The following is a 144,179-nucleotide window of genomic DNA, read 5'->3' as shown; positions in this document are numbered from 1 at the left end:
TTAAGAAATGCCCTTCTTATGTCTCCACTCTCTGAGATGTTGGGTAATGCCTTGAGGGAAAATATCCGAGCATGGTTCTCTTGACTGTTTCTCACACTCCCTGTGCCAGTTTCTTCAGGTGAAAATATATATTTTTTTCTCCCATGAATCTTATTTAGAATTTCATTTGAGTCACCAGAAATGCTGTCAGCAGCCTCCACTGAGGAAAGAGACATAAAAATCACATTGAAGTCGGTGATTAGATATGCAGATTCAAAAGCTTTTAGGGTTTTAAAAATGATCTTTAAACAATCATCCAAACTATGCCAGCAAAACATAAAATATATCCCAGAGAGAGCATTGTGGAAACCCCCAGATTACTAAATACACGAGTAAAGTGGAACTGTAGGGAATCTGTACTTGTTTTCAGGTCAATCTTTTGCTGCGCTGTGCAATTCAGAATATTACCTAAAGCTTATAGCAATCACAGCAATTATACACAGAACAGAATGAAAGCAGGCTTATGAGAAGGAAGGCCGCAATATAAAATATTCGTATTTAAGGACTGGAAATATTGAACAGAATTAATGCTGCTTTAGATGTTTATGTTGTCCTCATTGTGAATAAATGAAAAAACAAGAGCACAGTTTGCAAACAGTTCCACTCAAATTGAATATAAATTGATATTTGGGTTGCCTCAGGAATATGAATATTCATATTATAATCAGATTTAAAGAATACAGGTAAGAACAGTCCACTGTAACTACGGATTGTAAAGGAAACTGATAAAAATCTTTGATTACTCTCCAACCATCTGTGTCATATTGTTTGGTTTTACATAGAATTTTGACATTTATTACACATATCTTTAATGAAGAAAATGCAAATTCAGAGCAACAATCAGCTATCCTGATTGTACAGAAGGACTACAGGGACTTTACTGTACTAATAAATAGCCTGAGGCTTTAATACAATAACTAGCTTATCAAACACTACATCACTATTTCACCCACAATGAGCCTTAAGAATGTCTGTCTCAAATATAATGATTCTGTGCCTGGAGCGCCTACGAGACAGGGTCACCTCAAAAAACAGGGTCACCTTAAAAAAAATATGACGTCACCTTTGGAGAAATGAAAACTGTTGTGAATAACCCAGAAGCAATAAAATAAATAAATATATATAGACACTCACCAGCCACTTTATTAGTTACACCTTGCTAGTACTGGGTTGGAGCCCCTTTTGCCTTCAGAACTACCTTAATTCTTCATGGCATAGATTCAACAAGGTGCTGGAAACATTCCTCAGAGATTTTGGTCCATATTGGCATGATAGCATCACGCAGTTGCAAATTTGTCGGCTGCACATCCATGATGTAAATCTCCCGTTCCACCACATCCCAAAGGTGCTCTATTGGATTGAGATCTGGTGACTGTGGAGGCAGAAGAAGGATACACTGTGGTCATAAAGGGATGGACATGGTCAGCAACAATACTCAGGTAGGCTTGGCATTTAAACGATGCTCCGTTTGTACTAAGGGGCCCAAAGTATGCCAAGAAAACATCCCCCACACCATTACACCACCACCACCAGCCTGAACTGTTGATACAAGCCAGGATGGATTCATGCTTTCATGTTGTTTACACCAAATTCTGACCCGACCATCTGAATGTCGCAGCAGAAATCGAGATTCATCAGACCAGGCAACGTTTTTCCAATCTTCTATTGACCAATTGTGGTGAGCCCGTGCGAATTGTAGCCTCAGTTTCCTGTTCTTAGCTGACAGGAGTGGCACCCGGTGGTCTTCTGCTGCTGGAGCCCATCTGCTTCAAGGTTCTACGTGTTGTGCGTTCAGAGATGGTCTTCTGCATACCTTGGTTGTAATGAGTGATATTTGAGTTACTGTTGCCTTTCTATCATCTCGAACCAGTCTGGCCGTTCTCCTCTGACCTCTGACCTCTGGCATTAACGAGGCATTTTCGCCCAGAGAACTGCCGCTCACTGGATATTTTCTCTTTTTCAGACCATTGTCTGTAAACCTAGAGATGGTTGTGTGTGAAAATCCCAGTAGATCAGCAGTTTCTGAAATACTCAGACCAGCCTGTCTGGCACCAACAACCATGCATTACATTACATTACATTTCATTTAGTGGACGCTTTTATCCAAAGTGACTTACAATAAGTGCATTTCAACCATGAGGGTACACAACCCAGAACAACAGGGATCAAGAAAATACAATTTCTTCAAGAAAGCCAAACTGCAAAGTTCTAGAAGTAAGTGTCATTTTAAGTGCTACTAAAGTTCTACTGTTCAAGGTAAAGTTGGAAGAAGTGTGTTTTTAGTTTGCGGCAGAAGATGTACAGAGTTTCCGCTGTCCTGATGTCGGTGGGGAGCTCATTCCACCATTTAGGAGCCAGGACAGCAAACAGTCGTGATTTTGTAGAGTGTTTAGCTCGCAGTGAGGGAGCAACAAGCCGATTGGTAGAAGCAGAGTGGAGGGAGCGGGCTGGAATGTAAGATTTGACCATGTCCTGGATGTAGACTGGACCCGATCTGTTCGCAGCACGGTACGTAAGTACCAATGTTTTGAAACGGATGTGGGCAGCTACTGGTAACCAGTGAAGGGAGCGGAGGAGCAGAGTAGTGTGAGTGAATTTCGGGAGGTTAAAGAACAGTTGAGCTGCGGCATTCTGGATGAGCTGCAGAGGTCGGATGGCGCTAACAGGTAGACCTGCCAGGAGGGAGTTACAGTAGTCCAGACGCGAGATGACCAGAGCCTGGACCAGAACCTGCACCGCCTTCTGCCACGTTCAAAGTCACTTAAATCATCTTTCTTCCCCATTCCGATGCTCGGTTTGAACTTTAGCAGGTCGTCTTGACCATATCTACATGCCTAAATGCATTGAGTTGCTGCCATGTGATTGGCTGATTAAATATTTGTGTTAACGAGCAGTTGTACCTAATAAAGTGGCCAGTGAGTGTGTATACATATATATATATATGCATATTGTATATATGCATATTAGTAATAAAACCAATACCCCAGTGTTGCAAACACTGGATATTATGAGTACACAATATTTTACTGGTTACTGAAGCATCTAAGTTCTCATCACACACAAAAATAAAAATAAACAAAATAAATCTAAAATGACACTCTGTTCATGAAAGCAGCTTTACTCTGTTGAGGTATGTAAACATTGTTCTTTTTCATATTTTGCATCATACCAGCATGTTTTCATAGGTGTTCTAATAAGACTGTTTGTCAGTGAATTCAGAATGAGTTAAACTAAGATGTAAATAATAGATATAAGAATACAAATTTTGATTAAAAAAAAGTCTCATGCCTGTGGCTTATTAAGTGCAGGGCTCGCTAATGACTGGATGAGATGCCTTGGTTGTCCTTAAAGTTTAGAAATCAACAACTATTATTGTATGAACACTTATATACACTGCACAACACACTGTATCTTATTTGTTTTACAAACCAAAAATCAAATCCAGTTTTGAATGTGTTCATATAAAAAAAAATAAAGACAAAAAGATTAGATTTTATTGGTAAACAAAAGCACAATGAAAGGCAATCTATAGTTAAAAGAAAGCCAAAAGGGGTTTGTGCTGGTCCCTGAATGCAATGCTAACAGCAGACACCCTCTTACAAGCCACGCACGAGTTCTACCCAATTTTATTCTTTGAAATGGTGCCGTTTTGCAAAGGAATTGATTTAACAGTAGGCAGTTTTTTCATGTTCTAATCCGTTATCTTGAATGGTCTTCAGCTTTAGTTACCATGGCAATGTAAGAAATGAATTACTGCTTCAATCTTGAAAACTCAGGAATTATTCAGAAGTTAACCCCGAATTGCTTTATAGTACAGGTCACAGCAAACTGTTGCGATTATAGTTTAAAACAAAAAAATATTCTTTTTTTTTTTTTTTTTAAATTACTGTGCAATTTGTTTGTCCAGTTGCAAATATACTAGGTCCCCACTAACAACAAGTAAATTATCTCCTTTTAGGGTTTTTAACCATCTGGGATTTTTGTTTTGTTTTGTTTCATGAAAACAGAAGAGTCTAAAAAGTTTTTACTCGAAAATACTGTTTCATGTTTTTTTTTTTTTTTTAAATAATGTTGAATGTTTTTGTCATTTGGAAAAGGCAGCAGCTCGGGGGACACAATCAAGCGTGAGAAAGGACTTAATTAAGTTTTATTAGAACAAAGTAAAACTCAGTATATTGGATTTCAGCAAAGCAAAAGGTTTCCCAATTATTTCTTCAGTGTACTATAGGTCATGATATTATTCTTCTGTACACACACACACACACACACACACACACACACACACACACACACACACACACACACACACACACTTACAGTAACTGTCTATTAAGACTATAATAGCTGTATGGTAAGTGTATATTTGGCTGTCTTTCATATTATTTTTTGTGCTCCCAGTGGTAGTTTGTTGCCTCCTAGAAATCCCCTCATCCACCTGTTCTGTCATGTAGATGTATAGCTGGGCTGTTTGTGTCCCACCCTGTCAATACAATCTTCAAAGTCCATCACACATCTCCTGAGGTTGATATGACCGGGTTATTTTAAGTTGAATTCACAATGTATGTGGAAGGTGGATGTGTGTCTTATGAGAGATCTGATATGGACATGGCCACTCAAAATCTCTAATTTGTGTGTTTGTGTTTTTTCCAATTCAGCTGTTTACCCACCCCGGCATAATCCAAGATTTTTCTCTCTATGTTGCCTTGGGCTGATCAAAGCCTCTTTCTGCTGTAGAAGAGTCCCCAGGTGCTTCCTTAGACACACACACACACACACACACACACACACACACACACACACACACACACACACACACACACACACACACACACACACACACACACACACACACATTCCAGCTATAATTAAACTCACATCTATTTTTGAGAAGTGCACACATAAAAACACGTCTTGCTGCAGTATTTTATAAACCAGAGGTCAGCATGCAAACTGGGTCATAGTTTAAGTTTTGTATATACAATTTTAGTGTCAGGAAACAAAATTCTTAAAAGTGTGGCCTTGGTTGTAACAAGCAATAATCACTTGAGGTTTGATGATCTGCAACTTCAGTGTCATAGCTTTAAAATTTCCACCTGTAAATCCTTGTACTTTTTACACACCACAAAACTGTCAAGTTCACTACAACCCACTGTATACTTGGTGTATTTTACGTTATTTTATTTGGAAACCCATTTTCCTGACATGTCTACTGCAATTAGTGACTTTGTCTTCTCTCCCCAAGCTTATCTTACAAAGCAGCCCAAAATAGAGACTCCAAAGGACAAATACACAGTGTGTGTTTTACACTGTCAGATATTTTATTTTTAAAGTCAACTGTAGCTGCACTGGGAACATCTAAGAGAATGTAATCAATCAGGGTTGTAACGAAGATGCAAAGGCACAGCACAAGAAGCAGGTTGTAAAAACAAAAAGTGTGCTTTATGCACCAAAGATGGTGAAAGGTTAGATCAGACAGCCAAATTCACGGAAGGGAGCAGGCAGAGGCAGAACCCAGTAACAAGTAAGGTCCAAAACAACAACAATAACAACAACAACAATTAAAACTCCAAGCAGTGATATGCGGGCCCTCGCAGCTTCACATCGGGAATCCAGCAGGTCGGGGCCACCGGCTCCTCTATGCGAGGGGCGGCATATTCCCGCTTGCAGTTTTATTTTTTTTCTCGATCTTGTTCCTTATTCTTTTTTTTTTTTTTTTTTAAAAAGGCTTTTTTTGGTGGCTTTAACATCTTCAAAAACTCATGAAACTTGGTGCCTGACGCAAGTTTCATGAGGTTTGGAGCATCGTTTGACCTTAAACATCAACTTCCTGTGTCATGGCGAAACGTCAAACTTAACCGCATCGCCCTGGCTATACTATATACTATATACTATATACTCTATACAAAAAATTATTTTGGGTCACTATTTGGACGACATGCTATAGTATTACTTTTCTTTTAATATTTTGGACAACATACTTTGGATATTTTGGATGAAAAAAGTAATGAAAAGTCATGACTTTTTGGAGTATAACCTTTTTCTGAACTGACCTCAAGTTACTTCCCACTGAGGCAACTGCTCTAACATACTATATTATGTCCGAAATATGAAAAAAAAAGTGACTTTTATTTTGTTGTTGACCTTTGGTTTGGTATTAGCATGACTGCACGTACAAACCTGAAACTGTGTGGCTTACCCTTAGAGGGACTTGCCTTAGAAGGTCTCACCCTCTGTGAACCATGTGGCTTACCCTTAGAGGGATTTGCTCTCTGTGAACCATGTGGCTTATTAAGGGGACTCGCCCTCAGTAAAGGTGGAAAAAGGTGAGCAGAGGGACGGGGAAGATCAGGTGATGCAACTGGTGGAGGAGCAGGGCACGTGGGAGAGGCTGGTCTGAAGAGGCATCAGAGTGAATCAGGAAAAAAACAACCAAGCTTAATGATAAAAACTCAAAATCACAACAGTGACCATTTGGCAGCGGAAAAAAAGGACAAGAAATAAAAAAAAACATAATAAACATAATAAAACTCACTAAACACTTTACTGGAGGTAAAGGTTAAGAGATTTCCCCAGGATTAGTTTTTTTTTGTGTTCACATTGGCAAATGATTCCTGTGTTCAAATGCACTGTTCAAATATCTCTATAACTTGAATTTTGTCTTTTAGTAACTCAGGAATAAATACATTTGGTGATTTAGATGGGAGAAAGCATAAAAATGCTGACATCTGCAGTAGACAGGTTACACGACACTGGTTTCCCAAACAAGTGGAACAAGTTGGGTTAATAGTACGAGTCATTAATTTAAGGTTAATAGTTACAGGAATATAAGGTTAAAGATTTGTGTTTGTAAACATCAGAGGTACCTGGTGCAATGAGCATGAAGTATTACAGCAAATACCAGTATTTCTAATGTAAACAGGGACATGTGTAGCAATGCAATGCAATGGAAACTTGGATAAGCCTCTGGACCGTGTGACGGCACTCACTGCTACATAGTTTTCTGTCAAAACTGTGACCAAGAAAATATGAACTAAATGTTGATTCCTGGCATGATTCACTCATCTGACATTCTTCCAACAGCTAGTCTGAATGCAGTTTCCTTGTTACTCTACATTTATATAAGATGTTTTCTCTGATTCTCTCTGCATTATTCCAGTTGTACATCAGGTGCACCACTTAAATGACAGTCAGGGAGGTTGAAACATGTACACCCACAGAGACATGAGATGAGGTATCAGGCAAATTAAGTGAAAGCTCCTGTGTAGGTGAACCATAAGCTGTTCATAGGCCATGGTGTTAAATAAACAGAGCAGGGGCCTGAACCACATTAGTGGCTGTCTTGAGGCTCAGGTTTTTTAATTATCATAAAGCTGGCTCACTTTTAACAGGGATATATCACCATGGTAACCGCTTCATAACATGCTGACCAATTACTAAAAAAATATTCCTGGAGTATACTGACATTGAAAAAAAGAAAAAGTCTTTTTTGTAGGTCAGTGTTACCTGGTTTGGGGGAAACACCGGCATAATGAGAAGGTCTCCCCTCCTCCCAGTTTCAAAAAACCACCAGCGACAAGAGAACAGCAGCCCTTTAAATCTTGTATAGCTTCAGGGTAGGTGGACGGCAAAATAATAAATAAAAAGGGAATGAAAGCTGAGCCAACTAAATCTACTGGCTCAAACTAATGTTGCATTCAAACATCGTCGTATTTACCGTGTACACGAAGGAGTGAAATGAAAACGGTTCCCTCTTGTGGTATTCACAACATTGGAACTTTGGAACACTGGAATTTCTTATAAGCCTGGCAACGGCTATGGAAGTATATTTTTGGTTGGATATTAAGCTAATACACTGTAACTTTAGTCATGTAGAGTTTATTTTTGTAACTTAGATAATAGCCTACACCTGAGGAAAATGTTGATTTTCACCCAACGGCCTCGTTTTTACCCTTTGTGCCTTTGCATTTCCTGCATTATGTTATCCCCTTACCAACAGTGTTTTCACGACATAACCACCTGAACGCCAAGCATACTGTGAGCACGACCACCCATGTTGCAACCACGAATTCCATTTGAACGCAGCATAAAACTACAAAAATAAACCAATCAGTCAGACGAGCTCACCTGCAGCTCATCACACACATGGATCACCAGGAAGAGGGAGAGAGATCCATAAACACATGCACAGAGAGGGTTTCATCTCATTATGATCTTTTTTTTTTTTTTTAAATAATTATTTTTACATTTTATGTCTTTATTTGATAGTGACTGAGGAGACAGACAGGAAAAGAGGGTGAAGAAAGAAGGCGATGGATATGCAGAAAAAGGTACAGCAAGCCAGAAATCGAGCCGAGGATTTACTGCTGACGGCCTTGTAGTCTTCACTCTAACCACTTGGCTATCGTGTCCCAAATCCAAGCTCTCTGACCGTCATATAAAGTCAATCTATTATAAAAATTGTAAAAGGGGTGTATTTATATGACCTGTTTCTACAATCGGACAAAGTGCTTGACAATCCTTCCCATCTGGGCTGCTCTACCACCTATGCAGAATCTCCTGTCCTCTTGTCAGAAAATCAAGAAATATTTGAATTTCTAAGTGAAGCTAAAACTGAGACAAGAGAGAACAATATCGGAACCTTAACATGTTTAAATAGTAAGAACAGAGCCCTGTAGAATGATGAAAATGTTGCTTGAGTAATGTTGTGCACCCACAGAGCCAGGTCCTGCGGCAGATATAAAATATTCTGTATCAAACAGAGAGTACAGTACAGATGGGAGCTTTGTATTGTGTTTGGTTCAAACCGTACACAACCTCTTTGGAGTGAATGTTGAGTGTGAAATAATCTGATGTGTGACATCTTACAGTTGTCATCCATCAATTAGAAAAATAAGTGTAGCCTACTGGAAAATATAAAAGTGGTAGATGTGCTTAAATGATTATGTCTGTACAAAATATATGGAAATATTTACGGCAACATTGTAACACTTACAATCACCTTAACACTACTCTCCTATTCCAAAGAGCTGTCAAGAAAAAAGAGCCCTGATTTTAGCTTTGTGTCCTCATTCAAATTTCACGCGCCTAGATGTGCCATATTTTCTGCTTGTTAAGTGAGACAACTATGTGACTCTCAGAATCTGATACTATTTTGGAATTTTACTGGTATCTCAAGAGTCAAGTTTCAGACAAAAGGTGTGAAGAAAAAAATGTGGAGCATTTTAAGAGCTTAGAGTGAGAACAGAAGCTATTATTGCTTGAGAGCTACATTTTAGACATATGAGAAAATGATTAAAATCTCATACTGATGTCAGAACACGCTTAAGTATGTCCACTGGACAGACAAAGTTTTGTATTTAATTTTCCTTTCTTCTGAGGACATGCAGCCTGGTTGACATAAAACATAGTTCATGTCCTGCAGGCTGTAGTTTGATCAGCACAACTCATCATACGGTCCCTGTGTACTGGAGAATTTTCAGGTCAACTAATGAACACTTCAGTTTACTGTTTTTCCTGTAGGTAATTTCCACTTTGTGTCTTTGCGACTGCCTTATTGCTTGCCAGTTGTTTGGTATGTTTGCTTTGTTATGTGATCTGGTCAGTGTGTGAAGTGACAGGCATTCAAGGACGATTCACACATCAAACAGAAAGCGTTGTAAGAATGTTAAAATATGTACTCATTACCTTTCTTTCCAAAGGGGCCTCTTCATCTCCTCAGCCCGCCTGCTGAGCACCCTCACTGGGCGGGAGGAAGCTCAAGGCCAGCGTCTCTACCGACTCTTGGCTCTTCAGCTGTCTTTCATCATCCTTTCTCTCTGTTTTTCTTCTGAAGGAATCATTCGCTGTTTGAAACAAGATAAGAGGAAAGAGCCAATTTGCAAATGATTCCTCTTAAATCCGTTCTGGTGACTGAATTGACCTTGTCTTTTATTATAGAATTTGTTTGTTTCGATGCTTGTCAACCTTACATTTAAGAAGAGACTCAGACATCCCTCTCTGTAGACTGGTTTGTGACAAATTGCTACAATGATGCATTAGTACCAGCAACTGCATAGTGTGCAAGGAAAATCTTGACCCAGTTTACCCAACATTTATGTGCTGAATATCAGTTTTTTCTATCCACCTTTTGTCTGATGCAAGCTTTGAAGCTTGGAGTGCTTGATTTTTCCCTCTCTGTCTATTTACCTGTAGATAACTCATATTCTCCAGTAAATGTATTAAAACAAAAAATGTCTGAGGATGAAATTGTTGATTTTTATGACAAAGGCTGGAAATTGTTGTAAACAGACTAAATGTGGTTGAAAAGTATACCAAACATACTGCAAATGACCCAGAAGAGGGCATTCATTTCTAAGTTGTACATGTAATTGTTTAAATCAGTTGCCGTGTTCAAATGGGGTTGTATTTACTGCTTACACGAGAGGAGTCCATACATTAACGGCCCCCTCTTGTGGTAGTCATGACATTGAACTCAAAATTTTTGGTGAGCCCCAAATTCACTAATTGGGATGTGTTTGCTGATGTTTACTGAAATGGCGTAGGCTATAGAAGTACAATTTTCATTGAATGTTAAGCTTATAGATTGTAATTTAGTCATTTAGTTTTTTATCATACCTAAAATAATGTGTCTGAGGAAAATGTTGATGTTCCAACAGCCCGATCTTCTCCCTCTATCATTATTTCATGCACGTTTTCTCACTGTTAGCTCTCTAAATTGTTAGCCTCTGTGGCTTCTAGACGGCATCCATGTTGCCGTTGCTTGGCATAACTGTTCTCACGACTTACCCACTTGAATGTCCACCATACTGTGAGGACGACTTGTTGTAACCACGAGCTCACAAGTTCCATTTGAATGCAGCAAGTGTCTTAGCTTTGGTCCTGGGGACCCACTACTGCACATATTTTAGATTTTCCCTGATCTAACACACCTGATTCAAATGAATGGGTTGTTATAAGGCTTGTTCAGAGCCCAACTTCCTTCATATGTTACCTTGATTTAAGTTGCACACAAATGCAGACATCAATGAAGCAGTGCAGGCTTATGTTTGTTAAATTGTGAAAATGTGCAGCCAGATGTAAATTTGTGATTGCTTTATGTTTCAAAATATTAAACTTTAATAAAAATTACTATGGTTCTGATGAAAATTGGTGCTGTCTATGTGACTTGGTGTGTATTTGTTTCATTGTTGGATCTTTGGGGGTATCAATGGGAAACATGGCTTTTTGGCTTAGTCTGACTCTGTTGTCACTGATCTTGTTTCTGATCTACCTGGACTGGATCTGAAGGTGCAGATGGGCTGAGGAAAATGTGGAGGATTTCAGAATCATTTATTTTTGAAGATGATGAGGGATCCAAATTAAAATCTTCCAAGTCTTTGAGGCAAGTCACCACGCACTGTGACATCACCCACTGGTTTTTGAACTGCACTTTTAAAGCCTAGAGTCTGGCATTTTGACTGTTGCCAACTTTGTTTTTGAAGCAAGAAGTGACCATAGGAAAGAGTTAGAGCTGGATCTGACAGGCAACCTGAGGACACTCTGTCCACCAGCCTACATCAGCAACATGAATGCACCCTAAATCAAACCAGGCACGTCTCAAAACACTTCTATAATATTTTAATATTTCAGGAATTGTTTTCAGAAGGACCCCCACATCACTGATCAGAAGTGAATTGTCATTTTTTTCAATCATGACTGTATTGACTGGTATTTAACAAGAGAAGTTGATGCTTTTTGAATGGGAGTCCATTGGAGGTAGAGGCCTTTTAGAGAACCCCGGTGGACCTCGGTGGCATTGCACTTTAAGGCATTTTCGTGTTGGATTCACTTTTAAATTTTCAATTACAGTCTCTGCTCTGAGGAAGTGGCGCTCTACCACAAAAGGATAGATAGCACCTTTCCAAATTGCTGTCCCAAGTAAAGAAAAGAGATTAAGTATCTTGTGAACCTACACATGAAGTTTGAGGTCAGCAGGTGGATTCGTGAGGCGGCATCATTAGTAATGCAGAAGTTAGACTGGACTCTATGGTATATGCATGAAGGCTACTCTTTATGTATGATCCCCTGTCCCCCATGGCGTTTACACACATAGCTATGGTTACAAACTTTGGATAATGACGGAAAAAATGATATAGCTCTTCTACACTCATTAGAAATTGGGGCTCAAACATCTGGAGGGAGCTCGACTGTTGCCACTGCTTTGCTCTGCTTGCTGCCACTGTGACGTGATCCTAGATAAAGAGCAGAAAATGGATGGAATATTAATTATTATCTGCCACAGTGCTTTTATTGATACAACCAATGGTGGTGGCAAACTTGGTATTTTTTAACTCTGCATAAAAAACAACAGTAAAGGAAAATGTAGATACCAAACAAAAAGTCAAATTATAGAATTGTCATTTTTAAAAAGTGATTTTTAGACATTATTTTGGGGTTTGTGTTTGTGAAGTTTGTGAACACCTGCATTTTAAACAGTAGCTAGCATTTTATTTACCACTTTCTCACTGCATATACCTCACCATGTCATGACTACTCCTGTCCTTTTTAAATCAGCTTCTCACCCTCCTCTTTTTCCACACTCACTCTCTTGCTCTGTCTTTCATTCATTCTCTACCTCATTACTGCAGCTCCCTGAGGGGATGGTTATCAGTTTGAGCCGGCCTCACCTACGCCAGGCACAAAAGCAGTTGGAGGGTAGGAAGACAGATGTAGAGATGGAGTGATGAAGAAAAAGGAGGTGGAAAGAGGAGTGAAAAGCATAGGTGAAGAAGGAGAAATTCAGAGATAAGTGAATAGTTGCTGTGGGGAGGTTGGGCAAGAGAACAAAGATTGAACAAATGCATGTAAATAAACAAATGAGCACACACACCTCTACTGCACAGCTTATTCTTATGCACCACTCTCAGCCTCACACAGCCGGCCTGCTTTTTTAATGCTGAAAGAAAGAGAAAGAAAGACAGGAGAGGGTGGAGGAAGAGGGGGAGAGGGATTTTCTCTCCCTCTTACCTGCTCTTCTGGGGCAGCGACCATTGATTTGCTTCTCTTTAAATATTTGAGCGGTACTTTCATTTACACATCGCTTTATTTATTCAGGCTCACGTTGACGCTCAGGAGGAGTCAGCCAATTACCTATGCATTATTGACAAAGACGGTGTCGGCCTCTCGTGGCCACGATCTACACCTCCCCCCTTCTTTTCTTTTTCGGTGCTTCCTCTAACCTCCTTCCCTTTATATCTCCTACTTCTTCATTCCCTCCTCTACTTTTTCTAAACAACTCGTCTGAACTCATCACCCCAAAATTACCTTTGTCTCATCTCCCTCCTTTTCTCTTTCCTGTTCTTATTTCCGCTCTATTTCCCACTCTACAGGTAGGTCTGGATGTATTTTAATACAAAACTAAGGCTGATCATAGCTCCATCCTATTATGTTACAGATTAACAGAGATCATACACACAGACTTTAAATCTTTCTATTATTCTCAATTGCTGTCAACCTTTACGACTCATCCCTATACTTGAGTTGGAAATCCCAAATCCTTGTTCCGTTTTGGACCTCTACGGTCAGTTCAGTTCAGATTTTAAATCAAAGATGATAAAGTTTTTGCCTGGTACACCAGATCCAAATTCACTTTGTGAATATATGGGTCCTAGTGTGCTCCAAAGGAAATCGTTATCAGTCATTGCATCCTACTGGGCGTAAACCTCAGGTTAATTTTAAAACTATCGGAGCAGCCTTTAAACAATCGGCTTTGACAACTATATGTTGTGCGTCGAAACTCATCAAGCTGTGAACAACTGAGACCTTCCCTCAGTGTGAGCAGAGTGCAACCCCATATCGGTAAATTAACACTGTGGGCATTGTTTTTGATTCGACTTCAATCCCTTAATATGTGCTAGTGTTGCTGTTCATATTGTTTTGTCTTGCTTTACCGTCATCAACATTGTTTGAACTACATTTAGTAACCATCGCTTGACTTTAACGGGTCAAACCTGGCCACATACTGCTGGTCGCTGTTTGGTCTGTGGTTCAAAGGCTGAGCCAGCCTTAACTTAAACAGACCAATACAAAATTGAAGTTGTGAGCGATTGGCAGATGGAGCCATTCTAATGTAGCTTGTCCCTAAAGTGAAGTGGATGCATCAACTTTCGAAGGCACTTCCATCCATACAACAGTAGGTGATTGTTCACATAGCACATTGATCAGAATTGATTCAGACTAGCCTCAGTTCCATATGATTCAGTCTTGTGCTGGTAGTTCTGGCTGTTCCATTTTTCAGTGAAAAAACAGCTTACACAAGTTTTGTACATTAGGTTAGTAACTCAGTAGCCAGTTATTTAAGATTAAGGTATCCAAATAGAATTGTTTCTTTGTCTTTCTTAGTCCTTCAATCTCACAATGACCTGATCTTTGTCTCTGAAAGCTAACAATTCAGTCAGGTACATTGGGTTATGTTATGGTCAGTTCACTGCACTGAACATTAAAATCATACTATGGTCTTCCAAGTCTAAATCCTACTAATCATCAGTATTTGCACAGCAGGGGAATTTTTTTTTTTTTTTTTTTTTTTATCAGAGAGAGAGTGAAGTAGCAACTCATATGAGGTGAACAGGAAATAGGCACACTCTACCTTGATGTGAAAAGCTCAGCAGGGATCTGACCCCATGCCTAAGGGCGCTGGATGCATCCTCCTCCTCTTCCGCCACTTTAAAAGCATGTTGGCTTCATTAAAGTGCCGTGCCAGGAAACATGAAAAAGTACTACAAAGAGATAAGTGTTTGTCTTCACGTCTGTGGGTGAGCTCGCACAAACATGTACAAACATTCACCAAAAAGCTCCCACCTACTTTAGGACATTAACACAGCAGTACATGTATATATTTATGGAAACACACACAAATGTACAAACAAAGACAAAAGCAGTTCTATAATCTGAGGTTGAATGAGGACAGTACAGTGTGTAGAGGTGAAAATCAGGAGAAGCTGAAATTAGAGCCACACCTCCTGCAGCAGTTACAATGAACAAACAAACAAAGTGTGTCAGCAAGACTGTCGGCCAAAGGTTTGGTGGGCAAACTGGATCACTGAGAACCTTTAGAAAAATGACACACAATACAGGAACAATAGAGGGATGAGGATGGGCTGAAAAGGGAAGAAAATTGTGAGACAAGATAGTTTGGATTTGGGTTTGAAGCTGAATTGTCTTTGTATGTTTACAGAATAGGAGAGTGTGTGTATGACAAAAGCAGTGATTTTTTTTTGAGAGGAGAGTGGGCATTTCTCAGAGAGATAAAATGAGTGTGTGTAACTGTGTGTGTGTGTGTCTGTTTGTGCCTGTGTGTGCAGGCTACTGCGACCACACATCAATGCGTTTGTCAATCTCAAGCCAAGGAATGGCAGAATCTGACAATCGTGTTTCCTGAGATTTCTATATTTGTTATCTTCACCGGCTCTGTAATTATACAGCTGTGTACATCAGTCTGTTCCTGTACTGATTAATTATTGTTTAAACAGCATAAATAGCATGCTTGGATGTGGCTCTCATTCAAATTCTTGAACAGCGACTTTGCAGATACAGTCAATCACACAGCCGGGAAACAACGAAAACAGACATACATGTGAACTTGTATAAACATAATTAGGCACATATTTGTTAAAGTATTGTGCTCAAGTAGAATTCTTTGCTTGACTATTTCCATTTTTGCTACTTTATACTTTTGAGGGGCTTCATTGTAATTTTGCAACACTTCATTAATCTGACAACTGGAGTTACAAGCCTCTTAGCATGTTAAGAGTTTACATACAAAATGCATGTATGAAATGAGCCTAATACTTAGCTTCTATTGGCTCCAAAAAACCTCAGACTCCAGACTCCTGTTCAAAAAGTGTCCAAATATTTATGGTGTCATTCCCTGATTTCACTCCTTCTGATCTGTCCACCAGACTATTGCTCACAGCTTCAGTCTTCCGTTGTGATTATAGTCTGAATGTGCTGCTCATATGAGTGTTTGCTTAGCAACTCTGAAGGGCGGACCAATCAGCGACCATTGTCAGTGGTTAAGTGAGTTTGTCCTGCTCTGCCCAAGACTTGTCACCCTGCTGGTGTTTTAAAAAATACATTGCTTCCTTGAAAAAATGTTTTAAAAATGCTGTTCTCAGGGAAAAAAGCTTTGGTGGACACGGGCCCTCAGTAGTTGCAGCGGTGGCAGAGTGTTGGCAGGTTTTTGGCATAGGCTCATTGGTTAAAGTCAACCCGAGGTTCTCGCCCAGTAGGATGGAACGACTGTGAGTGACCCATATACTCACGCATTGAATTTAGGTCCGAGTACGCCAGGCTAAAATTTTCTGGTGGTACTTCTCAAACTAATTCCATAATAAATGAGATATTTAGCCTTGAATACAGATATGTTTGAGGGTGTGCTTGGTTTGATTTGATGAGAACCTTCTTATTCAGTTAATATAAAAAAAATTAAGCTGACTGTTGTCTATTAAACTGAATGTGAATCCAGCAGTCATGATGCAGTAGCCAAACTTAGAGAACTAACTTTTCGCTTAAGATTTTTAAATCTCTTTCGGCATCACAAAATTCTGTTCGTGATGCTCAAACATCCAGGCAAAATAACAATGACAACACACATATCTGAGTGGAGCAGGGACTTTAAGCAACACTTTCAATGCAGGGCCAAAACTTGACTGCCAGACAATATTTAGCTCAGTATCACATAAAGCAAAGAAAAGCAGTGCAATTCTCACAATCAAGAAGTTAGGGCCAGAACATGTTTGGCTTTTTCTCATAAAAAATAAATCAAAAGATTGACCGTTAATTCAAACATTTGGTGGTAATTTTCGGGAAGTTGATCAGTAAATTAAATGACTCATTATTTCAGCTTTAGACATGTACACACACACACACGTACACACACACACACACACACACACACACACACTGATCAGTGTCTGACCCAAATAAATAGAGTGGAAAACCTTATTCTGGTGTTGTGAGGATGTCAAAACACCATCACAAAAACTAACAAACAACAAAATGATGAAGTGCAGGAGCAGTAAATTTTTTTCTTGTTTTTTTTTTCTTGTAAAAGACGCAAAAATACACAGTTGGATACGCATAATGATTGTTGCGGAGCTGGAAACAAACAGTGAGAGTAGAAATTAAACATTTCCATGTATGTTCCTCTCTGTTAGAGAACAAAAAGCATCATCAGAATAAATGTTTGTTTTAGTCATACATGAGCCTCCGTTAAACAGAATGCAGATGAGTTGTTTTCAGTGAAGGAGGCCTGATTAAACATCACCCTCAGTGATCAGCCATTCTCTGTAAATGTGTCCTGCTGTGGATGCACTGACAGATCAGGCAAAGTCGATTTCTTTTCCAGTCTTTACTGAGCTACAACTTGTACCATGATAGAACTAATCCTGACTGCCACTGGATATCTAAGTCTTGACGGAACAATAACGATTCTCCCTGGTAAAGGCATAAAGAAATGTCTTTCTGTCATTTTCTTCTAAGACAGAGAACAAAGACAAATAAAGTGTCTGGCAGTGACATCTAAATACAGTTTCGCAATGTGCTATTTGATTGTTTTTCTTCACTTTGCCAAATTGTTTGGTTTATGTGTTTCTGTCTGGGTGGAGCCTTCAGTCAAGATGAATTATGGAAACTAAAAAACAGTCAGCTGTAAATGTTGCCGAAAGGCATTCTGAGGAGGCCTATTTGCTGGAAGCTCATGCTGTGTGGTGTATCTACCACCCCCCCCCCCCCCCCCCCACACACACACACCCCCCCCCTCCAAGGTCTTAAAGACAAACGTACACACACACACACACACACACACACACAAGCCTTGGCCAAAGGTATTGAGAATGCAAGTATTGGTTTTCACAAAGTTTGCTGCTTCAGTGTTTTTAGATATTTTTATCTGATGGTACTATGATATACTGAAGTATAATTACAAGCATTTCATAAGTGTCAAAGGCTTTTATTGACAATTACATTAAGTTTATGCAAAGAGTCTATATTTGCAGTGTTGACCCTTCTTTTTCAAGACCTCTGGAATTCATCCTGGCATGCTGTCAATTAACTTCTGGGCCACATCCTGACTGATGCCCATTCTTGCATAATCAATGCTTGGAGTTTGTCCGAATTTGTGGGTTTTTGTTTGTCCACCCGCCTCTTGAGGATTGACCACATGTTCTCAATGGGCTTGAGGTCTGGGGAGTTTCCTGGCCATGTACCCAAAATTTCGATGTTTTGTTCCCCGAGCCACTTAGTTATCACTTTTGCCTTCTGGCAAGGTGCTCCATCATGCTGGAAAAGGCATTGTTCATCACCAAACTGTTCTTGGATGGTTGGGAGAAGTTGCTCTCCGAGGATGTTTTGGTACCATTCTTTATTCATGGCTGTGTTTTTAGGCAAAATTGTGAGTGAGCCCACTCCCTTGGCTGAGAAGCAACCCCACACATGAATGGTCTCAGGATTCTTTACTGTTGGCATGACACAGGACTGATGGTAGTGCTCACCTTTTCTTCTCTGGACAAGCTTTTTTCTGGATGCCCCAAACAATCGGAAAGGGGATTCATCAGAGAAAATGACTTTACCCCGGTCCTCAGCAGTCCAATCCCTGTACCTTTTGCAGAATATAAGTCTGTCCCTGATGTTTTTCCTGGAGAGAAGTGGCTTTCTTGCTGCCCTTCTTGACACCAAGCCATCCTCCAAAAGTCTTCGCCTCACTGGGCGTGCAGATGCACTCACACCTGCCTGCTGCCATTCCTGAGCAAGCTCTGCACTGGTGGTGCCCCGATCCCGCAGCTGAATCAACTTTAGGAGACGGTCCTGGCACTTGCTGGACTTTCTTGGGCGACCTGAAGCCTTCTTCATGACTACTGAACCTCTCGCCTTGAAGTTCTTGATGATCCGATAAATGGTTGATTTAGGTGCAATCTTACTAGCAGCAATATCCTTGCCTGTGAAGCCCTTTTTTTTTGCAAAGCAATGATGACTGCACGTGTTTCCTTGCAGGTAACCATGGTTAACAGAGGAAGAACAATGATTTCAAGCACCACCGTCCTTTTAAAGCTTCCAGTCTGTTATTCTAACTCAATCAGCATGACTGAGTGATCTCCTGCCTTGTCCTCGTCAACACTCTCACCTGTGTTAACGAGAGAATCACTGACATGATGTCAGCTGGTCCTTTTGTGGCAGGGCTGAAATGCAGTGGAAATGTTTTTTAGGGGATTTTTTTCTGGGCATTTTCATGCCAAAGAGGGACTTTGCAATTAATTGCAATGCATCTGATCACTCTTCATAACATTCTGGAGTATATGCAAATTGCCATCATAAAAACTGAGGCAGCAGACTTTGTGAAAATTAATATTTGCGTCATTCTCAAAACTTTTGGCCAGTGGTGTATGAATTTTATCCAGCAGCCAATATGGTGTCATTAGCTAAATTCACTCCTTCTGATCAATGTTCTAATTGTCCATCTAAAAATAGTTCCATAATTCATTTGATATTAGGCCTCAAAAAGCGGTATGTTGGGTGTGTCTGATTTGATTGACATGAGATAGTCAGGTTTCAGCTATAGGTGGGCGAGGCGAAGTGTCCTCGAGTTCTCAGTCAGATCGAGTCCGATTCACAGCTCGCTCCTCCCCAGTTTATCTAACTATGGTCACTTCTGGCTCTAAAAAAAAAACTTAACTGCCGATGGCCGAAATGCTGAACTTGAGGCTTTGGAATGTCAGTTCACAAACCAGTAGAAAGTTTGTGCTTGACGGGAACACACAAACACAGGTTAGGTATCGTTCAGGGACAAGTCATGAAGTTTGTTTGGCAGAGGTCCTTCAGATGAAGTTGTTGGAAAATTCCCCAATCTGGTTAGCGGGCAGCCAGCTGGAAACTTTGAAAGTCACCCTGAGAGCTGATAACGACTCTCAGACAGAGATGGAAAGCTTTTAGGCTCAGATTAATATCTGTTAGTCGCAGTAAAGTATATGTTCCCCCATGCCTGCACATACAGAGACAATAAACCTTTTCTCCAATTAATTACTTTCATGTTTACCTAATTTGAACAAGTAACCTTTATTCATTACCAAGACGGAAGAAGTGTGAGGTTCATAGAGCGCAGTTTAAAATAAAGTTATAGAGGGCAGGAGGGGAGGCTGTATGGGAATATTATAGACATTTAATTTCTTCAATTGAGGCCCGTGTCCAAGAGGATACCGCTCTTACATCTGTTCATTACACGAACAATGGGCCTCATTCAGCAAATGTTCTTAAAAATAAATTGCTTCTTAAAATCCACTTATGCAGTTTTTACGTAGATTCTGGCATTCACCAATGTTTTCCTTTTTAGGATTTGTTCTTGGGTAAGAAACCAATTTGCGCACACTAAAGAGCACACTTACGCACATTTAAGTGCTGACATGTTCGTGGCAAATAATTAGTTATTGCATTTTCTTCAACTCTACACTTGCATATTATTGTAGTATTTAACCTACAATTATGTTTTTGGGTAATTTATCATTTTGATAATTATTTTCATTACTTTACAAAACATTATGATTTTGAATAAACACTACATTAACACTCCGAGGGCAAGACAAAAGACTTGGTGTCAAAATATGACAGTAATTGTTTGTTTTTAAATCCACCCCTGGTCAAGAAGTCGTTCAGCACTACGTGTAAAACCAAAACTTTTAATTTTAAAACATTGTTTTCTGTACAGATTAAACAACGTAAATATAATGTGGGATTCAGTTAGCTTTAGAGTTGCTATGAAAGTTGGCTGCAGGCTACAGCTTCATACTGAAGAGGTATGGGAGTGGTAACAGTTTTCTCATCTACATCTGAGCATATGTCCCAAAATATTGACCTATTCCATTAATCAAAGAGTCTTAGTGCCACTTAACCACATTGTGCCATAAGGTGATCAACCCAAAGCAGAAAAAAACATTCCAGGCAGTAATTTTTGAGCTAAATTAAAATGTGCTCAGATTTTACTCTGACTGAATTGATTTATGATGTGACATCATCAGATAATATGATCATAAATGTGATTGGAACTTTTCCATTGGCTGCACAGCCAACTCAGATGTGTGCCCATAGGGAGACAGAACAGATTTTCTGCACAGGGCCTCAGTGCTTTTTTATGATCATTGTAAATATTTCACTCAAAAAGATGGATGAATTGCAGCGATGAAAAGTATTCATTGCAATTTGAATTGCCCCTGGTGTTAAATTGAAATCACGGTGAGCTAGTGAATGGGCTAAAATTTTAGTGATAATTAATTAATTTAGTTGTTAATCAATGAGCTGTGTGGATTTTGGTAATCAGATTTATCTTAACTAGAACAGAAGCTTGGGTTTGGTAAGCTTAGATAGGACAAAAAAAACCCCAAACTGCTGAAATTTCTAATAGGATCAAATTTGTGACATCATAATGTTCTGCAAAAACACTTTTGTGGCCATTATTAAACACCATTACTCAGAAACAGAAGGTGAGATTGTGAGATTGTGACCATATTTTGCATTTGGTCAGATCCTGAATTGGTGACATTAATCTTGGGAGTCCACCTTGAAACTGTGATGATTTCTTGGCTGTAGGGTTGAAGATGTGTGTGATGCTGCCACTAATAATAATTTGTAGTTTTCTTGCAGCAACATCTATATTCGAAGCACTGTCTATGGTCAGGGCTACAACTTTGAGTTCTATCAGAATCAGCTTTTTATTGGTCAAATTTCTTCAGAGTCTTCACTACATAAATTATGTGAGTCTGGACAGTCATCAATGTAAACAGCAACTCAAATGTTTGGCAGAGGCATACAACCGTGAGGCGGTAATTCTCCTTGATACTTGATACTAGCCATCCAGTGTATTTACATGTAGCAATTACCTCTTTCTATGGTACAGTAGTTTTAATTGTTGGTAGCTGAGTCTGCCATTCCCACACTGAATCATTATTGCCCACCTACACACAAGCGATTGACAGGAAATCATGGATGCATATAATCCAGCGTTACTGTTTTGAATTTTTTCTCACTGACATCAAAGTACAAACATTTCCAAGTGGTGCGACATGTTAAAGGCATTCAACTGAAACAAAAACAACATCAGTCAGAGGAAACACAGAGTACGGTGGCAGGAAAAAGTATGTGAACCCTTGTGATTGACAATTATGATTATCACCATTCATGATCTATTTCAACTGATAACTGACAAAGCATTGCATTGTTCTTCTAAATACCAAAAACGTTGTGTAAACAAAAGCTGAGTGAAGACCGGAGTTTGTAAAATGAGAGTTCAGTCAATGAAACAGGATTCGATTTATGTGTAGAGGTACTTTAACTCAAACACGGAAACATTTTGAGTTTATAACTTATTAGAAGATTCCGTCATGAATATTCAAAGTGAGAGAGAGGAACCAAACGCACAACACCGGAAGCAGGAGGTTTTATTCTGGGAAAAGCTTTTAATAGCAAAAAGGCATGAGCTGGATATCCAAACAGGAAAACAAAACACAGCCAGCTGGGGCTGGATCCAAAGGAACACAAAAAGGAACTAAAGAAGCAGTGAGCAAAAACTAAAGGCCCTTTCCTGGAAAAAGCAACAATGAACTGAAAAAGGCCACGGCCACTAAAAACAGGAAAAGGCAAACAGAAACAACAAACTGACAAAGAGGGAAAGAGAAAAGGAGGTATAAACTGGAAAGACTGATAGCAAAGTGGAAACAGGTGAGAAGAGAGGAAGGGGAAACAGAGGGGAAGAGATGAGTGGGAAGTTGAAAAAGGTAAGAAAGTTCAAGATGAAGGAAGATGAAGGAACACACAAGGGCAGGAACTAAAGCCACAAGACAGAAGATAGCCTGAGAATAAAAATGAATACAACAACAAGAATTAAATAAAGACTAAAAGAGGGACATGAAATCCAAACCATGACAGATTCTGGTGATGTAAACCAAGCCTCACAAAAAAGAGATCTCGGAATACTTTTGATCAAGCATTGCTGATCGTCATGAAGCTGGAAAGGGTTACAAAGTGATCTCAAAGAGATGGATGTTCATCAGTCCACAGTGAGAAAAATGATCTATAAATAAAGACGATGTAGTACTGTGGCTACTCTACCGAGAAGTGGGTGCCGAGCTAATACTACTTCAAAAGCTAAAATCTTAGAGGAATCATTTGAGCTGGTGTATGTGGCAGAACATTGTAGGAAACTGCTGCTCTTGTGTAACAAGCATCACGGTGCATCTGATTAGCACCATGACACTTTACAACACTTCTGTGAACATGATCTGTAGACTAATAAAATTAAGGTTGAATTGTTTAGAAAGAGTATTGAGCACTATGCATGGAAAAAACAGGGCACTGTATGCCAACATTAAAAATCATCCCAGTGGTGAAGGATTGAGGCTGTCTCTAGGCCTGGACAGCTTGCAATCACTGAGGGGAAAATTAATTCACGGATATTAATGTGTTGTACAGGATAATGTCAGGTGTGCTGTTCAACAGCTGAAGCTTATTAGTAGAAGTTGATGCAAAACATCAAAGTAAATCTTCTACAGAATAACTTCAAAGATCCTTGCTTTAGAGTGACCCAGTCAGACCAAGACCGTAGAGCTTTTGAGATGCTGTGGAATGACCTGAAAAGAAATGCTCACTTCAGATATATGGTTGAGGTGAGGTACTTCTATAAAGAAAACTTAGTCTGAAAGTCTTCCTGAATGTTGTGCAAATCTGAGAAGTTCAACTGGTTATTAGATCTAAGGGTTCACTTATTTTCTCAACCAGCATCGTGAATGTTCAGTAAGGGCACAAAAGATGATAAATGTTCGTGTATAATTAGCCGAGGCACACTGAGTTTGTGATCACGTGAATTAAATGAAGATCAGATCACATTTTATGACCCATTTATGCAGAAAACCAGGTAATTCCAAAAGTTTTACATACTTTTTCTTGGCACTTGGCACTATATTTGTCATGTAGGACAGCGCTAACAGCGTCAACAAAACCAGAAACTTTTCTGCAGTTTCTGAAGACAGATCAGTTTTAAATATTACAGAGAGTCATGGAACAAAATAGAAGCACCTGTGAGCTGTTAGATGAGCTGCTCCAGGCGACAGTCTGCACACCTTCAACTCCTCAGCAAGGTAACCAGCTTTACTGATCCCTGCTGCTGCTGGGAAAAACACCGGTGCCGTGTGCAGCATGAAGCGTCAGGTCGCATTTGCTAATGGCACGATGAAAAAGAGGTCAATTACTGACTTTACCCCATAGCCAGACTTTTGGTCTAACTATGGGGTAAATAGATACAGTTGTAAGTAGATACCATTGTTCTTGTATTTCTGTCAGAATAGCTGCTGAGCGATTGCGTTTGCTGCTCTCAGAATGCTTACACCTGTATATTAAAAAAAAAAAAGTGCTGTTATCAACCTGGACTAAAATGTGAAAGATTATAACTTTTTTCAAACCAATAGACCAACACAATAATGTGTAGAGTGATTAGATTTAGTAATATAGATATATTTAAAGAGTAACATTTTTTGTAATGCTCAAAATAATGTAGCAAACTGAAACTCCTAAATGTGATTTCTTCCTTCCCTCCGTCACTTTCTTCCTCACTTCTTACAGAAACCTTCAAACTGTGCTAGCTGTCAGCTCCGTGTGAAAAAGATCACATGTCTCTCTCTAGAGGTGGATGGATTGATGGGAAATCTGGGTGAATGTGAAAGGTGGGAGGATTTTAACAGATGGGAGTGGGAGCAACCCTCCACCCTCTACAGATAGGAAGGAACCGAGTGAAGACCAGACGCAATATAAAACCCACCTCAACACTTTGATACATTCAGATTTTTTTATTTTATGATTTTTCCATCACAAAGGCCCAGAGGACTCTTTAAAAATCCAGTTGAGAGCTCTAAAGGCTTATTTATTGAAAAATAATCTTGTGCCCTTTATCTTTGTCCCCTCCTCACCTCTTTTCGGTTTCTGTCCAGGGATGATTGCATTGACGGATGTTGCCACAGACTTGGGGGTTTAGTCTGACAAATGACTCTGTCCATCACTGGAGGAGGGGAGAAAAAGCTCGGGAGATAACCTGGTTGTCCATCATCCTTTGTCCAAGCGCAATGTGGAGATTGGATATTGACCCGAGGTAGCCTTCTTGAAGGCAAGATATTTGAAGACTCTGTCATGGAATGACAGTCTAGTCCCAATAATCAGTTTCCTCTGCAATCACACATCTTTAAGTGCATATTTTGCAACGGTAACTCCTTATTTTTCGCGAGATGCAGTTCCAGAAATGAAATGTTGGGTACGATATCACCGACGGGATATTGTAGAAACTAATAGCCTGCAGTCGGAGAGTTACAGTGAGAGTTTGTTGCCTTTTTAAGAGGTCTTTGCCGTTCGGTGGAATATACTGCACCTCCCAGTTGTACGCTATGTCTGAAACGATGAGAACACTGTTCCAGGAAGTCTTACTGCTCTGTGTCTCCAGCCTGTTGCACATTTGTTACACCAACTACGGTCATTCAAAATTCTCACTTACAACCCAGCAACTATTCCATCTTAAGATCTTCAAATCCTCATCATCTTCCATTTACTGTTTTAGAGAGAGGTTGCCTCTCAACGCCAAAGCTCTACACTTGTTCTGAGCTGTGGCTGCCTTCCAGTGTCCTGTCCCCCCCTCCACCAACCTGTATCTATTTCCTCTGTTTCTCCTTCTTGTGTCCCGTCATTATAGGCAGTCTATGCACAGCGCCACCTGCCCGTGGCGGAAGTCCCTGCAGGGGCAAAGACGCCTGTATTTAGGAGAGTGTCCTGCACAGCTGAAGAGTAAGGGTTCCTGCTGAAGGCCGCACTCCCGTCGCACCACAGAGAAGGCAGGGAGGATGTGGTTGATCTCTGAGTCCACCACCTCGCACTGCACCTCCAACCTGTTGGGTGAAACAGAGTAGCAGAGGTTTAAATTTGCACTGAAAAAAGTTCAGCGTTTCATCACAAAATACAAGTAATAAACGCTTTTTCATTTTTATTTTACACAAGAACAAGAAAAGTGGAGTTTGCATAACCTCAAAATAAATACATCATCAGATGCCAAAAAAAAAAGAAAGAGAACGAACGTACTGGAGAAAGTTGAGAAGAGACGATGAAATTGGAAAAACTGTGAGGCGAGTATGAAAAATACAACTTGATAACAGACCTCAGCTACAAGGAGGAGTTACAGAACTGAAAGAAAGGAGAGCGGCACTGTAAACCAAGACAGGAAAAAAGTAAAACACAAAAGATACTTGGAGGGTGAAGTAAGAGCAGAGAGTAAGAGTTAAAAGCTGAAAGCAGTCAGGAGGAAGGTGTTTGGAGGAGACTCAAACACCAGCAGGCTTTCAGGCTTTGAGCTCAAGAAAAAAGGAGACATCTAAAACTGAATTGGTTCAACAGCCAGGAGCTGGTACAGCAAAATAAATAAATACCTGTTCAGTCAGCTTCACCTGCACTCATAGTCAATCCAGGATAAACAAGTGGAATTGTTTAAAATATGTGGAGATGAGTTTTACATTAGAACATATTAAATTTAGTGGCTTCACCCTTTGCAATCGTAACTTTTGCCAACATTTACTTTAAGTTAATAAAAGATAAGATAAGTTTGATGTTATCACAACAAAGAGTCTTTTAATTCCATATTCTTTGTTGGTGACAGATGTCTTTTTCAAGTAAAGCTGATGATATGTGATGAAAAGTCTGTTGGTAAGTTGTAGAAGTGGAGTACCTTGATAAGGAAGGTACGATGTTGAGACTACCCACTTAATTAAAATATGGTTGGCAGACAGTTAGTTGGTAGGCAGCTTTGTTATATTACTTTAAGCTGACCTACCCGCGCAGAGCCTCCTTGTTGTTGATGAAACGGAAGTGAGCAGGTTCACAGATGAAACTAGCTGACTGACAGGCATCCACACAAGACTGGCCCTCTTGAGATACAAGCAGCCTGAGGGAGCTGAGAGGAGGCCAGGCAGTGGGAGCTGTCACATTGGATGCCCAGCCAAGCGCGGTGGAGTTGGGCAGGGGCACGAACAGAGGTCCAATCATCTTGCTGCCCCCAGCAGACCCCTGTCTGGACAGGTTGGCTGGGATGAAGGGAGACTCTGGGGCACAGAAGTCCTGCAGGTGAAAGATATCATAGAATTAGTTTGCGCCGTCATATTATTGTGTTACAGTGGACTATTAAAAGAATACCTATCAATGTGTCATTTACCATCTTTGCAGGAAAGATACAGCTCAGTACATTTCTGACAGAGAGAAGTCTACTGCATGCCATTAAATGGCTACTCCACTACCACAATTATTGGCTATATCCAGTATTGTAACAGCCTCTATCATATTCTACAGATCACTGTTACCAACTAACTGTTCTCTAAAACTGTCTATACAGGTAGCATAGGATGAGAAACTGGTTAGCAGAGCAGGAGCAGCAGCCTCAGTTCTCCATTTGTGTTTACACCAGATGCCTTCAGGCACAGTGTGTAGGTCATTCAATATTGTGCCTGAAGGCAGCTCAGTACATTCGTTTGTCAAGCGCAACACACAATCAATGTATTTAAGTGTGTTAAATGTAAGTGAATAGACTCTTCCCAGAATATACATGTTAATATTTTAGACCGATGCAGAGAAGGGTGTTATAAAAAAAAAAAAAAAACATCACAGTATGAACAAAGCAAAAAAGTCTGACCACCGTGTTTGCGTACGCGCAGCACAAAGACGTATAGCTGTGGTTTAAAACTTGAGCTGTCAAGCAACTTGCAGGGTTTCCCTGTTCGTATATTACCTGCCTAAGCTTTTCAAAATTTTGTAAACGTTTTACACTGAACTGGGAATACTAATGATCTGGAATTATGTGAAATTGCATATTTTTTAAATGAAAATTGTGTATTTGTTTCATCAGTTGTGTTTGAGATGCATAACTGAGAAAAGTGGCCTGAACGCTTTGTCTAGATGTGCAATAATTTGATCTAACATAGCAGGTTGTTGCTTAAAATGAAGGAAATAATAATAAAATAGCAGGTGAAGCTAACTGATATTATTTCAATTTTTATTCTGTATTTTAATGTTTGTTGTATTGTATTGTGTTGGTTGTGTTGTATCTTTATGCTGTACTATTTTCTCTCATTCTGTTCTTTTCTCTCTCTGCTCTCCCCTCAGCCCAAATGATCGAGGCAGGCGGCTGCTCACCTCTGAACCGGGTTCTGTTGGAGATTTTTATTTCCAGTTTTTGATCATGTGGGAATTGTTGAATTGTTGGGTTTCACGCTATAATGTTGCTAAGGTTCAGTTGTAAGGACTGGTACTATGTAAAGTCCCCTGAGATTACTTGTATTGTGATTTGACACTATATCAATACAACTGCAGTGATTTAAAAAAAAAACCCCAAAAAACCCTGTTTATTGTAAAAATTTAACCCAGACTGGATGATCTGCAGTTTCTCTGATGTTACTCCAGGACCATGTTTGATGACTGATGTTTGTTCACTGCTCATGAGGAGGTGTAAGCTTTGCATAACTCAGGATAATGCAAATAACACTAATAGTGTCTTCTGCACTGTTTTCTTTGGTTTAATTTCTGCGGTTACCATGGTGACATGGAAAGATTCATGGTGGCAAATTAAAAAAAGCTCAACCTCCATATGCCAACATGTAAATTGCGAGTAGCTGGGCAAGTTCACGAGAGCGCAGCTGCCCTTTTTGCAGCTTAAATGGGTGGCATGGCTGACACAAACAATTTAACTATTTACCTTTATCTCTGTAGGACACACAATACATAGCAAATAGAGACAAAGTTTATTCATTCAGAATCCTTGTAAAACAGTAAAATAATTCCTAGTATTTAACTGAATTTCACATATACGCCTTAAAGAGGAATACAGTTTAAAACAGTATATTATCATGTAACATGTAAAACCATTCAATCAAATACAAGGCAAATAAAAGGTGCTAATTTAGCCAGCTGCTTGTGATAAATATGTTCCTTTTATACTGTAGTATAAAGGAAATAAAAACACTAGAGAAAGCACTAATGTTGACCAACTGTATGAACTGGTTACCATGTTAAATCTAATTTGAATACTTTTTGTCTTTTAACAGTATATGCCACATGCTTTGAAAGTGTCCAAAGCAGCGACAGACAGGAAAGAACAAAAGCTTTTCTGACATCTAGTGTGGGTTTATTTGAAAAAACCAAAAACAATATGTTCTTTCACCCCAATCGTCTATCAACATCATGCCCACACTTCTGCTCTTTCTCTTTACTCTTTCCTGCCCATTAGTTTCAGACGACCTTCTGCTTTTGCGCCGGAGGGCAGATATCTAGCCCGTAATGAGAGTTAGCATGTCGATTAACCACAAGTCCACATACATGGCGTACAGAGACATTGATTCACACACAAGCTGAGATACACAATGTTCAGTCGTGAAATATTGAGCCGAGCAGGGAGTGTGAGAGCTTCTGAAAAGAGTGAATGTACGAGAGTACGGGAGGACAAGTGACTAAAACAGAGGATCTTTGCATGTGTGTGTTTTGTCCAGTACTCTGTGTATATCTGTAGAAAAATGGACTCACCTGATGCTGTATGTAAGCATGAACTCTCTCCAGCATCCCCTCACAGGTATACTCATAAGGCAGATATGGCTCAGCCTGAAAATCACACACAAGCACAGTCCCCAACCCATTATTAATGACACATTTGCTCACATTAAAGTGTACTTTTTTCTCCTTTTGCTTCATTGTTCATATTAATTGCAATAAATTGTTGCTTCCCCTCGTCAATTTCGGCAGATGAATGTTTCTATTGTCAGGGTTTTGCAAGGCCTAATCACAGCATGTCACCGTTTGGAAACTCATTAGGCTTTATTTGCATACCAATAGATCATCCCCTGCTGTGATGTGCCGTTTTTATAACTAAAGCACTCTTTTGATTGGCCTAATTAGAGATGAGCTGGGAACACCATATATCTTTTGCGTTTTTCGCTAATACAAACATGTTCAATACACGCTAACACTGTCTGACACAAAACTGGATGAATACAAAATGACTGGGACTGTAATGCTAAGATTAATGAAAATTGAATTAGTTGATTTGATGAACTGCTTGACATTGCTGAGATCCAAAGTCAGCCACACTGTACAAAGATTTTAGTTCAAGCCGAGTGACTGATTTAAAAGACTAAAACAAATGGAAATGTTTTTCTACACTTTTACCAGCAAAGAGCAGAATTCAGAGAGATCGAAGTGGCTTGTCTTTATGTCATAATGTAAAAGACCTGCCTTTGGAAATGATACATGACTCACTAAATTGCATTTTCAATCTGAAATCAAAGCAGTCTAATGTTCAACCATGTGTGAAATCAGACTTGGCCCATTTCAAGTGAAAACCAGTGAGAAGCAAGTATGCAGGGATGATGTAATTCAAAAAGTTACATAGTGCAAATCTGATCAAAGCCTTATGCTAATCTACTTTATAAACTGGAGCAGAAAATAAACATTTGAACAGAAGGGAAGGACACGCCAGCTTCCTGCAAAAACAGCCTACGTGCAAAAGGCTTCGATCACTTTTCTCGTTTAGCTTTACTCAACCATGGAAGGTGACTTGGAGCACATTCTCATTTACAAGTGTGGTCTTGAGTGGGGCTTTTGAAATGCTGTCAGCAGCAGTGGCAGCAAGCAGCAGCATACTTTTTAAGGTTAGCGTTGTGTGCAGGTGTTGTAGTGAAAGAATGACCTTCATGATTAAAAGGGTGTATTGGATATGCATATCTGTGGGAGTCGTGCAAATGTTGTGGTGGACTCGACTTGTAGATTTTAAAAGAGAAATCTTCACCAATTGCTGTCAATTTTTAATAAAAAACAATCTGGTCTCCAACAGGATGTTATCAAAACTGAGGTAAGGTTATCACATACATGCACAGACTGCTTTTGTTTCTACTTGAAATTTGTGACGTATTTCATGTTTGTAAACGTCTGAACACTCGAGTTTGTAATTCTCAATTCGGTCCCTGATGGTCTTAGTTCAGGCTCAGATTTTTGAATTTTTCCAGCCAGTTTGAGAGGGCCGGGTTCTGTGCTGCGGTGGATAAATGAACAGTGCAAAGGTGTGGAGGTTCTTCCAAAGCTGTGGGTCTGATTTGTGTCAGAAATTACAGACGAGGTAAATTATAAATCCCCAGAAGAAGCTTTGGTGAAACAAGCATCAGGGGGACAGCAAGTGTTTTTAATTCACAAAACAGGTGCTCTATAGCTGTATAGTAAATCTCTCCTACTTTCTGTACAGTTCATCTGCACTCGGCAGAATCATGCAGTACTTATTTTTTGAAAACATAAAAAAAGAAGTGTAGGAAGGATCGTCGGATATAAGAAATGTTTGAGTGACAGAAAGAAAGAGAGAGCGAGAGAGGGAGAGAGAGAGAGAGAGAGAGAGAGAGAGAGAGAGAGAGAGAGAGAGAGAGAGAGAAAGAAAGAAAGAAAGGATTTATTGCAACATGAGGACTTGTCAGCCAGCCAGAGATTGCTTTGTCCTGCATGACTGAGCATGAGCCTCTGCCACAGACATAGTGTGTGTGTGTGTGTGTGTGTGTGTGTTAGTATGTGTCTTTAAGTTAATGGCTGTAATGTGCAGGTAAGGCTCTGTGTGCTGATGTGCCTGATCTGCGCACTGTCAATGTGTTGGTGTGTGTGCTCAGATAAGAGCAAGCACAAGAATATTATCTGACTGTTTGTGTGTGTGTGTGTGTGTGTGTGTGTGTGTGTGTGCTGGGGCATTGTGCCTCCAGTGAAGGGTGAAGTGGTCCATCAGCTCTTTCCCACTGGTCTGTCAGTGCAGATGGAGACAGCGCAGTCAACCACTGTTACTGAACTGTAACTAGTCTGACAACACAGACAAGACGATGAGATGAAAACAGCCACGCACGCACACGCACACACACACACACACACACACACACACACACACACACAAAAATCTCAAATCTTCATAAACACTACCATTGGTACTATGGTAAAGCTATATTTGACTATGATGTGATGATGTGATGACATTTTAGTGCAACACAATGCAATAACTAAAATGTAACTATATCTCTTTGTCAGATTGAAAAGTAAGTTAAGGAATACAGACTGAATACATTTTAGACAAACAGGTACTGTTCATATTTCACTGACATACCGGCTGAGAAGATGCTTTCTTTAGATATGTAAGGCTGTAAGCACAGTCGTGATCCACTGCTTCATCCCTGTCATTGTGCCAATTTAATGAAGTTGATGCTTAAAGATAACATTTTAACTTAAGCACACACTCTAGATTGATCAATGTAGATTGATATAGAAAAGGTTAGAGGGCAAAATCTGCCTGCTTGGCACATTTGTCTTCTACTTTAATGAGAACAGAGCTTTCTTCTTTCATCTACAAGTTTTAGTCGATGTAAGGCCTTGAACTTACTCTCCATATTTCTGTTTTCTCTGTTGTATGTTCATTCCCCTGATATGCTTTTTTTGTACTTAAAGTCCCATCTTTCATCCCCGTGAGTGTGTGTGAGTACCTTAGTCCTCATTATTTCCCTGATAGCGGAGTCAAACTCCAGGGAGTTGTTATAGTCCACAGTCATGACGTGAGGTCTGCCGATGTACTGCTCTGCATACGGATGCTGGGAGAACACCTACAGAAAACACAGATAGGGCATTCAGAAAGAGCTCTCAAGACTAATAATATATAAATAACTTGCAGAGAGTTAGATAATTTTTTGAGGCTCAACTTCTCTGCACAATGATGAGGATGCTGTCAGTGATAACAAAGTCAAGTCTGTCAATGATCATTCTTCATGTTTAAACATAACAATAGTTACAACCGTATGACCACCATCTTCCCGCCTCTTTAAAGTGGTAACAATGCCTCGAATGTTTGAGCCAGTACCTTTAAAGGATCTGCTGATGACTTAAGTTATTTGTCAGCTCAGCCAAAATATTCTATTACTGACTGACTTGGGGAATAAATAAAAATAATGAACTTACCTCTCTAGATGTGGGCTTGCCTCTGAAAAACTCGTGATTTAGTGAGCTGTGGGGTGGGTGGAACTTGGGCTGGAGGAAAATGCAACCATTTGCTATGGCTTCAAGAGGGGCTGGGCCTTCGTAGGGGAAACCAAAACCAATGAAGAGCTAAAAAAAAATAATCAGAAAATGTTATTTTGTAATGTGGTGATTAACATCAGCGTGATTTTAGACGAGGTACAGTCATGTGGTGTGCCTGTATGTTAAAATCAGTCTCTGTATTAATTTAAAAAGCAGCTCTTGTAATCTCATAAGAAAGACAGACTTCCAGCTGCACATCAAGAATCTGTGTTCACTCTGAATGACAGCTGTGGGGACAATTCATCAGATGTGTGCAGAAAATACAATATTTTCTTTAGTCTCTTGCCTTGGCCTTACGCAACAGTTGCTGCAGCTCATGCTGAGGCAGCAGGCCGTGGTTTTTCACAAAGGCTGGCACCTCTGGAGGTCTCTGGGTCTCATAGTAGACTGTACCATGAACTTCCATGTACCTGTGGAGAATCTGCAGGAAACCCTCCTTACCCTGCTGAAAGAGCGGACAAAGATGGTTTGGTCAGATAGAGGGTGAGGAGCGAATACAGGAGGGTGTATGGAGAAATAGTACGTTAGAAAAAGAACAGTACAAAGAAGAATATGATTAAAGAATTTAGGTAAAAGCACATTGTACCGAGTCTGTATTCTCTCTCAGCTTTGAGTGTCTGAGTATGTATTTGTCAGCTTTGTGTATCATATGGGCGTATCGCAACATCTAAGACTATATTTAAGGTGCATATATCTTTTATAAAACCCTTTTAATATGGAATTAACTTGCGTTCACGTCAGAACATTTTCAGGTCCTTTTCATTTCTATTCACGCTAGAATCCATAAGAGAACAGGAAACATACTCTCTGTTTTTCTCCTCTTTTAATATGCAACCCAGTCATCTTTCAGTAAGTAGGACAACAACAACACAGTGTGGTTTCTTTAAGCCAGAGTTTGACCTGGTGAAACTTCCATTCTCTCAGTTCCTACTCACCATCAACATTGCCAAACCACTGATTTAGTTGTTCACAACTACAACTAGCTACTACTACAGCTATCCTCGAGCTACCAGACTATTGCTTACAGCTTCAGTTTTCACTGTGATTATAGTCTGAATGTGTTGCTCATATTAATTTCTGCTCAGCCAAACTAAAGGGCGGACCAAACAGCAAACAGTGATGGTGGTTAAGTGTGATGACGCTGAAGTCAAGTGTTTTTTTTCTAAATGTTGTCTCAGCAGTTGCAGAGTGTCAATCGGTTTTTAACAGATACTGATTGGTTAAAGCTGCCCCAATAGTTTCAAAATTAACTGCAGACAATTTCCTACGGTGTGAAACCAGATCCAGATATTCACCAGGCTACATAAATGCTGCCTTTAATTTCTGTGTGAAAAATGGTCTGACTAAATAAACATACACATTTTTGTCTAAATGTGGGGTTATTCCAACTACTTTGTGTATGGTTTTAGCGGGCACTTCACTTACACTAATTTTTGCCACAGGGAAAGTACACTGTGAATGTTTTAAACATGTATATGAATAAAACTGACTTCTGTCTGACAACCAAACAACTCTAAATATTTTACCCTACTTAATCTGTTACCTTACATATCATCCATACATTATATCAATGGGTAGTTACCAAAACAATTCTGAACAGAAAAAATGTTATAGAAATGATGTTGGTATTTCTTTTATAAAAGTATTGTACTTGGTCTTGTTGTCCCAAAGCATGCAAGCATTTCGTCCCTGAGCTGAGAAAGCCACAGGGGCAGGCTTTCAAAGTCAAGGTTGAGCACAATAACCGGCAGAACAAAAAACAACTAGCATCAGTTAACAACCAAAACTTAATCATGAGCATGGAGCGTAACCTTGACCAAGGTATTGACCGGCGGGCCAGTGTTAAGCAGCTTACTGTATTCCTCTGCTGTGGTGTGGGCCCCCCGCACAGCCGTAATTGGAGGCTGTAGGAATCAATAGCTTCCTCTGTGAGGATTTTCCCAGCCAATTAGGAGATTAGCTCAAGCACTAAGTGCAGCCGACAACGACAATGAATTAGCAAGAGAAACACAGGCGCGTAAGAGTGCAGATTCCATAACCTGCACTTGCAACTCTCTGTCACTGTGTGTGTGTGTGTGTGTGTGTGTGTGTGTGTGTGTGTGTGTCCAAGAACTCTCCCAACATGCATTCGATTAGGAATAGTAATAAGTATGTTCTGCTTTCGTGGTTTCTGTCCCTCACCTCATTTCTTGTAAAGCAGATTTTAAAAAGGTTTACAGGACATTAACATGTTGATTTCTGTTGCATGTCGGAAGGATAAAAATAAGAAAGCATGATTGCACAGCCTCATGCCCCTTAGTTTATCTCCTTTGCTGCATAGTAAAGGTAGTTAGTGAATAGTATTATAAAGAAAATGTAAAATCAGACTTTTATTTTGTTCAAACTAATCTTTTGGTTGCTACGTTGAAATATTTCCTCATATCTTAAAACAGTCTTTTTGTTCTTCAGATATCACTAGAGAAAAGTTTGCTGGATTTAGGTGTATTCAGTGGTGAACATAACATTGTCTTCTTGTAACATTTGTTGTGTTTGCTGGAATCTAAACTTTGATAAATTCACTAATAGAACAATTTCCCTACAATTTTGACAGCATCCAGGACTGGCTGCCACACAGGGGGAAATACTACATATTCTGTGCTGCAGTACTTTTGAATAGATATTTTTTATTATGGTAACCAAACCCCACAAGAAGGGACTGAATTTTCTGTTGCAAAAAAACACATCGCTCGAATGCCTGGCTGCCTGACCAGTGTTTTCTGACAAGTAAGAAGATAAAAAGATGACTATCAAAACTCTCAGGGTGATGGCCGTCCCTGATGAACACTGCGTCCTATTTGAGTGTACTTATGAATATGTGACAAGTAGAGTCTCGTAAATCCTTTTTGGGTCAGCCACGACAAGAGTTGTGTTTCTATAAAAAAAATATTTCATGATATTTTTTCCTTTTATTAGATCGTTAGACAGACAGGAAATATGGGAAAGAAAGCTGACATGCAACTAAGGCCCGCCTGGCCAGGTGTCACATCCGGGTACTTGCCCTTTTGATATATATTAATTGTGTTTTTTAGATTTACATTGGCTGTGACATGGACACAGGTACATTTAGTGAAAGTAACAGGCTCTTACCTGAAGCTAATGAGCATCCAGCCAGATGCAATGATTCGCCACAAAAGAAAGAAGGATAGAAACAAACAAAGAGAGGAAAATAAATCCAGACTAAATTGTAGCAAAACAACAATGCAACAATAGATGAAAGAAAAAGTAAAGGGGAGACAAAAATTTACACATTGCATTTTCTGCCTTTTTCATCCAGCTTTTGTAGATTAGAGTATTGTACTTTCATTGCCTCTCACAACCGTACTTTCATATGCAACAACTAAAGGAATTCAGGGAATTGTATATAGAGACAGTAATGACTGCAAATAACATCTTTATAATCATTTTAACAATGGCGGCACAACTGTGCCCCTCCATATAGTGCAGATAAACAAGCAGACAGCTGAGAAGAAACTGACATGCCTGTAAATTAAAACTGTAAGGTTGTGCACAATAGAGCCACTTAAAGCTGCTGGTGAAAACAGCAGGATGTTCAAATGCTGTCACTACTGCAATTTTTGGTTGGGAGCATTGTGTGTCGGTAAGTGTCTGCATGTATCTACGCTGACAGTCTGTAGTAAAACCTTTCCATATACAGTTCTGTGCCAATGTTTTTAGATGTTAAAAGGCGCCTGATCTGAATCTACCGACACCAATCCCAAACATGCAGCCAGAGTCATGAAGAGCTATCTCCAGTGACAAGAAGGAGTCGTGCAAAAGATCTAACGCCCCCCACAGAGTCCTCATCTCATCATCACAGAGTCAGTCTGGAATTACTTGAAGAGATAGAAGAAACAGAGACAGTATAAATCCACAGAGGGACTGTGGCAAATTCCCCAAAATGCTTTGAACAACCTACCTGCCAAGTACCTATACTTAAGTCTTACCACAAGCATTTCACTGTACAATTGTTCCTGACACAATAAGCATTTGACAAATAAACTTAAACCTCAAAAAACCTTGGAGAACTGGGTCTGTTTTAAAAGGTGGTTACACCAACTACTGATTTGATCTCGGATTTTTTGTGTTTTCTGTACTTTGTATGAAATTGAATGAAACCAATCGATCATTACATATAAAAAGGATCCTTACTTTAATCTTAGTGCCTGAAAAGTTAGCAGAGTACTGTATATTTGTCTTTTTGTTTGTTTATGTGTATGTATGAAGGTGTAATCAGGTGCATTCAGGCATTACATATAGTATACAGCCCTGCAAATACGCAGGGCTCATGCATACGATTATATAGAAGTGTTTACATTTGCATGATTGCCTACATACAGCACTCTCCATATGTTTGTGTGTGTATTTAATGTATAAACCTTTCTTCAGGATTTCATTTATTTTTTGCATTGGAAACACTCATGGGCAACACTACACAACATAAACAATAACAGAGATTCACTGAGACAGTTTTTTAGTTTGTTGTTGCTATTATTCTAGAAAACAAACAGCCTCTGCCATAGCAAGCTGATGTACAAATGCAGGATCTGTGTGAATTGTCGTCTATACCTTCCACATGCTGGCCTCTTTCCCGTACACGACTGCCATGTTGTTGACTTTGTTCTGCTGGATGCTCCTCTTCTCCGTCTCATTCAGCTCCTCCGAAACGAAACCCATGAATGAGTTGTCTGGCGTGTGAGCTGAATGTGCGCGTGTGTGTGTGTAGTAAGGAAATGTAGGATAGTAGTAAGTGGAGCGAAAACAATCCGAAAAGGAAAGAAGAAGAGAGGGAAAGAAGGAACGTTATATTGTAAGTGAGAGAATAAGAAGAAAAGAGCACTGTATACTAATGTGCCTCAGTTCAATGGCTCAGTCAGTGTGATCATCGCCTCTCTAACTGTTATTAATGGTGATTATCACAAAACCAGCTGCCTTTGGCTTTGTAAGACTGAGCATACTGTTACTGTATTCACTGAAATTGTATGTACTTGCTGTGAGTTAAGGTATTTTAAACAATCAAAGCCAACTGCATTCATGATTCAAAGCTATTTACTTTTGTCAAATCACTTTTCCAAATTGTATTCTCACAGTTGTAGCTCATTTTCATTTTTTGCAAAGTACATTCTTCTGTATTCGAGAACATAAATAAATGACCGCTCCTACTGCTTTATCACAATCATGAGGCAGTTGATGATGGTTGAGTCAGTCATTATAGCTTTGGACAGTGTGAAACATGGGCGTCAACAGCAGGCGATGTATTGACGTTATAATGACCCTGCTACTGAGTGCCAACAAGAGCCGAATGGGCATGATACTTCTGAAAGCTGAATGTGAGAGCAGAAGAGAGTTAAACTGTCAATGTTTCAGTCAGGAAGCGAGGAGACAGACAGCAATGAGGGCTTTGAAAAGCACATCAGACATATTGTGTAGCATATAACAGAGAGAAAAACAGAGGAGATAAAGCATAGACACGACTTGAAGGAATGCTAGAAGCTGGCAGTTGCTGAATATAGTCACATTAAACGCATTGCTTCAAATTAATGTGAACAAGCAGCCAGACCTGTCAAAGAAAGTGAAAACATCGAATTGGAGTCATTTTGTCGTATTTGGAGTGACTGTCAACTGGTGACAGGTCTGTGTGTGTACTCATGTTTTGAAGGTACAAATTACAAATTCATGACCAGATGGTGAACACAGAATGTGAAAGTCAACATAATGAATTATGTACAACAAACCTTTGGTTACATTATTAAAAGTTAAGGAAATAAATGTGTTCTTACGAAACATGGTCATGTACTGCCTGGCGTTGAGGTTCCAGTAGCCCCAGTTGGTTCGGTAGCCGTGCAGGGTAGCATACTCCTCATGATTGTAAGCCGGCTCCGTCCCAAATGTGTCAATCACTCGGATATGACATCTGTAAAGGCACAGTAAAACCACTTTTATATTAACGGTTTGTGACAAAACACGCTGTAAAGGATTAGTTGATATATAATAATGATGTATATAATTGCAGCTATATTATACAGTCTTATCAAGCATTTAAAAACGGTTTCTACACCACTTATGGACACTTTGTATCGGGACTTATATAAAAAAACATATATCAATATGAAAAAGATATAAACATTGAAAATGTTTTCATATTTTCTTGCAAGTACCGTGCTAGGTAAGTGTTTATGTTTATAAATGCCACATAGTGGTTAAAATAAAGTGTACTGAGGAGGGTCCTCCACACTTCATCTGTTTGTTATTTTGTATGAAGCTTGTTAATTACTTAAATTTTCTGAGAAGAAGCTGAAACATTTTCGTGAGCTTGGTGATTTCCGACAAATTTAAGCTCACTTTCCCCACTTGCAAAACTCCCCACTTGAGCAACTTGTCCTGATATACAGTATAGATAGACTGTTAGACTAAATTATTAGATAGGCCTAATACAATATTTAAAATGACATAAAAAAATACCAAACAAAAAAAATAGAACAGAAAGGATAAAACCAAACTGCACTTCATGTTGAAAATACACCATAAAAATGTAATAACAATATAGACAGACAGCACAATAACACAATCAAATCTGCAGGTTTGTCAAAAGTGGAAAACAAAAAGCTAAAAATGAAGTTACTGCCAAATAACCACAACAACAACAACAGCAACCAGCAGTGTGGGAGGTTTGACATGAAAATGAAAAAAATAAAAATAAACCAACACTGATGTTTAGAGGTTGAAGTTGCGATATGGGCACTTTTAGAGTTTCCAGCTGAATGCTTTGCAGCACAGCACTGGAGCACAACTGAGGTTCATAACAGGATCATTCAGACACACACGTGATCTTTAACACACGCACACACACGCACGCGCGCACGCACAAAGTTCACCATGCTTTTGTCTGTACAAGAGAGGGGCCGCTCTGTGAGCTCATGGGATTAGCAAAAGCTAAAAGGTGGCAGAGTCCACTTCCTCAGCTCTGAGACTATTTCCTGGTAGATCACTGTGTGTGTCTGTGTGTGTGTGTGTAAAAGAGAAAGCGATATTCCAATAAAAACCTTCGGATAATCTGAAGAGCACTTAAAGGCTAAGGCCTCTGTATATCTCATTAAGAAAGTCACTGAAGTTTGTCCAGGCACACCGCTGGGCTTGAATCTGTACACAATCATCTGTTTTCACATACTCACGTTCTCATATAAGACAATGCAATTAATGCATGAACTTTTAAGTATGAATACTATTTCAGTGTGTGATTGTCCAGAATTACTATTCATAAACTGCGATGCTGTAAATCTGTTGCCTGCAAAAAACCCTCCTGCCGATGCCTTCAGCTGTCACATGACCATTCCCTTTCAAGTCTTCGCAGCCTCTTGACAATCTTCTAGTCAAACAACATTTTCAATCATGCTCCTAATTCAGATAAAAATGTTTTGTTGTGGCTTTGTTTCATGGTCTATTGAAGCATCTCACAGTTGGGAAATCAGTTTCCCTGACTCTCCTGTGATGGTTTTCTGTGTATAAGCTTGTTGAGCATTGGTGCAAATGGTACATTAAGAAAAAAACAACCTTACATTTTGATCCTGATAAACTCACACCATAACTTTTTTGAAACTTATCCCCTCAATTAAGCCATGTGATCTAAACAGTACTGAAGGGTTTGATGTTTTGTCTTTGTATTTTTGAACATTGTTGCCTTTATTGGATAGAGACAGTGAAGTACAGGCAGGAAATGAGGGAGGAGTTGAAGAATGACATGCAGCAAAAAGTTGTTCCAGCCGGGACTTAAACCACAACTTGCTGCCCAGAGAACACACCGCATAATGTATGCATTTGACCCACTCAACTACTTATTAGTATTGCAGTCAGTATTACCAGACTTCCACTTAAGTAAATATGTCAACATGTTGAACAAGAGTTTGATTTACAGCTAAATGTGAGCCGAACAAGTTAGACATGCTGGATCCCTAACCTTTAAAATTCTGTTTTTAACTTTCTGCACTAGCAATTAGGTTTGCATTCATTATGTAGTACTTGAAGACAGTCATTTATTTTGGTGTTCATCCAATTTCAGGAGCTTTAATGCTGAAAGCATGAAAAAAATAATCCCTGGACGGCCTTTCATTCTCGTTGGAGACAATGTGACACCACATCCTTGTTTGACACTTCTCAGTGTGGGACTCACAGGATGAAATTCTGCAGAAAACACCGTGTGTCTACTTGTAAGGGTCAGAGAAAGCTGACAATAAATTATTAATGATAAATGTTCCTTTACTTGTCTCTGCCCTACCTTCCTTCCTTCCTCCCTCCCTCCCTCCAACCTGCGCTATCACATATCGCTAGCTCTGAGACGGTGAAAATGTTTCTGCCACAAGATAAGAGGTCCCGAAGGGAGGGAAAAAGTGGAGGAAGAGGGGATAAGCAGAAGAGTAGCTGAGCTGAATATCTAACGGGAGATCACAGTATGGGGCTAATCTGGGTTAAACGGCTGCTCAGCAAGGCTCAAAAGTCCTCAGGGGTGAGGGGAATATGGCAGGGTGGCACATCGTCAGTCTTAAGATTTAAATGTGGGGAGTTAGAAGAACTTAGATTTCATTGGATAGCAGCCTTAACTTTAAACTTTAATTGTGAGCTATTACCTAATGTGCTGAGAAATAGATAGTGATAGTGAGTGAGTGATAAAGTTTCACTATTAGTTAGCAGGATGAATGCTGAAAGTTGTGTTCACACATGTAGTGTAACCCTGACCTTATCTAGACATTACCCAAGGGAGCCAAAGACACAAATGCCTGAATCAGTTGGATCAGATTTTTACAGGACTTTACCCTGCCAGCTTCTTGGTACAAATTCAGTGCAATGTCCATTTGAGGGGGCGTGTTGATGATGTTTCAATTATACCTTCAGCAAGCTCTACACCAAACAACTGGGAAAACAACATCCTTTCTGTAGAATAAGTCTCAAACTTTGAGGATATGTCGGCGTGTCAGCTAACTCAAGATTTTCTACGTTCTTTAATAATATGATAACTACATCAATGGTTTGTTTTTATTCTGCCATTTCAGCTGCTGCTTCACCGCTAACATGCTGCTCATTCTTCTTCTCCTGTATTGACACGGCGTGATCGTGAGAAAGTGACAGGCTATAATGGCCACTCTTGTACACTTGTGTGAGTATAATTGAGTGTTAGCTGGTAGCCCAGCAGCTGATAAATGGGCCTGTAATTGTAAAGTATTCAGTCTTCTGTCTAACGTTACGATAATCACTCTTCTCCTGCGGTTGAAATCCTTTTGTGTTTGTTGACACTTGCATTCGGGAGGGTGCTGGGGTCAGCGATGCCCCTCAGATTCTAAATACAGCATCACACCACACACCGCCACGTGTATGCCCACTTCAAATTATTTTTGATAACTTTCAGTTGGCTCATTGCCTGATTGAAATGGCAGGGTCCGAGTTTGAAAGCATTTTTAATTTGCCAACTGAATCTGTGCCTGCAGTCCAAAGATTGTTCAAATATGGGGGCAGCAGAGATTTGCTACCCCAGTGGCTGCCAGCAAACCATTTGTCACACATTTGCCTGCATCAGTTCATCACACCCAACATGGCGATAATGTGAGATGCAAGATATTCCCTCACTGTATAAGTGAAAGCATTGTGCTGCAGAGTTATTGGAGGATTGTGCCAGTTTATTGCAGTCCAGATAGAAGCCTCTGTCCTGTCTCTCTTCATGGCTCCATATCTGTCTCTTGTTTGCTTAACAGTCAAGGGGGGAAAAAAGCAGCAGATTTAGAGAGCTTCACACAAAAATGTAATTTACCATATTTCATGGTTAACCCTGAACCGTCTGCGATTTACAGGGTAATTTCAATATCTTCACTTTTAAGCTCATATCTTGGTCATTGTAGGTGACTATCATTCATGCTATATCTTGTTTTTTCCAGAACAGTCTAGGCAATCCACATCTTCCATCGCCTTATTTGATAATACTTAAGATATTTTTTTACAATAGCCTTTGTATCAAGAGAAAAAAAAAGTCACCTTATGAAATTGTCATACTTTAGTCAGTAGAGATATCTTTTTATAATTGTGCAGAGAAGATTGTGTAGAATCTGGCAATATCTGAATCATGTTTGTGGGACACTGTATGACAAATTGAAAAATATGTGCTTCGTGCCTGACAGAAAATAAATGCCATGAATGGCCAGGGCCCCCAACAAGCAACTCACACTCAGGAATACATCCCTGTGATGTGTGCTAATATCTCTGCTGTCGTGTAGGCTGCAAATATGTTATTTATTTATTTTTTACATACAAAGTGGGATGTAATGTCATCTCTATATTGGAGACACGGCAGAATTCAGCTTTGATTCCAAAACTAGATTAGCTAAAAAAGCTTTGTTGTATAGAGAGACGACTGGTATCATCAGAAAGGATCAGTTCTGCTGTTTATTTTGATATACATTACATTGTGAAGCAATCTCAATTTGGGGATTTTTTTTTCCACCAAGAGTAGCGGAGATGGAGATGTGGAGATGGACGTACACATGCAGAGTGTAACAACGATTAAATCTGATGCAACTTTAAAGTTGATTTTTAACATGTGCTGAAAGCACAAATTTTTTATTATTTTCATTTTCACGGTGCAACTTTATCCTAGAGACTACCTTCCATCCTCTTCCGTCCATCTATCATTAATCCTCCATTATTAGTACAAGCACTGTTGCCTGCTTTAAGCCTTAGTAGAGTGTTATTGTTTTTTTGCTTTGTTTTGCTCCAGGCCTTCCCCTGGATATCTCCTTCGATCTGCCTCAACCAGAGCAGTAAACTCAGCATACAGAGCAAATCAATAAGCTTATCCTATTATCAGATGAGTGGGTGTGATTTAAGACAATCTGATATCAGTATCTTTACCAGCAGCACACATGAGTTGATACACTCTCGCGTGTGCAGATATACATTCAACGAACAAAACAGCACACTGTACAGTGCAGCGCCGAGTTGTTCAGGCATAATAAATGAAAGTGGATGTTGGTGGGAACATAAACAAAAGTAATTAAAGGGAGCTGAAGGGCCCCAAAGCTCACAGCACTTGATTAATGATTCCTTTCAGCACACAAGACTCCACCAGACCAGACAAGGCAAGAGAGAGAGAGAGGGAGAGCGCAGGGTGAATAGGTATGTCATTGACCTATCTCGGACCTCTGGGGGATTACGGACCTGGTGGCTTAAAATGAATGTATGAAGCAGTGAGGCACGAAGAAGGAAGGATAAAAAGAAATGTAGTCTTCTTGTTTTACACTGATAGAAATTAATGGTCTATGTAACATATCATGTACCTGACTGTAAATTTTAGTGGATCCTTTAAAGTGTTTGAATATATGTTCACTTGATCCATAAATAATTAAATATCCTTGTCATTCCTCTTCATATATTAGACCTACCAAAAGCGCATCCTCTCGTGAAAGTGAAGACAGATGTTCCTCGTTCAATTTGTATTGCTGAAACATTCAGATAATTCCTTTGCCGCAAGCTTCTGGGCGAACAATAGATTGTCTCTTACAAACACTAAAAGTCACATCCTGTTAGGGAAAGCAGAAATCAAGACTCCACACGGTAATGACGGAGCAAAGGACTGCTGACCTCAGCAAGCAATTAGGTGCTGACTGCTGGCTGGCTGGCTGTCTGGTGGAAATGTGGGTTTGTGTGTGTGTGTGTGTGGGACAAATCGTGAATAAGAGGAGACAGCAGAACAGTTGTGTGCTGGGAAAATAGCTCCAAAGCCCACAAGTAATGCATTTCTCTCGCTCATAATTGGATTTTAAAAATACATGGAGCGGCCCTTTAAATGTGGTGTCAGGTCGACTCCCGACACCTTCTACGCCTCTGTTTTGTGGTATCTCTTCTTCTTTGTTCTCTCTGTTCCCCTTTGTTGCCTGCTCTACACACCGTTTTATCTCCTCTAAACTCGTCCCTCTTTCACTTTCAGTTGGCTTCCTACTGACATAAGCCCTCTCCTCTTTTATCTTTCACTATTGCTTCCTTATGCTGGGAGCAAGAACAAGGAAAGCGAAATGTCAATTGCTGACATCACATACAGGGGGTAGACAAAGATGCCAATTAATTGGATGAGGAAACATGAGAGTGGGACAGAGGGGGGTGGCTGCAAGCTGTTTTTAAGGGGCTGGAGAGGACAAGGCTGAAGTTGGACTTTCGATCTTATTTGTTTCTGAGGCAACAACAAGAAAGACCTTAGACGATAACATGGGTTCATATTGTTGTGCTCTGCAACTAATATACATGTGGCACTTCAAATTATTGTTTTGGGTATTTCTTTATGTTATGTTGCCTTGGTCTATTTTTCAAGTTGTGGAATCTTTATAGTGATGCCAAAAGCCATTAAACACACTTTTGTAACAGCACAAAAAAAAAACCTCAGTCTAAACTATCCTCTTTCTCGTGGCAAATGTCTTCTGTTTTTTGCCTCTCTTCTTCTTCTTCTCTCCGTGTCTAACCACCTCTCTGTTGATGGCAGTGAGGCTCTGAGCTCATTCATACTGTAGTAATAAGCTGTTGAGACACGGTTTGATTGGAAATTGGTGCCAAGATTAACTGATGTATACGTGTATGTGTCTGTGTGTGTGTGTAGAGGGGGCTTCATGCATGCATGTCTCACATGCCTCCAATCTTGTACTACATGTGGTTTTTATTATTGTTCTAGCTGTGCAGGGTAATGTTGCATGACAGGTGGAGAAATGTGAATGCAGGTAGTGATGTTGTTTTATTTCATCACAACTTGCAAAATCATACGTGTTTGACATTCAGTGCATTTTGAGCTATTTTAACTGGAAGGGAATCAATCTTTAGAGGGAGGCAGAGTGTTTATGTGTGTGTGTGTGTGTGTGCGTGTGTGCGTGCGTGCGTGTGTGTGTGCGTGCGTGCGTGTGTTTATGTAACCGAACGGGAGTGTGACATTAACAAGGTGAATGAGTTATGGTGAGACATCTGGACAGAGACATGTACACATTATTACCAGCAATAATTAATCTATAAACACGGCCAATAAACCTTCTTGCCTGCCTAGAAGATTGCTGACACACACGCCTACACACATACAAATATGCACAGGTAAAGCAGCGCACACATATAGTGAGAAAACAGAGATACTTAAACTCCACACACACAAAGACAATGCACATCCACGTACTTGTGTTTTTTGAGTGAAAGTCCCATGTGCTGCTTCATCTGCTGCAGACCGTGGTAGTCGGTGTAGATGAGATCGAAGGGCAGCGGACCCGTGAGTGGGCAACTGCCTCTGCCTGGGGGAACGCCGAGGAACCTGCAACACACACAAATAAAACTCTCAGTTTGTACAAGCAGAGAAACATGACAGACAGAGAAGACAGAGGATTCACTCTAAAAAACACTGTGAGCACAGGGGACATGCTTCAGCCTGCATCCACACATTTATTATTAACTCACACAAAAACATTTCGATTTGTTACAGAAACAAAGGCTCGGAGAAGGTGTACATGAAGTCATGTTAGCTGGGAGTCAAATACATTCATTGACAGGTGAAGTGTGAGTGCTGACAGTGTTTAAACTTGCTTTACATATGAAAATGTGTAACATTCTTTTTGATGGGTGTTTTATAGTTTTCAAGTGTCTCAGATTCAAAGTGTCTACCGGTTCATTTATTTTTTCTTAATAAAGTGATCCAATGACATTGCATCTGCGACAATAATCTGGTCAAAACAAATTTTTGAGAGTTTCTATTGCAGAATGAGACCAAAACTGGGGCAAAGCATGAAAAAAAACCCATGAACGAACCTATTGTAGTCACAATAAAGGTTCCTTTCTCCACTGTGCCAAAACAATAGAGGCACCAGCATGTCCTTCAACAAAAGTTGGATGACTGCAAAGGTAAATAATCCAATGAAGTACAATACTGAAATGTACATCACTCTTTATATTTCCCCTTGCTTAGGTTAAAAGTTAAGTTAAAAGTCTAATTCCCCGAGAGTAAAGTAAAAACTAAAATTGTGTTTTGAATAAAAGTTCAATTGGGAAGTGTGTTTGTTGATCAGATAGTATTGAGATAGCAATGCTGAGTTCAATCAAAGCAAAGCCGGGGGCCACCGGGAAGGCCTTTGGCAAAACATAATTCAAACAAACAGGATGAAAAGAGCTGAATCAGTAATGACCTGTCTGAACTGTACCTTACAGATGCAACATCAGCATCAACAACAGATGGTCAGAGAGAGAGAGAGCGAGCGAGCATGAGAGAGAGACACAGTTTTATATAACGTTTTGAAATTGTACTGTGTGTCTGTATTAGGGATGTGCATGATCCCTACCTGCTGTGTTGTGAGAGCCAAACATTAGCAGATTGTCTATTGATACACAAATTTCTAGCATCTTCCCAGAAGTCAACTTTTGTTACAAAATGCACACGCACATGCACGCGCGCACGCACGCACGCACACACACACACACACACACACACACACACACACACACACACACACACTGCAAACCAAAGGAGAGAGGAAATATTATTAAAGGGTGCGCTGTACTGGTTTCACATCCTCGTTTGGCTTGGTTTTCATCTTATTGATCGAATGAGGGCCTCTCTGCTACAATGACAACAGACCTGCTGCTGAATATTTGACCTGTGAGTGGTCTGTTCGCTCTTACTTAGCTCATATTTCTGTGACAGATGAGGCCAAAGGCTAATGGAGACTGTAATACTGTACAATTTGTACCCCCAGTGAATTTCATCTTGCTGTGCTAGTTCTACATTGGAGTCTCTTTGGCTGGGCTGCTTATCCAAAGAGTAATTTGATAGTGTTTCAGGGCAGCACTTACAGGAGCTTTGCTGGCAGCTGCTAACCACGATCCGACAGGAGTGAAAACATGCGGATAAAAAAAGCTTGATGTGGTGATTGAACTGAAATGAAAAAAGGCACTAGTGCTGTACAGCAACAACTGCAGCATGTGATTGTTATATACAGATATGGCTTGGGAGTGTTTTGTCTGATGTATGATGAATGACTAGTAGCAATGAGACCGAATAAACAAAACTAAAAGCCAACTTCTAGTTTTTTCGGGATTTTGTAACTGAATTCATTGGTTGCCATGACTTCAGAAATACAGAATATTTTTGGATCATTATTATTTGATGTTGCAGTACTTTGAGGTAAAGCTAATCTAGCTATTTTGTATACTCTTCGGCAGTTATTTTATTTATTTATTTTTTTTTTAACTCATACTCTCAGACATAATCTTAGGTTTTTTGAAAGTAGAGGTATAGTAGCAGAAAATAAAAATACCTTAAAAATTGATCATGTTTTAATCTTAACAAAATGTTTAAATAAGTGTATTGATTGGATTTTCAAAGTCCAATTCTTACGAGGACAGCGGGCGATGTCATTGTTCAGATTTTTAAATCACAACTGTAACATTACCATCAATGTTTTGAAGCCCTGTAAGACATGAGGGGGTTTTAAGTGTGCACTCTGCCTGCCATGTATTTTGTTACATTAATTACACAATGTCTGCATTCGCCCTCATAAAAAATTTACATATTTTACAGTTGTAGAGGCCTATTCAAAGGGACTATTCAAAGAGAACCAATCACATTTAAAAAATGACAGACTAAAGGGACCTTACCCTGACATTATTTAGATGTATTACAGAAGTTTCTCCTTTCTACATTATAGTGAACTGTATTTCACTGCATGACTCTTTTCAGCCTCAACATTCTTCACAAATAACATAGAGCAACCTTAATGAAGCCTGACAAGTAAAAATCAGGAACACAAAGTCTGAACCCAAAGCATCATTCGCTGCAGCTCTTTAAGCTCACTGCTTTGAGTGTACGGTGATAAATGAAGGAGATTCAGATTAGCAAATCAACATTTTTATCAACTCTGAGCTTCTCTCAGCGGAAAATCTACCTTTATTTATCAGTAAAATGTTAAAATGTACTCCTAAGAACCAAAGTAAGAGATCAAAGAGGAGCTCTCTGCTCTGTGAAAAGGAGTGGAGAGCAACACTTAAGAGGAAATAAAGGTTTTATAGGAGGATGAGGAGGGAGAAAATGAAGTCTTGGATGAGGCATGGGACTGTTTGGTTGTTCATGTTTTCAGTCACAGATTGACAATTAATATACTGGCTATTTGGCAATCCCAGTGCTGCTACAACTTTTTATATTTTCATATCAACTCCAGCTGTCCTCCCATAGTGCATATTCTCACATTTTGTCTTTGATAATAGAACACCTTCAGTCACATTTACACATTTCCTTGTTTTGTCACAATCTTATAAATTCCTTCTGCCTCCCCTCCTGTTCCAACCACATGACACTGAAATTGAAGGATGGAAATGAGTGACAATGGAGAAAAAGTCAGAGCAACCTTTATCACCCACTGAAACCTTTACTGTCAATGCTACAGTAAATCTACTGTAGAAATACATCTTGTTCAATGCTGCAACATTATTAGTACATATTATACTATTAATCCATGTAAAAAGAAATATGTCCATGCAAATCAATGAGCATTTCTGCTAGCTTTGTTTACTGTATATTTTCTGTTACTCTAATAATGATTTACTGTATTGTCTTGTAAACTAAATTTTGCCAAACTGAGAGAAACATTACTTATATTCAAAATAAATTAAATATACTGACTGGAAACTTACAATGGGTCACCAGAAGACCATTGACAAGTATTGCTTTGCAACTATAACAGTGGTAGTAAATATATAATCTTCTGTGCTAATGCAATAAAACAGCCCTTTATGATCAGTGTGTTAATGTTTATCATGTATGGGGAGTATTAAACATGTTACTGCCAATTTAATAATGCCCCAAGACTAAAAAACAATCAATTGATGCAGGTAGTTCCAGGCTATTTTCTGAACGTCAGCTTAAAAGTGATTGAAAAAAATAATTTGTCATGTCAGTAACAGGTTAAATTAATTTCTCATTTAAGATTAAAGTCATACATGCCATTATCACTGCTTCATGTCACATAAAAATTCCATCAAAAGCAGAAAAATCTGTAATTCATGATGATCATAATGGTTATTCATTGAGGAACGTCAGCAAGATTCATATTGTGTGTAATCCATTTTCATTAAGCAGCACTGGAGCTCAGTCAGTCCTTTTGTTTGCATGCAGATCTCTATCAGCTGTCTGTCTGTCCGTCATGACAGAAAGAAAAGGGAGAATGATTCTAGTGAGGTAGGGATGAGATAATGGAAGTTATGCAAACTACAATTTAGAAGAATTGAAAGATCAAAGGAAAAACCGACAGAAAATAGGAAAGATAAACATGGATTTTAATGCACTAGCTGAGACAACAGTAGCATGGCCGAATATAACCAGCTCCATGGTCCTTCATTTCCCATCAGCGGCCTGTTTCTCTCATTCTTTTCCACTAATCCCTCTTTTTTTTTGGCTGCTAATCAGCCATAGGATATCGGCCAAGACAGACAATGATTCATGTTTTCTTGAAATTGTCAAATTCTTCCTGTCTTTTGTTACGGAACACTGAAGGACACTTTTGATGATAAACACCTAACATCTGGATGGTACATTTGTACAAAGCTTCACTGAACCAGCTGTGCATTACATTTTCCCTTTGATAGAAGTGAGTATAGTATAAACATCCTGCCCACACCTTGTAGGATAGTTCAATGGTGTGCAAGCATGTACTGCTTTTTGGATGCACTGCAATAATGTTAGAACCAACGCCAGAAGTGTATTAACGTTTTGTGGTTTTAGTATAGTCAGTATAACAGTTCTGCTGTTATTTCAGTGAAATAAAATAATACAACAGCAATTTGTAGTACAGCTAAATGCTGTTGTGATTTAAATTGAATTTTTAATTCTATAATCAACTGCAAAACATTTTCAAAATGACCATCATATATGCAAATTCAGCCTTCCAAAACCTCTGTTTCATATTCAGCCCTCAACAAATTTGCCAACTGAAAATATGAATTATGTAGTATAGTAGTAGTATAGTACATTGTAGTTTATCTTACAGGAACTGTTTGCAGCTCAGTTTTTTGAGTTTCAAACACAAGCAGATGTTGAGATTTTAAAGATCTATTTTGAAGTTGTGGTTTTGATAAAAATGGTAACATTTTCAATTATTTATTGCAAATAAATAATTTGCAATACACACAGCTGATCAATACCAAAATCAGTAAAATCATTTTAAATACCATGATATAGACTTGCATCACTAAAACCAAAGACAAACCGGATTATATAATTAAAATCCAGTTTTCACTTTTGCAATATATACGAGTCATATGGCATATGTACCATATTCCAGCATGACAAATATATTTATGACATGCAGAAAATACCTCATAGTTATTCAAAATAGACAAGCAATATACATGCTGACACACACACACACACACACACACACACACACACACACACAATGGCAGCAATCCCAGTGCCATGCAGGGTTACACAGGAGTCCAATTATCCAAGGTTCTCTTGTCTGCAGGCTGGCATCAAGTCAACTAGCCATTTGAATGAGGACACACACACGCACGCATGCATGCACACACATACGCACGCGCGCACGCGCGCACACACACACACACACACACACACACACGCATGCACGCACGCACGCACGCACGCACGCACGCACGCACGCACACAAATGCACGCACCCACTGAAATGCAGTGGTGTCTGAAAACACATGTATACCGGAGTCAGGACAGCAGTGCACTAATGAATGTTTCCTGAGCAATACTGGTTCAAAGCAGTGATATCCTGCTCAGACTCGGTGTAGTTATTCCTGGTTTTATTTTGACATCGATTACCTCATGTTTATGTTTGTTTTTCTTTCTGCCTTTGTGGTCGATAGCACCACTTAATTATGTTCACCTGTGTCTCATTAACCATCAGTCGTATAGTCCAGACTCTTTTACTTTTAGTTGCCAGTTTTGGCTGTTCCTGAGAACCTCTGGCTTTTTGACAGATTTTATTTTCGTAACAATGACTGTTAAACCCAGGGGAAAAATACAGGACGTAATGGAAATATAAGCATACGCAAGTATCTTAATCATCTTAAGTTAAATAAATTACTACTAATATAAAATACTTATAACTACCAAAGAAAACAGAAAACTGTGGCTTCTATAAACAAAAAAAAGCTGATCAATACCAAGAGATTTAAAAAAAAAAAACTTGCACCAAAGTAAAATATCTGTTAGTAAAACAAACAATAAACACCTTCCCTTCGAAAGGGAGTAAGAGTAACACTTTTATACACACAAGTCTGGAAGCTGCCGAATGGCCCTCTGGCACTGGATGCATTTCTAATCTCAGGACCCTGATTAGCAGAGTGGAAACATGAGCACCTGACCTGATGCTCTGGATATCCATGTATAAAACAGTGGATTCCAATTTCTGCCAATATCCAGCAACTGTGCATAGCCATTGACTAGGAGTGGCCCATCATTTCAGAGGCCGCAATCAACAACCTGACGAACTCAATGCAAAAGAGATGGGTCTTACTGCATGAGACACATGGTGGTCACACAGACAGCACATTTAGTGGCATTGTATTGTGGAATAATTATCTGTTTAATCAGAAAGTTGATGAGCCACATCTGTCAGTTGGATGAATCATCTAGGTAAAGGTGAATTGGTCACAAACACAGATTTAAAAAAAAATGTGTAAACAAAACTTTCCCAAAAAATAAACCTTTTGTGTGCATAAAAGAAGTCTAAAATCTTTTACATCAACTCAAAATGGGTGATAAAAAAAAGTGTTACATTTTTTGGTTGTTGAGTGTAGTTATGTTTCCCTGTCCATGGGGATATAGAGTTATTCTGTTCAGTATTAAATGCCTGTATTGATCTCCCAAGGAGCAATTTGGCAGGGTGTTATTAGAGGCACAAAATGAGCAATAACACGTGTATTGCTTGTGGAGAGCTAAAAGCTGTAATTTTGACCAAAGGTCTTTTCACGTACTGTGTGTGTGTCTTTTTCTTGGTCAAGTGGAGCAAAAAGATTTGATCCCTGCTCAATCCTGCTCCATGTGATTGTACTCATTGTAGAAGTTGGTGGATCAGTTATTGTTTTGTCTTTTTGTTCAGTCCTGTGTATCAATGACTCTGCGTGCATGCGTGCGTGTGTGTGTGTGTGCGTGTGTGTGTGTGTGTGTGTGTGTGTGTGTGTGTGTGTGTGTGTGTGTGTTAGAGAGCATGCATGTGTGTCATGCATGCGAGTCAAGTTTTCCATTCTAAAGTAAAAAAAAAAATTCTTACAAACAAAAGAAGAAACTAGTGTGACAAGTTGACATGACTAAAAAGAGCACTAGTTAAACTTCAAACAAATGTAATTTTTTCTAAATAAATCCATGCGAAAAATAATGTACAAAACTTGATGAATATATGTCATTTCTGTTTCAGGTATTCATATGTTCTTTACATTCTGTATTGCCTTGTTGTTAAAAGGTACGATACAAATACACTTGCCTTATTTGAGGAATGTTACAGCATTCTCCTTCACACAGATCTAATGTTTTCGTTTGTCGCAATCTTAAATCTTTTCAGTGGACCTTGAACTCCGACATACAGAATGTCAGGATTTATTTGCTAAATCTGTTTCGATTGCATTTTGTTCAATTTTGCTCTGATTGACACACTTTTCCATCTCAGTCAATTATTTTTATTCAATTCTATTCTATTTATTTTATTCATTAAAAACAGTTTGATAAAAATGTGATAATTGAGGTGAAGAGATGTATAAGCCCCAAATGAACGGACCATCCATACTGGTTGGCTACAGGGTGTGTGTGCATATACTGTATACAGTTTGTAAATATACATTTTCATTGTACTCGTGTGTCTGTGATTTGTGTGTGTATGTGTGTTTGTCTCCATGACAAAAAAGTTGAAGGGCATTCCAGTCAATACTGTCAGCTAATGTCATCCCTGCTGTCATGGCTAACAGAGGGCGAGAAATGGTCAGCAGTGAGAAAGGGGTGGTAGCAGTTGAGACCACGACAAGGGCTGCACTCTTTGTGTGTGTGTGTGTGTGTGTGTGTGTGCGTGTGTGTGTGTGTGTGTGTGTGTGTGTGTGTGTGTGTGTGTCTGTGTTTACACTAATGTTCCAAATAAATATTAGATCCAAATTTACTGTGGCTAGGTCCACAGTATAGTAACTGTTTGGACATGTGGACAAACTTTACAAGGTTGAAGTTGCATCGCTGCACATTTCCTCAACTTCTCTTACCAAAAAAATGCTCTGGCAGATGAAATGTAACGTCATGTTAAAACCTGTCATTGATTGTGTTGCAGATGTTTGCACACAACTATAACAAACAGGAGTAGTTGCTATGGAAATTATGTTCACATCTATAACCGTAAATGACTAAAAACAATTTTGGAGAAGGGCCATGCAAACATTAAACGGGGAAAATTTTAGTCCTATGCATCATAAAAATGTTGCCTTGGTGTTGCATAAGGTAACATCAAAACGTTTCTTCCTAAAACTTGCAGAGTTGAATTTGGGAAAGTTTATCACCGTGACATGAAGACAAAATTGTGCAACAGCTTGATCCACTTATGTGTGGCCCCTGGAAATAGCTGTAAGCTGTATAATACTCCCAATTTAGAAAGACGTGGCTACTTTAGATGTTAGGAACTTACCTCAGTGATGTAAGAGTGTGTTTGTTTGTGTGTTTGTTTGTTTAAGTGTGTGTGTCTATGTTAAACAAAACCTTGGATGAAGAGGTATATAGTGCTGTAGATCAACATGTTCTTAATTTTCAGTTCATAAAAGAGCTTGCACACACACGTGCGTACACACACACACACACACACACACACACACACACACACACACACACACACGGTGTAATCAAACACTTAAACATCCATGTAATCAACTGTTTCCAAATTTGCCTCTGATTACACCGAGGGGATTGCAATCTGCATGTTGGCTAAGTTTATCTTACTTGACACACACGCACGCACGCACGCACACACTCTATCTTACACGGAAACACACACAGATACGTACATAACATTCGACAAAATCTTTTACCCACTAGCACTCGTGTGCACCGAAACACATGCATATACGGCCGTGCCAGAAGAAGCTGACAGGTCCCAGTTATCAGCCAAGGCAGGGTGCACAAGATAAGGGAGCCGCAAGGCATCATAAACACCAATACACACAGGGGGAGTGAGAGAGCAAGCGCAGCAGAGGGAGGGATGAATCAGAGATGAAAGAAGGAAGAGGAAAAATTCAACACTCCTGTCAGAGATAATAAAATTCTCAGATGAAGAGCCAGAGTGGAGAGTGGGAGAATTAGAGACGCAGAGGGAGTGAGAGAGAGAAAGATGGGGCGGCGAGGTGAAGAAAAAAAATGACAAGTTAGTTTCAAGGGGCAGGTAGACAGAGAGGAAAAGGGGAAAAAGTCTGAGTGAGCAAGAAGAGAGAAGGAGACTGTGGCAGGAAAGGAGGAAGAAGATGAGGGCAAGAAGAGAGAAATGAGGTAACGCTGGATGGAAAGATTAAGAGCCTGAAACAGGTGGAAAAAAACAGATTTAAAGTAATAGAGCATATTATGCCGGAGAGAGGAAGTGTGTGTATCCGGGTTTGACTGTTTATGCAGCTGAGAAAAAAAAAAGAAAAGATAGAGGCAGCTTACAAGTAGAATGGAAAATACACCTGTATACCCTCCAAGGTCTTAAAGACAAAAACGTATTTACACACACACACACACACACACACACACACACACACACACACACACACACACACACACACACACACACAATTGCATATGCACCCTTTGCTAATAAAGCCTGCTACTGCTTCGTCTCCCAAGACGTCAGGCAGCCTGCTCTTTTCCCTTCGTCAGCAACTTTTGATCTAATCCCACTAAATCAAGAAGAATAAGAGTTGGCATTGGTTGTGACGGAGGAAGTCGAGGGAATAGAGAAGGCAAACACAGCCACTGGTGTGAGACCAGACATCCCACGCACACAAATGTATGAAAACACATATGGTTGGATATGGTTGTGTAAAGACACTTTGGCAGATGTACATATTATTATGCTCTCACACATGGTGCAAATCAGATAAATCCACTTTGCAACCTGCCACCGGCACTCAGGAAGGAATAAAACAGAGGCAAAGTGCCAGTCGAGTGATGCAGCAGGCAGATGCTTTTTGCTGAAGTGCGAAGCGAACACGCGCATATGAATGAATGTGTAGGAACAAACACTTGCAAATTATCTGAAGTCAAGTGGATGTGTGGATTCAAGTATCATCCCACCACACACACACACACGCACACACGCACACACACACACACACACACACACACACACACACACACGAGGTGTATAAGTGAACTCATTAGTATTACCCTGCTGACAGGCCAGAGCACCAACTGAGACCTAATTTTTTATCGATGTCTGTTGTAGACCATCGACCTTCTGAAGCTGCACTCAGCTGCCTAAATTGAGCTCCAACTCACACCTGAAATTCAACCTTCATACCCACACTGGCCCTCGAGATGAGAGTTTTCCTGTGACAGATCTCTTCTTCAATACATCCTTTGGAGTTGAAGACTGTTAAGCGATGATTAACAAGTTATTTATTCACATGAGGAGCTAATGTGACACTGGGGCAGCCATACAAAAGTATCAGAAATGTAATGCTGGGGAGCTATAAAAAACAGTGGCACAGACTTAAAGTGATTCTGAAACAAGAACATTATCATCAGTAGTTTTAGCAAATGTCCAAAAGTTATTCTTGGGTATGGATGTTGGTCAGTTACCAGGCAAGAATATTTCAACATCTTTGGACAGATTATCATTACAAAAATTCTGAGACTCCTTCTGCTGCATGCAAATGGCGAGCAGCACTGTGACGTGCACGGAGCAGGAGGAAGGTATTCCCCTCATGAGTAAGAGTTGCAACTTTTGTCGCTCGAGCACCATCGGTTAAACAAGTGACATTCATGTTTTTGAGAGGCAGAACATCACTGTCCAAAATCGAAAAAGACACTTCAAGTCATGCATGTGAACCAGATTGCTTTTCTTTGACATTTACAGGGTGGTGCCCCATGAATTCCTCCCCCAGTGTCAGACTGTTAACACCGAGTTCTACTGTGATTACATTCAGTGCAAATGACCTCAACTGTGGTGTGATGGCACTGGTTCTCCAACATTCCAATTCCTGTCCAAGTTTCTCGCCCACAACAACACAATTATCGTTCCCCACCATCCCAACTCGCCGGATCTGGCTTCCTGCTACGTCTTCCCCAAAAAATTGTCACCGACTTTGATGTGTGCTCTCTGCTCAAGTTTCAGGTGCATAAGACATCACAGATGCACCCAGAGCAGCATTCACAAAAGCATGTTTAACTCAGGTGCTGTTTTCGATTTTGAAGCATTGGAACGTACTCAAAGTTTTCAGTTTCTCTGTGCTCCATGCACATGCTGCGTACCGTTCGTGAGCAGTCTCTGAACTTACTGATCCATTGTCGTACACATTTATTCAATTAAACCTATTGACTGTTCCTATCCCAAAACTTTTCTTTTTTCACCACTATGACCCAGAAAGTCTTGGTTTTGAGTGCATTATCTACCAAATGGATTTTCATTAAATATGCAACAGATTGCAAATTCATTCAGGTCTATGAAAGTCTCAATGTATATTTTAACTTTGAGGTCAGAATTTAAATTTTAAAATAAATAAAAGGAAGCCTCAAAGCAATTTCTTCATGGGTAAATAGTTACAAGGCGACACATGCTTTGCCTGCACAAGACAAGGTCTGAACATCAGCCTTCTGTCCACATTTACGCATCAATATTATCCCACAAACAAATAGACGACATACTTAAGTTGATGGAGGTGTACACACTGATCACTTCAAAATTACAAAAAAGTTATTATGTACAGTATTGTGACTTCTTTAGCTTTGACTTTGATCACTTACTCTACAATTTCACATGAAGACTGTAACAGGTTAGATTCATGAGGATTACCAAGATGATTCAGAATCTATCAAATGAATATCTGAACTTCTCAACACATCAGACTGGTGACTTGTCATACACAGATTCACAGTTATAAGATAGTCAGAGAATTTGTTACACAGTGGCTGTCCTCAGATTGAGTTCTGCCATTCATCAGAGCTAAAAGTCCAATGTAATTATGTTTGTAACAATTAAAAACACCTGAAAACTAATTTTACTGTAACTACAAGTCACTAAAGTGAGATAAATTACATTATGCACAGAATTGTCAGTGTTTAAGAAATTATAAATTTGGCGGTAAAGATTTTGTTAGCAACACAGAGAGCACATTTGGGGTAGTATTGTGTTTGGGAACTTCATGCTTCAACTTTTTTCCTGGGCCCCTGTAGGACAGAGATGTAATTGAGTACCATCTCTCCATCAGAAAAATGGAGCAGAAACTAAATATCTATTTGTCTGTGATGGAGCTGTAAATAAGCTGTTGGAGCAGCATTTGTCCGCACTGACACCGCCAGCATTCATAAAAGGAACTGCCAGTGGGTTTTACAGCTGACTCTGTCCTTGAGTTCAGTTATTACTGGGAATTTGTTGAACAAACCAGCGATAGTGTGAGGAAAGGGCCAAAGGGACACAAAGTGGGAAATCAAAGAGAAAAGTAAAGGTGATTGAAGAGACAGCAATCTATTTAGATTTAGTGAAATCAACACCTTTCTTCGCTCCACCTAATTTCAAGGCTGGCTGCCTTAAAATGGCCCAATTTTCTCCTGCAGAGGGCAGAGAGATATCAGGTGTACCGACGTCAGTTTGAGCCCGGCTTTGACAGCTTGTCCCTTTTAGAGCCATTAGGAAGAGGAGACACTGACAGCATCATTGAGCAAAATGTGTTGGGTCCTCGTCTTAACTCTTAACAGCTCCAAGGACGCCTTACAAAGTAGAGTATGTAGCCACCAAACCTCATTATGCTTGACTTTGCTCACATCAGCTACCCTCTTTTTCAACAAAAGCTACAACAATAAGTGCTCTAATATCACTAACAAGCAGTGTCAAGACTGTTCAAGGAAAATGTGGATAATAAGAGGTTTCTGACCCCATTTTTGCAGTGCTTGGCAGAGTCGTGATAAATTGGTGTCTCTGGTTTCAATGTCATTTAACTTACTGTGAGTTTTAATGATAATATTAAATGTTCTGGAGTGTAGATAAATAATAGAGGCGACACTGACCCAGAACACAGATAAAGCTGTAAGACACAAAGTGAATCACTGATAAAATTCCTAATAAAATAATTTGTGGGTAGTAAGGACAGGATACATTTTGATATATATATATATTTTTTTATGCATGAGTGCATACTTTCCCAACATTAAAATTGATGACTACGTGCCTGCACTGTCCGGAGTGGTCACACACCATTACTGAGAGCCAATTAAAAAACATTATGTGGCGCATAATCTTTCAAACTAGGGTTCAACATTGCTCGTAATCCAAGAATGGATTTAGTTCTTTCACCTGCATTCTGCAGGATCTATGAAACCAGATTATTCTTTAAATTAATCCACTTTTTATGCTGTTTTAATCAGTCTTCTTAATAATCATGCCTCTATATACCACTAGGGCTTGTGTAAGTAAGTAAACTTGTGTTTTAAGTTTGATGCACTTACAGTAAAACATCATCTTGTTGTGATACATTCATATTTTACATATTGATGTAATGCAGATCTCAGTCTCCAACCTGTAGCTCACGCACTTGTAAAAGATTGCGGAAGGTTCAAACAATATGCAGTGTTTCCCATACATGGACTTACTTATAGTTTAGGTATATTTGACGGGCATCCAAATATTTGGCAATCAATTTCATCCATCCATCCATTATCTATACCCACTTTATCCTGAACAGGATCACAGGGGGCTGGAGCCCATCCCAGCTCACTTAGGGTGAAGGCAGGATACACCCTGGACAGGTTACCAGTCCATCACAGGGCCACATAGAGACAGACGGAAACAAAGACCATTCATGCTCATTCACACCTAAGGGCAATTTGTAGAACCACCAATTAACCTGAGGTGCATGTTTTTTGGATGGTGGGAGGAAGCCGGAGTACCCGGAGAGAACCCACGCAGGCACAGGGAGAACATGCAAACTCCACACAGAAAGGCCCAGGCCCGGATTCGAACCCCGAACCTTTTTGCTGTGAGGCGACCATGCTAACCACTGCAACACTGCGCTGCCAGCAATCAATTTCAGCATCTTTTATTTATTTATTTTTTTAACCTGTCCGAGAGAACGACGCTATCAACGCGATCGATGGGCAAGTGGGCAATCTCCCCTCTTTCCCTTCACCTCTGTCGGCTCCACACCATATCAGTGCAGCTGAGGTTTAGCTCTGCCCTTCAGGAAACACAGAAATCTGCAGACAGAAAATGCAAGCTGCATTAAACACAGCGGAGACTCTCACACTAAGCTGGAAAGAATTAGGTAAATAACATAAATACAATATTTTCAGCTGGACCACAACAGTGGGGCCAAAACTGTCAAGCAAGTGTGTGTGATTAAATGGGTGAGGGATCAAAGTAACACTGCAGGAGAGCTGAAACTTTTCAAATTAAAAGGCCTCCAGTTTCACACAGGGTCCAGCCATATACAAGGTTTTGACCAAGACATGCGTTTCTTTCAGGAGGGGCGGGGGGTCCCAATCAACGAAGAAACATTGGATTTTCCGAGTTAAATCTTATATTAGAACGCTTTAAAACCAGTTTAGCCACACATGAGTTGCGTGCACTGCAGTATGCATTTAGGGAACATTTATGTAATTGTGCTGTAGATACAGAAAATACTCTTTCCTTCAGTTGAAAACATATAGAAATGCATACAGAAAAAAGCATGCACATGCTGTTGATACCAAATGTGTGTGAAGAGTATCAATTTGTTATTGTAAACAGAAAAGAAGCTTATTCTTTTTAGGATTATCATTTTTAATAAGAAAAAATGTATTAAAAAAATTCAAACTATAATGGATTATGATTTTGGATTATGCCGTATGGGTTGCCTCCCTCGCCTCACTTGAGTGACTGAGCTAACTAAACTGTGGGGCAGATGCATTTTTACAGAGTCAGCTAACAAAGTCACCTACAGTATATCCATGAATTTCCCAACCGTGGTGTTTAATCCAAAATGCTTTCACACATCATTTCTCCAATGGTTTGGGGTAATTATCATCACTCCAAATGCTTGCTATTTTTCCACTCTGTTAGCCAGAACAAAAACAACAACAACAACAGCCTACTTTAGTGTGGGGGAGCGGGCCATAATGGGTCAGACAGATAGACTGTGCATTTTGGAAGAAACTAGATGCGTTAGTGCATGAGATCACAGCACACTCCATCCAATTTGTCTCTTGGGTCTTTTTTTCTTATTCCCTTTTCTGTCTGCCTTAGGCAACTTCTTGTAACACATAAACTTGGTGAAGGGAAGGCAGTTGATGAATGGCTCATAGCGTCAGTTTTACTGGCGCTTGGCTCAATGTGTCCCCAGGCCTTGGAGACATTTTAGTGCTAAAACTCTGCTCCCCTGTCTCTATTCCCCAGTAAGAATGGACAGAAAAGTCCTCACTGCCTGAGTCTGGGATGATAAACACACATGCCTATGCAGCACACACACACATCCCCTTGCTGTCTATCTAGCTTTTCTTCTCCCCTTTACTTTATTTAGCCAGCGTTAACTATTTTGGCCCTGCAGCCAACACAGACTGACCTCCCTTAGCCTCTCTGCTAGTCAGGCGACTGAGGCTGTATTAAGACCAAGATGGAAACTGCCTTTACACTACACACCGCATAGGCACCACTCTATATTTCTTATATCGCTTGTCCGTGTCTTAATGTGCCAAAACTGCTTACGGTGAAACTTATTTCTCCTCAGGGACAAATCAACAGTTTCTTTGGCAGACATGTTGACAGGTTCCAGTTAAAAAAAACACAGGTTTATATTGCAGTATTGATAAAGCCTGAATACTAATTACAAATATCAGGCTACACTTAAATGCTCTCAGTGTCCCAAAATGTCATAGAAAAGGATTTATAAAGAGGAAGATTAAGAGTACAGGTTGGAATATTAATGCTTGGACAGTTGTGCTGATGACTTGCTTTCAGAAAACATGGTCTGGTAGCTTCAAAGAATTGTAATACTTAACTGTCTATAACCTGGAAGTGAGACAAACACAGTATTTCAGATGTAGTCTCACGTCACAACATTTAGGATTAAATACTTTTTCATGATTATGCTGGAAACTGGCCCCATGTTAAATTTGATAAAATACCAACACACACACACACACACACACACACACACACACACACGCACACTCATGTAAGTACACTGAGGATTGCGCTAAATCAGCTAAAGCAGTTTGTCCGAAATGTATTTCTGAGCCCCAGTTGTGTCACACAGACCAATTAGAGGCAATGTCACGCAGCGATGTGAGTCAAAGCAACATCACTAACGAAAACGAAGTCACACATGGGCCACAACTGTTTTTATCCTCAGTGCCTCAAATTTAAGAACAAAGATATGGAAAATCATTACCAAGTGTGCGTTCCACTGCCGTGTGTGTCTGTACAGGGTTAGATGTAACCCCTGACGAGATGATCTAAAAAAATCTAGGAAGTCACTAACGAGCACATTGATTTGAGCTTAGAGGGGAACAGCTGTAGGGAGAAAGAGAAGGAAACAGACAAAGAGAAAGAAAGAGAGAGCTACACTGATAGACAGAAAGCGAAAGAAAGGATAGGGGACACAACACAAGAGAGGAGAGGAGAGGAGTTGAGGGGTAGGAGAGGAAGGAAATAAGAGGGGAGCAGTTTGCTAGTGGTTTCTTTCTGCTAACTCAGACACTTAAAGCAGACAAAATGATGCAGAGTGAGCATACCCCTCATTTTCACGCCCTAGTTTTACAACAAAGAGACAAGCTGACACTTTTTCTCACACATATACACACACCAACATCACCCGCAACTGATTAATGTTAATATGCTACAGTTTCCCTTAAAAGACGGGGCTACCTCACGAGCCTCTTTATTTGAGAGAACCTGCTGAGGTGTGTAAAACTCATGGATATAAACTCCCTTCAAAACTCAAAGTTTGGATATTTTTAATAGGAAAAGCTTCTCCCCTGCATGCATTTTGAGCCTATTGTATAATAAAGTTTTGAGTCAGCTGCTTTACAAGTTGTTTCTTCCTTGAACCTGCATAGTTGCTCGTTTGTACAACAAAGTCAGAAAGAGCAGAAAAGCACTAAAGTCATACAAAAATAAGGGAACGCTAAGGAGAGTGATAAAACCCTAATTGTAAGACAGAAGCAAAGAAACCAAGACTGGGGTTTTAAAGAGGATACGTGTGCATGTGTGTGTTCTTATCTGCTGGGGCCTGGTACAATAAGTCAGCCTGTGGAAGACAAGGAGTTGAACTGACGTCACCGACTCCAGTCTATCTACAGGCTTCACTTTAATGATGGCAGAAGGAGAAGAAGTCAAGTTGTAGGGTGTGACGAAGGGTTAGGAGAGACAGAAAGACGAGATAGAGTAAGATACATTTATGTTATTTATGAATTGTATTTCTCTTTTTTCCTCATTTATTTATGGAATTGTAAATTGTACTTTGCTATCTTTCATCTCTTTAGACAGATACAGAATTGACTTATAATGAGAACACAGTCTTATTTAGTTAATTGTTATTAATGTATGTGCAAATCATTGTAGTTAGCGTATATGTATTCAATTATAATTGTGGTGATATAAGTCATTATAATTGTAATTGTAATGATAATGTATTTTAATATCTTTATACTGTCTATTATTATCCTTGTCGCTTTGGCAATATAATTAACCAGAAATTCATGCCAATAAATTAAAGTGAATTAAAAAGAGAAAGAGTATGAAAGAGCGGAAACAGAAGTTTAGCACAGAGATACAAAGAGCAAGACTTTGACTTCTCATTGCCTTTTCATTGAACTAAACAGTGTCAGTAGTACACAGCTTAAAAACAACAACTATCACAACCAAATTCAGACCTACACTGTGATTTGCATTTTGCTGAAGGGGCAAAAACAATATTACTGCCAACTTTCAAAAACCTTTAATTTTGACCTGACACTTTTAGACTCACGCAACCAGCCTCACTGTCATTTACCTAAAAGCAACTGAGACAGTTCAAATCCAGAAAAAAGAAGTGAAAAAAAAAGCGAATTAAAAGAGGGTGAGACATCCACAAACAATATAGAGACAAGAGTGAGAGAAATACAGAGGCAAAAACTAGTGTGCAACTGAGAGAATCTGAAGACCAATCCAATTTTTTTAGGCATTACATAACACCAGTGGATGAGTCTTTTTGCATTAATCTCTCGGGTTATGTAAGCCATCTCTGGACCAAAGCGCTAGAATTATAGCAATGAGCTTATGATGCAAACTAGCTTTGGTTCTCTTACAACGGCTGCCCCTGCTGTAGTAGCACATATGAAGTCAAATGCTGCCTCTCACAAAATACAGATCAACAAGCAGTGTCTCCTCTCAACTGGCTTAAGGCCCAAATGTTACATTTACAGTTGCCCTGCTTTACTTATAGTAACTTGTGACCAGAGGCTTTCTCAGCTTTTAATATTGATGACTTGTCCAAACAATATAAAAGCTTAACTTTCCAAACCAGCAGAGCATGTATGAAGTAATAAACACATTTCTCCTGTGAAAAAGAGGGTGTAAATCTGTGAAAGACACACTGATGCTAGTTATGAGATTCCAGTAACCTGACTGGCAAAAGGAGAAGGCAAGGTGAAGATATGAAAACACCACAGTGGAAGTATTGACTCTATATACAGATGGAAATGTAGCAGGCCATGTACAGAGGCACATGCAAAAATCATAAAAGTACATTATAGTACAGAGGGAAGTTAAAGTGCAAACGATTTGTGAACACATGGCCTTTATACAAATTGTTAACTGCTGTCAGAGAGGTAAAACTGACTATTACTGAGTGTCCTGGAGGCTGAGGAATGTCTAACACATCAATACACAACTGATTAGAAAACTGCATGTACTCATAACAACATGACCTCAAAACATCAACATTAACTCATGATAACAGCATTAAATCTTGACAACAGCATTAACAAAAAACAGCAGACAGTACCAGGACTGTGACACCTGAGCGGTACTTACAGTAATATGCACATCCTAAAGTACATAAATAGAATATTATGAAGCTCTGTAACTATTCCAACTTCTGTGTTGGAAGTTCTTTTTTCAGTTTGCATGTGTTGGTAGGTATTCAGTGGATAATGACTTATTCTGTCTCCTTTACTGTATTGGAGATATTGATAGGCTGTTAATCTGTGCCTTCCCATCTCTAGCCCCAACTAGCCTGGAGTCTAATCTCCAGGGCAACTGTTCATTAGTCGGGATGAGGTGGTGTAACTTTACACCTCAAGTTTGAGGAAGAGACAGAGAGGGAGGCGGTGAATGACAAGGAAAGAGCGGTCTATTGAAAGCATGCGAAGCAAGTGAAAATATTTGTAATGATTTTCTTAGTTTTTTGGCCTTTTCATTTTTATTGATGGCTGAAATTAGACAGTATATAGAGGCAGCCAGAAGCCAATGGGAAAGAGAGAGGTTATGATATGGAATAAAGGTCCTTCACTGTAATCAGACCAGAGATTTTGCAGTTATAGAACGTGATATGACTCTTAACCAGCCATGACAACTGAGTTTGAGAGAGGTGAGATGGGGTGTGCTGCCTTCAGCTCGATTTGAAAGCAGTAATTACTGAATGTAAGGCAAAATCCAAGTAAAAATCACAGTGAATCTAAAGGCTAAAAAAACTTTTCACCCACATTGTTACTTACATCTCATCACACATTAAAACCACAACATTGTAAAAAAGACATCAACACTTTTTAGCCCGTCATCCTTTAGTTAGGTATTGCACTCTTCAGTGGAAAAAGAACAAAGGGAGAAAAATTTAATGTGACATTCAGAAAAAAGTTTAAAAAAATCGGATGAATTTAACACTTTCCGGCCTTTTCCATCAGGCATGGGTCCTACATGTTGTGTGTGCGCCCACCGGGAGCATTTCAGAAGTGAAACATTTTGTCTGCCTGTTTCTGTTTATTTTTACTTCTTGATTTGGTAATGTTTCCTTGATTTTTATGCTTCTAACGTGGGCAAACGTTGTTAAATGTTTTTTTTCTGTCCGTTTTGTCTTTATTGTTATTTCCTACTTTGTGCTGTCATCTGCACGGAAAGTTAATACAGCATGCTGTATTTTAGTCATTAAAAAACATGAATCCTCTGAATGATTTCATATGCGGTATATGTATACGATATATGGTGATGTATTGATGTGTTGTATGATTGGGAGACTGCACAGTGTGTTTTATATGGGAAATTGTCCGAATTCTCTTTGTTTCCTCCTGTCTGACTTCCTGCCTGGCCGATTGGCTCGGTTCAGCTTGTCGCAGTTTTCATGCAGCTTCTGTCAAAACTCGGCTCCTATCATTAGGGCTTCGGAGGGCCAACCCGCTTCTGGGACGCAACTGACACGCGATGCGGCGCAACCCGTGGGATATGAAGCATTGACTGTAATGGCAGCTATAACTCACGTGGCCATGTCGGAGATGGAATATGGCACAGACAGAAATGGTGAAAGAAATACCTTTTGACTTGGCATTTAATCCTGTCAGTTTCTGATTTTTCCTTTTGCTTGGTTTCTGCATGTCACTTCTGTCCACTGTCCCTTCATCTGTGGTCTTTGGGTTACTCGGGTTACACCAGCACATATTCCTTTAAATAAGCCACCTCAATAATGATCCAGGCTACTCTACTGCACACTTACCACTTCTTCAGTGTGTATAGTGTGTCCAGTTTGTGCTACCTGCACTGCTCTGCAGAAGGCCATTACTTTTCAGCAAGCACCAGATTCTTTTCTTTCCCAGTGTTACTGAACTTTTTATAGGTCACTTAACAGTAGTGACAGGATAAGGCACAAAGGTGCTGACCATCCACCTTTGCAATAACTGCAGCAGCTCTCAGTGATCTGGACCCTCCAGTCTATAATGAGCAGGAAGAACCATGTCTTCCCTCCCTCGCACAGTAAGGTACAGTACCTTGCCAATCTAACTGGCTGCAAATTTAGCTCCTTTTCCATCAAGCTACTCAGTAAGCCCACATTGTGAGGAGTGCATACTCTGTACAGAGGGCGAGATGCAAAAAGCCAGTATTGAATTACCTGCTGCTGTGTGTGAGCAAGACAAAGGTGGTGAATGGTGAGAAATGAATGCTTTGTGTATAAATGAAGGACAGTCCCACGATTCAAAACAAAGCGATGGCATCCATCACTAAGCCTTCAAAAAATATCTCCATATTTGAATACCAAGAGTCCCTCACTGACTCTACAGTTGTCAACTCAGCATTTTGCTGTATCCTCCCTTTTCTTCCTTTTTCCGCCGCAAAGGCTTCTCCATGAACATTTTCTCATCAGTCCATCCATCTGCAAAGTGGCAGCCTTGAGATGTAGATATGACTATCCACTGTCATAGGAAAGAATTAAGTAAATGAGTCCTTTATAATTATGACCTGCAGGCCACAAGACAACACAATCACAGTTATAGCAGGCGGCGCAAAAAAAAAGAAGAAAGAAAACTAAAGACCTCTTTATCTCCAATGTTATAATTCAATTTATCAAGTCCTGAGTGACATCAAGAGACATCACTTTAGACTGTAGCCACAGTGCCTTACCAAGTCTCTATGTGCTTATTTCATGCATCCTATAGTGAAAAATGTCCAGCCATCAGACTGCAGTTCTGTTTGGAAACTACAAACCAGGGTGCACGCTACACACAGTAACGGAACTCTGGACCTAATCTTCCCCACAGTGGCCAATTACTGCTTCCTCCTGAGCCAATCACTACTCTCAGATGTAGTTCTGAGAGCAATCTGCACACTATGTACATGCACACACGCGCACACTCACTCACTCACTCACTCACTCACTCACTCACTCACTCACACTCACACACACCTCACACACCTCACACACCACTGTCGAGCTGGATGGGTCATAGGCCCTTTTTGTTCAGCTTTATTTTAACGTTGGTCAGTGCTGCCCAGATGAAAGAGAAGCTGTTTCCAAATCTGTGTCTGGACTCAGCTTCGACTAAGCAGCCTCTTTGGGGCTATTGTTGTATGTCTGCCTAGTTTTCCATTTGTCTCGGTTGGCCTGCTTGTCCAGATTGTCAAACCATTTTTCGGTATTTATATCAGCATCTCTGGCGACATCTTTGTTTGGCTGCTTATCTGTCTAGTTTAGTCCATCTAACCACCTGTCTGTCCGTAGAGAGGAATGTCCAACATGCTGAACCTCCTGTGTTTGTATGCCCTTTTGAACAGAAAGTACAGTATCCCCACAAAAAAATGACAATATTGTGAAGAAGTGAGAGAAAGCACCTACTCTAATAAAGCATCGGGGAGTGCTGTAAGAGGCAAGTAACAAAGAAATAAATTTATGAACTAAACTTATTTCCCCAAATAAATGGCACCACATAAAATTAACATTAGCAGCAAGACATTTGTCTGGATATACTAATAAAAAAATAATGCCATTTTTATAAATGTGTTTGTTGTTTTGCCTCTGAGGCATATTTTGTGTGAAGCATTGTTTAATTGTCACACATCAGAGGTGTTATGTTGGGTTCAAAGAAATAAAATCGAGAAGGTTCTCCTATTTTTTGCCTGTTTACCAAAACATGGTGATAATTGCATTTGAATTACATGGTGTGAATATACACAAACCCAGTATCTGTCAGTACAATCCTCAAACAGAGAAACAACACTGAAATACAGCAGTTTTGGTGATAAGAAAATGATCTAATTAGTCTAATTAATGGATTTACTTCCAGTTCCACAGTGCAAACAAACAGAATATCACTATTTGTGCTTTTAAAATCACAAATCATTGGTAGTTTTGTGTCATGAGGAAGGAAATATGGTGGCTAAATATGCATTTGAACTCCACACGACAATACATCAAAAAACAGCACTTGATGGATCAGTTACCAGTGATTGCTAACAGTGTATCCTCTTTTAAGGGGCATTTGTTTGCCCAGAATATATTTAGTCATTGACAGTTCAACTGAATGGACCCTTGACAGTGTTATGTTCTCATCTACAACATGTTAGCATCAAGTTCACTGAAAAGCATAAAAGCCTGACCATAGCTGTAAAGCTTTCTAAACATTTGGATGAGCCAAAGATCAATACAACCATTAACAGGTTGGAGTGGAACATGAGAGACTTTTCAAAATAAAACATTGTCTTTTTATTTTCAAAGTACGTCTCTGTGACAGCCCATCTTCCTTATCAGCCCAAGCTCGCAATGTTTTTTGTCTTACTGAAAGCAGGGGAGAGGGGAAATGAAAGATGTGAGAGCAAAAAATGATTCATCAACCAAAAATAATCGGACATGCTGCATAAACATTCTCTGTTCCACTTTCCTGCAGCAAACCGTGCGCAAAGATGGACAACAGGATGCGTGGGATTTCTCACACAACTGTATTTAATGGAGTCACAATCCAAAGGTTTCCTTTCAAAGCCATTCCATGTTGGCATGAACAATATTTTTCTGCACCTTGCCAGTCTGTTAGATTAGTGGGCTTAAACATCACATTCCAGGACATAGGAAGGATCCTTTTTAAAATGTGGGTCCCATGAAACTACCGTGTCACGTACACAGAAGAAACGCTCCATTTCAAGTCTGACAAGTGAACTCAGCCTTGTATATGTCCCCTGCCATCTCTGCAGTCATTTTTTAAGTTGAAAATTCGTCAAGATTTTCAGTCTCTCCCTGCAGACGAGTGATATGTCCACAAAATAACTGCCAAAGGCTCCTCGTCAATACAATGCTTCTACTATGATTTGTGAGAGTTGTCGCAGGCGGTGCAGTCTAAAATGTGGAGAACAGTGGGGTCTCTGTAGGCGTCATTATATTGATCTATACTCTGTACCTGTGTCACAGCGGTGATCAATGATGGCAGAAAGACAAAGGCTATTGGCCCAATCAAGGCTAAAGAAAGACGTCGCCCAGTATGATTCAGTTGTCTTCTCACAATATGCCTATTCATAATCCTGTTGTACAACATTAGCCATCCATCATCAGGGAAGATGACAACCGCTGTGATTTATCCAGTCTCGACCATGCAGTGGATTGCATAGACTGGACAGGAAGAGCCTCGGGGATCTTTCCCAACACGGCAGATTTACATCCATCCAACCTCTGAGTGTGAGTGTGTCTGTGTGTGTGTGTGTGTGTGTGTGTGTGTGTGTGTGTGTGTGTGTGTGTGTGTGTGTGTGTGTGTATTGGCTCTACAGCTGTATCCGTCAGCAGAAACATGTAAGCGTGCTGACGCTGTATAAAAAGACACACCAACGCAGTCTCACTGACAGGAAGCTGTGGAGTGTGTCAATATGAGATCGATACTGCGACAAATAAATCAACATGCCCTTAGTGCCCTCGTGCCTAATCTTTGGGTTAAGTGGGAATGAGGTATAATTAGAGTGCAAAGCTCTTCTCCACTTTAAATAGCATGTCTGGGAGTACAAGAGTACAGTGATAACAGGAGGATTTCAAAAGGTCACAGGTTTGGTGTCCCAGCTGTCATCAGAGGTCAGTTTGTGGCAGATATTATGTATTCTTCCACATAAACGTGTAAGATACAACAATGTCAGGTTGACATTAGTGAAAGCAATTTATACAGGAAACAAATAAGTGAAGGTTGCACTTGAAGGGCCACTTTGATTAAAGAAGGCTTGCTTAGCACCTTGACACTGCAAATCAGTAACCTTTTCCTTTCAAAGCAAACATGTCAGCTGAGCAATCGCTTGATGTAATGTAGCAAGTCCATTTCACCTACTAGCTTCTCTTAATGCATGCTCAGATTGAGGCTTTTTCTGCTTTTCAGAGTGTCAACAATTATAATTTTTTTCAGCTACTTTTATCTTTACAGTAAAATAATATGTATGTGACAAGGGGCAAACATTACATCACACCAAAGGAAAGCCGTCCAAGTCAAACCCTCCCCTGCTGGTTTGGTAGACTGTTGCATACAGAGAACTCACCCCTGAAGCTCCTTGACAGACATGGAGATCTTGAGGTTGTGTCCCAGAACATGCAGGGCAGTCAGGATGTCAGCCCACTGGACCATTTCTCCCAGAGGTCCCCCCTTCAGCACCTTAGGGCTGAAAACATCTCCAGATTCTTCGGTTAGGAAACCTACATGGACCAGGATCTGGAAGAAGACAGTAACACATTGTTTCAGACAGTTTAATTGAAGGTCTGTGGAAAATGTCCATGAAAAGCTATTGCAGGTGCATTTGTGGAAAATGTAATCTTAGTCATGACCGATTTATTGTCAGTATCTAACTAAAATGAACTACAAAATACTTCCAGTTTCATACGACTTGAGCCTTATTTTTTTGTTTCTGATAATATTCTTCATACGCAAAGTAGATACTAAGATGGGAGCAACATTGCTACAAAAACATGAGCAGCAACGGGTAACAATTTAAGACAGATGAACTAAAACAACCTTCTTTACATGGTGTTCTTAATGCTAATCATCCATCACCAAGTCTGTTCAACCTGTCAAAGCCTACAGTTTGTTTAAGTCTCCGCTGACTCCAATTCACATTATGTGATATTATCAGTTTTGAATTTATAGATAGTATAGATTAAGAAATCAATGTCTTTTCTTATTGTTTTCATGTAAACCCAGACTGACTCCATGCTGAGGAGATCATGGCTCTGTGTTAAAATCTGTTGCAGGACTTGTTCTTCTTGTTCCTAAAGATATTTCTTCATGTACCTTGCTGCATGTTTGGGTTGGGTAGTGTGATGGAAAAGAATCCAAACATCTAAAGTGCCAAAAAACGTGTGCACCATATCATTTAGAAGACTAAGCATTACAGCCAACTTGGAAATTGATGGTGCATAATCCAATAATTTATATACACATAACATATAATGTGTTTTTATATAAAGTACATTATTACAAATGAACATACTTTACATTATAATACTTCTATATTTACTGAATAAAGTTAAGCTTTTTGAAAGTTAAGCTTCTGCTGCGCAAACAATTTTAATGACTTTGAGGATTAGAATCATTTGAATTTCAGACTCTTCGAAAATAAAATTATGGCAACTGAAAAGTAATTCTTTAAAATCCCCAATGAATTATTCTCTCATGCTCCAATGGAGTAGCATACACATGCAAAAATCCAGCATTATAGAGTATTGTAAAACTCATTTCATATGCACCGTATGCCCATACAGATAACCACTGTAACAAATTCCTAGGAGTCGAGTGTTCTCCTTTGTTTGAAAACACTCGATAAGACATGTGAAGGAACTATCACACTTTATACTGTTATACAACTTTGCACATAAAGCCAACAAAGTCCTGCCATGCATGTCCACCTAGCTGCTGCATAATTAGTGCAACCCACCGAGAAATGAGCAACACGTTACTTTTCACAGTGGATTAGACACAGCAATGTCCAAACGTTGCTCTGCTGAGTAATCCTGATTAACTAACGCAGCATGAACACCTCCAGCTGCTTTTGCTGGCAAATGGAGCCCAGGACTTTGACCATGCAACATACATAATGAGCTTAAGGCCAACTGTGAGGAGTTTGCCAGAAAGTTTACATGGCAATTGCTAACCGTCTCTCTCCCTCTCTGGATGAGAGCATGTGTCCTTTGTCTCTACTTTAACAACTCATACAGGAAAGTATTAAAAACTTCAAATAGCTTTTTAGAAGTGTGCTGTAATGTCTTATTTCACTCTTCTCTTTTTAATTATGTAACAAAGTTGGAGAAGCCAATACACGCACCTGAACACAATAACCATGTCTAGTTTCCGTCCACTAGATAAATTGAAATCCCATTTTCCCTCTCTTTTAGCTCTGATTTTGGTCTCTAAACACACCTGAGGAAAATATCTTTCTCCTATCCCTATCTGCTGAATGCTTCAATAGTATGAGGGAAGCGCATTCAGGTCATAATTCTCTATAGGTTCATCACTTCAGTCAAGCCCCTTTCAAATTAGCACACATCATTTTATTAAAATATTGATTATAGCTGCTTTACTTGTTTTATATAATTATATTGAGTTGTGGAGGAACATTTAGTGCAGCTGCTAAAATAATTTCACTGATGTCCTCCCATGTACAAAACATGTATATAACACTGGATGACTATGTGCATGCGGCAGAGTAAAGATCCAGAGACACTCCAGTAGGCGTGAAAAATCCCTTGATTTAATAAACCTGCTCTATTAACTTCTGCTTCATGAAAAAAGATAAGTGAAATTTAATTACAGTTTGGGTGGCAGATGGCAAGAGTGAGAATACATGGCAGCAATACTCTTCAATCTCTTGGCTTGGTGGCGGTGTTGGTTATAGAGTGGATCACACAAACAGTGGAAGCAACGCAAAAATGGAGACAGAAGGAGCTAAATTTCCCAAACTGGCAGCGCAGTTAAACTGCTAAATAAATATGAGAAATATCACGCAGTGGCAACAGAGCTGAATAAAATGTGGACTGAATGCAATAAAACTGGCATCCACAAACAAATGCAAAGTTAACAGGGAGAGAAAAAGGTGCTTTGCTCTTGATCTAGTCTGCTGTAGAGTGGTTTCATTGGGCAGTATTTACCTCCATTTATAAATGTTAACTCCTCTGTATGGAAACATCATTAAAGTGGAGTGGAGTGGAGAAAGTATAATCCCTACAGGATTTCTTTTTTTTTTCCGTTTATTGCCCGATTTAATTTAAAAAAAAAAAAAAAAAAAAAAAAAAAAAAAAAATCAATGATTGAATCTGTGGGTTTTAAGTGACTTTTGCTGTAAAATTGCAGAAAATAGAAAAAAATTCAGGTCAAGGAAAACTTTTTTTTTTAAAGAAATATTTTATAGTAATATGTAATCACTTGCTTATTCAGAATGCTTAAATGTAATAACCATGCTGAAGATCACAGAAATATTTGAGTTCTTACCGTTTTTAATTTGTTTATTGAACGAAGAGAAACATGGGACTCAAAGATACAAAGGGAGGGAGGATTACAAAACGAGCAATCTTACTGTGCCGCTACTGTATGCACAAAAACAAAGTGCATTCTCTAATAGTGTGTATGCTGTACCCTGTGCCTTAGTAATTGTAAATGAGGAATAAATAACGCGAGTTTTGTTTGTAAAAACTATTTTATATAGTAAATCTTTCAGCAGAGCTTCTGTTGAGGATTTATTTTTGCGGGAAAATCGCTGGAATTTTGCAAAATTACAAACTCCTGAAAACATTGTGGACATAGCTTGAATTTGTCTTAATTTTTGCAACTGCAAGATTGCAATATTTTGGAGGGACTGACAAGTAAAATTAATATCATAGAGAATGAGCTTATATACTGAACAGAGGAGAGATAAACGAGCACATTCCCTCACCACCTCACATTATTTCCTCATCTACTCCTTGAAAATGAAGATGAACAGGTAGAAAAAGTCACACAATGTGAAGGCAGCAGCAGAAGGAGTAACTCTGCAGCTGAAGCTCGACTTCCTCATAAACTCCTGTGTCACGGCCAGCTGCTTCCGTCAGGAATCTAATCACAAACGAGAGAGTGGAGCTCTTTATGCAGTGGACCCATGCTACTCCCAGATGGTGTGTGTGTCTGAGTGTGATGATAGAAGTTGAATTTCGTTTGTTTCTTTTTGCTTCGTTTCACGCCGACATACATCAATGAACTCCAGTCAGAATCCCGTCTGTGTGTATTCAGCGCAAGTGCTCGCTCACTTGCCGTGAGCTCGGTGATTCTCAAACAGATCTACTTACGACTGTTATCATACCACGGGGAATAAATATAAAACCCACTGAGACAGAAATAGAGGTACAATCACTCGCTCACCCTTACAATGACTCCGTTTGATCGCATGTGTGTTTGTGCATGCGCCACCCATCTCATTAAACCCTTATTCCATGAATTAAGGTATTTTTTTCTAAAACACCTTCCCTGTTCTGAATGTTGATTGTGATGTGATTATACTGGAATAAGCTGTGGAAAAGGAAATCTATTGCCTTTTGTGTGCTCATGTTAGGAATGTTTTATGTAACATGTGTGTGTGTCTATGTAAAATCCTTGAAAAGTCCTTGGTGCGTACATACGAGAGCGGGAGACAAGAAGTGACTCTCGAGTATGTGGTGGCACTCCAGTGCTCCGCTCTGCTTCAGTCATCACTAACAGGCAAATGAAGAATGCTAATGCTTGTCTCAGCATCTGTTAGCGCAGGACTTCGCATGACTGCATGTGTGTCTGGGTGTCTGTGACCCTGTTCTCTCCTCCACCGTGGCTCTTAAGAAGGTCGCAGCTGTCCGATGGAAGGCCACGGGAGGCAGCACAAGCTGGCACTGACAACCATCACTGCTCTATCCTTAATTTCACCTTCTCCCTCATCCTTCTATCATGGCTCTACACACTGCTTTTTCCTTTTTATTTCTACTCACGTCTTTCCTTCTTGTTTTTCTACAACCTGCTTCCTCTTTCCTCCTAATTTCTTCCTTTTGCTTAGCTCTAGCTCTTCCTCCTCACTCCTCACTTCACCTTCCATATCACATTAGTGTCCTTATATACACCGCCTGCACTTCTTAAGTTAAAGGTCAATTAACTTTCCGGAGGAAAATTACTAGTTTGGCATATGCTGACAAACCCAGTAAATGTGCATGCTCAACACACCAAAAAAAGCACAGATGCACACAAAGTCACTTGCTGAGATACAAAAAAAAACAAACACCAGACAGGCGATGAATGCACTGTGGCAAGTTGACAGGATAAGGTCGGTGCCATTCAATCTGCACTACCGTCTATTAAAAACATTTCCATTATGCCACAGCTTAAATGAATATGTCTCCTTTGAAGACTAGAAAAAGGAGAACAGCAATTTGTTACACAAAAACATTTTCATCTCGGTCATAATGGCTGAATGTGTTGACCCTGGCTTTTGATCGAGTTTGATAACGGCACAGAAAAAAAAAAATCTCTCAAATGTATTACTGCTTTGAAAGTGAAGTGCAGCGAAAGGTTGACCGTATCCTTTCTAAACCTCATAGGCACACGAGAAATTGGCAGATTAGTAAAAGAAAAAATACAAGAGATTTCCCAGAAAATGTAAGGTAAGCTTCAACTTCATCATTCACTCTGATACAATACATCACTCACTTTCAAATATGCTTTAGTGGAGGAAATCTCCTCTGCTGTGACTTTGAGGTAAAACCCGCCAGAGGTATATTTCAAGTGTCCACAGTTACCCTGACGGGGCACGCACGCGCGCGCACACGCACACACACACACACCTCCCCATTCCCTGTCCTTGTCCCACTGACAGTTAAAAACAAGCATCTCGCTTTGTCTTTCATTTCCCTCTTCTTCTTCTTGATCTTGATTGTTCTCCCTCCATATTTACTTCTCTGTTCTACTAATTTATTCCTTCTCTGAGTTAACCTCCACTCTGCTTACAATCAAAGAGAAAGCCAAACAAAGAAACAGGACTGAATCAACAAAACCCCATTGGAATAGCAAAGACCGCACACTCGAGCAGAATGCTAAAGCTGCCAATGGAGGCAGGGTTTGTGTCAAAGACAAAGGTGAGGCGGGTGCAGGGCCGCAGTCAATTCACATCAGGCAATGTTTTTTTCTGGGGTCAGAGTTAATTAAAGTCAAACACCAGTCCCTTACTCAATGTTAAAGTGAGTGAGCTTATTATAAAAGTTTAAATGAAAAGGAATCCTCTGGTGAGGGAGGAGGGTTAATGGACAGAAATATTAAATTTGTCTTGCACATTTTTGAATAAAATGTGAGATTCTGCTGTTGGCTTTTATTGCCATGATATCCAATTAGCAGTCAAGGATGCACACAGGCCCACACAGGCCGACAGAGAATACACAAACGCACCCATTTTTACTTCCGTTTCTAATTATTGTGATAAACAGCTGAAGACAGCCAAGGCTAACTCTTACAAACACCACGACATCTGCTGTTGCGATAGCAGCTGCAGCACTTTGTAAGGCATACAGTTCAAACAGCCACACAGCCACGATAGAGGATAACAAATTCCCTCAGTGCAGTATAAGTAAGGAGAACATCAATCACGGTGACGGAAGGCTATTTCCACCCTTGTTAACTTATTTTAGAAAGAGAAGGGGGCAGAGAGAAATATTTTGGGAAGAAGCGGCAGAATGTGTGCTCAATCTGCCTTCTTACATTAACTCACTCATTTATCATTATTTTCTTAACTAAAGGATGATGACTCTACCCTGAGCATGGTCACAAAAGCTATATCAAGAAATGTGGTTTTGTTGAAGGTAACAAGCAGCAAAATAATATGACTCTTCCAATTTTAATCGCACGGTGCTATGTTGACATTCGGAAAATAATCGGGTAAATTACACCCGTAGTTGTAGATTATAAACTATATTCTAATGAAACACTACATCCACATGTTTTACATGTTCACATGTTCCACATCCCTGGTTTTACAGCCCCAGTGTCTTGCTCATTTTGCAACTCTGTCTCCCCTCATCAATCCTTTCCTAATCCATATTTCCATCCTTCCGCCTCTTGTCCCTTTTCCCCCATCTTATTCTTCTCCCTCTAGCACTGGCACATGCTCGGCCTCTTGTCATAATCCCACTCATTCATCATCATCACTCGTTATACCTCCTCACTGTCTTTCATTTCCCCTCGCTCGTTTATCTCTGAATCTCTGTCTTCCTCACACACTGAGACATTGACAGGAACGGCTACTAACTGGCAGTAGCCGGGTACACACAGCAAAACTTCAACGGCAACCAAAATTACTTTTACAGTATCATACTGCACTATTACTATTATTCACAGTAGTACAGCTTTGAAAACTAATTTGAAGAGATTTATAAAGACAGTTGCACAGCAGTTACAGAAGGGAAATGCCAAAATATGTAATGGATGACAAGCCATCATTACTGCTCCTCTATCATTTTTCTCCTACCAGCTACTATTGATTAAATGGAGAACCTTTAAGAAGCATCTGAAAGAGCTGTTTTACTGCTTGACTGGGAAATGGTTCCCCACACCTTTTGTAAATCACTTAGAGTCTTGTACGTTATTGTTATACTCTAAAGCAGCTGAAAGCATACTCTTCAGATGCTATTATACAGTACGACAAGTAATAGCTTCTGTATAACTGTGTCTGTTGTTGTTTGCCTGCAGTTGAGTTGTATTGTTGTATCCTCCTCCCTCCTCCTTCAGTCTTCCTTCTACCTTTTTTTCAAATTGAATTGTTGGTGTCTTCTGTAGCTCTCCTCACACCAGTTAAAGTCTTACTCACATTGCTTTCACCAAGATTCTCCTGAATTGATATTGTATTTAGCCACAACAAAAAAGGTTATTACAGTACTTAACCACAGTTAAACCCAACACTGTCGTTCACCCATCACCCTTTCATCTTCAGCTCACCCCCTCCTCCTCTTACCTTCTTCTGGTCCCTCCATCGTTGTTCCAGTTTGGCATCCAGGCGGTTGGCGGCTGTTGCCCACTGTTGTGTGAGGCGGCGGATTCGGCGCTTCATAAAGCTGATGGACTCTTTTCCTGTCCCGACCTGGTCCAGCAGCACAGAGAGGTCTGTGCGGAAGGCAGCCTGAGAGGGTGATGGAAAGATAGTCAAATGAAAGACGAAGGAAGCAAAAGTGTAAGCGGTGTGGAAAATTGGCAGAAAAAGAAGGCACAACGGTCCCTTCGAACTTTGCGTATTCCAGCAATATGGGCATTAGTGTCAAGTTATTACCCATGCTAACAGTGAGAACATTAGCTATATCGGAACATCCGAAGATTAATAATATTCTGTTATGTCGTAGTAACTCTGTATTTTCTGCAAAGGCTGATTAGTAGATATATAAAAGCATAAACCATTTTACAAAGTGATCCTTACATCACAGAGAGACAGAGACACACTTAAAAGCAGTATGTTTTTAATATGTTGGAGAATTTTTTTCAAGAAAATTTGTGTTTTAAGAGTTCTTTGTTTACTATGTGACTTTAGTTTCACCTGTCATTGAAAAATTTTTAAAGAAGTTACAAAGAACCGCAGTGCATTTCTAACTAACGCTATAAATAATCAAGATGTTTATTCCCTGAAAACTACCTTGGTGCAGCCCTATTTGTGTGAAACATACAGGGAGACAGTAATAAACAGCTCAGTTATTTGGGTCACAGGGTAAGATGGAGATATCAGTCATCATCTACACTGACATTCTGCTTTACCTTCTGAAAATGTCTCTGTTGCCACAGTTAATAAAGGAAAAAGTTAAACCACACACACAGATATAATTTGCAGGCATCACATCTTTAACCACTTCAATCATTCATGGTTGCCTTGTGCTCCAAAACACTGTAAAATGCTGACCAAGTCGATTGTAACTGGGAACAGTTCCACTACTTTCAGTATATGTGAGCAGTCGATGCTTTTCTTATTCCATACTTTGAATGTCTAAATCTATAGCACCATATTATTAGCGCACAAGTCTGCCCCAGAGGACACAATAAGCTGTTCTATGAGGAATGTGGCAATTAATTAACATTAAAACTGGCTAGCTCTTTGACTTGCAACAACAACAAAAAAAACAGTCAATAATAGAAGCTGTAAAAGTGAGAATGAAGAATTTTTCCTTTCTAAAGGTCAGTAAGGAGATGGATGTAGTGCATGAGCCTGCAAACAGCTCACACTATTTTAGCGTGTATTCATTTGTGTAGAAGGATGGTTTAGAACTACCCCATGACCTCGAAGTCAATGTCGGGGAAAACAGAGGGTGGAGGGTAATGATGAGGAGGATCAGGCCTGTTTTAATTAATAGGGAGAGAACAGGGTCAGATGAAGGTTAACTATTATGTAGTAATAAAGTCGAAGCACTCACACTCCTATTATTCAATGGCATCTTTTGAGGAAAAAGACTGTTATTCTCCCTCTCACTTTTGAGTTTTTCATTTTCTGTCATTGTCATTAACAAAGGCTGTCTCAAACTCTAGAACACAGGCAACAATTTGGGACAAATGACAGAGTTAGAATATTTTTGACGGTATTTGTGGTTTTAGAAGAGTGTAATTATAACACAAACATGTCATATTTGTCAGTCTTAGCAGCCAACAAAAATCTATTATTTGTCTAAAGTCTTTTTTACCTTTCTCAAACTGTTATCTACTCTGTTGACTCTACTCCTTGTTCTAATCAGGACTGAAGATTTAAAATGTTTCATTCATCTAAAAACATTTAATTTTTAGGTAAGCAGCAAACATTGACCAGATGTTAATTTTGGTGCCACCGGCGCAGAAAAGTATAACACTAAAAGGCTTATAACAAGCAAGTATATACATGTGAGGAAAATCTTTCATATTATGTAACAAAAATCATAGGTCATCATCCTTTGATGTCACACTGCATTTTCTCACTGACAGCTACACAATATGACAGCTAGATAAAATATGTGAACACAGCAACATGCAACAAAGGCAATTTCTAATTATTGCTGCATTCATCTGCATTTTCTGGCCCTCATTTCTACCCTCACAGTATTTTCCTAATTACTGTTGCCCTGATTCCCCACTAATTCTTACCACTGCAGCATCACTAGGAATGTGCTAGTGTCTGAAGTATCTTAAAGGATTAATTGAGTGTTGAGTGAGAAATCTTAACATTGATAGGGTTCATACGATTAGTGTGGTAGGCATTGCTTATTGACATAAAGTTACATTAAAGTTTCCTTTATGTACATATATGAACAGTAATGTTAGTGGTTGCTTTCAAGATGCACCCAGGTAGTTTTGTTAGCTGCCATGCCGACATGGTGAGCAGGACGTAATCACTTAAAGCATAATCACTGTGTTTGTTGAACATCCATCAAGGCTGGTGCTGTATTTGATCATCAGGAGGGACACTCTGCATGTGATTGACTGTTATGGCGTGGGAGGGTTAGGATTAGGGATAGAGATTAGTTGATTGACAGTTAAATAACCAATTACAGCATTGCAGAATTTAGAGCGTGCGTCCTTCAGGCTGCTGCAATCTAGAACGAACACTCCATAAGTTGTCAAATGGCAGCTTTCTCCGACAGAAGATGTATCTCTGAACAGATCTGTATCTCTTAGAAGGCCACAGTAACATTGCAGTCTGTCGACTGTTTTTGCCACATGTGTTTGGGATTTGTTCCCTTACTTGTCTCTTTGGGGACTTTGGCTGCTGTGTATGCTGGGTGGGAGGGCTGCTGTGGTTCCTCCAGGCCAGTGGGGGGCAGAACCACTCCACCTCGCTCAGGTAGATGAGGAAGGAGCAGTCCGAACCGTCAACACCGTAGAAGGCATAGCAAGGGTCTGACGTCCACCGTGCACGCATCCACTGGAGGATATACAGACAGCAAATGTGTGGATCACAAAACCATATCAACGCATAAAAACTGAAAAAAATGCTTCAGTCTGTCAGTTCACAGCCACAGATGCTAGCAGGAAGTAAGACGGTTGTACGGTATGATTCTGATAAAAAAAAACAAAAAAAAACAAAGGCAAAATAATAATACAAGAACTTTGAAGGATCTTACAGGCTATTTGTGGTGCATTTACTTTGAACTCGGCATCGTTTGTTTGTACTTTATATTGCCCTGCTGCCACTCACACCACAAGAGGTTAGAGACTTTGAACCAAAGATGATATACTTCATCAATGATTGCTGCATATAGCTAGGCTTAAAGCAAAACAGCAAACACAGAAAAAAAACTGAAAGTAAGGGAGATAAAACGGCAAACGTGTTTTGAAATATCATAAAACTTGATCTTTGTTTGGGTTGTGACACCTTAATTAGCTCAAAGTACACTTATTGGCCACTCCACAACAATGCTTTAAATAAAAAAAAATTTAAAAAAAAAGTTTGGGAAACCTGCAATACCATCATATTCAAAATAAAAAAAAACCAATGGTTTCACACTTACATCTACTTTTCCAGGACACTCTGGAAAGCGTGGGTCTCTTGGTACTTCACACTGTCCTGATGTCCCATCTCTCACAACTGAACAACAGAGCAAGTAAAATTTTACTTTCAGTGGTAAAAAATGTATCTGTTTTTTTCTAACCATATAATAAAGTTACATGCCTTCGCTTTACCGTCAATCACTGCCGCTTCATTAGCCTATGGGCTCGCTGGCGTAGCGCTCCTAAATCAGTTGGCTCTAATGTGAATATTTATTCTCCAGTGAAGACAACAATTCCAGCAGCAATCAGTCAGTGTAATATTATCTCTCAGTTCATTTAGCAGCATATGGTGCATGTCAAGGCCTCTTTAAAATTCAGGTTTTATTTCTATTAATCAATTTATTTACACATACATGAATTTGTTTGACCCAAAGGCTCACCCCTCAGAGCCACGAGGTTACAGTGTCAGTCACATTAACGGCTTTTCTCCACTCGCCTGTGGACACATTGCATGTCATATGTGCTATGCTCATAAATCCCTGTAGTACCCCGCTTTTGAGGGACCGCAACATATCTGCTCTACTGCAGTGCACACTATTCACTCCCGCTGCTGCCAACCGTCCAAGGGCTTTGCTGGCAAGTGTGTCTGCTCACTTAGGCTGCACTCACTGCATTAATTGCTCCACTGACTTAGTTAACTGCCTCCTCGCTGCTGATGTGAGAAGAAGAAGGGATGAGACTGACAAAGAGAAAGAACTGGAATATACATATTGTCCAACAACAGAACCAATGCAGCTTCACTTCATTTTTTTTTTTGTCCCCACACCCCTCGGCCCCCCTCCCACACACACACCTCCCTCCCCCCGCCTGTGGACCAACAAATTTGCCTCCTCTCAGATTCCGTCTGTTTCCATTTGCCTAATGAAAAAGAGACATTTCTCCACATAAGTCTTCCCCGGGGCTTCTCTCCATCGACTGAAAACACACACACACACACACACACACACACACACACACACACACACACACACACACACACACACAGCGAATATGATTGAAATAGCCCCCAATATAGCAACAAATGAAAATGTGGTCAACTAACTCGATAAAAACTTGACTCCCATCCCTACACAACAGAACATAAAAAGCTTTGTCAAGGCTGGAAGGGAAGGAAATTCTAATCACGCCTTGTGACTCTCTTTCCTGTTGTTTCCTCTCGCACATGCCTGACCACGAGATAAATACACCGCCACTGAGCCGTATGATAATATAGTCTGCCGGCAGTGTTTCAATTCATCTGTGATTAGAGAAAGCAGCAGCGTTTTCATTTTGGCGCATGCCATCGTCCCTGCAGATGCAGCGGGGAAAACAAAAGGAGATGTAATGCTCATTTATTTTCATGTAAAGAATTCGGGCGATTACCCTGAAGAGAAAAAGGGAGAGGAGAGAATCAGGAGGAGAGAAAATGTTCGGTTTTATTTAGGTTTTGATTAAAAATGTGCAGAAACAAGACAAGAGAAAACAACAGCGCTGGATGAAAGTCAGCAAAAATGAGATTTATGGATTACTCAGATTTATGTCTCTTCTTCAATCTTACTTTATAAACAATAAAACACAAATAAAATCAACCTGCTTTCAATGACAGATTCAAGTCCTAATATTTCCTGTGAGTTGGGTTAATGTTTTTGATCATCTATATTTAACTTTGCTGCTGTAATGACACATTACTCTGGTGTTGTTTTTAAGGTTTAATGTTTTGGTGTGAAAGGATGTCAAACTGAAGCTGTGTGTTTTGACGAGATATCAGAATTGATTAGCAGGACACCAGACGGGGCACACTACTGAGGACACGGAGCAGCAAGGTGGCTGCTGAACGGGCGTGCAGCGAGAGCTCGGATGCGCGGCAGATGAGCACATGAGCACACAGAAATTGTGTATTTATGTATTGTATATTTGTGGTTGGTGGAATAAAACACCTTAGAAACCGTACTTCAGCTGCTTGTTGTTCGTTCATGCTGGAAGAACCCACGGTGACGGCAAGATGCCCGTCACAATTACAATACATGGTGAGAGACGGGTGGATTAGATGAGATTATTTTGTGGATGTGTACGAGTGGCACTTAGGTTTTTCAACATGACCACACAAACGTTTCTGCCAAAATTTAGTTGTTGCTTCCCACCACCCCTACGAGCAGGATTTGGCTATCTATGACTTTTTTCTTTCCCCAAAATTTGACACAAACTTTGATATGCACTCTCTGCTCTATTATAAGGTTTTCTTACAAAAACAATAAAATCAATCATTTTTCTGTCTAATTTGATTGGCTGTTAAACACTACAGGAAACAATTACGCCACGGTGGTCTCTACCAAAATAAAACAACCAACTAAATATTTGGTTACAGTTGTGTATATGAATAAAAGATGGCATGCAGTATGTGCTATAAGAAGTAAAGGCAGGGTGTTAATGCAAGTGTAAGGTGTGTGTGTGTAGAGGATTTCACAACACTAAGCCGTTTTCTGTATGGTACGTGAAGAAATCGTCATTGCACCAAGACCAGTAGTCACAAAAGTGTGTGTATCTCAGGTGCTGATGATGATCAAGCTAAGCCACTTGAAATACTTACTCCAGAAGGTTAAAGCTTCCACCTTCTCCATCCAAGTCACAATGCTGCGCTCCATTTGTGGTCAACAAGAGCCGTTTTTGACCTTTTTGATCCACCCTCATACACTTATGTATTGGTCTCGAAATTCAATTGTGCTGTATTATAAATGTACAATGCTGCTACAAGGTGGGCTTCATTTATACATATTGTGACCAAGAGGATACAGTGATGATAGTGATACCGTACCTCTGCCTTGCACCATACTGTTTTGCAGTATCTGCTCCACCCTGATGGCCATGTTGGAGACGTTCTGGGCGATAGCTTGGATCCTCTCCACTAGGCTGGCCGGTTGAAACCTGCACACACGCACGCACACACGTGCACGTGCACGTGCACGCGCACACACACACACACACACACACACACACACACACACACACACACACACACACACACACACACACACACACACAAATGCAGAGTGAGGAAATGCAAAGTCAGTGACAGGCCCCCTCACACTGTTGTCACACAATATAAACTCAATTTAAAACCAAAAGTGCCATGAATAAAATTCATGCAGCTCTGCATCAAAGTAGGGCATCTCTATCAGAGATCATTCATTCTGATGTTATCACCAGTATCTTCTCTCCAACTAATTCTGCCTCCCACCCCTGATTCATGAGTTATAATGTTCCCCCTCTTCTGTCCCTTTTCACTGGTGTTTCATTGTGGTTTTTACATTTTTCGGTCTCATTCTTTTCTCCCACTCCTCTTCTTTGCCTCTCTTACTCTGCTTCACCACCATGTCTTTTTACATCGCAACAGATGTAGAAGTGTTAGTGGGAGATGCAAATTGGTAGACACTTGGTTGGAGCGTGAAATAGAAAAAGACCTGCACTGTTAATGCCACTTCCTCTCTAAGGTGAGACTCTTTCCATTCACATAATAGGATGTGTGGGAAATGTGCACGTGTAATGTGTATATGTTTCAGTGTACGTCTGTTTGTGCTTTAATTGCAGTTTTGCATATTTCCAAAGAATCAGACTGCATGGTCACACATCATGCAATGCAAAGCCAAGCCTGCATACACTCATAATGCTGTGCCCATTATGTACATTTAAATGACTAAGTTTTAGTGTTGTATTGTGTGTGTGTGTGTGTGCCTTCCTGTCTCACTGTATTGTCTAATCAGCATGGTAATAACCCTCATTAAAGGCTTAAATGCAACATAATAACACAATCAGAGATGATGATCCAAATTATTGATTGTGTGTGCACGTGCGCACATGTGTGTTTGTGTGTTTTTCAATGATTCAAGGTAGGGCTAAATGCCAACAGCAGCTGCATGAAAATTAACTTAAAAAAAATCATAGGAAGGGAATATGTGAACAAAGTGCTTTTGCTACTGTACAAAGTGTAAACAAAAAAATGAGGCAGCTATCAAAGTCCCAGGCAGTCTCCATGCTCCATTAACAGCTTTGTAAGTGTCACTTGTAAATACAAGTACTTGCTACGTGTGTTTGGATCATCGTTAATATGTTCACCACAACAGAGAAGCCATTATTCTCAAGTGCATGTATATTTCAGGAGCAGCAGCTGTCACCAGAATGTAGAAAAGCTTAAATGTGCAATGATGTGATGTGCAGTAGGTCTTTATGTTAGTCTAAATGTTGCATACTAAGCAGGTAAACATGCACCTAATTTTCTTTTCAATAATAAGACATGTCCCCAGGAAAATGTAGATGTATTGACTGTTACTCTTTCCAGTACTTGAGCTAAAGACACACTACTTGACTATGTTTGCATCTATTCATCCATCCATCAATGTACTACATCTGCATCACAGCTGACGTGACACCAATCTGTCTATTGATCTCCATTATATTGTCACTGCTAAAAAGATCCCAATTTATTCCTTCACTTGAGGCAGTGACTCCTTCCTAACCTAAAGAGGGCCACCCATGTTTTTCTAGCTTCACACAAAGCAGCAAACCATTACATGTTTTTGGTAAATCATCTCTAATCTTAATAGCAGGCAGAAAAACATATAGTTGCATCTGTCCAGTTTGACACTGTGGGAGCACTTCATAGTTTTTCAGTGCTTCATTTCTGCACCACACCTGTCTTGGAAAAATGACTTGAAACCTAAAGTGTGTAGTATTTAGTGCGATGTATTGGCAGAAATTAAATTTCATATTCAAAATTATCTTTTCATTCATGTATAATCCCCTGAAACTAAGCCCAGAAGGGACAAACCGCACACTAGCTCTAGAAACAGACTTTTTCTTTTTTTTGCGAGTTTCATGCAGTCATATCGCAGGTTCTCCTACATGCTTAGAAAGTGAAGGTGAGATAAGAGTGTTCAGTTTGTTGCCACTAAGTCTTATATACTGCTGCTTTCATTTTCGTTATGGTTAAGTGATGTTTTTTAATGTCCAAAATTGTATTTCTCCCACTACAAGGAGCAAAAAATAAATAAAAATCTTACTGTGCAAATAACATGTTCGGTGTGAAATCACTCTGAAACACAGTTATTTCAATAAAAGCATTAAATTTAATTATAATTTTCTCACCACCATTCCATCGAAGTGAAGTAAACACAGCGCGTGCATTAGTAAAATGTATTACCTTATTGTCTTATAATGAGAGCCTGCATGAAGCATTTCAAAAAAGTTTCCAGCTGCAGAGGATTTCAGCTGCCCTGGTACCTGTCTTAGAAAAGCTGCAGAGTAGTTGGCCTGAAGGGCAAAACCTTTACTTGGTAAGCTGCGTAGTCTCTGTTACTGTAAAGCTCTTTTTGGGGGACTTGACTGTGCAATTTGGCCTCGATAAATCATGACCTTTTAGTCTAACCTGTCATGTCTGTGACAGTGTAAACTCATCTCTAGAGATGAACACAAAGGGAAGGACAGAGGAGGGAGATAGAAAGGGAAACTAAGGCAGAACATTTAAGAATGGGATTGTACCATGAGATCCAAACAGGGGGGGGGGGGGGGGAATTAAACGGAGAGAAACTTACACTGGTAGAGAAAGAGAGTAAATGGAATAAAAATTGGCAAAAAATAAAAGAAAGAGATCAACCATACTGAAAACACAGCAAGAGTACTAGGGGAACCTTCGTGTAAAGAAAGAGAGAGGAAAAACTGAAGAGACCCTCTGAGCCTTCGTATAGAAGCCAACAAAACAGCTTGACTGAAACATTAGAAGATGATTATGATCAAAGAAATACAAGGGCATACATATTTGATGGCCCACTGTTTCACATTACTTGCAATGAAGCTTTGTCCTATTTGATGAATGTAGACAGTTGGCTCTTTTACAAATGAGAGGAACAAAACAGAAATGAGAAAGAGCAAAGAGAAGACAAAACGGGAGGAGAGCATAGGGGGAGAAGAAATAACAAGAGGATTTCCACTGCCAAGTAGAAGTGGAACACTCGGCAAAAAGGCAACTGGCAGCAAAAGAAAATCAATGTTCACCGCAGGGAGACTTTCTAAGGATACAAATAAAAATGTGTTTTCATGTTGTTATTTCTCTCTTCCTCTCCCTCTGTCTAACTAGTTCATCCTCATAATTGATGAGGACAGTGCTGGCAGCATCTTATCAACCAAAGCAATCCCGGGCAAGAGACGCACATGACAAGGTGTCAACAGTTGGGTCTCTGTGCTCTGATGTCCATTTGTTTGTGTGCATGCTGACTTATTCCACCTCATGTCATGGGCCTTAAATCATCACACTCTGCAATGCTTATTCCATTGCTTATTTTCACACATAAATGCACTTTAACATTCAAACACTCCCTTTTTTTTTTTTTAATGTACATTAGTATATAAAGACCTTTAACCAAGGGAAGACCTTTGAAACCCTTTGCAAAGCATACAAGGAAGCAATAAGCTGGGGGAGGTGTTTTGAGTGGGATTTCAATATGAGCAGAACGTCATGTCCAAGATCAAAGAAGGTATGTCAGGTCAGGAGTGCAACCAACAGCATGTTGGATGGTTTATTTAACAGTCAAGTGTTGGACACCATAAATGATCAAATGTATTAAAAGCACCACAAACAAAAGCAGGTTGGTTGTTTCAAGTTGAAGAGCTGACTAGAAATAACTAAATGAGTACGATTTCACCCACTTTCCCATAGCTACTTCTCTACACTTTGGACGAAGAATGTAAGGTGCACTCTTGTTGCTGGGACTTTCCTAGGTCATGTAAAAAATCATGCTCTGTCACTGTTGTGACTCAGCAAGCTGCTCTAATACGTGAAGTATCTTACGTCAGTGTTGGCCACAGTAGCCAGACCTAAACAGACGAGGATCCTGATCCTCTGATCCAACTGACATCTCTCTGCCTCTTGGCTGCTCAAGAAGACAGGAGGGCTGTGTTGGGTTCCTCGAAAATGTACCAGTACATCTCCAGTTGGTACACCACAGCATATCACTGTTACTAAAAAAATAGTGACTGAGCTCAGAAAAAAATGAATTAAAGAAATAAAATACGATTTTACGTGTTTCTTTGCTGACTACTTTCAGCTAAGCTTTGACATTGACTTCAGTGGTGTGGAAAGAAGGACTCCTGGGAGAAGCGCTGCTACTGACGGAGCTTAGATGGGTGCTTAAGGGAGGAGAAATAGGTAAAGCCACGCCAGCGCACTGATCCTCAGAGAGCCTAAGGGAAGACATACCAATCTCCTCTCTTATCCACTGCACAGTGGATGGAAATGGAGTGAATTAACTCTGCATCCTTCTCCCCTCCTTCAACTCCCTCTTTCATTTTCCCGGGCTCTTTACTGTCCCTATTCCTCCCTCCCTTGTTATTTCCCTCCGTTTTCTGGTCTAACGAGTTGCTGCCCCGTGGGCGAATCGCAGACTAGGGCCTTAGACATCAAGTCCCATTCACTGCTACATGGGAGTGTGTCAGCACCAATGAAACTCACACAGAGATGAGACCGCCGCCCAGTGTGTGTATGTGCGTGTGTGTGTGTGTGTGTGTGTGTGTGTGTGTGTGTGTGTGTGTGTGTGTGTGTGTGTGTGTGTGTGTGTGTGTGTGTCTTTCTGTAAATGTGTGCCTGACTGGCCTGGATTTGGGATATGTTTTTATAAAGTTCTCTTCCCATTTGCTTCTCTCCCTGCTGGCAAAACTTGCACTTTACCTCGAGAGAGGCAGAGACAGAAAAGGTGGAGAGAAAAAGACAGCGATGGATGCATGGAGAAGGGAAATGAGTGATCAAATGAAAGTCATTGGACTGAAGAGAGACTTAAGTCGTCCCTGTTGTGACAGCCAGTGTGTGTGTGTGTGTGTGTGTGTGTGTGTGTGTGTGTGTGTGTGTGTGTGCGTGTGTCCAGCCATTAATCCTGCAGGCTACGTGCTGTGTCAGGGGTCGGTGCCCAGGTCTCACACCCAGGCTGGTTTTAACAAGTGTTACCTCAAATTAACTGGTACACACTCACGCACTCACTCGCGCTCACTCGCGCGCACACACACACACACACACACACACACACACACACACAAACGTAAGTGCAGACTAACAGAGACACTTGTGTTAAATGCATTATTCTGCATTCAAGGAACATCATCAAGAAGACAGGCATGTGTGTCAATGTGTGTGTGTTTGTTCCTTTCCTTTCATTGTCCTTGCGAAATCAAAATCCTTCTTTCCATCTATTTGAACTGCTTCGATCCAAGGATTTATTCAGTCCCAACCAAACAATAATGTACTGTGTTCTGATTTTGATTTCACATTGTTCACAGAGCACAGCTGTTAAAAAGAACAATTTTTCAAGGAGAACTTGTGCTAACATAATCACATAAAGTTATGTTTGCACGTCCCACAATGTCTTTTGTAGCAGTGGAAAAACTCTACTAAATCAGAAAATAAAAAAGCAAACCCATAGTGAATGTCACCTCCTCAGACTAAACTCAAGCCACTGTGAAGGAGTTTCAAATTCTAGTGTAATTGCATGTTATGATCATTGATCCACGTTGGATTCTTTGTGCTTTTGTCTAGTCTGTTGTTGTTACAACAGTTGCAGTTTACACAAAACACTAATATTTCCAAAATAATGTTTTAAAATGTGAAAAAAAAAAAATCTCCCGTTCATATTGCGATCATGGATTATACTAACCAGTCATTGATACTTGCATAACTAATTTTAAACCTTTTGTGAGAGTAGATTACAGTTTTTAAACAACAAAATCAGCATCGGTCTCCGTGTCATATATATGGGTAATGGGTTTGATGGTTGGGTTTTGATGTGGGTGCCCAACCAAGGCAAAAGCACCACTGCTGGAGATTAAACTCAGCTCTCTGCAGTGCCCCCCCTCCCGCCCCTCCCCACCCTCCCCTATTTAAAACTACGACCTATTCTAATTCTATATTCATACACACTATATTTTACCCCGACAAGACCAGCTCTGCTTATTACACATGCAGAGCTATTCAGAGAACATTAACTAGTTAGGCTAATTCAAACACTGCTAACTGACATCTTGAATATTCCAAAGGCGCGAACACTTGCAAGTCGTAACCATGGAGATCCTTCGTATCTCTACTTGTCATCCCACACAACGTGAACTCACCACAACATGCGAGATTATTTTTAGGCTAAATGATGAAGATGTACAATAATGAATCACTAACTACTGTATAGATTGTTAAAAAAAAACATTATTATAGGCTACTTCTTATGGTGTAAGTATCCTAATAATGTAATTGGGGAGTATAATGCTGTCATTTTTCTTTTTTTCTTCATTTTTAGTCGCTGCAGTTCATCTATTTAATATTTAGCTGTAAAGTTGTTAGCTGACAACAAGTCTAGTGCTTAAGGGCAAACTATAGACCAAACATGCTTAAAAGGGGATAATCACACAACATTCAGCTCGTGTTTGATACTAATTACATTCTGACCATAAGTGTTTTCACTCCCAAACCACCCCCTCCAGTGCAGTAATATGTGGATGTATCATCCCAGTTTGAGTCCCTGAGAATAGGCTGAGATAGATTCTTAGCAGGGCACTTCTCAGTAATGGCCTAAGAGCAGAACAGCTTCCTCCACATTAAACAGCCCATTACTAGACATTGATTGCAGTTAACACCAACGTCAGACCGTATTAATCGTTCCATCCTTCCGCTCTATTGCCTCAGTGCAGATCTGAACCTGAGCGCTTATCCGAGATCATTTAACAAGGTTTGAGGAAGTGAGGGGATTTCTGTCAGCATGTATCACATCACTCCAGCTGAGTTTAGACTGACTGTTTGAAAATTAAAGTTGAAATGAAGAGTGCGTAAGATAGAAAAGACAAATTGGATGTTATGGTGCAAATGGGGCAAAGAGAGGAGCCGTTTGATAAAAGCTGAAGCAGCAAGGTCATACAAGACTTTGTCTGTTTGCAGCAGTGATTTTGAGGTAATAGGCATCAATTTCCACAAGCGACCGTAAGAGGGTAAAAAAAAAAAGAAAGAGATGAGAGCGAAATACAAAATTGCAAGAAATAAAAAGGAGAGAGGATAGAAGACACGATTTTATGATAGAGCGGTGATGTACAGTGTGAATGACAATGAGGAACACATTTTAAATATCATGGTGTCACAATGGTATTTCAATTATATCTGCCATACAAGATAAGTAATCTTAACGAGCCCTTCCTGCTGCTCTCTGTTTATACACACCTGAGCTAAAGCACTTCTGATCATTAAAGGTTGATTAGCTGCATCAATTTATGTTAACAATGTTAGGTTAGGTTAGGTTAGGTAGTTACTTTATTAATCCCAGAGGGGAATTTTTTTTAAATGCACCATTTATATATATTTTTCTATTCAAAAGAGCCATATTATCCACATTGTTCTGTATTATTGTATCAATTCAGTACAAATATAACACTTTTAAATAGTGGTCATTGAAAATAATGTTTTTGTTTGAACTCAGACTAAATGTAAATTAGTTTGTTAACAAGAACAAAGACAAATTATTATGGTGACATTATTTTGAGCCAAGCGGTCTCATGAGAGTTACATTTTTGTTTTCACACGCTTCCTGTTATTACTGAAAGGAAAACAACTGAATTTAAACTGCTGCACTGAGCAGCTGCAACATGTTTACTCTGACAAATAACCTTACTAATACTTTAAAACATTTTCCAGTAACTAAAACTCGAAATATCTGCAGTTGCAAATTGCAAGAGAAAAAGGTTTAGGCACCAAACTAGACTGACTTTTACCTTAAAAACAAAATGATCTTATGATATTTGTTTTGCATGCATCTCATTATAATCATTCATATAGGAAATACAGATACAATATAACCAGTTAACATTGATACACAATGAACCTGTACAATGCATTTTAAACAGAGTACCTGTTAATAGCGGAGCTGAGCTCATCCAGGCGTCTTGCGTCGGTGGTGGTGGTGTTGTCGAGTTTGGACAGGCTGTCCATCCTCTTCAGAATCACCTCCAACATGTCACTGATCTTCCTCAGCACACCACGTGACTCCACGCCTCCCAGCACTGATAGAAGAGACAGACAGAGATGAGATGAATGGAATGCTGGACAGTGTGTATATACTGTATGAAAGTTACACGCACATTATTCACAAAGTCTGCAGCTCCTCTGGCTCGCCATACTGTAGTTGATTTTGGCTGTTTTGGTTTTGGCCAACTGTCTCTATGTACTTCAAGATCAAAAGCAAAGTTCCTTCTGCTGCGTGCCAAACAATGCAGAAGTCCTCAAATAGATGTGCGAGACATTTGTACCAAACTTCTGAGATGTCCATCAGTGTTCTGCTGCCCCAAAATATATCAGTATCACTTCTCTTTACTGCTTGTCCTGTAATACAGGACAGCATCCTATGTACCATTTCTTTGGGATTTGTCAAAGCCAATGCTCTAACAGGAAGAGGTAAATACAAATGTAAGACGAAAATCCATACACTGAAAGGTGAATTGTCTATCTCTGAATGGGAGTCAGAGGAGCCGGAAACTTTTTGGAGCCAACCCCTGCTGGCCCTTGGTCGCATTGCAATGCAGCAAGATGCACTTTCATAGTCAGTCTATAGGACAAAAATGTACCGATGTTAAATATGAAGATATGAATCAATGGTTATTTAAGATATTTTGGGTGTCAAACTTGACCTGCAAGTATATCTGACTTTTACAAATTTACCATTTTCTGTAACATAAAACCCACCCAAAGCACAAAAGCAGCTCCTCTTCATTGAGCCTCTGTGTTACTTCTCATCCTAAAGTCTGAAAGCCAACAGTTGGATTATCTTAGTCCTTAACCTGTATATACAGCTTGATCTCTTACTGTCTGCCTACAGCAGTGCACATTGCCCACTGCTGTATTCGGATCTCCTGTCATAAACTGGGTTTTGCTCGGGCCAGACACCCAGACACTCTGGAGTCTGATGTCTGAATGTGGACTTATCTTATATCCTTTGATACCCTTTGATATGATGATATGAGAATGAAGGTTCCACCAAGACTACGAGCTATGAAAAGCCAGGAACTAATTATGCTGAGGCGCACAGTCTCCCTTTTTCACACCTCTCTCTCAGTCTGTGTGAAGGCCAATTTCTTTCTTTCACATGGCACAGCAGACAGGGAATTGAAAGGAGGGGCTGTGCACAGAGTTGTATGTGTATCAGAAGATACACTGGCCATCAGAGTTGAAAAGTGAGTCATATCACAAATGAGCAGCGCGCGCGCACACACACACACACACACACACACACACACACACACACACACACACAGAGAGAGAGAGAGAGAGAGAGAGAGATGCAGAGACAGAGAGGAGAGAGGTAGAATATAGTCCAACTGCATAAAAGGTGTACCAGACCTCATTAGGACAATTACACTGACACTGCCAGGGTCAGAGTGTCTGTGAATTCAGTCATAATGGCCTAGAACTAGGAAGCTGACTGAAAGCTCAACACACAGAGTGAAAACGTTCTCATTTAATGTCTTTGCGGAATTAATCTCCTCTATATGCCTAACTCATCATTTTCAAGTGCTCACTGAAAAGAGTAAAACTCAGAAGACTTAGAGGGAAAATATTCGTGACTCAAGTAGAGGGAAATACTGTTGCTACTTCCTCTGAGCAAGACTCCTTTGTATGAAGAGAAGCACACAATTTATCCTTTCCTCAACCTTCAGTTCCCATTATAAAGTGACTCATGAAATTAAAAGTGACGCCAAATCACATTTATTTCCTAAAATGGGACAATGTAGATGGTGTGAGAGTTGCTAACCCCGAGAGAATGAAATCTTTAGCAATCACACATGATGCAGCAAACAGCCCTACAGGATATAGCTTGGTACATTAGAGACACAAAAGTCAAGAGTGCATTTTTCCAGCCTCACATTAGAGTGTTTAGCAGGGCCTATATTGACGCTGCAAACACCTGGATTACGCTGTCCGACCACTCTGTCAAACCCCATGTCTGCTGCTTGACAAGCAATTACAGCCAATGGGCTCCAGTGCCAAACAGCTCCGGCGCAAGGTCATTGTCTGCCTCGATTTCTACCAGCGGCAGGAGGAATCTTAAGTTCAGTGAGTTATCGCCACAGAGACAGATGTATTCATCCGAGACTGACAGTGTCATGTCCTTTGCCTGTGATAGATTGCTGTGTCAGAGTTTGCTGATGGGTCACTCTGGTGACATCTTTTTGATTGGCTGGGAATGGATAACATCCATGCTAAGGATCAGGCAATTTGAAGGAATGCATATGCCGAGGAATTGATAAGGATAATAAGGGTTAAACAAATGAGGATTTGTGTATTCAATAGGTCTCCCAAGATATCATTTCATTGGCAGAGCTTCAGAAAACTCATTTAAACCCTGCTTTTAGCATTTGTTTGGTTTGTTAACTTTAAGATAGATTTAGTAATATAAATTAGTTGTTTTCTTTACTATTAATGGACTACATGTCAAATTTGAGAAAGGAAAATGGTTATACAATAACCATTTGTGACAGGTTCAGCAGTGCACTGTAGGGAGCAAATGTGAATGATTCAACAAAGCCTAGAGGTATATGAGATCAAAAAAGTTAATGAGTAGATCTTTCACATCTTCCCAGGGTCTAATATATTGAATGTCATTTCGAGTCAGGGGGCTAATTGTTCTCTGTGAGTCCGGTTTTTGACGAATCCTTGTGTCAGAATGTAGTCACTGAAGCTGCACTCCCATGGATGGCAAAATGGCCATAATAAATTAAAACTGCCTCGGAAAAGATGATCCCTGTTGTGAATTTATTCTATAGCTTGATAATAGACTCCTTTGAATCATCACGCATTTTTAAATTGTTTGACGGAAGTAACCAAATGTCAATACATTTTTAAATGACAATTTAAAGGACGTGACAATATCAGAGTAGCTTACTTGCAGTAACTGATACCATTATCTAGAAATGATTGGCCGTATCAGCTAATCAGATGAAACCTCATTCAAATCTTACAGGTGTAATACTGTACATGTGGAAGTGAAGGGCAGTGTGATCACAGGTACTGTACGTACGGACGGCAGCAGGAGTGGAAACATTACACCAGTCACCATTATTGTTTGACTTGATCAATTTCAAAGGGCAGTGAAGTCAAAACCAGGAGAGAGAGACAACAGCACCCAGAAAAAAACTGATGGCAACGTGAAAATAAAAATAAATTTAAAAAAAGATAAATTAAAACAAAAGATAAGAACCTGTATAACGTTTAAAGTAACTATACTGGAAAAGTGCAATGTAATATGGTAAATATTTCATCCTGAGCAAGGAGGTTATTTCCTTTCCACTATCACACTCAGATGCTTAAGTTATTTAAACCATTAACACTCGATGCTGAAGGCAAATTAAAAGTTTGACATGTAGCACCTTATAACATTAATGGATTTTTTTTTCTTTTTAGCACAAACATTTAACCAAATTCATCATAAAACAGACTGATAGGAAGCACAGCATGCTATAGCAAGTTAATTGTATTTGTGAACTGTATCTGTATAATGCATTGCGTGCCACTGATTTGCTAATTTGCTAACATGTTGAAATCGCCTCTTGATCAGTGCAAGCATTTATTTGGCACAAACAAATTGATTTGTAACTGCCCTGCAGTTCCAATTATGCAGTAATGACACCCTTAATCCCATAACAATGATAATAAAGCAAATTAAAACTTGGTAGGAAAATGTAGACGCCTAAACTGCCACAAAATAACAAAATATTTGCTTTAATCAGATTTGTGCTGTAAATTATTTAATCTACATGAAGGAAAAAAAATTCTCAGGAGATCAAACAGAAGTCGTTGTTGGGACTTCAGTCATAAATCAAACACAGAACTGCCTGAGTGGCTTCCTGTCTGTGAAAGATAAATGCACACTCAAGCTTTGAGGAGAGTAAAAGCAGTGAGCCTCTGGCATACTATTTCATGCCGTGTTTGGATTCTCCCACTGGCATGGGTGGAATAAATCAGCTCACACAAACACATGCACAAGCAGACAGTGCCCTTCTTTAGCCACCATATTGGGCTAAATATTTAGTGTCACGGCACATCACATTTCTCCTGAGGACTGAAATGCGTGAAGCATGAACAGGACCCTTGTTAGTGTCTCTAAATAGATCACAGAAAACTGAAACCGTTTGTGTATGTGTGTGTGAGTGAGTTCAAACACTGTAGCTTTCCTTGAAAGTTGGCTTTTGATAGTGGGAACAATTAACATTAGTGACTGGAAATTAAATTTGCCAGCCAGATGCAGCTTCAAGGACAAACCATACAGAATTCTAAAGCTAATACTATAAGTCATGGTATGTGTCCACTGTATATGCGTGCATGATATTTTGAAATAAGCCCATGAGATACCCACAGTGTGTCTGTCTGATTGACTTTATGGTAATGGAAATAATAGAAATGCTCATGCATTGCAAAATACAGTAGCCATGACTTCCCTTTATCAAATCTTCTTATGTCACCAGCTATAAGAAAAAGTCACATTTCACGCATGTTGGAAAAGGGTCTCTGTCAACGGCCATATCAAAGAAGGGAAGCCTATCTCAGCACAGTAGGTTGCTACTGCCACACAAAAGAAGGCAGGGGCGTGTTTGCATAGTTTCTATAGTCGGTATTTCTATGACCAGGAGCCTTATTTCAATCATGCAACCCCACAACTGGTGCGAAGTGGTACATCACAGCCACACAGACTGTGTGTGCATCTCCAATCACACCTGCTATTTTGGTACAAATTGTGTAAAAGGGCGGTCTGAGGTGGAGTGTAAATTGGAGGGTGTGTTGACTGATAAATTCACTTTAGATCGCATCACTCTCAAATAGCAGGGCCAATCACAGGGATCTGATGATCAACTCAACAAATGGAAAACAGCTTCTCCAGAACATTATATTATTGTCTGAATGGTGCTGAAAGAAAGTGGCAGCATAGATGTTGAACTAGAAAAGGAGATGCTTCTAAGATGTATATTTTCAGAGCAAAGTCTAAGACACATTTCCCCCAAAGTACCTACTATCGGGGTTGCAATGCATCATTTGAATAGATCGGCCACATGTTTGTGTCTCTCCCTCCACCTGTGCTCTGAGCACTGTGCACCAAAATACCACACAGATGCCCAGAGCAAACTTCAAGGTCAAAAAATTACCACACTGCTGTGCGCTGCTTGTGCTGGCGTTACACAGTCACAAAAAAGGGCTCTACAGTATGTACTGTGTATTATAAAATAGACTCCTCCATTATGGTTGAATGCTATGCGAAACACACCACAAACAAGCATGAGGAAAAAAAGGTTTCAAAACAGTGGGGTTTCTTCCATTAAAGAGCATGAGTGTGGCACAAAGTGCTCTGACAGCTTGTGTGAATGTGTGAGTGTTTATGTTTGTGAAAAGGCCAAATGACAGAGGTCACCTTTCAACAGAGTGAGGAGATAGATTTCTCGATGCTTTTTTTTCTTCTGTTTTTGCAAAGCTAAATTAAATGGAATTAAAGTGCACAAATTGTAAAGGCAAACTATCCACCCTAACGTGACAGCATGTGTGTGCTCTAGTTCGGGATTAGCAAATCCCAAACACACTGAACAATTAAAACTGTAGGTCTACAACTAATCAAAAACAGCAAAATCCCATTGAAATAGCATTTTGAAAACTATGAAATAGGATGTAGAAAAACTAAGTTGAAAGAAGAGAGAAATGAGTATTGACCTGGAGCGGAGTTATGGCACACTGTATGTCTCCCTGTTATAACATCTTGAGCACGATCGAGCTCCGACTTTTAAAATGAAACTGTCTTGAACAAACTCTCTATCATTTGATATGCGGTGGGTTTGTCAGACAGCTCTGAACTATCATCCTTCCTATGGTGAGTCAGCCAATTGTGTGTGCATGTGCATGTGCGCGTGTGTGAAATGTACCATACGTGCAAGACTGTGCGAGTGTGACTGTCTTACGATTGACTCATTAAGCAAGGATGCACAGAACACAGACAATCAGTGACTTACTCATATGCAAATGCACTTAGACAAACAAACACGGACACACATGTATCTACACATACATCTGCATGCATGAGCTATTATGTGTCCCAGAACAGTTTGGTATTTTGATTGGCTGGAGGGAGGGAAGGGGGTTTGCATATTCATGAGAAGAAAACCATTTGTGGTTTGATGAATCCTGACAGAAGGGCCTGTTGGATAGGGGTTGACACAGCGAAATTAACTGGAGACCAATGTATTTTTGTCGGACACACACACACACACACACACACACACACACACACACACACACACACACACACACAGAAACACACACACACACAGTGGCAGACAGACTGAAAGCTAAACAAGAAATCCCACCTTGACACAACACACTGATATTGTTTCACACCGAAAAGCCAATCTCTTAAAGAGCATTAAGACTTGAATTAATTATGACACACAGCACATTATGGAGATGTTTCATCAGTGCTTAATAACTTCGTGGACTCATAAGTGTTGCATTTGAGATATTCCACCCCACTGAGTATAATTTGAAATCGGAGCTTCCAGCTGTGACTCAGAAAATGCAGCCACATCCCACTGTGGGTGCTGTCATTGTGTCATGCCTGTTGTTTCCCATGATTCACCGTCGGCTCTAGGATTTATCTCCAGATGACATCATCACCGCAGTCTGTCTCTGCACCTCAGGTTACCTGCGCCAACTAAAACAGGGCTGTACACTGCTAATGAAATACACACAATAATCTCAAGCTGATCTATCCAAATGCATAACAATCCTCTCTTCTTCTCTCTCACTCTCTACTTCCTCACTCCCGCTGCTTAATTTTAACCCTCCTTCTTCAAGTCTCCCTTTCTTCTTCATCATCTTCACCATCAGCTTTTCTTTCATATTTCTCCTCCTTCTTCCTTTGTTCTTACTCCTTCATTTAATTCTTCATCCTGCACTTCACCCTCTCTCTCCTCTGCAGTAGGGAAGAGGGAAGGAAAGCATCACAATCACCAATAAAATTCCTCTCTCATCCAACGGGAGGCTGACTGACAGATAGACACAGACTTGTGTTTAATTCCCAGCTGCCACTCCAATCTCCTGTACATCTCCTCTCCTCATTTCCACACCCACATTCAATTACTATAAATTACATGCAGTTTCATTATTATGGTGTAGGAGCTCTACTGTTCATTAGTTAAAGAACACCAGGACTGAGTGCAGACAGAAAAGAGTAGGATGTGTGTTTTTTGCTTTTTTTTTAAGCAGCACAATGGGAATGAAGTATAGTGTGGGAGCAGGGCTTAGCCAAATGAAAGTGCAGCAAATGAAGCATGAAGGAAGTGAAATATTGCACTGACAATAAAGTAAACATAATGAATACCAATGATCTGAAAGACAAATTAATAAGACATAAGACCAGAAATGAAGGGATCATCAATAGACCATTTATACTCTACAGAAGAGAAGAGCACAGAATGTATTACCATATAACTAGTTGGCATTAGCGAGAGAAAAAAAAATACTGAACTCCCTCTTAATTCCTCCTTTTGGTGGACCTTTTGAAATATTTATTGTTCATTTTGTTTTTGACATTTTCTCACCATTTATCCGCCGATGTCAAGGCAAACTGGATTTAATGACGGGTAGATGTGATAGATGAGAGGATATTAAAAGACACGAAGAACAGCTACAATGCTTATTAACGCTGACAGTTTCTGTCACTTCACTTTTGAGCACTTCTCTTTTTCAAAGTGATCACGGAGAGGATGAAGAAATAGTTGGTGTATGGCTGCAATCTAGCTCTTCATATCTCAACAGTTCAGCTTTAAATTCTACCCTCATCCTCTACCCCTTCATGCGTTTTTTCTTTTCTTCCACGTACCGAGCCTCTGTAAGCTGCTGTTATATTTGATTTGTACTTTTTGTTTTAAAGATGTCACAAATGTGGACACGATCTTTTGTCTTTTAGTATGGTCCATTCTTCTTCCTTTTGCAGTATCTTTTTGTAATTTTATCTTTCCCTATCTGCCGCGCTTTCATTTCCCCCCTTTCCCTCGCTGTCATCTTGACTTATCAGAGTTTATCTTATGATGATGACATAGGAGGAAAAAGCAGCATGACTGAGCTGACAGATACACACAAAATCAAACACATTCAAACAAAGCCTTTGAGATAAACAAATAAAAATAAATTGAATAGAGAACAAATTCCATATACACATATGCAGCCTGAAAGGCTAATGTGTTGGCAAGCGCAGTCTTTCTGTGTGTGGGTGTATTTGTTTCTTGATGAAATGGTCTGATAGCAATTGCTTCTTCAGACCACATTCAAAAACAAAACAAAACAATACATTTCTTCATCAGATAGTATTCTTCTTCTTGGAATTACACATGGAAAATGCAGCATTTATCTGTGAGACTGAAGGGTGGCATTGTCGAGGGATGACCTTCCTTTTGATTGCAGACTGCCCTTCTCCAAAAAAAAAAGCCTCATAGGTATTTTGTGCAGCTTATTACGACCCACAGCTATGTTTTAAAGTTAAGTGACCTTTAGCGGTCGTATAAATAACGACAAGCTGGTGTCTCGGAGAATTGATGCAGTTCAGATGATGTATATAAAATGTATTTCCTTGAAGAAGGAGGGGTAGGTGGATGATTCAATACAAAAGTGGACTGTTCGCTTCCTGTTTCCAACAAGAAATTGTGACAGTTTTTTAAAACTGTATTTAATGTTGCCAGGACGACAAAGATTGCATAACTCGGGCCCGTGTCCACTGGAGGTGAAAACGTCAGGCGCTCTTCTGGAGACGCCCAGCTGGAAGCTGAAGTAACGGTTAATTTGTGTGTTAAAAGTACCTAGCGTTACAGATAGATTGTGTTATCAACAAATACTGGGTAGTGTTTTCTCTAACATTATCAATGAAACTCCCCCTCATGCTGACAAACACAACATACTTTTACTTAGTTAATTTGCACCTGCTTAATTTCAGCTCAGCAAAAGCATTTTTCTGTTACTGAAGGTCACGCTAATTTCTGTCCTGTTAGCCCTCTGCGCTCTCCTTGTTTTACGGAAGGCGGGGATGTGCCTCGCTCATAAACACGCAGAAGAGGCTGAACAGAGGATGGAAACAGGTAACCATTACTCAAGTTGATGACAACTACACTCATTACGTGACTGTAAAAAAATAAAAAGTGCAATAAAAGCCCAAAATTAAACTATCAATGGACGACCCTCCACCTCAGTCTGCTGAAAATCAGACCAGAATTTAGTAATTTTTGAAAGCACCCTCAATAACTCATTGCTGCACCCCCAAACAAGCATAGGAAGGTAGGCTTTGATTCATCTTTGGTGTGAGAGATTAAATACTCTTGGCTTTGAAAAACTGATATTAGTAAGGTAGGGTAACCAAATATAAAATCTTTGCACCGCTCTAGTCATTAATAAATGCAAGTGTGCTAGTTTGATTGGCAGCCAAATATGCCTATAATACAAAATATTCACCTCCATGTTTGACAGACGCAGTGCTATGCGGTGGGTCATAAACTGTTTCTTTTTTTTTTTTTGCCACTTTCTGAAGAATCTGTGTTTCTGGCCTTTAGGTCTTCTCTTAACTTGGCGTGTAGTTATAAAGGAGTTTTTCTTAATGCATACTATACTATCTGCAAGAGTGGTGTTGTGACATAAACCTGCTAAACTTGGCAAAATAGAATCTACTTTTCATTTCAAATCAAATGTGCTCATATAAAGATGCACCAACACCACTGTTTTTCTTTTCTTTTTTTCAGACCACGTAGAAGTACTACATCTGAGTACTTGCTGATAGTAAGTATTGCCACAAGTACTTCATAATGATACAATATTTCAACCATAGAAATTACATTAACTGTAAAAGTGCAATGGTGTTTGAGACCACACTTGACAGAGCTTGGCTGGTGTGCTAGTGGGGTGCAATAATTGCTTTGTGGTACAGTAGAGCTCACTGGGGAATAAATTCCACATCAATCACTGCACAGTGAAGCTGATGAGAGACATTGGGCAGACTGCTGGTCCAAAACAGCAGTGGAGCTGAAGACCGGAACATTCTGCAGCTAGCTTTTAATGCACTTTTTCATAAAGTCATGCAGCTTGTCCAAATAATTACAGTCTGGACACAGAAGCACACTCATCGGCATGCACTATCCTGGCAAGCTTGACGGACACAAGCTGTGACCCTCATTACCATTAGGCTATAAGCTGACTGAAGTCCTGGTTTCTCAGAAAGCATTTCTCTGTTGACTTTCACAAGTTCAGCACAGCTCTGCTGTTCACAGCAGACAGACATACAGCTGCAGGGGCTGCTTTCACCACAGCCACATCCATTTATGCTAGTGTGTCAGAGCATTCTGTTGTACTCACACTGGCAGAGATGGAGAGTTTGAGCTTAATGTGTGTGTGTGTGTGTGTGTGTGTGTGTGTGTGTGTGTTTATTAGATGGGGGGAATACAAGGATTTAGATGCAAAAAAAATGTGTGACATGACCTTTTCACTGTTCACTGTTACTTAGTGGGGATATCTGGCTACAGTGTTCTCACAATTGTGCATGTGTGTAAGCAGACCATATAGGCATTACTTGAGGTATTATAGTGGAAGTTCATGGAAAGATGAGAGATGTATGTCTTATTCTATAACAAGAGTGACAAGCCTCTGAGTAAACAGAGTTTTTGCTTTGCTTGTAATTATTCCTCCTTTCTACACTGTAAATAAAAAGATGCCTTCCCAACATGCCTTCAGTGCGATGATAGAGACAGCATAAAAGCTTGTTGTTCATATATTATGAACTATGTATCACTTTATGTTTAGTTAATAGTTCTCTTTAGTAGTCCATCCATCCATTATCTATACCCACTTTATCCTGAACAGGGTCACAGGGGAGGCTGGAGCCTATCTCAGCTTACTTTTGGGCAAAGGCAGCGTACACCCTGGACAGGTCCCCAGTCTATAACAGGGCCACATAGAGACAGACGGAAACAAAGACCATTCACCCCAAAGGGCAATTTTTATAGAATCACCAATTCAACCTGAGATGCATGTTTTTGGATGGTGGGAGGAAGCAGGAGTACCCGGAGAGAACCCACGCAGGCACAGGGAGAACATGCAAACTCCGCACAGAAAGGCCCAGGCCGGGATCAAACCCAGAGCCTCCTCGCTGTGAGGCGACAGTGGTAACCACTGCACCACCTCTTTAGCAGTCTGAGTATCCAAATCTAGTGGGTTATTTTCCAAAATAACAGTGTATTTAGTACAGGATTCCCTCGTGTTCCCTGGTCATTGTTTACTTGCTGAGCTCCAGTGGAGGAATATTGACATAAAGGGGGTTCTTGAGAGAAAAACTAATTTGTAAAGATAATCCCTTAATTGGATTAAGTCAAAGTTAATTTTGTGCCCCATCACTTATACTGCAAGCACATTGTGGGTCTATGATTTACAGAATTATGAGCATGTCTCCTAATAACTAGCATGGACAGGAAAAAATAACAACTGCAAGCATAACGGTTCTTGCGTACATATGAGGGATGGAACAAATGAATAATCTGTTTGGTTTGCTGGTCACAGTTCAGTGAATGTCTCTATTGTTTGGTTCATTGGAAACGGAATATGAGGCATTAGGGGGAAAAAAAAAATCTAAACATTATTAGAAAAAGAAATCCACGAATAACCCAGTGCGACATCCAGAAGCATCATTTCAGCCAATGTTGGGTAGTTCAGCAGGTTTCATGAAGGCTACAAATTTTCAAAAAAGGAAATGAGCTGCACATCGTTTAGACATAGTTCATGGTACAATATTCCTGTGCACGTGTGTAAGATGAAGCCCAAGCTCTCTGCAGTAATTGCATGAGCTGTGTCTTCTTCGTCTCTCCATTATCTTTCACTACATCACCTCAAGGCCTCCCATCAATCAACATCCCAATGAAACATGTTTGCAATGCAGCCCTCAAGGAGGCATAAGGGAGAGATGGAAGAGAAAGAGAAAGACAGCATTAAAACTGGTTTAAGACAAGTGGATTTCAATGGTCATCCATCGGCTCTTGAGAAATAACAAGAAACATGCCAGAGGACAAAGACGCAATTATTGCCATCATACAGGCAAGACAGAAAATAATGTGGAAAACAAGGCATTATGGGAACTTTCCCAATGCCTTGTTTTCTTTTTCCTCTCTCCCTGTCCACTTATAGTGGATACACTTAAAATATTTTGCAAATATTTTAAACTGCATGTTTTGGCAACTGTTGTAGAAAAGCTATTCTTTGTCACAAGTCAGTTGGTGATTATTTGTAATGTGGACGCACAAAGGATTGCCTCACTCTTATTGTACAATCCTTCTATGTGGAGATACTGCAATACTACAGCACAGATACTTTTAAACTATAAGTATATTCACGCTCATGAAATCAATCTGCCCTGTGGGCTCTCAACAGTTTCTTTTGTCTCCATTTTCTCTCCTTCATGTGCTCACAGACTCCTCCTCCACACAATTGCTAGCCTCTTCATACTTTAATTTCTGGTACGCCTCATTCCTTATTACCCTTTAATCTAACAGCGTCTTCCCCTCTCTCTCTCCCTGAACCGTTAATGTTTGTCTCTTATTCATCCTTCAGTGGACAAATTAGCACCTGTCAAGGTTTTGCTCTGTGTTTAGAGCTTCAGCAGAACCTGCTCTCTCTCCGTTTTTTTTTTTCTGCTCAGTGGCACACTTCAGATCCCTGGCACTGTCGCTCATCCTGTTATTCACCCTGACTCACAGGTAATGATGCAGAGGACTGGTGAAACTGTGTGTAAGAGAGGAAAGACATACCACTCTTGGAGCCAGAATGGACATCTGGCCTTGTGATACTGGGAGGATGAATTGCAAACTGGGGATATACAAATGTTTACAGTGGAAATGAGCAGCTGGGCTGGGCGCAGTTTAGGTGTACACTGCAAAAGGTGGCCAATGGCAACAACAGTGCCATGCCTTCTAAAGAGCTAAAATGAGAATGAGCAACAAAACTTGGAATAACAATAAAGTTGTTGCCTCTAATGTGGAAAAACACTAGTCGACTGAACATATTGAATTTTTCATTTGTTCCTATTGAGCTCCATTTATGCTGACAGAAAATAAAATTTCCCCAAATGTTTCGTGGCTAGCTTACATCTTGTTAGAGTGCAAGCAGCTTCTTTGCACTCCCTAAAAAGGCATGAACAGGTTTTTGCTGGAACAGCCATCGCTGCTTTTTGCAAGTGCAAACTCCCAAACTTTGAGCCGCTGATGGAATTTTAAAGCAGCAAAGGTTTTTGCCTATGATGTGTAAATCAGAAAACAATGGGCATTGTTTAAATTTTTAAGAATCAAAGCTAGCAGTCGCTCGTTACTCTCAAAAGCTGCACTAAATAATTTAGCCCTTGTTTTTACAATTTTATGCATCACTGATAAAACTTCCTTCTGTATATTTTTCTGCCTCATTATGACAAAAATGGCATATGACTGACATGAATATGTTTACTGTGAACTGTTATGTAGTACTCAAACCAGTTGGATGTGGCACCTTACTGTCATATATAAATTTGTAGCTTCTATCATGACAATGTGGCAGCAATTTACATTAACATCAGAGGTTTTTAAAACAAGTGGTAAGATGTATGAGAAAGTGACAAAATACAGTGTATTTTGTAGAAAATGTCTTTCTCAGTTTTTTTGTATTTGTATCATCCTCAATCTATTTAGTACGCACACACGCACATAAATCAACACATACATGTACAAAACCTCAGACTGTGATCGGTCTCCCTCGCAGCTTAATCTGACAGCCATGTCAGCTTCAATCAGCTTCTGTTTGAAGCTGAGGCTCTGCGCTCCTCCCCTAATTGCATTACCGTCCAGCTACCTGAGACACTTCTGCCTTATATTTCGCTAAGGGTGAGGCAGAGATGAGATGTTACCGTTTCTGTAGGAAGAGATTTAAAACACAATGTGTCCAGTGCTGAAAAATCTTGCTGGACACTTAAAAGTATGAGATGATTATAGCTGCCCTTGTAGAAACATGTGCACACCACAGTAACATATACATGCAGAGGCACAGCATGCAAATCACAACAGCATTCATGCAAAGAACACGCATATTAAGTCCCAGGATGGCTAATCAATTATTTATTAATTCCCCTGTGTTGAGGATTATGTTCTTTTGAAATATTGATGATAGAGATTAAACAGTGCCAAGTGTGTTTGTTATGTTTCTGTGTGTGTGACTGTGAAGGCCAATAAATATATAATTGCATTCCTAGTACTTTGTGTTAGCATATTTAATACAATTTTGTCCCCTTAAATGTTCTCTACTGTTTTTCAGCCATTATGGTGTGTAAAAGACAAACATTAATTAATTAAATAATTAATTACTCAACGGTGATTTGCACATTGACTTGTGTTTATTGATTGTTTCATGTACTGCTCAAAAGATACTAAATAGATTAAGGATGATACAAATAGCAAAATATCAATAAAGATACATTAGATTTCCATTTTCAATTTTTTTTTTTTTACAAAAATTGTGAATTTATAGCCCAGTAGGATGCCAAAGTGTATAATACACCCGTCAGTCCATTCGAAGATACCGTGTCAGTTTAATGCTTTGCCACACCTGGATGTCAAAAGTACATACAGTACATGTATGAACAAGGTCAATAAAGGAGGTCCTGTGACTAAGTATTAGGGATCGACGGATATTGCTTTTTCAGGGCCGATACCGATTATTGGTAATCAAGGAGACCGATAAACCGATATTTGGAACCGATATACAGTTGCAGTAAAAGTAAAAATCGTTGTGTCAAAATTAGAAAAAAACTAATTCTAACACAAAACTTAATTCAAATGAATTTAAATTAACAAATGCTGCCTCTGTGTAATCGAATTATGAAAATGTACTGCAATGTGGCGTTTTTATTGTAAAAACAAAGAAATCCTTGATTGAAGCACCAGCAGAATGTTTGATACATGATTTTAAAATGTGCTTGAGGTTTGTTCATTGATAGCTCAACTTTAAGCTTTTATTGCACTTTTTACAGTCACGTAACGAATGTAGTTATAAACTTGAGTAACGGTCACCTGCGTCCTCTCTCTGTTCTGCCTCTTCTGCTCTGCTGCTGTGTATCTGAGAGACACACCACCCTTAATGATACACAGAAAGCAAACAGAAGAGCAGCAGCACAGAAATTAGCGTGACTTTCAGTGACAGAAAAATGCATGAGCGACTCAGACTGAGTTGAAATCAGGCGGAAGCACAGGGATTAAGTGAATACCATAATATTTGGTTCTGGCGGGGCAGGAGGTCCTGTCGGCAGGGCTGCCCTCCTCAGACCATGGTGGGGGACACACTGAATAATGAGTTGCTACGGTGTGAGACAAACTTTTATGAAACACAAGGTGTGTGGTTAAACTCTTAAAAAGAACAACTAAATATGACATGATTATGGTATTGTTGAAAGCGTAGAGGACTGTGGTGTTTTTAACTTCTGCCGTATCTACTGTCTTGCCTTTGAAACACAGTCCTCTGGGCTGCTGAGAAGAGAGAAGTTCTCAGTCTTGATTAGCCATTACTCATGAGATGCAACCAATCAGGTAAAGCTGTGAGCGGGCTCAACAGCACAGAGAGAGACGCTGCATCAGATCCAAAGCAGTGCATTTTTAATTAATACATTTTATCTGCGATTGAATAAAAAAAAATACCGTAAAAATAATAAATATCAGCACCGATAATTGGCCAGGCCGATAATCGGTCGATCCTACTAAGTATAGAGTTTGCATAAGGAGAAGCTCTGGGATCAATACAGGGAACAAGTACAGGACTTACACCTGGACGACTGGTGTTCGAATCAGTGAGAAAGCAAAAGTCATTATGGAGTTCTTTTAAGTTACGTGAATCATTTATATACATAACATAGTGTATTCAACTTCTATAATGTATTCTAAGTAATCTATCTAACCTATGTAACGTTATTCATGTAAAATGTGCTATTTGAACATAAAACATAATCTTTCCTAACCCTGGTCAAATAGTTTTGGTGCCTAAACCTAACCAAATTGCATCTGTTACATTTACCCCAAACCATGATCGTTTTCTAACGCAGCCATGACGTGCCCAAACTTCCTTTTCATGTCTGGTGAGGCAAAACGAGGCACTGGCACGGTATCATCTGGTGGACTGGGTTGGAATTCACAATACTCTGATGGACAAGTTATGCAGTGAAGATACAATTTCTAAACTACCTTACACCTAGTTTGGCATTTCTGCACTGCAACTTTTACTCATTAGCCAACATACACATCAACACTGATACATCTGTACATAATGATATTGTAACTCTGTTTCACTGGTATGACTTTGGGTTTACAATTGTGTTGCAGGATAAAACATAAATACTGTGCACCAGAAAAATTGCTGTGGTTTTTGTGTAACATTTAGTGTCAGTATGTTTCGTCGATATTAGTATCGAAGAGAGGCTACTTTTTTCTTTCACAGCCCGGCTTTGTTTAACAAATGATAGTACAGGTTCACTTAGACAGACACAACACCCCTTCACCCTAACACTTATTGCCTTGTCATTGACTGCAGTGACACTGATTGGTCTAGTAAGGATGGTATGGTATTGATCTGCTCAACTGCAGATGGCAGATACTTGGTGTAAAGCTACAGTGAGTGTTCCTACTTTCTGGCAGGTTTTGTCCTGTCATGGGAACAGAAGTAAGACGTAAGTGAGGGAATCACATGAGACAAGGTATATGGTTGTGAAACAAGGCAGCAAAAGTCATCTCAGTGAGGTGTGCCAGCATGTTACATGGCAGATGATAGCAGAAACCGATTTCCATTTCCATTTCCAATGTAAGAGCAACTGTAGTGAGAAGATGGTGAGAAGGACACCATAGACAGGGGATGGGTTACACTTATCCACATCCACAATTTAGGCTGGCTAAACAATCTCAATGCACCACAGAGGAAGATGCATTAACTGCTCTATAGCTGCTATATTTAAATGAACATGTAAAATACATGTAATTGCTGTTAACATTTATTCTGGATGTGAATGTATTATGGATTTTATTTGCACAAAGCCGTTTCGTGGTGCTTGAGGCAATTTCCTCCATTGACTTGCTAAACTGTCTGAGCTCAGCTGCTGTGAAAGCTTGAGGGTATAGTTAGCCGAGTATGTGTATGCGTGCATTTGTGTGTGAGAGAGAAGAGAGTAGGGGTTGGTGCTTATGGATATCCTTTACATGTTTGTATATTATAAGACCACTGAGTCAGATGCATTTCATTCTTCAGAGACTGATGGATGTGTAGGAGAAACAAACGCCGCCTTGAGCGGGTCCATTAAGGAAACAAGAGTGATCAATCAAAACAGATTAATCCAACTTAATCTCCTAAAGCAAATATACAAATTTAAATCTGGAGTCTGGACCAGCACACTCACACATAGATGCCTGCATAATGTACATCCACACTTCCATTCACATTTTAGACAAACATACTGTACAGAAGGGGAGTATGGTTCTGATAATGACTTGTTTGGAGGACAGGGACAACACCTTTTCACAGCAGCAAGAGAACAAAAAAAAAAGCGATGACGTAATTTGAACTCTGTAACAGTCAAGCGGCAACCATCCGTGGTCTCACCTATTGGTTTGTGAACTGCGGTTTCAAAGCCTTGGGTTTCACGATCTTGAGGGTTTGGAGCCAGAAGTGACCAAATTTGAACGAGCTGTGGAGTAATGAGAGGTGAATCTGCATGATCAGACTGGGAACCGAAGACACTAAACCCGTCTACCTATAGCGGAAACCTGACTGCACCACAGGCCTGTCAATCAAGCAGTCACATCCCCAAACATACCGCTTTTTGAAGCCTAATATCTAAATGATGATGAGAACATTTTAAGATGGACTGCCAGAAATAATAAGAAGGAAACAAAAAAAACAGAGACTTTCGTTCAGTAAGCCCTGTGATCTAAACAATTACAGTCAGATGAATGTGTTTACTGTATGTCTACATACTCAGAGTCCCGGAAAAAAAATTAAGTTCAACTACAAACATTCTTGCAGTGCAGCAAAGTTATAAGTATATTACCCAGGTTACACTTGAAAGCTTAGTGTAGTGACTCTTACAATAAAGTTTGTTCAAATAGGATGGCTGTGTCCTCAGTGTTGACAACATAACTGTCTAATTTGTCAATGCTAAAATTGCAGTGATTGTTATAAAGCTTAAATAAATTACGTTGCACTTTCTCAATGTACATTTCTTATGTATTAATTTTATGCGGTCTAAAGATCAAAGTCTTACAATGGTGAAATAATAACGTTTGTTATATATTCGCATAATATCTGACAAAAATGTTATTTCACGCATTTCTTTTGTTTGCTCTTCTCGAGCAAAGATGTACTGAGCCATTACCCCAAGTGAAGTTCATACAGAACCCACATACCGACATCCACAGTATACCCAGATAAAGTGATTTCAAGGATACCACTTTTAGCAAGAAACTTTAAGTTACCACCGTTTCCTTCTTTGCCTCTGTGACTACAACTCACCTTGTGCTTGAAGTGAACGGGATTAAACGCACACTATCGCTTGTACATCCCAGGAAAGTGACTGTACTCAACCACATGCAGAGTGAGGTGAGCGTTTCTGACAGGGAAAAATGAATGCGCTTGTTAAAGCTGTTCTCCTTCGAACATGATGCATTTCTCAGCAGACAAATCTACTGAATGTTACATGACATGAAACAAAGAATGAGAGATTTGGGAAAACCTTTTAGAAATTGCTTTTACTGTTGCGCTTCAGCTTGTCTTTTATTTACTGAGAAACGGATGGGCCCTATCATCTGAGCTGGCAGGTAAAGCCATTTAAACATTCCCGGAGAGAGAGAGTGCCCAAGGCTTGGCAGTATAACACACACTCCTTTCGATCTGCTCTGTAAGCTTCTAAACAGATGCTTGAGTAGACGAAAGCCATCAGCAGAGAGCATGTAAGGTACAGCTCTAACGTGCTTATTCTGACACAATGTGTGGCAATGAAAAAAAAATATTTACCTTTAAAGATGCATGTCTATAAATACATTAATCCCGGGGTCATATTCAGGAGCACACCAGATTTTAGTATAAAAAAATGACCATCAAAATGTATTAAGGCAAAAATGGTAAGCTCTCCTTGCTCTGCTTTCTTATCATGCCTGTTTTCACAGGATAAACACTTTCCCTGTCACATTATCTACTATGATGTTCCCTGAAATGCAGCCAATAGTTTGAGAAGTACATTTAAGTTAATCCTTATCGCTTCCAAATAAAGGGAAGTAAAATGTAGGATTTTCAATTTTAAACTGCAAATTTCTTTTATTTAGCTCTCAACATTTATCAGGAATGCTGCCCAAACACCTACATCTCATCTGAGTTTACAAGGCAACCATTACACTATGTGACGAGGGCGATGGCAAACATCAACATCTTTGTGACATTGTGACACATTGCTGAGATGTGTTAAATAATGTCTAATATCGATGTTTCTGGTGTAATTATTGCTGCCATTACTACTTGATGAATGTGTGTGTGTATGCTTGTTTGTATGCGAGTTGTGCGGAAGACAGAGATAAGCAAGGGGGACAAAAAAGATGCAGAGAACTTGAAAGTCCTTTCAACTGTGTGACGAGGTTAATGTAGAATATTTCTGTTTTCAGGATACATCATTTTGAATTGGCTTTCACCCATACAGTATACGCCCTTTGAAAATGAAAACATCCCAGCTTTTGTCTCTTCTCCGGCTCTCCTTTTATTTTACCTCAGCTTTACAGCTCAGCTCAGACAGTTAATCTGTGTCAGTGCTGCAGAAAGAGCCTTCACACACTTACACACACACCTAGATGAGGTTAGGTCTGCCTGTCTCGTGCGTGGGAAGATTCAGACGAGCCCCCTTTCACCTTTCTCTCTTTCAGGTCTTTTTTACATGGTCAAACAGCTTCTCTCATTCTCTTTGCCATTACCTGTCAGAAGGAGTCGTTTTCTGGATTCATCTTGCATGAATAGATTGGTGAGGTAGTATACAGTAGGTAGTAGAAAGACACCACGAGTGTTTAAATATGGCTTAGACAAAGTGAATATATCCACTTATCCATGAAGTTATGTCAAAGTTTTTTTTGTTTTTTTTTGCTTCTTCAAAAATACTTAGACTTAAACCTTGGGCTGTGTACAAAAAAGTGTATTCATTTTGATCATTTTCACATCTGCATATTGATGATTCCCAATCATATTTGGGGAACAGCTCATTAAAACTTGATGGCATTGCTTCCCAAACACTGTACAATGCCAGAAGTCAGTTATGTGGACAAATGATGTGGTAGTCACCTTTGTTTTTCTATAAGTGGAAGTGATAAAATGTCTAGCACTGAAACCAAAGTATTCCCCAAATGTTTCCTCCAAAGTGTGATGGAATTGGTTTTGTTTAAAGTTATAAATTACATATTATATCATACCATCCAATACACTTTGTGTTTTGTATATTGTAGTTCCAGCAGCAGTGATTTTCATTATCTAATTGTTTAGAAAAAAGTGGGCTGTTATAAAACAGATTTAGCTGATGCACATCAACGGAGGATGAGCTAGAAACTTCACTGATTTAAAATGTTGTGTTTAATATTGTTATATCAGTACCTTATGGGGCTGGTAAACTGACAACACGTGTGTCTAATTATTTTGTAATCAACACATCAGCATATTGTGCTCCTGTTTTCTTGAACTTCCGCACCAACTTCTTGCATTGCTGACAAAAAAAGCATGCCGTCGAACAATAGACCAGCACAAAAGACTGTAAAACAACAAGAGGAAGATAAAGAGAGGGACACAGAGACAAAGATGAAAAGCTTGAATGCAGCAAATGATGCAAATCAAACAGGCGTACAGTATACGCGGCATGATGGACACAAACAAGCATAGCAGAGCAGAGTTAACTCTTATTAGAGAGATATCTATCATCCTTTGTTCCCTCCTCATCTGTCTATCTATACTGCATCTCAGCTGCCCTAAGAGACATGTCACTTCCTCCTTGCAGCAATTCCTAAAATAGCACCATTGCCCTCATAGGCATTGAACTGCTACATAAGCACTGTATCCAACAAAGCACTTTAGATACACTACATACAGTATATTGGATTTACTGTGCCCCTAATCTAAAATCAGTGTTGGTAACATAATTTATTTATGGGAGTTTATGTGTGCATTTCTCACATCAGCTTAGTTCTGCTTTCTACCCATTTCTACCAGGAACAGTTTTATTTTTACTTTGCATACAATTGTAGTAAGGAATGTGTGCAATCGGTCAATGAACCCCTGCAAGGCTCATTTGTATGTACGTCACTGTGTACAGGGAACAACAGTAAGCATTCCTGTTTGGGTTTATATTAATATGAGGCATTTTACATTTTTCTGATATTATTGACTTATTAATTATTAAGAACTTGCCATAATGCCTGCAGAACAACTGAGACAATGACTACTAGTAAGTAATGTTGCTAATGTTACTGCAAAAGTAAACCTCCCATTACAATTAAACCCTCTGTTTCCTGTGATAAAATAAATGTTGCCCCATTCTGTCCTTGGCAGTACTCGGTGTGCTGGGTTTACTCCATAAAAAAAAAAATCCATTAGTCCTTCATTCCACATGAAGCCTCTGCTATATTTATCACTGAAAGAACAGTGTTTTCTCTGCTTTCTTGTACAACAAGGAAAATATCGCTGAATAGTATGAAGACCCTATACGGTTTTCCAACAACATGGTATTAGTGTAATTTGTTTACAAAATATATTCTAATATCAAGTCAAATACATTAATTATTTTATCATTGTAGAATGTTACATTACAGCCATGAACATCTTAATATCTTATGGGTATCTTTTCTCATAAAACCATGTATCCAAACCCTCTGAAAGAAGAGAATTTCAACAGGCAAAAGATAGTACAAAGTAGAAAAATTGGAAGGCTCGCATTAAAGGGATTTTTTAAAAATCTGCAAAAGAAAATGCGAATCAATGCATGTTTTTTTTTTTATCCACCATTATTATCAAATCCTAGAAGTTATTCTGTCAAGATATAGAGCTCAGGTCAGTAATTTTCTGTCGGGTGAAGACAGCGCAACACAATGACATAAATACAGGAGAGCAAACCTCATATGGTGAAATACACTTTGAGTGAAATACTTTAATTCTCCTGCATTGCAGTGACCATTACTGTCACATTGCAGAAAATGGCAGCAGTGTCTTTTTAGCTAGATTCAACACAGGCACGCATGTGAGAGCAGGAATAAAGGGGGACAGATGAATAAGCAGAAGTGAGCTGAAGAAACAAAGAAAAAGCCTGCAATTACTTAGTCTCACACTGGACACTCAAAATAGTAATCTCTGAGGGAAAGAAGTGAGGGAAAATGAGAGCTGTGGGAGACCAAGAGGGAAATGAGAAAAAGGTGGCTTGAGGTAAGATATACTCTGAAGTCATGCTTGGTGTGCTTTTATTGCTTTATCAGCCCACACCAGTGAAGAAACAAATACAGCTGCCATTTTTGTCAACACACAAATAATACAATCGGTCATCTTCTCAAACTGTTGGGCAACAGAGGGTGCGGCTTTCCACCATTAGTGTGAATCTGCAGAGAGGAACACACTTGAGTATGACACTATCAGGACCTGGGAAAATAACCAGCTTATGGCTGAGGAAATGATGAGCTAGCGACCTGTAGACAAAGCTTGATGCAGGCCAGGTAATTGAGATAGCATATTGCTGCAGAGTAACCTTCCCTGAGACATAACCATAATATAATGTGCTGTGGAGAAATTTCTCATTTACCGTGGGGTAATAGCACTTAGGTCAGAACAATGGCCCTCTTTACTCGGAAATTGGATAGGCTTTTTCATTAATATGTATTGGTGTTGGGAATGGGCTGAGGATGGAATAACAGCGTGAATGGTCTGAAGTTTGCAGAGAGGGGAAACAAAGTTGGTGAGGAGAGTTATAAGTGCAGGATGTGCAGCTGTGTTAAACAGATGCAGCCCAGGAATCGATAAACTGTACTTGAGGGTGAAATTGAAAAAAAAGTGTTTTTTTTTTTTGTTTTTTTTTAAACTGGCATATTTCCCATAAACATGACCGTTCTGACTCTATGGGTGATGCTAAATTTGCACGTACCATCTCTGTTGTAGAGCTTCAGGGGGACAAGGACAGGAGATGATGCATAAAACATTTAAAATGAGACTGCATCGTAATGTGTGCAAGAGGCTTGGTACAATCCAGTTATATTCCACTGTGACCATTTCGTGTTATAATAGTGTCATGTAATTATAAATGGAGCAAACGGGTACAGTAGATATAGAGCCACAAATTCTATATGGTTAGGATTTCAGGGTGGGTGGAAGGGTCAACAAAACTTTAACATGAGAGACCGCTGTTCGTTTCACGTTTCAAAACTAGTCTGTATTTCTTTACCACATGTTGACCAACAAAGGTCCTTTGCTTTTATCCAAATACCAATCTTTCCCTAAACCTATCCAAGTTGTTCTTGTGCTCTAGTCTGACCTGACAGGGGGAGAAGAAGGTGAGGGCAAACCTATATGCTCGCTCAGGTTAGTGGACTTGTTTCAAACATTTGTCTTGGATTCCGACCGGAAAGTAAAAACCTGCAGTGGCCTGCTGGAATAGCGAGCTCTATATCTGTCTCCTTCTTTTAAGGACATAATTTTACAAATTATTATATTACAATGTGATTATTTCACAGAAATGGAGCAGGCAGTTCAGGCAGAGCACTTAAGTTACATTAGCATGATTTGATTCATTAGATGTTTTACCCATGCGTTACTATCATTAAACAGCTGCTTGGCTACCAGACAAGAAACATCCACTCATATACATTAAGACGGTTGCAAATACAGCATAACACCTCCCTCTGATGCTCTGTTGATAATGTACCTTAATGCTATACCTACTCCTTAGTGTCAGGTTTTAGCTATTGTCGTTTTGACTAAGATTTAATATGTATACAGTATATGTGTTTGTTAAAGTGGGATTAGTTCTTTGAGAAGCGTTGACGCTCTCAGCACTGCTGTTAATCTTTGAGAGCTTCCCTCAGATAGCACAGACATTTCTGTCAAGGCAAGATGCATTATCAAATGTTATAAATGGTCAGTTCTTTGTCTCAAATGTGTCTGACTGAGCTTAACTTTCTGAAAAATATAATATGGGAGGCATTTGGTCACCTTTGATCATCTATCAGAGTACAGAAACTGCGAACTTCAATAAATGCTCTCCTTTTTAAATCAACATGTCAGATCCATTGGAATATCAACTGAGCACTCTTGCCCCCTTTTTAGCAGTAGTCCATATTTACACAATTATCTGTCACAAGTACACAACACAATCCTCTATTCTATTTCTCTCCACAGTGCAGTTACATGAGAGGTGTTTTGCTTTGTTTTTTCTCAAAGACACATACTGTGTAAGAGCATGGTGAATTTATTAAGTGTGCATCCTCCAGTTTCCACTCGCCCAAGGTCAGGGGATTTATACTTAAGTACGTATGATATCTCAGTGTTAAATATGTATGTATATGGCCTGAAAGCTTTCCATGATGCTCTCATGACTAAGAAATACAACCTGACAAGATTTCTGTGTTCTATTTCCTTTTATCTCCTAATTCCTAAACTCTGATACTCATTACCTAAGTCTAACCTTAACCTCAGGTTTATCCAAACTTAAAGCAATAGTTACTTATTCCTAATTACCAACAACATGTGCGGGTAACAGTGGTATGCTGGCTGCGACAAATCCAGGTGGGCTGCCGCATCGGTTGGCAAGTGGACTTTCAGAAAATCCATGAAGTTTTCCAATCACAACCAATATGTAATCAGCTTAACCAATCACTCCTTAACCCTTAAATCTTAGGGCCGGGCGCAGCGGATAAGTTAAGAGTTTAGGAAAAAGAAGTTACCTATAAAACGTTACAATATGCAAGCTTTTCTTAGCTCAATCTAGAAGCATCTCCTTGCTCAAGAGAAATACACCAATACATATTTTCCCATGGTTGGCATTGGGTAGTCTTCAAGATGTAATTTATGCGTTTCTAAACGCATTAATTTGCATTTAAACTTCTGATACAGGTCTTGATAGCCATTTGGTCCTGATTAGTCCTGTATGTGGACAGAGTTGTGGCTGACAAGTATTGAATCATAAGTGCTTTAGATGATGTTATTTCATTGCTTACTCATGCAATACATAGGAAGTGACCTAAGCTCCGATATCCACTGATTATACTTTCAAACCACGAAAGCTGAGGTTGCTCATTTGTACTGTATGCACACTATACAAGACAGCCCATAGTGTAAATGAAACTGTTAATATTAAAGTATCTAGTCAACTTGATTCTTGCATGTGGAAAGAAAATGGTAAAAGTAAACACGGGCAAATTTTGTTAAATTTTACCTTTTGGCGAGGACACACTTTTACACACTTAGATGGATGCATATGCACAAACAAACTGACGCATATGCACTCACTCACTCCCAAACAATTTTATATTTTTGGCACATAGTTGATGGTGTTATCCAGAGAGATTCACAAACCTATAAAGCCACATGTCACAAGCCATGTGCGCGCACACGCGCACGCACGCACGCACGCACGCACGCACACACACACACACACACAGTTCAGTGAAAGTCCACAGGCTATGAGTGCTCAGACTCCCCTGCTGCACCTAGCACCAGCGACATGCAGAAGATTGTCATGCCAGATTTGTTCGACATGAAGCGATGGGAGGGAAACATAACTGCAGGGAATGTATGATAGAGATGAACATCAAGTGTGAAAAAAACATGAAAGGGGACCACAGGGCGTGGGCGCGCACGCTCGTGTGTCTGTGTGTGTGTGTGTGTGTGTGTGTGTGATGGGCTTTACCAGTACTGGTTACTGCATGGTGATGCACTGAAATATATGCATGTGTTGAATCACTCACCTTGTACTAATCAATGTGTACATGCATGTTAAGTTGCAACTACTTTTATCAGTGTAAATTATAGACCGAGGTCCTCTAAGGACGCACATTAAAAATGTCTTTGGGGATTGTGACACATTGGCGTGAGTCTTTTTCTGACTGATGGCATGGAAACTTTCAGACGAACCATCACAGAACTCCGTTTCATGCGAGTCAAACAACCATTAGTCTCGGCCCCTGCCTGGATCTAAGCGCAACAGCATTTCCAAACAGGGCGCTCTCCTCTTGACAAGTTTAAGTCTCCCATTTCGTATCACTTATAAATTCTATTGTATTGATCATATTTTCAAGCAGGTAGCTGTTAAACCTACAGAGATGAGATGGCTGCAGTGAGTTTTTATGCTAGAATAAACAGTGTAGTGAAAAACATGCTCCGGGTACAGGGACTGTCATGGGTCCTTGTTGCAATAAACTGCAGAGTATGAACAAGCTCCATAGGGAAGGAGCTTTGATAAAGCTAAAATCCCCCTTTGTCTGCTGTATTTTAATCTCAGGAAGGAAAAAAAAAAAATCCAGTTACCTTTTTATCCCTTTCTCATCTGACTCTTTTATGGGCAATGGAATCTAATTCTTTGGCTTAATCACAGCTCCACGCAAACATGCGCAATCTCTAGTCTTCTCCCACCTCTATCTTCGTCCTCCACTTACTCATTTTCACTATTGAGCCCCTACCTCTCCATCTCCGGCTCGCAGCTCTTGATGAGTTACTGAGAGGAGAGAGGGATTTGAGCGAAAACCCAGCACTCTGAACCTCCAGTGGAAGCAGATAATCCACAGGAGTGAGAGGTGGCAACAAAATTCAGCTAATACCCACACAATTGCTATCAGCACAGCTCCCACTAAGGTGACAAAGCCTTACACAAATTTGGTTGTTACCGTGAGCAAACAGCAAGCTAATATCCGTGTAAAAATGACTATGGTACAATGCAAGATGAAATCCTGGGAATTTGATTTATATAGAGGAACATGATTTGCCTGCTGCTCCTGAAGATGGCAGCTGCTGAGTCAGCAGTCCTAAACTGAGGACAAAGAAAGGCATGCATACAATGAAGATTAAATACAGAGGTGTATGGAAATATGGAGACAATAGAAATGGATGTTAGTGACTACAAGATTGGTTGTAAAACATTCGAATCAAAAGAGAGGCTGAAAATGTAGGTTTGAGATTTGTGTTTAAATATATCAGGACTTTCAACTGTTCTCAGATCCTCTGGGAGACTTCCAACAGCTCAGAGCATAAATATTAAAAAGGGTTTGAACAAAAGTTTTTGTCCTTCTCTTTGGAATGACTAAGACTCCTGCCACAGGACCCAAGAAGCTGTCCTGATTCATACATTGGGAGCTTGTCAGACAAGTAGGTTGGTCCAAGACTTCAGGACATTCAGGGCCTGATTTAAGAAAGGTCTGCATGTGTAAAATCATATGCAAACTTCACACCACCCGCATAAAAAACCCCAAGCTGATCTACTAACGACGTGCAGTGAGGATTGCGTCTTTCAAATGTGCAATTTAACACACTTTGTCCATTTTGCATGTTTGCCTGCATGCATATGTAATATTGGGCGTTTCTACTTGAAGGTGCAAAATACTGGGAGGTGAACATGCAAATAGATACACTTAGCACCCGCAATAATATTTACTAAACCCGATAGTCAAAACAAGAGAAGTGATTGCGTGTGTATTTTAGTACGACTGAAAGGAACGTATTAATCAGGTGCATAAATCTGGAGAGGCAGCTGCTCTTATTGTGGTGAGAAGGAGATGCAGAGAAACTAAAGCGTACGTAGAGAATGTGGTTTTACAGCCAACAACAAGAAGGAGCCACGGAATACCGGCAGTGACAGAACTTCTTGCGACTCAGCATTGTCCTGCCTCTGGGTCATTCCAGCGTATCGCTGCTTGGAAACCCCACCCAGTCCCGTTATTCAGGTGTGCTGTCACAGGTCCTGAATGAGATGTCCCGCAGAATTCACAGTTATAGGCTTTCATAAGGTTCCGGAGCAGTCGCGAGGCTCTGAACGAGACTAATTCACCTGCCCATCACAGAAAGATCTGGACCTGCTGCTTAGCGTTTGTTAGAAGCGTCTCATCCACCGTCCTTCCTGTTTTATTTGCCGACGTTTTATTATAAACGTTTTTTTCCCACCTCATATCTTGCCATCTTCTCGTAATTTTTTTCCCACAGCATTGATTTACTCGTCGATAGTCTCCTACACAGCACTTTTTTCTTGTTACATTTATTCATTTCAATGGGATCAGATTTGCTTTTGCGGTTGATTCTGTTAGGACGGCTGGAATCACTTTAACACAAGCAAATACCTGATGTTCGTGATGCAATTACTCTTAGTAAATCACCCTCAAAACAGGCGCAAAATAAATGTGCAAACCTTTGGAATAAACACAATTTACTACCCTTTATTTGAGATCTTTGTAAATCAGGCCCTAAGTGTTTTAAAGAGAAGTAAAATATACTTCAAAGTGGGGCCTGTTTCTCTCACTGAGCTTTTGAACCTGTAACTATAATTGCAATTGTATCCTTGTTGAGCTGTAAAAGGTTTTGTGAAATTCAGGCGCTGAAATAAAAACATCTAAAAAGACCATAATGGTCAGTCGGTGGTTTTAAATTGGGCTGACACCATCTAATGCTGCTGTTGACAGCTCTGCACTAAAGCTGCTGCAGCTAACAATAACATGAGCTTCATCAGCTGATAAGACAGACTGCCTCAGCCCTCAACTTTAGAAGTCTAAATTCAAAGCTCTTGAGGTTATGAGCAGAAACAATAATACATTGGAAAGGCCATTCAGACAACTCCGTTCACATTTGTGGTCAAAAATTGCTGAAATGCCTACAGCAACCAATCTGAAACTAAAATGAGGCGATCGCCTGGAGGCACGGAGGTGTTTCTTCTTCAGCAAAACCATCTTTGAATCTGATGTTTTGCCACATCACAGACATTCATTTTCAACAGCAAAATTTATTTACCAGAGAGAGTTGTCATTTTAGCTGATGAAATCATCATTTGCTAGCTAAAAGGAGTAGTGTTGTCGGATTTAATGGAAACCCGTGGTGAGGTTACAGATTTCAATCAACTGAACACCCGTCGCCTCACCCTCCTCATCCAACCATTTAAGAGAATGTACGGTGGCTACGAAACTCATGAAAAACGTGAAATGCCCTCTCTAGAGCTAGTGTTTGGGTTTGTGCCTTCTGGGCTACCGTAGAAACATGGCAGTGCAACATGGCATGCTCCGTGGAAGAGGACCTGCTCCCTATGTGACTGGCTCAATCTAAGGTATTTATGAATGTTATATCCCATTTCTACCAATAGATCCTCCCAAATCTGACAAAACAATCCTTTAAATGTCCACTTTCTATAGCTTTTTAAAACAGCAATGAATGCAATGTTATGTTAATTGTTATTAAAACGGGGTGTCATTTGATTTAAAAATGGAACTATTTTACGAATCCAACATTTTCTGCCAGCTGTCTCAAATATTGTTATGTCAAAGCATGGTCATGTGGGAAACTCTTTTTTTTAATTTTTATTTTTTTTATCAAATTTTGTCAGGGCCTATAAAAATGACCCAAAAAGGTTAGTAAAAAATATTGTAACTCAGTCTCGTTGGTCTGGGTTAAAAGACCAGAGCCTGAAAACCTGAGGAACATTTTAAATTTAGCAACATTTTCAAATTGAAGGTCTGTCAGAAATGACATGTACTTGATGAAACGCAATGGTGGAGCTGTGTGGCTTTAGTTTGTATGCGTGTGCATCTTTAGTATGTATGTGTGTGTAAGTAAGTGTGTGCTGCTCTGCAGGTGGTGAGTGGAGGCTTAATGAAAGGGCCAGTTGTTTTGCGGGGCTGATTTTGCAGAGAGCAGATGGATCGGTCTCTCAGTCTCTCTGGTTTCAATCTTGTCCCACATTGCCGCTGTCGCCCCATTTAACAGCCAATTTCCTGCCAGCTCATCACAAACACACATAAACACGCACACAAATACACACAGGAGGAGAAAGCAGCAGAAACAGTGTGAGGTAGTCGACCACAGAGACGCGCATAAAGGAAGAAAAGAGGGTGAAACAGTGGGGCATGCACACAAACAAATGTAGATGATATTGATATGGGCATCTTTTGTGCACAGACATGCACAAATATATTTAAGTACATAAATAATACAAACAAATACATGCACACACACACAAAGTTAACTCCTGTGGGTGAGCACAGTTGGACACTACGCAGTTTTTAATGAGCTTGCTCCAGATGTCTTCCCAGGCTGCAGCACGAGTGGTTGATTAATCAAGTACATTCTACTAAGAAACACTGACACATACACACTAATCCTAATTTATCACACAAACACAGTAATCTCAATTCATCACAAACACCGTAATCCCAAATGACCCCCCCCCCCCCCTTTTCCCATTATCTCTCTCACACACTGCTCCTGAGCTTTAATATCCTTCCATATTTCTGTATTCATATAAGCCCAGTGTTTTCTGGTTCCCATTTCACTGCTTCATCTTTTCCCCTGACTGGACCACACTCACACACTCACACACATACACACACACACACACACACACGTGATTCATGCTTACAGTAACATTTGCGTCTTCTTTCACTGGCTCGCACACCCACACAAACTGACACATGGCAAGCTTCCAATACTGCAGAGCACACACATGTTACACAAACAAGTGGAAATGCCCTCAGAACACAGGTTTTTTTTTATTTTTACTCTACCAGTAGTGAGAAGAGATTGGCCTCCACAAAATGAGCTCTCACTCTCAATCTTCGCACTTTATAGGAGATTAGAAAGGGACTTTTTTTTTTCTGCTTTGCCATTGGAGGTCAGCCTACACTCTGGGTCGTGTGATGTCCCTGGCTGGCCAATGTGTTCATGACATTTCACTGGTGAGATATAGCTTTGCGGGGACAAATGCTTCAGTGTCCAGGCAATATAGGTGCAGCGACCAATGTGACGGGGCAGTGATATGGAATTTTTTGTTTTTTAGGGTCATATTTAGCTCACACAAAAGATGGAAAATGGCAAGAATAAAATAAGTGAAGCATTGGGATTCATTTAGCTATAAATTTGTACTCGCGTACATATTGAGCAGGTAAAAGTACAGTTAACATTACATTAACAGAAACTAATTTGAGTCAGGACTTAGCAAACAATCAATAAAACAGGATTATGTGTGTTAGAGCTTTGACTGAAAAAAAGGGTTACAATTTAAATCACTTTGAGTTTGCTATTCACAAGGACATCTAAGCACCACCTAAACAGAAGGAGTGACTTTAGAAAATGACACCATAATGACTTGTGAAAAAAAATGATTGACTCTGTATTTCATGAGAAGATGATGCTTTTAAATTTGGGACTCTATTTTTTGGAGCCAGCTCCTGGTGGTCCTCGTGGTATTGCACTTTAAGGCACTTTGGCACTGGCTTCACATTTAAGACCTGGAGACTGCATTCATTGTTATTTACAATCTATGGGTAACATTGAACAACTATGGACTCCATGTGACCCATCTCAATGCAGTTTTTCTGAAGGTTATGTGAATATGTAATGCTCTGAAAGCTGACTGGTTTTGATTTTGCAGGAACTCTTGAATTGACTTTATTTCTATGCTTCATCCTGATACACCAGGCTATCTCATATGTTGTTTCCAGTGACAGGTGGCGCAGCTTTGACAAAGTGGCACATGACAGTGAAGCGCCAGCAGGGACTGTGGAGAGTTATAGCATCGCAATACGCAGTGACATTGCAGCATTTTAACTCGGTGAGGGAAATGTTTACACACAGACACGCACATGCACTCTCTCTCTCTCACACACACACACACAGCACATGTCAGTACCTTCTGTGCGGATGGTGAAAGGGGAGTCCCCGAGTCTCTTGGCTGAGAACTGCCCCCCCAGAGAGGTCATTAGAAAGCAGAGGCTGAAGAAGCCTATTCCCACCACGAATATCCTGCAACACAAGGGGAGGAGACAGGGAATGGATGAAAGAGGAGTTGAGATAGATACACACATTTATTGGGTAGGGCAGGTAAATAGGTATTTTGGGTGAACAGTTGGAATGTATGAAGGTGAGGAGAGAAATAAGGGAGAGAGAGAGGTGGACACTGAAATATTTGAAGGCAGAAGCGTGAAAAGTAAAAGCAGGAATTCAGGCATATGAACACGCCCACAATAATGGAAGACAGGTTTTGCGGGACAAAATGATTGACAGCAAGAAAGAATAGAGGGAGGAAAAGTACGGATGCAGAGATGAGAGGATGTGGAGGAGAGCAGAAGAGGATGGAGGAGAAATGAAGACAGTCAAGGCAGCAACTCCAGAAGGCTTAGCTTAAACAAAGCTGCGATCATACGGAGAAAAGTGGAAGCTTAAACCCAAAGGCCACTTGAAACAAACTACAGTTGGGATGTTACCATTTGGCATACATCCGGGACAACTGCAAAAGTAAAAGTGAGTAGTTTGTCCCGGAGTGCAAGCAAAATGGATGTGATTATTTATGTAATACGAGAGGCAAGCAGAAGGGAAGGGACAGAAAAGGCACGAAGAGGACAGAAGGCAGCCAGAGACATGAAGGTATTTAATGTGGGAAAGAGAGTAATTTCAAGTAAAATTTTAAAAACACAAACTGATTTCAGTCATCCTCTCCTGAACTACACAAAAGTAGGTCAACAACAACAACAAAGTATAGTGTTCCCTGTGATGTATTGTAGACTGTGTCATCCTGAGATATTTAATACGTCTATACTCAAAGGGCACCTCCCTGGTCACTGCTTTGATGAATGGAAAATGCTTTGGTGGGTGACAAAGCATTAAACTGGGCTCAGGCTGAGCCCTAAAGTCCACGCCTGCCTACATGACTCTGATTTAACCCTGCTTTGTGGCACAGATCTAATATTTGAAATGCTACCGTACCTCCGAGGTGAAAAAATTAAAATGAGACTGCGTGTGTCGATTCTTTCTTGTTCGACAGCCGTGGGACGATTGGATCTTTGACTTAAAAGAGTTGAAAATCAGGTCTTTTGTGTCTGTGTAAATCCTGCCCCAGTTAAATTGCTCTCTTCAGTGTATATGGATCAGAGGTTATCTTATTATGCCGAGACAAACAGAGAGGAAAAGCTGCCTGTGATTCTCATTCGGTGGACAAAATACCAGTCAGCCTCCGTGACTAACAAGTCCTACTTTTAAAATGCTTGCTGCTCCGCTGTTCACCCCCCCACAATAGGACATTCTTGGAAATAGTGCAGTGCAAAGGCGGATTTATGGGACAGTAAACATCTAATACTACCACATTTCTTTTAGTAGCTGAAGTCATTTTCCATGTACATTTGTTTGGGTGCACGTGCTGTAATTCTTAAAAAATATGAAGGGCAAGTGGCACAGATCATACCCAGCATATGAGCCATTTGTCTACAGAAATGGCACTATAGGGATGTAAAAGCATCGCAGTAAAAAGGAACTCAGACATTTTTGTAACATAATTACCACAACTCACTTACATTTTTGGCCAATCTTTCACAGGTAACCTTTAAAACTTTTGCACAAGAGTTTGGATTTTTTTTATCTTAACATAACAAAAGAATGAATTATTCATAACTGTTGCTTTCCCTCCAAAGTGAGGCGAGAGCTGCTTGAATGCCGGGTCCAGTGTGAAATCTGACAACGCCTCCTGGAATGGTAAGTAGTTCCTGTCACGCTAAGTTCTGAACCAAACCTCTTAATATTGATGAAGCCTCAAGGAATGAGTTCCTATCAACAGCGAAGGAAGAATGGCCACTTAAAGGAACATTTGCTGAATTGATCGGATTGACCCAATGGGGATCAAGATGATGTCGAATAATCTGTTAAGTACAGAGCTTGGTGGTTTGGCAAGCCCCCAGGGTGCGTTTGTATTCCAGGACAGAGCCGATGTGTGTAGTCCTGAGTGGTAATACACTCAAGTGGCTTCAAGGACAGCCAGTGGGATGTGGCCTCTTTGAGAGGAAACTTTCCTTTCTTGCACAGCACAAGAAAAGGCTGCATTGAATAATCATCATCATCATCCATGCTTTACTCAAATGGGTTGCATCAACCATCATTACAGCCATGTGATCGCTCCAAAAAAGTGAAGCAGTCATACAGACATGACAGTTAAACTGGTCATTTATCTTTGTTTCCCCACACATGTTGGAAGCAAAGTGATCAGATTACATTAAGAACCGGAGTTGGACTTATTTACAGCACATTACTTTAATTTGTGTTGATGCAAGCAGGTTAATAAAAAAAACAGCACTTTAATGTGATTATCACTGTGCCCGTCAGAATTACAGCAAGTGGCTTTAAAATAAAGTGTCAGCATGTAACTGACCGCTCCTGTGTGCAGCATTTCTTCATTGATTTACACTTAGAAACACGGGAGAAAGGCATAATCAGTGTTTATATCAGAGTGTCTAACCAAGTTGCACATGCTCATTAACTATGCTTTCTCCTTTACCTCTTTGTCTTGCCCAGGAAATTGTATGAAACAATACCACATCCTCTCCATCTGTTCCAGGCATATTGTGGAACATATTAGAATAACTCAATCATTGTGAGAGGACCAGTGAGCAGCAATAACGATTGTGAATCCAATCCCATACAATCATTAGGATGAAGGGATTATTTGACATGAAGATGAGGCCGTGATCCACAGATACTTGCACCTGCACGGATTAGGCACTTACTACACGGCCATCTACCCAGCGAGCCAAGAGGGGGAAGCTGACAATCTAAAACACTGACCTGATCAGGACAAGTGTTCATCCACTTCAGGTGGCCTATTATTAGCTTTTCATCATCTTCCTCAGTGCCTTGTATTATTGCACCAAGAAAAACTGAAGAGGCTCAGTGACATGTTTGACAAAGAAAGAGGGGTTACACTGAGGACATGAGAGCAAATCAGTTGGTTTAACAACTAAGCTAAGCATTTGGTCTTTTTAAATCCACTTTAAATGTTTCTTTTCATTGATCAAAGAATTATTAATCTTGTGGGTTTATATACATTTTTGTGTGCTCAACAATGTTTGTCAGAAACAGAGACTGATGGAAAGAGAAAGAAAGGGGGGGGGGGAAAAGACAAGATTTCCAGCTCATTCGGGTGTGTGGTAGCTGGTTTCATGGCGTCCTAGGGCAATCGTTTTTCCTCTCTTATCATTTAGCCGTTTTTCCAAAGTGGCGTTAGGTGGGTGATACGAGAGGATTAGGCTCCGGTCCTGCCTGACAAGTCTTTAATTAACAGGCTTAAAGTAAATGCTCCGCAATTTATAATTGGATCAGAGGGAGAGATGTGCTATCAGCTAACTGGCTTCCGCACACATATAGACTTATCAGATTTTGCCTCTAGGTAAATGATTTGTGAAGAGAGAGCAGTTCTGTCAGATGTGGAGGAGCCGCGGTGTAGGTGGTATTTTGGTTATTTTTCGAGAAACTTTTCCTGGCACCTAAACTAGTCTTAATTTTGGAAAACATTCAGATCTCATAGTCAATACACAGACTGCATTTTTAGGTGGTGTTGACTTTCAGTTTTCCCAATTATAGAATGACAATTTTGGCACTTAAGTGCTTTGGCTCATTAACAGATCAGATGTGTCAGTTAACGTTCCTGTTAATAAAATGAGGACATACAGTAGTTACCAATGTTTATTCCCTAAAACTGTCAACTGGGGCCCCAGTGATGCAAACCTGCAAACCTGATCTCTTCCTGCAGTTTATATTTCTCTTTCTTGTCAAAACTATTCAATAAAAGCAAATTATTGTGAAAAATAAGCTCTAAACTAAAGATCTGCTTTCATTTTGATTGTGATACACACATAAAAGTCTCTCATTGTGTGGTCAAGGCCACGGTAGTTTTGTCCCAAAGCTGCTTAATTGAATTTGTTTGAACAAATGCTTCACCCACTGTTTAGAGAGCAGGTGAAGTAATTCAGTGCACCTGCACCATGAATGTACCATCATGAGGACCCACTTTTTTGTTTTCTTTTACACAAAGGTTGCTGCACAGCCTTAGCACTATTTCTGCAGCCCACTAGATAAACTCTTTGGAACAGCATTAGCAAGTGAAAATTAACTAACTAGACCTTCTGGCTCTGCTGCCTTTAATCGGCAATGTCCACAATTGGGAAAACCTGAGTTATTGGAGTTATCTAACACATCTATATTCAAAGGGCAGCTCCCTGTTCACTGCTTTGATGTATGGAAAATACTTTGGTTGGTGACAAACCATTAAACTGGTCTCAGGCTCAGCTCTAAAGGACACGCCTGCCTTCATGACATTCTGATTTAACCCTGCTTTGTGTCAATGAATCATCAGGAGGACCCACTTTTTTTCTTTTTTTTTTGTAAAGGTTACTGTACATCTTTAGAACTGTTGCAGCAGCCCACTATATAAACTGTTTGGAACAGCATTAGCAAGTGGAAATTGGGTAAAAGGTCATTAACAACGGGAGGATATCCTCTGGCTCTGCTGCCTTTAATCTGCAACTCCCTGAATTGTGAAAATGTAAAGCCACGACTTAAAGTCTGACATTATTCTGTATCTATCAGAGCAAATCAAATCAAATAAAGCAGTATGGCTGGGCAGGCTCCATGGAGTGCAAACTATCAACTCTTTATGTGATTAATAGTGTGAAAATTCCCCTCAGTTTATATCCTCAACAAAGCATGGCCACACAGTGATAATGGAGGGATTGTTGCAGTAGGAAAATAAGTTTAAGCTCATGTGGGCATGCAGGCTTAAGATTTAAGGCTTTAACCATACGGATCTATATCTAATTCATCTGGTGCACGGAGAGAAACAGCTGGTGTGTGGTTGAGTGATGGCACATTTAAAATACACCTCCACATATTGTCAGGGCTTTACAACTCTCGGTGAAGCCCATATGTATGGTAAATACAAATGTGCGCTGAACATACAAGCAGTGAAAAATGCATGCATACAAAGCAGCCATATGGGGAGGTTTAAGGGAAACTGTCAGCCTTTTGTCTCTTACCTGAACGGCTTGAACGTCACTAGACATCTTCTGACCATTATTTTACCGTCGGTGCTGCCAGTAATCATTTTCCAAAACGGGCGACCCCGGACATCGTTGTTAACCTCCCGACCTGTAACTTGAGGGGACCGAACATGTCTATCTGCGTCCCAATGCAGCGGTCCAAAGCGGTTATTTCAAATAAAAAACTGCACCCTTAGGCGCTTCTTCACTCGTCCAGAAGAAATGGTGGAAAGTTTCATTCAGCAAGTGTCTTCATCCGGGTGTGGAAATGTCATTTAAACGCGTCGTTTCAGCCGTGAGACAGATCAAACACGGTGAAGCGGAGGAGAAGTCGCCGCGGGTTGTGTCGCCAGCTGGGAGTCATGCGATGCGTCGCCAAAACGACGGTGTGGTCACATGTGAGAGAAAAAGTGTGCGTTGTTTGAAATGTACGTTTTCTCTTAGGAGGATTTAGAAAAGAGGACAGCCAGCCTCGAGTACGTCTCAACTTCACAGCGAAATCAGCGGGAGTGTGTAGCGTGTCTAAGAGCCTCAAGAGGTGAGGTAGCTCTTCACATCCGGTTTGTCTTTTCAAAATAATAGACTTCTTAGAGAGCAATCATGTTTAAAAAAAAAAAAAAAAAAGGCAAAATATACGGTAAAAAAACAACAACACCACCGTGTGTCAAATCGCGTATTATATAAATAAATACGCGATTGTAATTGTATATATATATATATATATATGTAATTAATTATATATTAATTAATATTAATTAATAAATATTAATTATATATAATTACATATATACATATAATATATATATAAATATAAATTAAAAAAAACAAACAAGATTCCAACGTTTTTTTTTTTATATCAGGAATGAGACCTGAATGAGAAAAAAATGAGACCTTAAAAACCCAATTGGATTATGAATGATTTAAAAAAAAAAAAAAAAAAAAATCAATAAATTAACAAAAATAAACGTTAGAGGTGTTAATACTATTTCCCCCAAAACTAAAGTTTTGATTCTCGGGATAGTAGATGATCTCCACTCTAAAATGCCAAATTCTTTTCCTGCCAAGTTCTTTAATTTGGGAGGCAAAATCCCATCATTTCCTGTATCACTGTGGCTCCATGTGGCTGACTTGATGCTGGTCCAACGACTAGGTGATGAAAAGATCCGGATGGTGAGAATACTCCGCAGGCCTATTCACCTCTGTAATGGCACCATCTACGGCTCTTAAATTCGAGTCGCTGTTGTGACGTGAAAGCCACTCAAGCAGCGCTCAAAACTTTTTTTGTTCCTGCCTCACTCTGGGAAAAGGCTACGAGTTGACTATACCAGACTTGTCTTTCATGCAACCTATCAAAAGACCATGTCTTTACGGGGATCACTAACTCACTTATCATCATTTCATTCCGACGAGATTTGATAAACAAGGGCAACTGTTTAGCGAACACAGAGTGATTCACTGTCCGTAGGTACAACTGGATACAATAAAAGTGAGGACTGAAGTATATTAAAGTAATAATAATCTCCTGCAGATTGGGATCGTGTATCTGTGACTGCCATGGAGCAATATGGGAAGTCCTGTTGAAGGGCGTTTAAGGACCACGGACAGCGCATGGGAACTAGATGCATCAGCGACACCCAGCGACAGGAGGCGTTGCTGCAGGAACAGCATCAACAATACTAGGTAGGTTAGGTTAGGTTAGGTTAGGTTAGGTAGTTACTTTATTAATCCCCAACGGGAAAATGTTTCGCTACAGCAGCATACAGGAAAGCAATAAAATAATAATAAAATAATAAAAGCAATAAAATAACAGTAAAAGATAAAAAAAAAAAATAATAATACTAGTAGTTTATAGAGTTTATATAGTGAAGTATAAAAAAAAAAAATTAGAAAGTAATTGACAGGGTAGGCTGTGCACTTTTTTCACTTTTTTTTCTTTTTATCTCTGGCCCCAGAGTAAAACCTTTTACACCCACACAACACAGCTTACGCCATTATGCAGAATTAGCTCTAACAAATGGAGAGGGACCCAAACTACAACTCTAAACCGCCTTGTTTGTTCACCTAGATGATTTACAGTCAGTTTTACTCGCAGCACAGATTATACAGTCTTTGTGGCCAGCGGAGCATTGGAGCAGAAACGGAGGCAGAAGGGAGAATTCTGCAGGGGACCAGAATGAAGATGACAGTGAAATCTCAAACTCCCTTCATGCATCACTTGCACTTGTACATGTGGATTTGACTGACAGCCCACCGCCCACGCCGGCTGTCCCCCGCTGCAGGTTGTGGGGATATAGTTCTGCTCTATCAGCGGGAATCCACTGGGCAGACATGGGATTTTTACACCTTTTGTTTGTGTGTCTGTGTGTGGTAGTGTGTGTGTGTGCTTAATGCATTTTAGTCCACACAAACACATAACACACACATGTAGGCACAATTGTAACCATGCACTCACAATAGATATTACTGAAGTTAAAAAGCACTCTGTCAGACAGACTCTGGTCAGAGAATACCCAAAAGGCATCACCTCACTTCAGGCTGAGCAAACATAGATATTATCCCTGGCCGACATTTAAATAATCATTCATAAAATGTTGCTCTATCTGTGGGACAGATGCATTTGAAAAGAACTGCACGACTTGCACACTGCAGCAGTAAACTGAAATGTTTTAGTGGAAGAACGAAGAGGTATTAAGTCAAAAGTGGAGAAAGTGTTGCAGGCCCTGTCACAGCTATAATATGCAGCTTTTGGTAGCCCAGTCCTCCTTCCCCTCAGTTGGTTAAGCTCCCCCAGCAGCACTTGTCACTATTGTTAATGAGCTGTCTACCTTGAAACAGAATCTATCCTCAAGCTGAGCTAACCAGCAACATCTGTAAAGCCAGCACAGTCACAGAAAAAGCTGGTAATGTGTAATAAAAACAAAAACAAAGTCCTGATGTTTAGTGTTTTTATTGTCCAATCTTTTGTGCTGCAGATTTAGTATTATTGGACTTTATTTTATCATTTATTTGTTGTTCTTGAGTCTTATAACTGATTTTCCCACCCAGCTCACTGGTTGCCTCAGCTCATGATAGATACCCTAAAAGGCATCGGTTTTTATAAAGCCAATTCCAGGCCATTGGACTAATGCATAAACACAATGTATAATCTATCCTATTTATATATTGCTTATTTGCTGACAGACTAATTTACCGCTGCAGTATAGGAGTGTGTACAATAACAATTTTAAATATACCTAAACCTAACCATTTCCGGCAAGCCTATACAGCCTGCCTAATTTAAACAGATCCATTCTATATCGGTCAGTTTCATTATCCGTCAGTTGATCATTATGACATTGTGTCAAGTCAGTTCTCAATATTTTAGCAGCTAAAGACCCATCAATACGCAGTTTCAGGTTGACTCTAGCAGAGAATATATGACCTCACGGACCATAGAGGATGGTAGAAATGATCTAATAATAATCAGTCTGCTGCAGAGTGTCTGGGACCTTTCAGATTACATTTCCCAAATGAAAATAAATTCTGTAAGATCCTGGATGAAAGTACATCAAAATATATCTACGGCATTTGGAAAATTATAATCAAAAATAGTTCAAATAGAAGTACAATTAAAACACAAGGAGAACTAAACTGCATATAAATACAGAACCGCATAATAAAAAAGGAGCTTTTACACCCTAACACAAAAACAAACCCAAAAAGAGACGGAGCAAGCAAAGTAAAGCTCAAGAGACACCGTTTCTTACATATGGTACTCTAAATGCATTTTCTTGTGGAATGGATGACTTAACTAGAAGGGGGAGCACGATCCATCTATCAACAGACAGGGACAAAGGGAGTAGAGCATACAGGGACATTTATTTCAATGGTTTCACAAGAACTTCCTTCATCTTCCACACCAAGTTGTTATCAGATTTCTGTCTCAACCAACTCTCTAACTGACAGGGGAGTAATGACTTTGAAAATAACAGTGCGAACCAGCCTCAGATGGAATCTCACATGCCGTGAGTTAGTTACTGGTCGCTGTACACAAGCTAGTAAATAAAAATGCATATAAAAGCATTCGGTTCACTTGTAAAGACATCATACTTGTGAAATAAATCTTTTAAAAAGAAATCTTTTGTTGTTTTTGAAAACTGTTCTTTTTTTTTATCAAGTATCCAGTGGTTGTTCGAGCTTTTTTGGCTGCCTGGGCTCACAACACAACCCCCCCCCCCCCCCTCCGTCCCTCCCCTCCTGCATCCCTACCCCCCTCCCACAAATAAAACACAAATAATAAGACTCATAAATACCAAAAAAAGAAGTAGCAGGACAGAGACAATAGAAACATGGTCTTATAAATATAAATAAATAAAGAGAATGAAATTATTACACTTTTGCTTACTTAAAACACACAAATGAAACTAAACTGCACAAACCCCATATGCATTAAATGCTGGGATGGTCCTCATTGCCAAACAGAAGCAAGCAGCATTGATAATTTATTAGGCTCAACACTACCTGCTTACCTGTACATTGGCAAATGTATTTAAAATATATGATTCTGGGATATAGTATGGCTGAAAGAAATAACATTAGATCTTAATAGAGATTGCTGTGCTACTCTCATGTCATGTGGACTGAGTGCATCACTGTGATGTTTTGCTTCGTGGTCTTTTTCAGAACATGCCATTGTTTTGAGCTGATTAGGGCATGATTTTCCAAAGCTTCTGGTTCATGTACACTTTTTTTGTTTGTTTGTTTAATTACACATACACTATTTAATGCAAGAGGCAGACAATACAGCTGGCAGCCTGGTGCTTCTGAAATTTTTTTTAGGGCCAGACAGTCTGAGCAGCAGATGACTGCTAATCTTGTTGTATGTAAGGGTTAGGGAATCCCTTTTGCTTGCAAATGTCAGTGCACAACATATGGAATTATCTAAAGCATGATTTTCACAATTTGACAAATCTAAACAAATCTGGATAGAACAAGCAACGAAAATCTGAGAATTTTATTAGCACTGATAAAATCCAAAAACAGTTTGAGGGATAATTTTAAAACTAATCAGCGATCAGCAGTCTTATGTGTGCTAAAGTGGTCCTCAATTATCCTCAATTAGTCTGACAGACTCATTTGCAAATATTTGCTGAATATTTTCCTCAAAGCTCTATAATAAATGAGGTAAATATTGACCTGTGACATATGTTTTGGATTGATTTTTCACCCTAGTCAAATTAACGTACAAATTACAAAATTGTCCCTCTAATGAAGTAATATTGGCTATCACTAAATGCTGGTGTAACAGACATTATATCACATGTTGTTATCCCATTTTGTAAGCTGATCGAGAAGCTTTTTGTCGGTACAGCAGCGTAAATTGATTTTATGTTTCTGGAGCCCAAAAAGGTCAGAAGCCACTTCCTCATTTCTGAATGCATCTTGTTGGAACAAAGTGTAAGACCAGTCAGCTCAAGAAAATGTGATTCTAATCGAGTGATTTATGCAGGTCATTATAAAGGTAAGTTGCTGTCTCAAGAGGAGTTGAGATGAGGACAACAGACTGAAATCATACTCTGATCACGTAGACAAATCGCATATCAGTGTCACACACCAAGCCAGACAATCTAATTTAATTTTCTGTGGCAGTGAGGACAAATCACAACAGAGGAAAACAATGCCATTGTTGCAGGTGCAGATGTGGCAGAAAGTCAAAGAGATGGTGAAAACAAGATCTAGGCAGAAAAATGCATCAAGACATGAAATAACTTTAACAGACAATATGTGTAAATATATGGACTTGTTTCCATCTGAATACCTCAAAGAGTAAAGTTGCTGAAGGTATGTTTTTTTTTTTTTTACTATTGCACTTCTGACCACAACCTCATAAATGATGCTAGCATATTAATCAGCAGTCATAGGCAAACATCTTTCTGGGACATCATGGAATGCCGTGTGGCCAAGAAAGAAACAAGCTTTAAAGAGTTAACCTATACAGTAGCAGGTGTCCACCCTCAGAGATTAACTTTTTTACAGACTGGAAAGGATCTATTTTTTTTCCAGTTAATCAAAGAAAACTTGACACCTTTGGTAAAATCAAGTCCCTGTTCTGTGCAAAAACTATTCAATAGCAAAAAATAACATATTGTATGGCTTCAGTTGTCAAAGTTAGACAACGTAAATGGTTACCTTCCGTCTTTCAAGTCTAAACTTCCCTGTGTTGCCCTGCACAATGCTTTCTTGCTGAGGTGTGGTGAAATAATGTGTCCTGGTAGTCACATCGAGGTTCTTGCCAGGATAAAACACTGGTAATGAACCTAATGAACAACTGCCAGGACAAAGATACCAGCTCAGTTTGTCTGACTGAGATGATGTAGTCACAACATGAAGGTATTACTGCGCAGCCAGCACAGGTTGAAGGATTACAGACACCCAAAACTCTTCTAACTTGGCACGGAAACCATGTGTGCATTAACTTCATATTGTAAACTGCAACTTTTCATAAACATTCCCTTGTAGGGATGAGGCAACAGATCATGATCACCCACTTCTGAAGTTTCCATCAGCATGTAGCGTTCTATCGTCTTTAAGGTCATAGTTTTAATTATCTTGCCTGCAATATAACATTAATTTCTCGCCCTTTTAAACTGCAACCTGCAGCTGTTTCTTGTGAAAATCCACCTTTTCCCTTTTTAAAAAAAAAAACAACAAAAAAAAACAACTTACACAGCAAACAGACACAGTTAGCATGTTATGGTAAGTGCATCTAAACGTTTAGCAGCTATTTGCTTCAGGTGCTGGCAGAGACCAAAACAGAGTAAAAAGGAGAGTAAATATTTGACTTACAGACCAACACCAAATGAACAAAAGTTGCTTCGTGAGTACTGAGCGTAGGTCTCTGTAGCAATTGTTTGCTAATCAGCTCATTATTTGCAGCTTGTTTCTGCTGCCCCCAGGTGGCAAGAAATATCACTTATTGCAGGTTTTCAAACCTTAACTCACTCAAGTTTTGAAACACACCAACTACATTTTCTCTTCTTGAATTAATGAGATACATCTGTTGCTGAATTGGTAAAGGAGACAGCACAGTGTTGGAGTTATTTATTGGAAGAGAAAGTAAAAGTCTTTGATGTGGTCCACAACAAAAATCCGTCACATTTTAGAAAGACGACCTGCTGAGCTACTTTCTTACAACAATTTTAAAACCACACTTGTTTACTGCAGTTTACAACTTTGCTGCGGAATTTATCTGTATTCTCATCGGTAATTCTGCTCCATAGAGGTTGACAACTACAGGAACAAAAGAAAGGAAATTCAACCAGGCTGGGAGAGAAGCCTCTCTTTGTTAATTTACAATCACTCAGTCTTTGCTGCAGACTCACTACCTCCACTGCCTCCCATACAAAGATGGACTAATTGTGAGTCTGGACCTGGTCACAGAAAAACAAACAAAAAACAATCCTTCTGAACTGTAATTGAAAACAGAGCCTGGAGTTAATTACTAATCGTTAATCATCCCCCTCACCTCCAGCTTTATCGTGTTTTAGTCCATCAACTTTTTTTCTCCACCAATTAAAAATGATCCCTCTGGATGGGATGCAGGGAAACTGTTGAAAAGGGGGATAAAGACAAAACAGTTCAGACAAATGGAGGGATGACAGAAATCAATGGAGGAGTAGGGGATGAACATGAGGAGAAAACATAACAATAAGGTAGATTGATTGATCTGTAATGAATGATGGAAACGGCTTGGTGGAGAGATTTGTCCCAGTCACGTCTGGGTTGATTGTGACCCGTTTTGTAAAGCGGTTGAAAGGCGGTGAAATATTGTGACGCTGATTGACAGCACAGGTCGACGCGAGAGAGACAATTTGCATTTTCATTACTTTCGAGATAGACTTCTTTCTCCTGTGTGATTTGACACTCACGCACACTCACACAGAGACATGCACATGCATCTACACATATAGTCTGTGCTGAGCTATCCCTCAGAATCGCTGCAGTGTGAGCGACATCTGCACAGTGGCCCTGTGTGAGTTGATGTGTTTTTTTTGGAAAAAGTAGCAACTTCTCTCAAAAACAGACTAAGTGGGGATAAATTATTTGCTGCAGAAAAGGAGAATATTAAAAACAAAGTACTATTTAAAAGCATGATCCTCAAATCAAAAGTGGAGAAACCTAACCTAGCTTGATTTCATCAACTTTTTACATTACTTTCTGTCTCACAGCAAGAAGATTCTGAGTTCGAAACTCAGCCGGAGGTGAGGTCTTTCTGACTGAAGATTGCATGTTCTCCATGAGCCTGACTGGGTTCTCTCTGGGTACTCCGGCTTCATCTCACTGTCCAAAGTCATGCATGTTAGGTTAATTGGTGATTCTAAATTTCCAATAGGTGCGAATGGGTGTCCGTTGATGTATGTCTGCTTTGGCACTGAAGGACTGGCAACCTGTCCAGGATGTACTCCACCTTCGCCCCAAAGTAAGACAGGACAGCCTGCTGCCTCTCATGACTCTGTTCAGGATAAAGCTGGTAAAGATAATGCATGGATGGATTACAAGCGAAAGCTAAAAAAAAAATTGATATTTTTCTTACAACGTAAAACAAATTGTTTACAGTTTTTCTAAATGTGTTAATTTAATTTATTATGAAGCATTTAATGCAAAGATCGATAGTACCTGAGTGTTCAATAGGTTGTTGTAAGTTGTTTGGAGTCCACTTTCACCTTCAACAGGATTGACATTACGAAAACAGTGCTTAAAAATGTATAAACTGTGTACATGTGGCTTCAGTGACTCAAATCAGAAAGTATAATCATCATATATCCATGCCAAAATACTTATTATGGACATTTATGTAAAATATTTTGAAATAGGACTTAACACAAACTTTCACATATTACACATATGACAAACCAATGCTAATACAGTACATGACCACTTAATGTTCATTTGAGGTGGAATTCACATTAGTGCAAAATGTAATTTGTACTTATTGATCTTGTTAAGCATTGATCTTACATGCTTTGATGATCTGAAGTCTTAATTTGTACTTAGAAACTAAATTACTTTGTTGAAGCCCATCATCTCAGTATGGGTAAATACATATTACATTTTTCCTGTGCAGTGTGGTGATGAAGCTACATACCGTTTACGCACACGCACGCACGAGCGCAGGCGCGCGCGCGCACACACACACACACACACACACACACACACACACACACACACACACACACACACACGCACACAGACTTATGTTTCTACACACAATCACTTCTGTCGAGCAGACCGTTTTGACAGGGAGCAGCCTCACACTGAAAGGAGCAGTCATCTGAGTGTGGCATCACTGAGAAACACCAAAGGGGTAGAGGATGCAGGGGCCACTGAGGGCCCTAATACTGGCACGGTGACTGACAGACCCGAAGTCCCACTCTGTGACAGCAGGGCTACAATGGAATATACAAAGGCAACAACAAGCTCCAGAAAGCATCCCACTGGAGACAGAAATGAGCTGATCCCTGCATCGTGATCCAAAATGAAATTCTCTCCCTCTCTCCTCTCTCTCTCTGAATGTCTCACACCAAACACACTGGGTAGCCGATATCCTGAGCACACATTCTGTCCTTGCGGAAGTAAGAGTGCTGGTACACAAGTTAAAATACGATTGTAAAGTTAAACATCTGCATACACACATCTCCTTATCTTCCAGCTCTTTGTGTAAGTCCTTGTTTACTTCATTTAGTGCGCAGAAGTAATAATACTTTAAAGGTAATTAGGCCATCCAGGTAATCATGCACATATTGCCATTATATTGCCAATATTTAGTAGCTACTACTTTTGTTTAACTTTGGTCAGGAGTTGTTTTCCATGGTTTAGGCTCAGAGCCGTATTTCATTGAGGAAAAATGCTCATTTCAAATTTTGTGCACTATTTCCTTTTTAAGCATGACAAGCCCCCCTTATGCACTAAGTAAGACACTGACTGACAGCGAGACTTCATCAGCCACAATCAGTGCTAAACTCAGTCATGCTCTTGTATCTGAAAGGGAGTAAATTCCTGCAGCCAGGTTTTAAAATCTCTGAACAAACACATCATGGTGATGTCCATGGTTTTAGAAATCAGCACTCACAGATGCATGTTTGAGTGTCCAAAAACCTTTGGCTATATAGTGCATATTGTACAACATCTGTTTATCTGAATCCATCCATCCATTATCTATACCCACTTTATCCTGAACAGGGTCACGGGGGGGGGGGGGGGGGGGGCTGGAGCCTATCCCAGCTCACTTTGGGCAAAGGCAACGTACACCCTGGACAGGTCGCCAGTCTATCGAAGGGCCAACACTAAGAGACAGACATTCACGCTTTCATTCACACCTACATGCAATTTGTTGAATCACCAATTCACCTGAGATGCATGTTTTTGGATGGTGGGAGGAAGCCGGAGTACCCGGAGAGAACCCATGCAGGCACAGGGAGAACATGCAAACTCTGCACAGAAAGGCTCAGGCCCGGATTCAGGAAATGACTGGAGAATGAGGGAGTGAGGAAAGCAAACTAGAAAAACCTTAAGAGTGGGAGTGTGACTGAGCAGTCATCCTTTTTTTGAGCTGACTTCAGATGAACCTCTTATCGCAGTGAGTTGAGCCCCGGGATGACTTTCTCGGCCAAGAGCCATACTTGCCACATACAGTACAAGTCAGTATCCCCATGTACTCTGGCAGTGAATCATTGCCATCTGTGAGGCTTCTTTCAGTTTAGTTTCCCACAGACTTCACCAAATAGGGGCACAGTAGCTACTGTATGTAGACACCGTTTTATAGTTTCTTCGTGCAATCTTGACATAAAGAAGAACTAATAGGGTTTTGCTACTCAGCTGCAATCTCCTCAGTTGCCTTAGAGAAAAGCAGTGACATATTTGGCATATTAAGGAACATTTTTATCCACTGCTGTGCCTATAACCACTGAGGTCTCTGCCTTTAGGTGGCAAATGGAGAAAAGAGGAGTGATTGATCTTATCCACTTTCTACCTAACAGCAATAAAAAGACAGACCAGGGCGAAATCAATAGAGGCTTATAAATGTTGCTCTTGTGCTGTGGATATAATGTTATGACCCCTCTGACTTCAACAGACTGAGCTAAAGGCGGAGGGAGAGGGAGGAACTGAAAGCTTGATCACCACACAATCTATCCTGCTTTTAAATGTGAGCAAGTAAAACTCACATCAACATGGAGGATTATGATTTCTCTAGTTGCTGTGATATTCCAGTGATGGGGTCAGACGAGATCGACAACTTGGGAGGTGTGCAAGAAATCCACAATAAAACCTCATACCAATTTTAAAACAATTCAAACTCTGACAGTATCAGCTTCACACAACATTGTACCCCCAATATCTAACTGTCTACAAGGGTAGAGACAGTGTTCTAAATAGGACAAATGGTGTGAGGGCTCAGAGAAGGCAGTGATGTGTCAAACCCTGCCATGGTTGGTAAGAGGTTGGAGAGCCGGAGCGATTAAAGCAATGAATCACTAGCAGGGAGGTCTCAGCTGCTGGCGTCATCTCACACGCAAGCTGGCAATTTGGGGCACCCGTAACGGCAACAGAAATTCTCCACTAAAACCAGTGAGCATTCAGCAGCATGCATATGTCTAAGGGAGAGACAGAAATGTTTCAGAGTAGATACATTGTTTTTCACTCTGTGGTTTACACAGCACTGTATAAATGTGTCCAATTTCATTCTCATTCCTCGCTAGCCGAAACAAGACTCATAAATCCAGATAGAAGATGTGTACAGGGAGCTACAATCACATTGTAACGCAGCAAGAAAACAAGTTCAGGTGTTATTTGCAGGAGGGTACTGGAGTGGAAATAAATTCCGCCTAACTCAGCAACACAGATTTGGGATTATTCAATTATTCTAAATTTATAGTATACCCAAAGCAATGCAAGAGACTGGAACAAAAATACAATTTTGCAGTACAACTAAAGGTGAACACAAATTCTTCTGTGCATGTAAAACTACAATAAAATGCAAATATGACAACTTTTTTATTTTGTTAAAATATAGAATTTTCGGTTATCCCTAAGGACAAAGCACAAGAGTGAAAGCACAAAGGGAAACACCATCAAAATCTAGCAACACTTTGTCCTTAGGGCCACTGTACATTATTGTGATGAGGATACAGGATAGTAAGAAGTTTAAATACTTTACTTTTGGAAGTGGTGGAGTTGGAAAAGCAGGAAACAGTTTCACAGCAAGTTTCGCTAATGGCCCAAATTTCCTCAATTGTTGCAAATTCACATTGTTGCCAATATGAATAGTTTTGATGCAGAATTTTCGAATACAGTATTTCACATATTCTTGTCGTTTATTTAGCATCAAATATTGCTTGCAATGCCTGAAAGGAATTCTGTCTTAGAAAAAAAAAAAGAACTTTGCGTGTATATGGAGCCGAAGGTCACCTGTGTTTTGAAAGGGTTCAGAGCACAATTCTTCATTCACTGTAGTAATGTGCATAGAAAAAAAAAAAAAAAAAAAAAAAATGAAGCAGACTTAAAGCATAACAATACACTTCAGATTGCGTAGTCTACTGGTCACAATAAAAAAGTGAGCTGTTACGTAGTCAGCTGGACTGAGTCATTTCTTAGTGGACACTGGTGATACAGACATCTGGAAAACACGTCTTTCTTTGTTGACACAGCCTGAATGTCTAAAGTAACATTAGCAATAGGTCTCTCGCTCTCTCTCTCTCCCTCTCTCTCTCTCCCTCTCTCTCTCTCTCTCACTCTGTATGTAAGCAGAATGGTGCTTTCTAAAAAAAAGTTAATAAGAAAAGAAAGTTAGCTTGTTAAAAAGCGAACACGCTAACAGTGACAACATTCCCTTTCTGACTGACACTGGACACTGTCAACTCTAAAACCAACAAAAAAAATAGAAGCCAACAATAAAGTAAAATAAGAAAAAAAAACCTACGACAAAAACTAAAAAAATTGAAGAGGTCATCAAACCGAGACCAATCTAAAGTAAAGTTTTGCCACACCTCAGGGGGAAACTGTTATCATTGGAGCTGTTGCACCCAAGTTGTCTATGGGTGGGACCAATGCTCAGTCCAGATTGCTTTTTGGCTTCTTGCTGCTGAACTTCACCTGTATCTTGCAGGTTAGTACATGGTAAAACCTGATACAATATACTCACAGAGATGTATATTTTAATACTTCACTTGAAGTTAATGATGAGATGCAATCTAGATGAACTGAGTGCTTTGTGAACCTTTGATAGACAACATGATTAAAACAGAAAAACTACTAGATAGTAGAACCAAAGGCTGCTCAATTATATGTGGCCCTGACACTCAGTCAATTTATCCTTGACTTTGATTTCATGGGTCTGTTTGCATCATTTATCCCGTTCAAGAGGCGTCAGTGCCAATGTTTAGCGACACGAAATGTGATTGACAATGACACCCACAGTCTGCCACTGTAACTATCCTCTCCGCCACAACAGGATGCTTAATTGACACGACAATAACAACATAGCAGCAGCTGTTTTATGACTGGCAAATGACAAGAGCTCTGATAGGACCACTGGTGTCATGGTATAAATGATAATGTGATTTTGTCAAAAAAGTTGTGCTAGTTTGTGCTACAGCACCTCATCAGA

The 144,179-nt window shown here is 39.8% G+C and overlaps 1 protein-coding gene across 1 annotated transcript; it reads right to left on the bottom strand.

The window, feature by feature from the left end:
• Positions 1-24,879: 24,879 nt before the first annotated feature.
• Positions 24,880-131,041, bottom strand: LOC138209189 (alpha-1,6-mannosylglycoprotein 6-beta-N-acetylglucosaminyltransferase B-like). Its single transcript, XM_069167592.1, has 17 exons — positions 130,535-131,041; positions 125,371-125,483; positions 93,298-93,448; positions 85,191-85,300; positions 82,360-82,436; positions 81,594-81,773; positions 78,861-79,025; positions 71,421-71,590; positions 46,433-46,564; positions 39,030-39,163; positions 37,819-37,949; positions 33,500-33,658; positions 33,094-33,240; positions 32,625-32,741; positions 29,653-29,727; positions 26,918-27,201; positions 24,880-25,982 (listed from the first exon to the last, which is right to left on the bottom strand). The coding sequence occupies exons 1-17, from the start codon at positions 130,600-130,602 to the stop codon at positions 25,784-25,786; spliced, it is 2,412 nt and encodes an 803-aa protein (XP_069023693.1). The 5' UTR covers positions 130,603-131,041; the 3' UTR covers positions 24,880-25,783.
• Positions 131,042-144,179: the final 13,138 nt, after the last annotated feature.

Source organism: Embiotoca jacksoni, unplaced genomic scaffold (genome assembly GCF_022577435.1).
Source record: "Embiotoca jacksoni isolate LCO1_2020_lvr unplaced genomic scaffold, fEmbJac1.0.p SCAF_4, whole genome shotgun sequence".
NCBI lineage: Eukaryota > Metazoa > Chordata > Actinopteri > Embiotocidae > Embiotoca > Embiotoca jacksoni.
Note: the sequence above shows the minus strand (reverse complement) of the source record. Positions and strands in the feature narration are given on the sequence as shown.

Coding starts and splice junctions, on each gene's coding strand:
- LOC138209189 (XM_069167592.1), bottom strand. CDS start 130,602: ATGATTACTGGCAGCACCGACGGTAAAATAATGGTCAGAAGATGTCTA. Junction 79,026..81,593: donor CAAAGTCCCCAAAGAGACAA/GTAAGGGAACAA, acceptor TCACCCTCTCAG/GCTGCCTTCCGCACAGACCT. Junction 33,241..33,499: donor AACTGTTGCGTAAGGCCAAG/GCAAGAGACTAA, acceptor ATTTTTTTTTAG/CTCTTCATTGGTTTTGGTTT.